Source organism: Neospora caninum, chromosome Ib, assembly GCF_000208865.1.
Source record: "Neospora caninum Liverpool complete genome, chromosome Ib".
Taxonomy (NCBI): domain Eukaryota; phylum Apicomplexa; class Conoidasida; order Eucoccidiorida; family Sarcocystidae; genus Neospora; species Neospora caninum.
In genome coordinates this window covers 1,304,290-1,419,750 of record NC_018386.1, presented here as the reverse complement: position 1 = coordinate 1,419,750, position 115,461 = coordinate 1,304,290, and the positions used below count along the sequence as shown (strand labels likewise).

The 115,461-nt window shown below is 55.6% G+C and overlaps 17 protein-coding genes across 17 annotated transcripts; 7 read left to right on the top strand and 10 right to left on the bottom strand.

Annotated features, from left to right (window-relative positions):
• Positions 1-3,682: 3,682 nt before the first annotated feature.
• On the bottom strand, positions 3,683-11,758 carry NCLIV_004080 (putative myosin heavy chain; the record flags this gene model as incomplete). Its single annotated transcript, XM_003879910.1, has 12 exons — positions 3,683-3,874; positions 4,424-4,657; positions 5,404-5,620; positions 6,127-6,470; positions 6,953-7,132; positions 7,590-7,645; positions 8,037-8,166; positions 8,997-9,187; positions 9,527-9,639; positions 9,956-10,133; positions 10,740-10,845; positions 11,075-11,758. 12 exons carry the CDS (start codon positions 11,756-11,758, stop codon positions 3,683-3,685), a joined length of 2,625 nt encoding a protein of 874 aa, XP_003879959.1.
• A 4,847-nt stretch (positions 11,759-16,605) lies between these two features.
• NCLIV_004070 (hypothetical protein) lies at positions 16,606-20,431 on the top strand (the record flags this gene model as incomplete). The annotated part of the gene is made up of 7 exons (XM_003879909.1): positions 16,606-16,942; positions 17,831-17,956; positions 18,531-18,622; positions 18,954-19,026; positions 19,380-19,490; positions 19,892-19,947; positions 20,351-20,431. 7 exons carry the CDS (start codon positions 16,606-16,608, stop codon positions 20,429-20,431), a joined length of 876 nt encoding a protein of 291 aa, XP_003879958.1.
• Positions 20,432-21,947: 1,516 nt separating this feature from the next.
• On the top strand, positions 21,948-22,961 carry NCLIV_004060 (conserved hypothetical protein; the record flags this gene model as incomplete). Its single annotated transcript, XM_003879908.1, has 1 exon — positions 21,948-22,961. The coding sequence occupies one exon, from the start codon at positions 21,948-21,950 to the stop codon at positions 22,959-22,961; it is 1,014 nt and encodes a 337-aa protein (XP_003879957.1).
• Positions 22,962-24,792: 1,831 nt separating this feature from the next.
• Positions 24,793-26,058, bottom strand: NCLIV_004050 (formate/nitrite transporter family protein,related; the record flags this gene model as incomplete). Its single annotated transcript, XM_003879907.1, has 1 exon — positions 24,793-26,058. The coding sequence occupies one exon, from the start codon at positions 26,056-26,058 to the stop codon at positions 24,793-24,795; it is 1,266 nt and encodes a 421-aa protein (XP_003879956.1).
• Positions 26,059-29,475: 3,417 nt separating this feature from the next.
• Positions 29,476-33,711, bottom strand: NCLIV_004040 (radical SAM enzyme, Cfr family, related; the record flags this gene model as incomplete). The annotated part of the gene is made up of 8 exons (XM_003879906.1): positions 29,476-30,033; positions 30,260-30,350; positions 30,688-30,836; positions 31,251-31,337; positions 31,655-31,832; positions 32,231-32,311; positions 32,435-32,538; positions 33,421-33,711. 8 exons carry the CDS (start codon positions 33,709-33,711, stop codon positions 29,476-29,478), a joined length of 1,539 nt encoding a protein of 512 aa, XP_003879955.1.
• Positions 33,712-36,355: 2,644 nt separating this feature from the next.
• NCLIV_004030 (hypothetical protein) lies at positions 36,356-49,965 on the top strand (the record flags this gene model as incomplete). Its single annotated transcript, XM_003879905.1, has 18 exons — positions 36,356-36,653; positions 37,301-37,917; positions 38,377-38,523; positions 39,222-39,333; positions 39,503-39,555; positions 40,149-40,287; positions 40,579-40,661; positions 41,221-41,389; positions 41,757-41,881; positions 42,828-43,039; positions 43,548-43,633; positions 44,401-44,795; positions 45,300-45,831; positions 46,428-46,577; positions 46,927-47,012; positions 47,412-47,473; positions 47,795-49,451; positions 49,879-49,965. 18 exons carry the CDS (start codon positions 36,356-36,358, stop codon positions 49,963-49,965), a joined length of 5,010 nt encoding a protein of 1,669 aa, XP_003879954.1.
• Positions 49,966-51,943: 1,978 nt separating this feature from the next.
• On the bottom strand, positions 51,944-53,911 carry NCLIV_004020 (tryptophan-rich antigen (Pv-fam-a), related; the record flags this gene model as incomplete). The annotated part of the gene is made up of 1 exon (XM_003879904.1): positions 51,944-53,911. The coding sequence occupies one exon, from the start codon at positions 53,909-53,911 to the stop codon at positions 51,944-51,946; it is 1,968 nt and encodes a 655-aa protein (XP_003879953.1).
• Positions 53,912-57,267: 3,356 nt separating this feature from the next.
• On the bottom strand, positions 57,268-57,876 carry NCLIV_004010 (conserved hypothetical protein; the record flags this gene model as incomplete). Its single annotated transcript, XM_003879903.1, has 1 exon — positions 57,268-57,876. The coding sequence occupies one exon, from the start codon at positions 57,874-57,876 to the stop codon at positions 57,268-57,270; it is 609 nt and encodes a 202-aa protein (XP_003879952.1).
• Positions 57,877-60,086: 2,210 nt separating this feature from the next.
• NCLIV_004000 (conserved hypothetical protein) lies at positions 60,087-67,847 on the top strand (the record flags this gene model as incomplete). Its single annotated transcript, XM_003879902.1, has 8 exons — positions 60,087-60,966; positions 61,145-61,236; positions 61,596-62,782; positions 63,511-64,258; positions 64,675-64,949; positions 65,324-65,963; positions 66,372-66,861; positions 67,771-67,847. The coding sequence occupies 8 exons, from the start codon at positions 60,087-60,089 to the stop codon at positions 67,845-67,847; spliced, it is 4,389 nt and encodes a 1,462-aa protein (XP_003879951.1).
• Positions 67,848-69,786: 1,939 nt separating this feature from the next.
• NCLIV_003990 (conserved hypothetical protein) lies at positions 69,787-71,699 on the bottom strand (the record flags this gene model as incomplete). The annotated part of the gene is made up of 4 exons (XM_003879901.1): positions 69,787-70,023; positions 70,397-70,569; positions 70,969-71,263; positions 71,508-71,699. 4 exons carry the CDS (start codon positions 71,697-71,699, stop codon positions 69,787-69,789), a joined length of 897 nt encoding a protein of 298 aa, XP_003879950.1.
• Positions 71,700-71,975: 276 nt separating this feature from the next.
• NCLIV_003980 (50s ribosomal protein L28, related) lies at positions 71,976-73,234 on the top strand (the record flags this gene model as incomplete). Its single annotated transcript, XM_003879900.1, has 5 exons — positions 71,976-72,195; positions 72,289-72,368; positions 72,492-72,628; positions 72,733-72,984; positions 73,108-73,234. The coding sequence occupies 5 exons, from the start codon at positions 71,976-71,978 to the stop codon at positions 73,232-73,234; spliced, it is 816 nt and encodes a 271-aa protein (XP_003879949.1).
• Positions 73,235-76,252: 3,018 nt separating this feature from the next.
• Positions 76,253-77,027, bottom strand: NCLIV_003970 (conserved hypothetical protein; the record flags this gene model as incomplete). Its single annotated transcript, XM_003879899.1, has 3 exons — positions 76,253-76,369; positions 76,547-76,693; positions 76,794-77,027. The coding sequence occupies 3 exons, from the start codon at positions 77,025-77,027 to the stop codon at positions 76,253-76,255; spliced, it is 498 nt and encodes a 165-aa protein (XP_003879948.1).
• A 1,806-nt stretch (positions 77,028-78,833) lies between these two features.
• Positions 78,834-80,107, bottom strand: NCLIV_003960 (hypothetical protein; the record flags this gene model as incomplete). Its single annotated transcript, XM_003879898.1, has 2 exons — positions 78,834-79,094; positions 79,664-80,107. The coding sequence occupies 2 exons, from the start codon at positions 80,105-80,107 to the stop codon at positions 78,834-78,836; spliced, it is 705 nt and encodes a 234-aa protein (XP_003879947.1).
• A 2,266-nt stretch (positions 80,108-82,373) lies between these two features.
• Positions 82,374-88,200, bottom strand: NCLIV_003950 (conserved hypothetical protein; the record flags this gene model as incomplete). Its single annotated transcript, XM_003879897.1, has 11 exons — positions 82,374-82,482; positions 82,896-83,138; positions 83,612-83,673; positions 83,874-84,179; positions 84,376-84,408; positions 85,068-85,133; positions 85,556-85,599; positions 86,076-86,142; positions 86,496-86,608; positions 87,047-87,607; positions 87,906-88,200. 11 exons carry the CDS (start codon positions 88,198-88,200, stop codon positions 82,374-82,376), a joined length of 1,899 nt encoding a protein of 632 aa, XP_003879946.1.
• Positions 88,201-90,458: 2,258 nt separating this feature from the next.
• NCLIV_003940 (conserved hypothetical protein) lies at positions 90,459-106,317 on the top strand (the record flags this gene model as incomplete). The annotated part of the gene is made up of 10 exons (XM_003879896.1): positions 90,459-91,405; positions 91,662-91,774; positions 92,122-95,194; positions 95,663-96,610; positions 96,931-97,515; positions 97,982-98,258; positions 99,156-102,551; positions 102,902-103,106; positions 103,589-103,911; positions 104,326-106,317. 10 exons carry the CDS (start codon positions 90,459-90,461, stop codon positions 106,315-106,317), a joined length of 11,859 nt encoding a protein of 3,952 aa, XP_003879945.1.
• A 2,255-nt stretch (positions 106,318-108,572) lies between these two features.
• NCLIV_003930 (conserved hypothetical protein) lies at positions 108,573-109,793 on the bottom strand (the record flags this gene model as incomplete). The annotated part of the gene is made up of 1 exon (XM_003879895.1): positions 108,573-109,793. The coding sequence occupies one exon, from the start codon at positions 109,791-109,793 to the stop codon at positions 108,573-108,575; it is 1,221 nt and encodes a 406-aa protein (XP_003879944.1).
• Positions 109,794-111,464: 1,671 nt separating this feature from the next.
• On the top strand, positions 111,465-114,524 carry NCLIV_003920 (conserved hypothetical protein; the record flags this gene model as incomplete). The annotated part of the gene is made up of 4 exons (XM_003879894.1): positions 111,465-111,887; positions 112,168-112,321; positions 113,915-113,996; positions 114,314-114,524. The coding sequence occupies 4 exons, from the start codon at positions 111,465-111,467 to the stop codon at positions 114,522-114,524; spliced, it is 870 nt and encodes a 289-aa protein (XP_003879943.1).
• Positions 114,525-115,461: the final 937 nt, after the last annotated feature.

Sequence of the window (115,461 nt, the reverse complement as noted above, 5' to 3'; positions counted from 1 at the left end):
CCGAGACAGGAGAAGAAGAGACATCTCCATGGGCAGAGGAAGAGACGAAGAAGAAGAAAGAGGAGGAACAAGACGGGGAGGCTCTGTTGAGAGAGACAGAGAAGAACAAAGAGGAGGCAGAAGAAGAGGATCTGTAGACAGAGAGAGAGAAGAGAGAGGAGGAAGAAGAGGAGGAAGATCTGTCGACAGCGAACGTGAAGGAGACGAACGACCAGGGAGACGAAGAGGCTCTGTAGACAGAGAGAAAGAGGAAGAACGGATAGGGAGAAGAAGAGGAGGATCTGTTGAGAGAGAGAGAGACGACGACGACGACGACGAACGAGCAGGCAGAAGGAGAGGATCTGTAGACAGAGAGAGAGAAGAGAGAGGAGGAAGAAGAGGAGGCTCTGTAGGCAGTGAGAGAGGAGACCGAGACAGGAGAAGACGAGGCTCTGTTGAGAGAGAGCGAGAAGGAGGGCGCCGGAGAGACGTCTCGATGGAGAGAGGAAGAGACGAAAGGCGCGGGAGGGACGACTCGCTGGACAGGGAGAGAGAAGATTTGAGCCGTTTCAAGAGGAGACGAATGGATAGAAGTAGTGTGGACCGCGACGAGTACAAGAGGAGCCTGTCTCCAGGCGCAACGCAGCGAAGACGACAGGAGAGAGAGGACGATTCGATTGAAGATGTGTCCTCGTCTCGCGTGTCTCGAAGAGAGAGAGAATACGAATCAAGAGTTGGCGAGAGCGAGAAAGCGGACCGTCCGAGAAGACCAGAAGAGAGAAGAGAGAACGCGAGAGCGATTGCCCGATCTTGCTCGTCCTCGCGTTCCACGGGCCGTCAAGCTCGAGGCGAAAGACGCGAGCGCGGTCGCGACGAGACGGAGACCCGCAGAGAAGTTTCGCTTCCTCGGCGAGGCAGTTTCCGGCGAGGACGCGACGCAGACCGCGAGCGAAGGCGAGAGAGCTCGGGGTCGGCTGGCAGGGCCAGAGAAGACCACGGGAAACGGGACCGTGAGGCGAGTCAGTCTCCGCGCTTTCGCTCTTTGCGCAGAAATGTGGAAGAAGCGAGGGACGAGAGACGACCGGTGCGTCACTCATCGCGAGACGAGCAGAGACGCAGCGTCGAGGACGACAGACGAGGCTCGCCGAAACCGCGAGGCAGAGAGAGGAAGCGGAGCCCCGGCGCCGACAGACTGTCGGATGCCTCTCCGCCGAGGCGAGGAGACGGAAGAGAAGAGAGAAGAGCGAGTGTTCAGCAGTCTTCGCCGTCCCTTTCGCCTCGAGGCAGAGGACGGAGTCGCGACGAAGAAAGGGACGGCAGGCGCCGGTTTTCCCGGTCGCCTCCCGCGACTCGGGGAGGACGAGACGAGAGAGAAGAGAGGAAGAGAGAAGTCGGCGAACTCAGAGACAGAAGGCGGTCGCTCTCCAATGATTCGAAGCTGGAAGACGAACGGCGAAGAAGAGACAGCCGAGATCTTATGGCGAGAAGGAGAGACGATGACATGAGGAGAACAGGACGAAGGAACGGAGATTTTTATTAATGCCTTCCAAGATCCTCACGCAAAGCACACCTCGCGGTACACAACTCTATGCATATATATATATATATATATATATATATATATATATATATATATGTAGATGAGGTGATGTATATGCGTCTGTGCATGAGTATATGGATTCGCGTGTGTATACATATAGGTATACGTGTGGGTTGTGCATCTGTTCGCTGTTTTATCTGGTTTTGCCGTTCGCTTGGTTTTGGGTCCAACATGAGAAGCGCACGGCCGCGTGGCAGCGAAGTCGGGCACGTCGTGTTTGGCTTCTGGTCAGCAGGGACAGAGACGGAAACCCCGAGTCTCCTCGCTGCGGTGTCCGAAATTTCTTCTCTCGCTGTCCTCTCTCTGCTTCATTGCCAAGCAGATCATGTCGAGGGCTTCGTCTTCTCTTTGTCTTGCTTCATTCCCGTGGTCTCCACCTCGTAACGCGTTTAAGTAGAGAAGGAAAAACCCCTTTTCCCACGTGTCGAGTGGGCGTTTTTCGTCCGGCGAGACAGCCGGACGCCGCGAGCGTTCTCGTTTCGTGTCTCTGTGATTTTGGAGTGTCTTCTGACCTCTCCTCTTCGCAGGAACAATCTTGCGCGAATTCCGGGACACAGCGACATCAGCTTCCTTCTCCTCGCCTTCCCAACTTGCTCCGCTTTCGCCTTAAAACTTGTGCGTCTGACTGTATTTGTGCAAACACCCTCCAGTAGACGGGGACTCTGTCTGGGGCGTTACGTGCATGTGGGCATGTATCGATCTCTATGTTTTCTGCATCTATAAACCTGTACATCAATAATCATCTGCGCTTTGCCTTTGCTTTGTAGAGTGATTCAAAGACAAGTGAAGCGTGGCGTGTGATGGGTTTTGCGGCGAGAAGATGCTGGAGAGAGAAAAGGCATTTTCTCTGTGACCCGTGTCGCCTCTCCCCTGCGTGGCCGTGCTGCCTCGCGGAGCGAAGCTGTCGAGGCTTCCCCGCGGTTTTTCTCGCAGATCGCGAGCAAGGGCTCCAGGAAACAACTTTGATCTTGCGGGGTCTTCTCTCCCCGATTTCCGGTGGGACAGGGCGCAAAGTTTTCTTGACCGGAGTGTTTCTTCGCTTCGTTTCTGCTCTCGCCCTCTTCAGCGTTTCCAGCGCAAATCGCCCGCTGTGGAAACGAGGCAGAACGCAGCGATTTGTGTTTGTTCGTTTTCTTTCGTGCTCGAGCTATCCCCGATGGACGGGAGCAATCTCGTGACGCAAAGCGACACCCGAGAGAAACGGACGAAAGCGAGACTCCCCCACGGCGCTGAGTGCACGCTGGAAACAGCAGCGTCCCTCGCTCGTTTCTCTCACGTGTTGCTTTCGGCCGCCTCAACGCCGCTCTCAGTTTTTCTCTCTTCTACCAAATGGAAGTGGCGAGTTTTTTCCGTCCCTGCCGTCGTATCCTCCTACCCGAGATTCCCGAGGTGAAGAGATCTTTCGCCGCACAGCGCACCTCGACAAGTAGTTCTGCGCTGTGCGGGGTCAGAGCCCCGAGACAACTGCATCTACACTCTGTATTGTCTTTGTACGCTTCGTTTGGGATGCGTCTGTGGATGACACCGCGTGCTTCCGAGTTTGCTGGACTCTAAGTGTTTTCTCTCTTTGCTAATGGTCCTCAAATTACTGCCTCGCTGCTTCGGAGAGACACACGGAACTGTGCGCTCTGCGCTCGCCTATGCGTTCGTCTCTCGCTTTTTGTAGACGCGACAGGAGAGCAGAGAGGGAACGCGCGGCAGGAAACGGGTTTTCTCTGCGGAAGAAACCCCGTTTGCGTACAAACCTGATACGCAGACAGGCATGCGTGGCTGGCGTGGGTCTTGTGCCTTTGCGGGGGCTGCGCTTTTTGCCGCTTTTTCCGCTCTCGTGCGCAACTTGTCTGCTTCGCCAAGTTGTTTTTCCCTCGCGTGTGCGCCTCGTCGGGCGAAAAACAACACCTCTCTCTTTAGCGGAGAAAACTCAGCGACCCGAGGCACAGTGTGTACAGAGACACAGACGCTATAGAGACCTCCGCGCTCTCGCCTCACAGAAGCGTCTCCGCCCTTCACCGTGAAGCGCGCTTGCGTTCCTGGGTGTAGCTACAGAAGCCGTTATAGTGAGGGGCTATGTTTTTCTCTGTGCGCCGGATCAACTGCATCTTTTTACTCTTCAGCCCCTTTTGATGAGAAATCGGAGGTTGCGGCGCTCAGCGAAAGGCGGAGAGCCTCAAAGGCTTCCTTGCACTTTGTCTGGAAACTTTCCTCAAGTTTCTTCCCCTTCTCTCGCGTCTCCTTGAGCTCGCGGGCCAGCGCCGCGCGCTCCCGCTCAAGTTTCTGTCGCTCTTCTCGCGTTTTCTGAGAAACGGAAGACACGGGAAAAAGAAGACGCGCGGAAGGGAAGCAAAGCTAGAATGCGAATCGAACGCTTTTCCACTGCGTCGCAGTACAACGGCTTACCATAATTCACAGAAAAGGAAGGGTACTTTCTCTGTTCACACAACAGCTGTTCCCTCTCCCTTTGAAAACATAGACAGATCGATGTATATATATATATATACACGTAAATATATATATGTAAATATATATATATATATATATATATATATTTATATGTATAGATGTGCATAGATGTGTATACGTTATATGCTTGTAGAAGCATATACCGCGAGAGATGCGTTGATAGGTAGGAGACGCTCTTGGTGTAAGTCCCCGAGGCGTACCGGTCCCTGTGTCGTATTCTGGAAAATGCGGCCTGTGTGTCGTCTCTCTTTCCAGTGTTCCTGTGTGGTGGTTTCCACTGTTTGTCGCTTTCTCGTGACCGTTTTGCGCGTTTTCGTCTGCGAATGTTGAGGCGTTTCTTGTCGACAGAGAGCGCCACCGCCTTTCCAGTGTATGTACACCTACCGCGAGCTCGCCTTTGCTCTGTTGCAGCTGGTCCTGGAGAGTTCCAGTCAGAAGTTCGCGCTGGCGAATGGCCTCTTCGAGGTGCTTCGCTTCCTGAGTTGCCGCCTCCGCGTGCATGCGCGCGTCTGCCGCGGCTGCCTCGCTGGTCGCCACCGCCGCTCGCCACTCTTCTTCTTTGCGTCGCTGAGACAGCAGAAAAGCCTCCCTTTCATGCTGTTGCCGACTGTGCTGCTCCTGACAAAATCGAAAAACAACCTGGCAGGCTCTCGAGGGATGGTTGCCCGGGCCAGCAGACGCCCCACAGAGCGAAAAGCTCAAAACACTCTCGAAAACACACTGAACGCGAGAACACAAAATCAACGGAAAAGAACAAGATGCATGCATAAAGAGAGACAGACAGACAGAAACAAAGAGAGAAACAGAGAGAAAGAGAGAGAGAGCGAGGAAGACAAATAACGGAAGAGGCAGCAGTTGCTGGTCTGCGGGAGGTGTCGGCGGTCTTGTTTTGAAGACGTGGGAGAAGGTTTTTGACACACTTGACACTAGATCGGAGAAAAAAAGTGAAAGCTCTCCATCTGTCTTGTCTCTCTCCTAGCCCTGTGTGTACTGCGACCTTCAAGTGTCCTCTTCCCCTACAGCGTCTAAAACGAGAAACTCAGGACTTCTGGAAAACTCCCATCTTCTGTGCTCTTTGTGTGAAGCCTCGCGCGAACTGGATTCTTTCCCTAGGGACGAGCCTGCATTCCCCATAACTGCTGTTGTATCCCCTCAAGCAATAGAAGAGGAGACACACGGACGCAGGGTGCGGCTTCACAGTCTCACCACACGGTGAGAACCAGAAAAAGACTGATGCACGCGGGATTTTATATTTCTCCTGGCACTGGACCTGCGCGAGAAAGCGAGAAAGCCACCGGTCGCACCGAAGAGGCGCGCGTGAAGGACCGGGAGAGATGCCGTAGATTCGTCGCGAATGTGTTCACCTCTTTGGCAGCGATCACTTCTTTCAATTGGCGAAGTTCCGACTCCAGCGCATGCGCCTCAACTTCTCTCTGGAGCTGGCGAAATTTGAGAGCAGATGCCTCAGCCTCCGCTGCGCAGGCCGCCTGCTGACAATCCCGCAGTTGCTGCAACAGAGTCTTCCTTTCTTCTTGCCACGCTTGTTCCTGTGTTTCCTGCTTCTTCATCTGCAATTCCAGTCTAGGAAAACGCGAAACCCACAGAAAACAAGGCCATGCTCATACTCTTGCATGCGTCATGGGCATGTCTCGATGCGCTTGCGTGTGTGAGTCTAGATGTACACACACACCGGCATCCACGTGCATGGACACCTTCATATCCCTTTTTGTCTACACATATGTATATATACATGGATGTATGATGCATTGATCTATATATATATATATATACATATACATACATACATACATACATACATATACATACATACATATACATACATACATATACATACATACATATACATACATACATATACATACATACATATACATACATACATATACATACATACATATACATACATACATATACATACATACATATACATACATACATACAAAGGCATGCGTCTTTACTTTTGTATATATATATATATATATATATATAGTTTGTGTAGCTGTATGGATGTGTGCATGATTTTTCTACGCCTGTGTGTCTCGCGACTCCCACGAGGGCGTGTCTACTTGTTTTTCCATTCTTCAGCTTGTTCTTGGAGCATTTGTCTCTCTTCCTTTCGCTTTTCCTCTTCTTGCAGCCTCCGTTTATCTCTCTCGCGTTCTTCTTTCTCCAGGGACCAGGCCAGGTGCGTCTTCTGCTGTTCGAGTTGTTGCCGCTCCCTCTCGAGTTTGTAGATTTTTTCTTCCAACTTCCGGTTCTCGTCCTGCGTCGCTTGGCACTGCGCGAGGAGACTTTTGCTTTGCTGGTCTGTCGCGCTCTCAGCCGCGGCGAGCTCCCGCCGCAGCTGCTGGACTTCTTGGGCCAAACCCTCGATGCGGCTCTCGCGCTGGTGCAGAAAGGCTTCGAGTTGCTGAGGGAAAGCGAGAAAAAGAAGAAAGAAGTGCGAAAGGGGGGAAACGAAAGGACGAAAAGGACGACGCAGAGAACGAGAAGTGAAAGGAGAATGTGCTGAATGCAGAGCGACAGACGGAAGAGCAGAACACAAAGGGCCATAGAAGGAAGAGAAAGAGAAGAAAGAGAAGAAGAAGAGGGAGAAGAAGAAAGAGAAGAAGAAGAGGGAGAAGAAGAAAGAGAAGAAGAAAGAGGTAGAAGAAAAAAGGGAAGAAGAAGAAAGAGGTAGAAGGAGAAAGAGAAGAGGAAAAAGAAAAAAAGCCAGGCAGAGTGTGTTGCCCGAAGCTGATGAGATGCTTGGGAGTGTGAGGCGGGACACTGTGCCGCTTGCACGAGAGAGCAGTAAACTGAAGAGATCTTCAGGTTCTCGCTGGCTCTGCCGCGTTCTGCGCCTCTGGACAGCAAAGACTCGTCCACACCTCCCGTTCTCCCGTTGCCTACTTTGTTTGCCACATTCGCGTCATCCAAACTCTGTTGTGTCAGGAGCGAGGCGTCGGCGACTTCCTGGTTCTTCGCGCGCAGTCTCTGCAGCTCTTCGGCCTGCAGGTGCGTCTCGGTCTCCAGCTGGTTCACTTGCGACCGCAGTTCCGCTCCTTCCTTTTCTCGAGAGGAGACGACTAACTGCAACACAGAGAGAGAAAGAGCGGGGAGAGAAGGGGAAAGAACGAGGGAAAGCGCAAGAAAAGGAGACATTCAGAATGGGAATGGCCATACTCCTATCTTCATTAGAGAGGGTGGAAAAGCAAAACCACATTTTATTTCGTTTCGGTCGTGAACTGGCGTGCACGCGACTGAAGTTCTATCCCCTGCTGTCTCTCTACAACACACAGCCTCCCACAGCCGACGTGTACGAGTGGATTGAGACATCTGTATCTTCTTTATCTCTACATTTCCTCGCCTCCTCTTTGCGATCCTTCTCTCGGTGGTGTCAGGTCTTCTCGTTGCATGCCGCTCGTTCTCTGTCTACTCTAAACTCTCTCAGCTTTTTCGTCTTATCTCGCATCCTTCTCATCTGTCTCTTCATTCGTTTGTTCGTTTGCTCTTTCTGCTTCTCAGGTTTCTTCGCTTTCTAGTCCACCTGGAGGGCTTGGATTTCTTTCTTCAGATTCGAGGTGTCGAGCGCTTTCTTCTTCTCTGCCGGAAACGCGGAAAGAAAAACGGCCGATGCGAGCTCTCGCGTTCTCGCGTCACACCTGAGAGCGTCTCAAACGTTTCTGATGAGCCACGCCTCTCCGACGAAAGGTGCGTCGCAGTGGAGAGGGCGACGCAAAGGGAACTGAATATCTCAGCGAAACGCGCGCCGAGAGCGGCAAAAGGAGTCAGCGTGACACAACAGTCTGGAAAAGTTTCGGAAAGGCAATGCAGGAAGGACCACACGGAGACGTCCTGAGAGAGACGAACAAGATGCAGAAGACAACGACGATGCAGAAAAAACAAAGAAGACGAAGGAGAAAGAGGAGACGGAAACACAAAAAGGAGCGAAAGAGCGTCGAAACCGAAAGAGAGGACAGAGCCAGAGACAGACCTGCCACAAGCGCGAAGTTTGCACTTCTGAGGTTTTCCTTCAACTCGCGGATTTCTTCCCGCGCCTCGGCCAGTCGCCGCGACGCCTCAGCTGCGTCTGCATGCATGCCTTCGACTATTTTGCCGAACTCCTGGGACACCGATTCGGACAAAAGCGGAGACGCCAGGAAACACTGAAACACTCAAGCTACAGCCACTTGAAGAAGCAGAAGAAGCGAACACCGAGAGAGGAGTACAGGCAGTTGTCAAAACCACGCCAAGAAAAGAAAGACATAAACGAACAGAGACCGAAACGCCCTTTATCTCCAAATGAGAAACATAGAGATATGAAAATAGGTATGCATATGCACGTATATGTATATTTGTAAAAACAACATTTTTGCTGTAGCTCTGTTCACATGCAGAAGAACCTGCTGACGCACCTTCGACGGCACGGGACAGAAACCGAACAAACGGGTACGCGCGAATGTACAGAAGCAAAGGCAAATTTGATATGCATGGCGACACACATCCGCGGAGACACACATCTCTACTCACGCATACGGCCTGCCTACAAACATCCGGCGACACCGAATCACAGAAACATACACACTTGTGTATGTACCCCTACGTCCATACATGTCTATACGCACACACAACACGTTTACATGCATATATAGAGATATGTACATATATATATATATATATTTTGATGCATATGTACATATGTATACACAGGCGAATATAGATGGGCACACCTAGATATAAATAGACATATGCGTGCACACAGGCATATATATCCTTGTATACGGTCGTCTTTTGACTGAAAAAAGAGAAAGGCGCGAAGCGAGAGGAAGTCGAATGTGGAAAGGAAGGCCGTGCGCTGCCGTGGCCGCGAGAGACAACTTCTGTCTCTGGGTTTGCGGCATGTGATTTTTCCTCTTTCTCTTTAGGCTTTGCCTCGCCTTCTCGTCTCACCGACCTCCTGTCGAATGGTCACTTCCTTCTCGAGTTGAAGCACGTATTTCTGCAACTGCTGAAGCTTCAGCTGCTCTTCTCGCTGCGCATGCAGTTCCGCCCCGGTGCGTTGCAGGCAAACGACGTGGCGATTTACGCGGTTGCGCGCACAGGCTCTCTCCAGAGCGTCGACGGAAGAATACGAGGCGCCGTTCCCTGACACAAAGGGGGAAGGGAAAACAGCGGAAGAGAACCAAACAAATCAGGTGCCAGTGCGACCGTGAGAGAACACAGATCGAGTGACACAGGAAGCCAAGAAAAAGGGAAGGAGAGAACAGGATGGAGAAAAGAGAGAGAAAGAAAGAAAGGAGAGAAAGAGCGAGATGAAGAGAAAGAGAAAGAGAGGCAGCACCGCGTTCGGGAAACGAGGACAGACGGAATGAAGAAAGAGACGGCGACTGATCGAGCAACGATTTTGCGTTAGAAGTGCGAGAGGCGAGACAGGAGGACCCGATGCATTGCAGAGAGTGGGCGAGAAGCCGAAAAGAATCTCACCTCCGAGGTCGACGTGCAGCACAGTTTGATTTGAAGCCTCAATCGCCTGCACAAGCAGCGCGCATGCGGCCGCTCCCATGCCGTTGTGGCTTAAATCGACGGTCAGGAGGCTCCTAAAGAGCAACGCGCACAGTTTGAGAGAACAGCGAGACAGGAGAGGAGAGAATCCCCAGCAGCGAGGGAGACGAGGACAGATAGCTAGCGCTGCTTCTCGCCTTTGCTGTTCGCTTCCCTCTGCGTTTGGGTGGTGCGCGTCTCTCTGCTTTTTTATCCGAGTTGCAGTTCCCACCTTCGTTGCCCGAGGCCGCGTGGTCCCCTCCCGTATACCAGCACGTGCCGTGAGCGCGCAGGCGCTGGCGAATGGAGAAGAGTCGAGGCTCGCCTCGCTCTCGTGCCCTTCGCAACTTCCTTTTTGTCTTTTTTTCTCACGTGTTCCGGGTCATAACGTCTGTCATGCACGCAGCGCCTTCATTTCCGAGGCGACAGTGAGCGAGGGTCAGCGTGTGCAGGCGCCCGTGAGTCGACACCCAGTCACAGAAACTCTGTAGGGTGTACATACACCTGGACGACGAGGTCGATCCGGCTCCTGACGAATCGGCGATGCTGCCTGGGAGAAAAGTGGCGTGGCAGAGCGAAAGCCTGAAGGGTGGGAGATGCAGAGGAATCGAATTAGACAAAACCAGCAGGAAGGCGAGAGACGTGCTGGAAGAAGAAAGGCTCAAGGGAAAGAAACGCGTACACAAGCCTGAGGCCCCCAAATACGCTTTTTAAATGTCTTGTGCGAAGGAGACCGAGCGCGAGGTCTAGGGGAGGCGACGAACGCATGCTCCAGTGTGTCGCCTCAACCGAAAAGAGGCCTCCCGGAGAGGGGGAAGTGCTTTCTGTTTCTGTTTGTTGTCCCCGAGATGCATGCAGGTTCTCATTCTTTTGGCCGCAGAGAACGCGTTGACGAGGACATAACGTTCCTTAAAACGCGCGTTTCTGCGCGATTTCCGTTGTGTGTGTGGACCGCGACTACCCAGAGAGACCGCCCTGGGCCATGTCTCTCACTATCCTGTGTGTTTTTCGGAATGCCGAGCACAGGCTTTGTTGCTTGAAAACGGAAGAAGAGAAACAAGGCAGCGCCAAAGCGCGCGCGGAGAATCCTGATCTCCTGGGGGATTCCAGACGGAGTTGGGCATCAGGCGCGGTTCTGCGACTGAAAACCGAATACCTGGAGAGGCGAGACTGTTCCAGTTTAGGTCCAGATGTTTCAGGACGTGCTGGACAGCGAAGCCTGGCAAGAGAGCAGCCAGGCCTTGCGAGGTTATGTTGTTTGCCTGACGAGAAAGCGGAAGAAAGCGAAGACGCAGATGAAACAGAGGAAGTCGAAGAAGAAGCCGAAGAGCGATGACGCACCACGATTATGAAAGAGCGTAAACAGAAGAAGATCAGGGCGCAGCGAAGAAGCGCAGAGGCCGCAGGAAGAAGGTGAGCGCGTTTTTCTCAAGGAAAGATCAGGGCGGTGGCAGAAAAACACGGGAAGCGAACACAGAGGCGTTGTCTTACAGAGAGGTCAATTCGGACAAAGTTCGTCTTTTTCATGAGCGAAGCTGTGACGCCTTTGCACCCTTGATCGCCGATGAATTTGCGATTGAGAAGGAGTTCGTCGCCATCTCCCCGAAGTCGTTCTTCCTCTCGCTTCTCCTTCAGATGCCGCGCACTGTACTGCCGCGCGTCGTCTTCTCTCTTTGGCGGTGTGCGTACACCCAACGAAGACTCCTGGGCCTCGCCCTTCCCTCCTGGAGCACTCGCGACTCTGCGCGACGTTTTCTCGTGGCTGTTTCTCGAAGACACGCCCGACTTGTCTTTCACACCGTCTGAAGAAAGTGTCGTCTGTGCGTGCGAGGCACAGACAGAAGGAACCGCAGACTTGGACGCGATCGGAGGACGCCCGCGATAGTCCCTGGAAGATTTGAAGGGCGGCGTTCGAGAGGAGGCAGGCGGCGTCGGCGTTCGAGGAACACAGAGAGACGAAACAGACTGCGTGTGAAGCGAGTGCTGGTGCAGCGAAGAAGACGAGGACGAAGACGAGGAGCACGAAGACGAGGACGAAGAGGAAGAAAAGGAGGAGGAAGAAAAGGAAGAGGAAGAGCAAGGCGGGAGAGAAGAAGAGGAACACGAAGGGTCGAAGAGAGAGCAGCAGGTGGAGCTCGAGTTGCCTCGGCGCCAGAGCTTCTCCAGCTGGCCCATTGTGTGACACCGGGTGGAGCGAGCTTGCGAGAAAAAAGAGAGAAAACAAGAAAGAACTGGCAAGACAGAGCGAAGATACGAGATCAAGGGAGAAAGAACGCACCGATAAGAACACAACGGATACGAAAGAAACACGTTCTTAGCTGAATAAATATATATAAGAAGACCTCCACATATACGTGTGTATCGATACGCATCCAAGAAACTCTGTTTTTTGAATGTTGACAGGTATGTATTAAACAGAGGTGCATGCACCGATATATATATATATATATATATATATATATATATATATGAATATGTTTGCGAGCTCTCGCTTTCCTAGCGAATTTTCTGTCTCCACTGAAGATCTTCCTCCTCGTTGGCTCGGATGCTAGCCCGTCTCTGCCTGCCTCAGGCTAACCAGTCCCGAAGAAGAAAGCGAGACGATTCATCTAGGCAGGACGAGGCCGCACAGAGAACGCGGGAGCTGTCGCCTCGCCTTCCACGAGTCGGTCATTTATGCTGGAGACGTGTAGCGGGCTGGCTAGGCTCGGAAAATCGTCAGCGGCGAGAGAGCAGAGGCGAGAAAGGTGATGGATGAGGAGAGGCCGCGAGGCCGAGGACTCTGCGGATGGGAGAGTGGGAAGCCCCTTTCTCTGGAGGAAAGGGCGTCAACGATTTTTCTTCACAGGAGTGTCGAACGGCGTCTGGGCAAGACTCGAAGGCGTTGCCACACGGCAGCGGTCGACCAAGGCGAGAAAGCGGCACGCGCCCGCCAGCTGGCGAGCTCCACAGCTGTTCGTTAGGTTGGAGTTCAAAGGTATCAAACTTCACTGGTAACCGAGAAGCAGAGCTCAACGAAAGTCTGGTTTCTTTGTTTTTCCTCGAAAAGTCGGGCTGGCCCCCGGTACGCTGTGTGCCACTGACATCTAAGGATGCATGCGGCTCTGTTTGGCATTCCTGCACGGCACAAGAAGAAAAGCAGGAAACCGAGAGCTAAGCAAGTGAGTCGTCTTTCCGGCACGGTGGCTGATACCTTGTTTTGCCCGGCAGTTATGACCGTTTCAGCCTCGCTCTTGTCACGCCGGTTCAGCGTCAGTCGCCGCGGATAGTAAGTGACCTTCGACGAGCGTCTGGAGTCTCCCCGTGTTCCATGCATCCAAAACCCTTTTTTGTCCGAGTACGTCCTACGGAGGCAGGAGAGAGCGGAAGTTCTTTTTCTTAAGCAGACGGGACGGGACCAAACGGAGCACCTATTCGCCGTTGTGTACACGGTCGCGCCACGGGTTTGGCAAGTTCGGCGCTGGTCCGTCCAGAGTTAGACGGGGGTGTGCGAATCAGCTCCGAAAAACGAATGCAGAAACGGAACACGTAATGGGGAAAAAAGTCTGATATCGTGTTTCAGCGAAAGGCTCGTGCACGCTGTCTGTACACCGCAGCAATGCAGCACTCGCACGGAGCAGGGTTCGAGCACTCAAAAAAAAATCTGCCACGGGGTGGACAGACTTTGAGGCTGCCTCACCGCAAGAAAATTTGTAACGGGGCACACTCTCCGGTTTCTCTGTTTTTTGTGGCAGCAGATCCACGAGCGGGTCCCACCAGAGAACCCGGTGTCTGTAGTCGCGGGCTTGGCGTGTTGTGGGCAGGGGAGGAACCGATACGGGACCAGAAGTCAGAAGCAATGCTTTAGACAAATCGGTCAAGGCTCTCGTGGCTTCTGATCCTTTCCTGAAGGTTGACAAAGAACACGTGGCGAGAGATATACGTTTCCACTCGGGAGAGCTGCCTGCTCAGGACTTTCTTGCTACACGTTTCCACGGTGCCCGAGCAGGCACCTGCATCGTAGGTACACCTGCCGCCCGAGAAAAAAGGTTTACACAGGTAATCGGAGGAGGAACACGCGAGACAGAACGCAGTGGGAACGCGTATCGAGTGACTTCAACAAGTAAATGCTCTGTTTGGGTCCCGGGGAACTTGGCAGAGTCTGAAGAAAGCAACGATGCACTCGGTGCGTCAACAGACAGAAAGTAGGCCGCCAGCCATTCACGAAGAAGGGGGCATCCGGTTTCGCATACCCGTGCAAAGTGCAGGTCCCACTTCCACGGTAAAAAGTCGAAAGCAAAAAAACGGGAAGAGGTAGAGGTAGCCGACATCTGGAAAGGTGGATACGAGCACAAATAGAGCGTCCTTCGACGGGGTTTCTTTTCTGCTCTGAGTTTCCCCCGAAACGTTGCGGCTACTTCCTTGGGACGCACGCAAACGCCTACCGGGACAACATGTTCTCTTTCGAATTGCTGTGCCTTTTTTGGGAAAAATGAAACATCGGCGTGGACTTCCGGGACGGACAGAAACCAAAGTTTTCTCGCGGTCGTGGGCTCCCGACCCCACAGAGACACCCCGAGTCGCTCCTTTTCTCTTTGTTCCCCGCGGAGGACCGCCTCCGCGAAAAGTGGAGAGACTCTGGCCGTCTGCCTTGGAATGAAACAAAACGCAGACGTCTCTGCCTGGATCTTCTGGCTTCCGGCGTCTGTGTGACCGTTCGTGGGATTGCTCGCCGTCAACGTTTTCTGGAGACAGGCTGCGCCGTTTTCTTTCAGAAATGCTTCTACGCAGGGTCTAGTTCTGCGACAGTGTCTTTTACTAAAACGGTTCCTGGACACAGCTTTGTATACAGTCTCTCGCCAGCTCGGCGGGAAGCGACCCGGCAAAAACTCTAGACCCCAGAACGGCAACTGTTCGGCTCATGTTCATGTGAGCGTGTGGAGAAAGAAGGGAAACTCCGGTGTCGCAGCAGAGCATACATGCGGGAAAGTGCGTAAACAGATCAATTTTTCGCCTGTTGCCACTGAGGAGCGAAGAACTCGTCACTTCCCCCCAGCTCTCGTGGACTGCGAGACATGCTCCTGCCTGGTCCGGCGTGCCACAGTTTGACCTTCGAGGAAGGCAGCAGCCGATGCAAGTCAGGAAAAAAGAAGGGGAAAGGGGGGAAATGTTACGTTGGGAAAAAGGAGACAGACTTCTCCCAAAACCCCGCTTTTCTTCGCTCTTCTCCGACTGGACTCTGTGCCGCCGTCAGACGCACGCGTGTCTCTCTTGGGGCACACATGCGCCGAGCGGGAGAAGCCCGTTCCGTTCTTCTCCGTTTCTCACCATTTTCCTCGGAAAAAAGGAAAAGAGAAGGACAAAGACAGATTTCCCTCTTCTCCGTATTCCGGAGAAAAACAATCCCAGTCGCGCTTTCCCTGTCTCGCCAGCACGCGCGCTGGCGGTGAACTGGCCAGCTGTACGCGATGTATGTGCATGCAGTTCTCGATTCTTGTCTTGAAAAATCAGAGCTTGTCTCTCTCGCCTTCGCGTTTTCCGTTCGTTCAAGGTCTTCTCTGTCCCCATTGGCTGGCGGAAGCTCTTTGTCTTCTCCTCTCTGGACCCGATGACGATTTGCTTCCGCCCTTTGACGCAGAGTTCCTTCTCTCTCCTATTAAAGTCGTTTTTGCCCGTCCTTCCATCGAGAGATATCGGGCGTTCCGCTGGTTGCCGCTCTCATCATCTTTCAAAAGCACTTTGGAACATTTGTCACAGTCCTCTTTCTCCGCTTCCGTTTGAGCTATTCTTGCCTTCTCTCCCTGTGCATTTTCAGTTGGGCGGTGGCCGCCGTTGCACAGAGAACAAAGAATCTCACAAACGCACGCTTTTCCGTGTCTTCGTGCCTGTTTGATTGTGCATCTCATCGGCAAACACCGCGTCACGCACAAAACATCTACATATCCGTATGTGTATGTTCACACGGATCTGTCTCTCCAACGGGGTATCGAATGTATAAAAGTATTTACAGATATGTATGTATATATATATATATCGATATGTACACTATATCGAATATTTGTCTACACGATGTGTGCAAATGAATCACGTTCTACTTCTCTGTGCTCCGTGTTGCTTTTTTCGGACGCACGTTTGTTGCCGAAACGAGCATTTTGAATTAGCTTTCCTGTCGTGTTTCCTCGTCTACGCGCAGATGAACTGCCACGAGGTACGAGCCTGCACGAGTCTTTTCAGTTTTTTCTCTATTGGTCGGCAGTTTCCGTCTTTTTGTCGTGTTTGTCTTTCTCCTCGTTTCCACCCTTTGTCCTAGCATGTCCTTCCTGGTTGACTCTCTTCCAGATTTTGCCTTTTTTTGTCGCTTACTGTTGTGCATCAACCACCGCAGTCTGTCTTTCTTTCTCCTTCCCTTGCCTCTTCCTTCTCTTTCGGCTTGTTTTCTCGGTTTTTCTTCCAAGTGCCGTCTCGTCACATTTGTCGCCGTCTTCTCTCTCTCCGCGTGTTCTCTCGTCTGCCGTTTTCCGGTTTTCTTCGTCGATCTCCTGTTGCTCGTCTGTCGCTGTGTTTCTGTCAGTCCTCTCTCCGCTCTCGTGTGTCTCTATTCTGTCGAGCGTGTGCGTCTCCCGCCGCTGCTTCCCCTCTCTGGGGTTTTTCGGGAATCTCAGCGCAGGATCACTTTTCCGTTTTTCTCTGGGCCTCCACGAGGCCCCGTCAAACCTTCCTCGCCAAGGTCTCTTCTCTCGCGTCTCCTCGATCTCATCTGTCTTCATCCGCAACTTTCTCCTGCTCTCCTTTCCGTCCGTCTTTGGCCTCACCTCTTCTCTCTCTTCTCTCTCTTCTCTCTCTTCTCTTTCTTCTCTCTCTTCTCTTTCTTCTCTCTCTTCTCTCTCTTCTCTCTCTTCTCTCTCGTCGTTTTGTGTGATTCGGCTTTTCTGCGCTTTCCATGACTTGTCGCTTTTCCGGGGAACTGGGAGGGTGTGCGTCCTCTCCCGGGTCTTTGCGAGCGGGCGAGAGACGCCTCGAGTGAGGCTGCGAGAGCTCGACCGATGCAGGATTTGTTTGAGGAACTCCGGGAGTTGGCGTGGAGGTTTTCGCCTCACGCCGCTCCGCAAATGCATGCATGGCCATTCAAGCAGTTGCCCCCGGCCTCCGTAGGCATTGCCATGCACAGTGCGAGTCTGCAGCCGAGAAGAGAGCGCGATGGCGAGTCTTCAGACGAAGAAGGAGACGAAAGGGGCGAGGGCGCCCCACACTTCATGGCCGAGTACTTTGAAAAGATCCACGTGCTGAGAAGGGCGCTCCAAGAAATCTCCAAAAACCTCGAAAAAATGAAGGAACTCAAACGCGCCGCCGTCACAGCCAGCAACCCGGACGAAGAACGAGGTAAAACCCCAGAACACTCCAAACACGGAAATCTCACAGGCGCAGGAAAGCAAGACACTGAATCCCAGTTTCGTAACGGAAATATTTATGTATACGTGTACATATATATATATATATGGATATGTTTGCATGTGCAAATATATGTGTGCATGCACGCGTGCGTGTACGCATGTATACGTGGGTGTGTTGATGTATGTGTACGTGCACGTATGTGTGTGCGTGCATGTGTGCATGTGTGCATGTACGCATACATCTGTGGATGCATGTATCGATGCATATGTATGTAAATGCAAGTTAGTGCCAAGAGACAACGAGATGAAGGTATCCGCAGAACGGTAAACAATCGCCAGTGATTGTGTTTGTTTGCGTGTTTCTCGTTGCACACCGATCACCATGTGGACCGAATTCTTTTCTTTTCTACTCACTCAACGGGCGAGTCTACCCCTTCCTCCCTGCATACACACGTTTTTAGTATACACGCATGGATAGTGATGCACGCGTCACGGTACCACAGATGGCAGTTGGTGTGCCGGTGACGTCGCCATGTGTGTGTGTGTAGGGATGCTTCCTCTGAGTTGTCGTTTTCTCCTTTTTTTCTCTTGGGTGTTTTTTTGTCGGTTCTTTCTTCTTTGCGTCTAACACCTTTCTCGTTTGGCCGTCTCGGGGATCCAGTCCTTCCCCCGTTTAGGCTTTTTTCGGTCTGGGTCTTCGCCTCTTGAAAGTTTGTTTTCCTGCAGTCTCGCCGTGTTTCAGTCTTCTCTTTGCATTTCTCTTGGTCGCCTTCCTTTTTCTTCTCATGTCTTCTCTCGTCTGTTCGTCTCTTCTTCCGTTGACCTGTTTGCGTTGCACGTGTTCGCGGTGCCTCCGCTTGTCGGCCTCCTGGCGCAGATGCCTCGCACCTGCTGAACAAGTTGCTGGACGCGACTATGGGGATGATTCGCAAGACAAAGAGCGCCTTGCAAGTGATAAAAGAAGAAAACACTCTCTTCACGCGAAAGCACCCAGAAAAAATAAGTGAGGGAAGAATTCGGTTCAACATGCACCAGATCGTCGCACGCCACCTACAGCAAATCACGGTGGAGTGCCAGCAGGCAGAAACCGAATATAAGACGGTCATAAAAAAACGCATATGCCGGCAAGTCAAAATCGGTAAGCTAGGCTTCCTTTCTGTCTCGTAGATCACCCGCCTCGCTTTGTTAAATCGACTTCGCAAACGAGGACTGGATCAGCCACTCGTTCTCTGTGTTTTCCCAGTGTCTCTGTGACGCTGGAGCGGGGAAGGCAGAAACTGGGGAACCGCGCTCGGGTTTCCCCGTTTTCGCATCTATGTAAGGTGATAGTCAAGACGCATGAGCATGTGCATGCTTAGGCGCAGAAAAAAACAACATACGCGAATCCCACTCAGGGGTGTACACACTTGCCGACACCCGCAGTACACCCGTGTGTATAGATGCATCTGTACCTGCATACGCATGCCCATATATATATATATATACATATTTATATGTATATATTTATATGTATACATATATGCGCACATGCATGTTTTCATTGGCTTTTTCGCAAGTGGGGTTTCTATGTTTTGCAGTTTATCCAGAAGCTTCGGCGGAAGAAGTCGAGCAGCTGGTGGAGTCGGGAGATCTCTCAGCTGCAACAGCTGTGAAGATGCGCGTGACCGGAGTGAGAAGAGCGGAGGCAGAAGAATGAACCTCTCTCATCTGTTTCCTTTTTCAGGCTCTCGTCGCGTTCGCTTTTCCCCGTCTCAACCTGTCTCCGCCTCCTGTAACCGTCTTTCGCTTTCTCTGTGCATCAGGCTTTCTTGCTGTCTTTCTCGCGCCTTCGCCCCTTTTCTCTGAATGTGCACCAGTCGTCCTTTGGATTCTTCCGTCGTCCATCTTCTGGTCTTGCCTTAGAGCGGTTCCACTTGCTTCATGTCCTCTCGTTTCTCCCGTGCGGTGCATGCCGTGTTTTTCCCCTTTGAATTCTCTCTTTTCCCTTTCATGTTTCCCAGACGCATCAATCACTGCGCAACGCGGTCGCTGATCTGCAGGACAAGTACCGAGACATTCTCCGTCTCGAACAAAGTAAGCTGGCTTCTTCTCACTGTGCACATATTCGTAAAACTGGACATACGCACGAAAAAACAGCACGCATATACACCTAGACGGACCAACTTACATATACGTGTAGATATATATATATATATATATATATGTCTGTAAATGTAGGTAGTCACAGAACACTGTATAAACAGATCCGAATGGAAGTCGGTGCGTGCTCATGTATGTAGACATAGAGAGATTAAATGGAAAATGCGTGTGCTTGCCCGTTTTCTTCCGGCGGCAGAGCTCATATTCAGCTTGCTTCGTCGAACGTTTTTGATCTGACTTCCATCAAATGTCTTCTTTTATGTTCCTGACTGGATGTACACTCCAAGGTGTCGCGGAACTGCACCAAATGTTCGTTGAGCTCGCCTTTCTCGTCGAGCAACAGGGCGAACTGTTGGACCAGATTCAGTACAATGTCACGAAGGCCAAGGACTACACGGGTGAGTTTAGGTTTCTGCTTTTTCGCGTTTTTCTGGGGGGGGGGGGGCGGGGGGGAGCGCGTGGGAGCTTCTGCGAGAATGGCTGCTCGCTCCTTTCTGTTTTCTTCGTTTTTAAATGCAAAAAAAAACTGCGGCAGGAGAGCGTGCGTACTGACCTAGGCAGACAAATTAGTGGGGGCAAGCAGCTTGTATGACGAGAATGCTGGAGCGCCGGTATATTCCAATTGACATGAACTCACTTTGGGTAGGGTTACAGATCACCGCTCTCGTGGGGTCCAATGTGTGCACGCATAGCGATATCTGCGGCAAGCGCACCCGAACCCTATTTTTGCTGTTGGAGAGAGTGCGAGCCTCCGTTTTTCCTCGTCCCGGCTCTTTCGCGTTTTTGGCTGTCCGTTCAGCGCAAGCAGAGAAGGAGTTGCTTCAGGCTCGGAAGAACCAGAAGTCGGCTAAGAAGGTAGGAACCGGTGCGGCAAGAAGTCGAAAGACGATAATTCGCTCCCGACCGTCTTTGGATCTTTGCAAGCTTGCGAGGAAAGGACAGAGTTTTTCGGGGGGTGGTGACGGGGTCTAGAGGTCAGAGCAAGAAGTCGGTGAGACGTACAGATAAAACGTATGTGTTTTTACGGACTGTCACACTGGCGACAGGCGCGGAAAACAGTTGGCCCGATACAAAGGTTTTTGTGTTTTCTTGGACGCATACGCCAGTGCCTCAAAGAGTGTAGTAAATCAGGGTGGAGCCGCAGGTCGCATGGAGCCATCTGCGCGGCACCACAGTCTGAGTGAGGCGGAGAAGACGTTTTCCGCAGGTATTTACACTCGCTGTTCTTGTGTGCGTTTTCCGCTGTGTTTTTCTGCAGCGAATGTGCTGGCTGAGCGTGTGCGTCTTGGTCCTCGTCATCATCATTCTCGTCCCTGTGATTTTGAACGTCGTCAAGTAACTGTCGTCTTCCCTAAGAGAAACCTGTCCACCAAAGGTGATTTCTCCCTGACATTTCCTGTCTCCGTTCTGGCCAGTCACACCATTAAAGACGCGCGTCTTGTTCTTAGAAAATCCAAGCTCGAATGAAAAAGTGCCCCGATAAACGCAAGCACCCTTCCTCCCCAGCGCACGCGACGGCAGAGAGGCCGGCACAGCGTTTAGAACGGAAGAAACTAAACCAGGACTGATTCATGAAGTCGCTACTGCTTTTGGGTCGTAACTGTGGAAGGAAGCACCTCGCAGGGGAGACCTTAACTGAAAGTTTGTTTTTCATCTGGTTCCGTGCACATTCTACACTTCACACACAGAGTCCTGGAACCAGCATGTAGTGTTACGCGAGCGTTCCGTCACCGTGGGTACGCGACAGGCACGATCGAAAGGAACTGCAGCCGCCGTTTAGGCACTTCTCTGCCGAAAACGTTCGTTTTGTTTGACCGTCGCCGAGCGCGAATTCAACGTTCATCCGCAGCGGCGCGTGGTCACTTCAGAGGGAGGCGCAACCGATCTGTGGGTAACGGGCCTAACGCAGCCGCTCCGAACAGACGAACCTCCACTCTGCGCAGCCGATTGAAAAATCTTCTAGGATGCAGGCGAAACGGTGTCTTGTTTAACGGCAGTAGCGTCTCTCAGAGATGTGAGTGCAACGCACGGATGTGTGTTCTGGGAAAACGCGTCTCGAAAAGGAATCTGCGGCAAAACCCCAAAGACCACGGCTCCTTGCTTCTGAAGAGAACGGGCACACACCACGAGCCTATACCTCGCTGTCACGTTTTGCCGTGGTGGGGTGTCTGAATATTTGAATGTTAGCTGGGCCGAGGAGTCCAGCGCCCCGCCCTCCCCGCGCTTCGGGACGGTCACGCCGCTGCAGTCTCGCACTTTTATTTGCGTTCTAAGAAAACACCCGAAAACTCCGGTGAATATTGTAGGACTCATGCCACAGCTCGCGAAGGCAGGAAAATTTCTCGACAGGTCTTTTGGAGAGAAGGTCGGGAGTGAGCGCGCTCGTTGGTCGCCGCTCGCAAGGCCATCTAGCTGACACACGACGTTGAGACCAGCCTGCTGTGGTCTACTTCCAAGTGTGCGAGCGGCGGCGGCTCTGTCCGAGTAGAAGCTGATGCAAAACTGTTCTTTTCCCCTGCTGGAGTCTTTGTGCGAAAATCGCTCATCTGGTCGTGTCCCTGTAACGCCGCTTGTGATGTGTGCCGGCGTTGGGTGTGACCGCCGAACCCTGCTGCCAGCTGGGGAATGTCCGTAGACGGTTTGAACCGTGGTTTTTTGGAACGTTTCTCGCCATTCTTTTGCCGCGAGAGTCGGAACGCGACAGACTACAGCTTGCACTCTTGCTTGGCATCTCCGACAGGAACCATTCGCTGGCCGGGCGGCACAGGTTTGAGTACGTTCCCGGGACTCCGCGCTCTGCACGAAGACCGGCCTCCTACCCGCGGATACATTTAGATTTTACGCGGCTTGTCAAAATGGCGTCTAACGCGAAACGCACGCGAGGCTATTGCCTCTCCTTGGCTGGGGCGGCGTTGGCCTATGCCTGCCTGCTGGCCATCTGCGCAGCCTTGGAGATCACCGAAGGGATTCGGTCCCTGCACGTTCTCAAATCGCCGCTGAGCCATGCGTCAGCTCTCGTTCAAGGTCGCATCATCTCCATTTTCCTCGTTGCCAGTTTCGACATTTTGGTCGCGATTCTGTCGGTGGCTGCCGTCACGTTCCGGTTACCGCAGCTAACGTCTTTCCTGACGTGGGCAGCTCTGGTGAACGGAGTGCTCAGTTTCATCTCCGTTATTGTTTGGTACTTTGGCGTTCGAGCGTCCCTGTGGATCGTTCTTGGTGTGGCGATCCCGATGACCCGCATTTTCGCTTCGCTGGCGAATATACAGTCCGCTGGAGGGGACGGATTCGAAGGCAGAAGCTACAAGATGCTGGGTCAAGTGCGTGAAGATGTGTTGTCCGGTCCTAGCGAGATGCGCAAACTGGGCACTTGGGGAATCGGCATGTCCGTGGGCACTGGCGCTCTCGTGTTCAGTCTGTTTTGTCTCTTCGTCGCCATGCTGGAATGCGCGGGATACTGGAACAGCCGCCTGTACGCTGCGACAACGCACGGGCCCAACACGTGTTTGTTTATTCACGGGATCTTATTAGCCGCAGCAGGAATGGCCGGCCTCGTTGGGGCCATCGGCGTGTGGAAATCGTTCACCAGCCTCGCAACAGCACTTACTGTACTCGCTGTTCCTCTGAGCCTTTGCGTACTAATTTGGTGGAATATCGTCTCGTCGACTGACCCCGCCCTTTCTCCGTACAGTTTCTTGGACGCAAATGCGCTAGTCAAGGACCAGTGGTGGTTTCTCGCTGCCGCTCCCGTGGGTTTGTGGTGCTACATGGCGATGATACGCCTGCAGGAGAAACGGATGTCTGGGTTTGAGGGCCCGGACGAAATTCCAGAGGGAGAGGAACAAAAGCTTCTGGCGGATAACATCTAACAAGACGGCTTTTCACGCGCTCGAACTCGCTGTGGCCCAGCGTCGTGTACAGATTTATGCTCTTCAGCACACCCCCGTCTATCAATCGTGTGTGAAGGCCCGCGCGGCAGAGCGACCAAACACAAATTCGTTTTCGTACGTGGACGTGCGACTGAATGTGCGTTTTAATCTTAAAATTCATGTTTGGGTGTAGCCGGACACACGGCGCAAAGGAATCGCCATACACCGCCGCTGCCGCTGTGAATGTACTGCGTTGCGGGAGCTCCGCCCACAGCTTTTACATTGGCAAAGGACACGACTGCTCCACGGCACGGACGCGTTTTGGGGCATTGCCCCTCACAGCGCGTACCTCGCACCCACGGATTTCACGCGTTTGTTCGCATCCCCTAGAGGGGATGCCCGAGTTACAGGACCGAATAGCGTGCATGCTCAAAAAAGCATACTATTTCGCCAAACTCGATTACGCGCAAAAGGAACTCCAAAGTTCTACGGCATTAGACCTGAACACTCGAGTCACCGAACTCAAAACACACGCCATTGAGAGTTGGACAGTCGCTTGGCTCTACTCTAGTGCGTCACAGAGCAGACATATGTATACTACCTCACAAACGATCATGCCACCCCGTAGACGTTATGGAATACGTCGTCGGCCAGAGAACCGAGCCTTCTGGCTACATGAACATCTACTATAAGGCTCCAGAGAAGTTCCCCAAACGGCATTGTCATTTTGCCTAACCACACCGCGCTCAGGCATACGGATCCCAAGCTCTCTCTCGATGTGTACCAAAAGCCATTATCATGCGAAGGTAGTCTACCGGATTCCCTAGCAGAAATGGAATGGTGTGCGGAAGGCTACTACGAGTGATTGTAAGCGCGAGCACAATAACCAGAAAGGCTCACTGCGCCGCCTGGAAGATACACTGATCGGCTCCGCGGCCGAATACAACAACTAAGCTATAGCTCGTGACCAAAATCCAAAATCCGGCACTCCAGCTTCACAAATGAACGCAGCCGTTCTGTCCACCCGAAGCATCCAGTGTTCAGCTCAAGCTTATACGCACGAGAAGACGAGCTTCAAAACTCGTCAACAACGACAAATCTCTTCCACTATCTGGCCGGAGGCACGCCTGCCGTCAGTGCGGTCGCTTTGTGAATGCAACAGTGCCACAGGGTGCGACGGAAAGCACGGAGCCAAAAGGCGGCACAAAAGGGAGAACGACTCTGGTAAAGCTCCGCGGGTTTCCTTCGCGTTCAAAGTGATCTGCCGCTTTCACCGCCACTCCTGATCAGCGGAGCCTGCGCGTCCTTGTCTCGGATGCAAGGGCGAGCTTCCGACTCGCACCGGCGCCCCACATTTGACAACATCCGCGCGCAAACCAGGCAAAACGTGTAGATCGGTCCCCGCGGGGCGAGAGCACCAATCCGAGTGGGATCGCGGTGGCTGGTTTTCGGACAGACGGACTGTAAAAGAGTATTGACACAAGCTCGACCTCGCCACTGAATACTGCATTGTCCATTCCTGAACGCCACAAAGTCGGTTTAAAAGTTACCTAAATATCGTCTGCACACCGTGGAGCAGACCGCCTCCGGAATTGACGCGCCCCTCCGCCCGCCTCCGGCGGTCGAAGTTCAGTTTCCTCCGGAAAGACCACGAAACACCAGTGCATGTGTTCTAAAGCCACCGTGGCCACAAACGAACGCTCGCGCTTTTCACGCCACGGAAATCAGGCCAGGGCGTTCCTCCCCCGGTCGACCGTGATCGTCGCGCATTCCCGACACACTCCACTCCTGTTTTCCCCGGTCAGCGTGTGCGGGGAAGTCTCGCACGCACTCAGCTTGTCGCCGTGGGCGAGGCTGCGGCGACTGTCGCTCCAGTGGCTGACGGGTCTGGTGATTTGGATGCAGCGCCGACCCCTGGGACTCCAGTGCCGTTGCCGGCTGCGGCGCCGGTCGCGTTCCTCGGGGCCTCCAGGCCAAACATGTCTTCCATAGTGCTCTGCATTTCAGCGTCGTCGGGGCGAACCGTTAGCTGCAAGTCCTTTTTCGACTCGGTAGAGGCGCCTGTCACGGCTCTCCGCGTGGAGGCGACGCTGCGCTGGCGCTTGAGGTCGCCCATCACGAGCGTGCTGTTCTCTCCAGCGAAACTTTCTCGCTGCCCGCGCGGAGCTGAGAACACAGACGGGATAGCCGAGACGGCCAGGCTGTTTACCGAGGCTCCGCGCGGCACGCCCACCAAGGAGACGCTGTCCTCTTTGACGCTGCTTTCGCAGATGCTGCCCTCTATGGCATCGTCCACGTGGCCAACGATCGGGTAGAAGTTGTAAAAGTAGACCATTCCAATCAGTCCACATCCGCCGACGAGGTTTCCGAGGAAAGTGGGAAGGAGGTTGAAGGCGATCATGTCTCCGAGAGACGTGCTGACTCCCAACATAGCGCACAGCTGCAGCGTGTAAAGGTTCGCGATTATATGCTCGTACGAGGAAAGCACAAAGGCGACGATGGGGAACCAAAGAGCCAGAATCTTCCCGGCAGCGTCGTCGCACGCGACGACAAACCACACCGCGAGGCAGACCCAAGTGTTGCAGCCGATGCCGCGAAGGAAACAACTTCCCCAGCCGTGGCTCACTTTGGCGGCAGCCGTTTGGTCCATGTAGCTAAAGTACGGGTCATGGTCAAAGTGACAGCAGAGATACGTTAAAAAGTACGCCGAGAAGAGAGTGCCCGCCCAGTTGCCGAGGAAACTTCCTGCCCAGTTTTGCAGGAGTTGCCAGATTGTGATGCGTCTCTCGAACCAGCAAATCAACATCGTCATGGTGTTGCCAGTGAACAGTTCAGCCCCAGTCATGATAATCGCAATGAAAGCCACGGGGAAAATGGATGCGTAGATAAACTTCTGCACGCCCGGGGTTATCGCCTTCGGGTCCTGAGGGTCCGTGGAAAAGCCGCCCGCCAAGGAAATGCACGCATTGCCTGCCATGCCGACGTACACACCTGCCATGAAGGCCTGCAGGAGGAGGCGGTCGAACCGCAAACGGACTTTCTTCAATCCATAGTCGATGACGTGCAGATACGTGTCGGGAGACGCCGTGACCACCATTGTGACCGTCTAGAGAGTTTGCGCTCTTGTGAACCACACACACTGCACACATTCAAGGCGAACGCTGCATTCCGCGCGCGCGAAAAAACCGCGGTCTCAGAATGGAGGACTACACACAGCAGAACAGTTCACACTTCCCAAAGAGGACCAACGAAACGCTTGCCTCGTTGTTTGTTCAGCCCCGAGAGACTCGAAGCGCCGCACGCGACAGCTCCGAAAGCCCTCCGTTTTGAGCGACGGGAGACGGCGAAGTAGCGCTGGCAGCGACGCAAGGAACGGCCGTCAAACACAAGAGAAGCACTGAGCCGTGTCTCTCTCTCAAAATTCAGTCGCCACCGAACGGAGATTCACATCCTACGCGGGTCAACGCTGCACACCGTGCGCAATGCCTTTGTCTTGAGGAATCATGGGGAGGTTTGTGGGCGCACACGCTGGCCGTAAAAAAAGCTCTTACTCTCGCAGTCGAGCAGAGAAAGATCACACGGCCGGACAGCGACGAACCTTCGCGTGTCTAACTCGAGCTGCTGAGAGGGGTGGGGCGACGTGAGAGCCCTAAGACAAAGAATTCAGACAACGCAGTGAAAGCGGTCACCGTTCCGGCTGCGGAGCTTCCGGAAGCGTCGCATCTCGGAGCGCGAATGGGGCCGTGCTAAAAAATTCGCCGCGCAAGAGTTGAGAATTTTGCAGCCGCAGCGCGTTTCCCCGACCAGCACAACAATGGGACTGGCATGTAGCACCGAAAAGTACCAGCCACGTCGAGAGAGAGGCCGCTCCAGACGCAAGCGGACAAGGCCAGCTCTAAAGAGGAAAGGCGTCGAATCTCTCCCACAAAAGCGCACGAGGCTTTCAAGTGACACAAGACCGCCTTTACCGATTCTGTATCGGGGGTTTCCTGTTCCCCGGGTCACAAGACGCCTCTCGATTGACGGGGCGCGCAAAGCAGACCAGCTGGACTACTCGACGAACTCGCACACGCTGTCGCCGGAGGATATCGACAAGGTCTCCAGGCCGCGAACCGTACGAGGAGACAGCGACAGCTCCTGTACGCGAAAAACGAGGAATGCCGACTGTCCGAGCACCGGGGTTCTTGAGGAACCGCCAGCGTTGTGTCCGTTCCCGGGGTTCTGCGGAGTTCGCAGACATCACGAGATCGCGTCTCCCCCCGTGCCTGCCCAGCCAGTGCGTCCCCCCGTTGGTGGATACAGTTTTTTCGCGCGGAACGGCTCGAAACATGGACGGTGGGGAAAATGCGAAGCCAGTACGGTCGAGTTCTCGCAGAGAGATGCCTTCACTGCGCTTTTCCGGGACCTCAGAGGCGACGTGGGACGCGCGCTGCGATTCGGCAACAAAGCCGCGACGGTGAGATCCGCCCGGACGGGCGACGAGTTCGCCGGCGGAAAACGGCCTCAGGGACAGAGGGGGACATCGCGACTGGCGCCGCCAGCAGCGCGTCGTCAGCCCATTTTCGCGGAGGCGCGGGGGAGAAAAACGTTCGTGGTATATCGCGGCGATCTGGACGGCGCAGCTGCTTCATTTCACGCGCCACACGCTCCGGGTCCGTGCTCGGGCGCACTGTTTCGCGGTAGAAGGGAGACACAGCCAGGACACTGGACGTCGTCCGGAGTAAAAGAAACGAAACACACCACTTGAAAAGACTCAGGGCACGTGGCCGCGGCGGACGCTTTTTCGCGGAGGAGGTTTGCATTCTCTCTCCCCAGTCGGATCCGCGGGGCTCCGCGGTGTATCGACAGCACCTGCCTTTCTCCCTCAGGATTGGCCTTTGTACTCAAAAACGCACAGAGTTGGAGCACATTGCTTCATTCGATCGTCCCCCCCTCATTTTGTGATTCCACGCTGGTGTAGGAAGTCAGAGTCTGGCGGGGAAGTTAGCGTCGAAGCAACAGTGCAGACAACTCGTGGAACAGCTAGCGGCAGTCTTCTGGGGGATGTAGAACCGGCACCGGCGCGTGTGACGCATCTCGCCGACTGTCAGGTCGTGTCACACTCGGACTGTGGAGAACAGAAACGGTGCAAAGCTCTGCGAAGGCGGCCTCGACGCGCAGTCTGGGTGCTTCGCACTCGCGTGTCAGTGCAGGTGCGGGCTCGCCGGCGGCAACGGCGTATACTGCAAGTCGAGAAGGGGGAGATTCGACGAAAACGAGAAAGCACTCTTGCGAGACTAACGCTAGCGCCAGTGCAGTGTGCTCGACGACCGACAGCGCCCAACGCCTCGATTTTGGTGACGGCACCGGCTTTACCAGTTGCTCAAGACTACCCTCTCTCTTGCTACGGTCTCCACGAGTTGTGCTGCTGAACATGAGACTTGCGCGCTGTGCCCGTGCTGTCCACTGCTGAACTGCCGTGTTGTCGGAACGACACGAGCGCGGAGACCACAATTCTTTGTCATAGTGATAGTTTGCTTGCTCGGGCACTTCGCCTTTTGCCACTTTGCAAAACGCAAATCCGAGCACACACAGTCCCTTCGTCGACGGCCACAGCCAACGTTGCTGCTCTCAGCCCCGGTCTCTGTTAAGAAGATCGAGGAGGGGAAGTCTCTCCCCTTCTCGCAATCGACAAAAAAGCGAGGAGTCGCTTCCGCCTTAAGTCCCCAGAACAAGGAAACATCGCTGCAACCGGCACGCCTCCTCCACATGTCTCCACAATCGGCATTTGCCTCTAGAGTTCGATCCTCGTCCCGGGAACGGGGTGGTGCATGATTTTTGCTCTTTGTGATCTGGCGTGCAAGGCCTCCGGTGGAGATCACCTGTCTCCGCGCGGTGTGTGGACGATCAGGGAAACATCGACGACCTGGCGTTTCCTTTTTTAGGTCCGAGTTTGAAACCGGAGCGACGGCCTCTCTACGCATCCGCAACTTTGGTTCTCGCAAAAAGCGAACCGGATTCGGATGCACACGGCGTCGTCGCCTGGAGCCCAAGATGCCGGCGGGCACTCTTCCAGATGTATGCCATTCTTCCAGAGCTGTAGTTCGAGAGGCGCTTTACATGCAGTGGCATACCTGCTACCAGGCGTGTGTTTGGGTGTACTTCCGCGTACGTGCGTCTGCCTGAAGCTGCCTATTCACCTGTGTATATTGAATAGACGCGGTAGTATACGGCTGCTTGCTTGTGCGAATGTACATACGAACCGTCCGGGGAAATGTGCCTAGGCTTGCGTGTCGGAAAGATTTGTCAGCCAATCCCCTTTCGTGGCGCTTGTGTGCGTCCTGAAACCGCAGTTCGATTGGCTGAATGCAACCCGCAGAAACAGAAATCACCATTTTTCGCGCATGGCGCTGTCTGTGGCGGGGCGCAGTTCGCCCGCGATCGTCTCTGCATCCTTTTGCACTTGAAATAGACGGCACAAGCGCCATATACGCCGCGTCCCCCAAAACGCTTCCTGCGATATCTTGTAGGCGCCTTACACTCGAGCACGCCTCAAAAACCAGTTCGCTACACCGGCGGCAACAACCCCGGCAAGCAGCGCGACGGACGCCGCTAGGAGTGTCCGTTTCCCGTGCGTAGCGGCAACCGCCTCTTCCTCGTCTTCTCTTTCTGCATCCGTCGCCAACGTCCACAAGCTGTCAGCACACATACCCTTGCAACTTTGCATCAACGCCGGAAGAGCTTTCACATCTTGCCACCAAGAACTGAGAGGCACTGCTGAGTGCTTGTCCCTCCCGTCGTCTGACGCATCGTCTGAGTCTGTCTCTCTTTCGTCACTTCTGGATCGTGAGCATTTCTGTCTCGTGCTGATTTGCGCTGCGCCGGAAGGAGCTTTGGAGGCGCACGCCGATTCCCGGTCTCGCGAACTGAAAGGCCACTGAGAACCTGCTGAACTTTCCACCGGAGTCGCATCCCTTGCGTCTCGAGTACGTGCTGCACCATGTGAGGCACGCGCTACCCTCTCGGGCACCTTTTCTCCGCTCTTGTCCTTGCCCGCCCGCACAACCAGCTGACCGCATGCGCTGTCGATGTCCTGGCACACAGATGTGAAGCGAAAAGAAGCAAAAGAAACTGGGCACCGGAGAGGGGAGAGGAGACGCAACGAAGACACAAGGAAAGGAAAACGGAGTAAACGAAATCGAAAGCAACCGCACGTGTGCATGGTGATAGCTGTCTTGTTCATGTGGCGCTGAACCCGGCCCACGAGAAAACCCTTACACACGAGATACCCCCCTTTCACCCTCGAGAACGGGACTTACTTGGCCGAGGGTTTGCCTCACGAGAACCTTAATAGAGTAATCTTGGCGAAGGATCCTCAGAAATTCGTCAACTCTCTCCGGGGTAGAAGGCCTGTACAAACGTGCGGAAGGAAACCGTAGGCGCGGTCACCCCATGCTACCGCCCCTCAGGAATCTCCGTGCGCGCCAGGTGCCTGCACACCGCTCGCGGATCCAGGAAAACCCTTCCGAGGCCGTCCTTCATCACAGGGCAGGTGAGAGGGTGATAGCCGCACAGGCACGTTCACATGCGATACAGTCTCCGTTCCAACAAAACGACAGAGCACGGCGAGGAGAGACCGGAAAGAAACAGAAAAGACAGGTGCCGTACTGGGTATGGAAACCCACAGACGTGTCCAGATACCTGTGGATGCATGCATGCGACACCATGTATTTGCTGTTGTTCTTACTTGTAATCATAGGGAACTTCTGTGGGGTTGTAAGGAATTAAATTGACGATAACTGCGTCCGCACGCGGTTGGAGAATGCGGCCGAGTGCATGCGCTTGATCAATGGTGTCGTTGACATCTTGAATCATGATGTACTCGACCAGCAGTCCCTGCATGCGCATTCGAATCCGGAAACAACGGACGGACGCCTGTACAGAGAACGCAGCTCTTCGTAGGCGACGAGCCCAGCTTCAGTTAACCTTTCCGGGGAGAGAGGGAACAGAGATAAAGAAACGCGAGACACTCAGCCTTCCAGTGTCCGATGGAAGACGAGCGACGCCTCGACGCATGCTCGCGTGGCAGGAGCTACAGCGAATGCCGGCGGTTGCCTCGTGGAGCTTCTCTACTCTTGAGGAGAAAGGAAGGAACACTACCGGCGCCTTCGGCAGGTGGATCGAGTCACGTGAAGCGATCGGCAAAGAGAGATACGAGAGTAGAATCTGGAGACCGAGTGAGGTTGTGAACGGCTGTTCTTCATGGCCCCGCACAGGCTGCTGTAGAAAAGTCGCGATTTCGAGACTCACAATGTTCTTCATCGCCGTGCTGTTAACGCGCTTTTGCTGCTTCACAAACTCGTCGGTCGCGTCGAGCACTCTGTCGAGTTTCCACCCCTGCAACGCCAGAGTCGAGGCCGTCGAGGGAACAAAAAGCCGCAAAAAGAATGGGAGACGACAGAAAAAACGCCGGCAGAGTCCCGGAGAAGAACGGCGAACACGGTTTCACCTACAAACTCGCGCGCATGCATGTGCGCAAGCCCCGTGCATCTCACACATGAGCAGCCGCAGGCATTAGCTCTCCTCCGAATGCAAGCATGAGCACACGTGTGCATAAAACCATGGAGATGAGCGCTATATATGTGGACGCAACAGTGTCGAGATCCACGTGAACGGACGCGCGCATGCAGATCGGAGCGCGACGTGTGGCGTACAGCAGCCGCTCGAGGCATGAGCTTGAGACGCGTAGGTTGGTCGGGCGCATGCAGGGAGAGGGCGAGGCGGCAGGTCGGGAGGTCCGAGGCGAGCTGCCGAATTCGGTGTGGCAAACCCACTGTGCTGATACACACGTGGTGTCCTCCGATGGCGAATTTGTTCGGCTGGGTCATGAATCTGTGGAGACAAACACCGAGAAGAGAGTCCGCCGAGCAAGCGGTGTGTGTGTATGTGTGTTCTGGGAACAAGGAGATCCACGAACCAACCAAGGAAGGACATCGTTTTACACGGGGCGGTTTCTGGATAGAGTCACAGCAATTCGGTCGTCTTACGGTTCACAGACCACCTGGAGGAAAAACGCAGAACGAGAGAGAGGGCCCCACGCACCGGGGAAAAAAGTGAAGGACACGAGAGACGAAGAGCGGGGAAAGAGAGAAGCATCGCGAGAAAAGCAAGACAGCAGCTTAAGAGGGGAGAGAGGAAGAACGCGGAACCGGAGGAGAAAAACTCCATGCGACAGAGAAAAACAGACAAGGACGCCGAGCGACAAGAAAAAAGAGAAGGGGCTGACCTACCTGACAGAAGCGACAACGTTGTTGTAGTTGTCCAAAGGCTCGCCCATGCCCATGAAGACGATGTTCCGAATCTTTTCGACTCTGACAGGGAACCATCGGAGGAAGCAGATCAGAGAAAAGTCAACGCTTCCCGCCGTCGCCCGAGCCCCGGACGAGACAAACGCATTGCGCAGTCTGCTGTCAAATCTGGAGACGCGCTCTCACCTGGAGGCGTGGTAGAGTTGCTCGAGAATCTCCCACTCCGCGAGGTTCCGCTTCTTCCCCATCGTCCCCGTCGCGCAGAAGGTGCAGCCCATCTGACACCCTACCTGAAAAAAGAAAAAAAGAAAAAAAGAAAAAAAAGAAAAAGAAAAAGAAAAAAGAAAAAGAAAAAGAAAAAAAGAAAAAGGAGAAAAAGGAGAAAAAGAAAAGAAAAAAAGAAAAAGAAAAAGAAAAAAAAGAAAAAAAAGAAAAAAGAAAAAAAAGAAAAAAGAAAAAGAAAAAGAAAAAAAAGAAAAAAGAAAAAAAGAAAAAAGAAAAAGAAAAAGAAAAAGAAAAAAAAGAAAAAAAAGAAAAAAGAAAAAAAAGAAAAAAGAAAAAGAAAAAGAAAAAAAAGAAAAAAGAAAAAAAGAAAAAAGAAAAAAAAAGAAAAAAGAAAAAGAAAAAAAGAGAGAAAAAGGAGAAAAAAGAAAAACGCTTAGGGCGAACCAGAGAGACACTGCGTGTGGGGCCGAAGAATCAAAGGCGGCGAACCGATGCAGGCCACGGAAATACCTCGCACACGCTCGTCACGCTTCGCTTCCTCCTGAGCTTCGCCGGAGCTTCCGTTTGACTTGCCGGTCTTTTCTCTCCCGTCTTCGCGCCCTTCCAGCAGCGGCGCCTGCTCCCTTTCCAGTCTTCTACTGGTTTCTTCCTTTTGGTCGTGTCTGTTCTCTGTCTTCCGCACCGTCTCTTCCCCGTTTCCCGATTTCGTCGCTGTCTCCAGACTTCCGAGGCTAGAAACGGCCGCGCGCGTCTGCGCCGGAACACCTCGGGAGGCGGTAAAAAGCGCCCCAAGAAAAACACTTGCTGTGCGGACTGAGACGGCGAGAAACGGAGAACAGAGAGACGCCTTGGAAGAACGAAAACGCCAGCGGGAGACGCGACTCTAATAAACACTGCGAACTGCTTTCCGGTCTCTTCCCTCGGCGGGTCCAGATTCGCATTCTCACCTGGGCCGAGAGGCAAACTGTCGCTCTTCTATTGCTCTTGAACGGCCTCGCCACATCGCTCGTCTTTCCAAGCTTCACACTCTCCCCTCGCTCCTCGTCCTCTTCTTTCTCCTCGTCCTCCTCTTTCTCCTCGTCCTCCTCTTTCTCCTCGTCCTCTTCTTTCTCGTCCTCTTCTTCTGCTGCAGTCCCCTTCTCTTCCCTTGGCTGTGCCTCGGACGTCTCCACGCACGCGTCGCGGGGCTTCTTCTTCGCTTCAGGGAAGAGCGCGTACGCAACTGCTCCGTAGCGCATGATGCACGTTTCGATTTTGCTCCCGTCTGGGAACTGGAGGAGGAGTTTCGTAGTGGACCTGTCTCGGCTGGTTTTCTCTTCCAACACGCGCGACGCATGCAAGCAAAACTTTTCTGCGAGCGTCGTGTACACACTCTTTGGCAAGTCGGGGATTTCACGAAAGTCCTTCACGTTCTTCTGGACGACATAACGATATATCTGCACAAAGAAGGACAGAAAGACAGAGAAGAGGCTGGGACAAGAAACCGCAACGGACGCAGGCACTGCGGCTGACGAGAGGCGTAGCACGAGCGAAGAGAGAGAACGAGGCAGAGAAAAACTGGTCCCCGAGCCCTAAAGAGTCGGTGACGAGACAGCACATGGGGTCGAGGAAACGAAAAAAGAGAGACAAGTCCGTCCTATCTCCATGGCGCTTTCCCCCGTGCCTGTTCTTTTTTCCCACGCTTTCTGCCTTTCCAGAGCCTTTTGTGTCCGACCTTCTGCGCATGCACCGTCTTGTTCTCCAGAGCCGCGAGGAGTGAGGGTCCGTCGAAGATCGACGTTCGGCTCTCTCGCCCCGGAGACTGCGGACATGCGTCGGAGCATTTTGTCGAAGAGAAGGAGACGCCCGACGACTCAAGATCGCACGGCGGCTCTTCCTCAGACTGGCTTCTCGCCATGGAAAACAGAGAGGCGGTCTCCGAAAAGAGAGAGAAAAAGAGAAAGAACAGAAAGAAAAGAAGAGGAAAAGAACGCGAAAGAAGAATACAGAGAAGAGAGAACAGAAAGAGTGGTGAAGACGCAGTGAAAGGGAAAGGGAAAAGAGAAAAAGAGCGAGAGAGAGGGGTGAAGAGGGAGAAACAAGGGTGGACAGGGAGAGGCCAGGAGAAAGACAGAGGAGCGACGCAGAGAGAAACGCGGAGCAGGAGTGAGAGGGCGACTAGGCACGAGTCGCCGAGATGAACACGAGGAAGAAGATAAACAGGCGGGCGAAGAAACAGGAGAGATCGGGAAGTCGGGAGGCCGGCAGGCGAGACACGGGATCGAGGAGGAAAGAACGTGGGAAAGCAGCGGACCGCAGCAGAGAGAGAAGAAGGAGAACAGAGAAGTGAAGAAAAGAGGAAAGGAAGGGGAAAGAGAAAGCGAACAGAGAAAGGAAGAGAAAGAGAAAGGAAAAGAGAAAAGCGCACAGGGGGTGCGGAAGACGCAGCAGCCTTCGCGGAAAGAGATTTTCGTCGACTTCGGGAGCTGTTCTCCCTGCAGCGAGCCTCTGGAAGAGAAGCTTGTGGGAAATGCAGAAAAAATCGAATTAGCGGTGTCAACCTCTCCGCTTGAAAAAGATTTCGTCGTCGAATCCGCCTGTTTTTGCATGCACATGCATCGGCCGCGCGCATGCAAAGCCGGGACCGGGATGCGTTCCCGTTTTTTCGCGTGTGCCTCTGGGTGGCGGCAAGACGACGCGCCTTCCCAGTCTCCAGCTCCCATCGGAAGCGCCGCAGCTGGCCTGTCTGTGTGCGTTTGTCTTTCTCTCTTTCTCGGCAACACTCAAGGGCCGCGCGCCAGGTTTCCTCTTGCCTCTCGCAGCAGACTCTCACGTGCATGCGCGCGCGGGCGCGCGGAACAATCTGCGTGTATTATTTCGTGGCGTCTCTCCGCGGCCTGTGTCGACTGTCTTGTTTCCAGTGGCTTTCCGGCAATCCTCTTTCTGCGCTCTTCTTCGAGATCGAAGAAAACTTTGGAGAACCCTTCTTCCCAGTCTCCTCGCGGGTCCGCCTCGTTGAAATCGCCAATGTCTCTTCTCTCTGTCTCTTCTCTCGCTGTCCTCGACACCTGAAAACCTTTTTCTCTCTCACTCTTTCATTTTTAACTCGCTTCCCTGGGGGTTCTTTTTTCCAACGACGGAGGAAGAACGGCTGTGATGAGGCTTTTTGCCGGTGCCTTCCTTCTGCTGTTCGCAACAGAGTATACACACACATTTATGCACGTGTATATCCATGTGTATATATCTAATATCTATACACGTATAGATGTGCACATATATTTATCTGGATGTGCCTACTTGACGTGTGCCTGCTTGCTTTCGTTTTTCTCTCCTTTTTACCCGACAAAATATCCAGGCTTCTCCCTCTTTTCCGATCTGCGAATTTCCACCACGGATGCACAGGCCGCGATCGAGGAGTCTCCCCTCGCCCCTCCTCGCTTCGACGTTCGCTGTGATCTCGCGTTTGCACGAGGCATGCAAAGCAAATGCGTGAATGCGGTTGGATTTGTCGCTGCAAAGTGTAGGAGCAGGAAAAAGCCGCCGGATCGTTTTTCAAAGCTCTCTAGAGGTACAAACCGGACAAGGATTAATCTTGTCATCTGCGCATCTAAGTTGATTCTTGGTTTTTTATATTTTAGACGCTAACTTTCCGGCTAAACATCCCTTTTTTCCCGGAGAGGGTTTCTCTCCCGTTGCCTCGAGACGCGAATAGTGGACGAGCGAGGACGAGACGAGAAATGAGTGCGGCGCCGGGACGGTCGACAGCGTCAGTCGCCTTCACGAGAGGAGAGACCGACATGCCAAGACGAGCAGCGCGAGGAATCGTCTTTTCTCTTCTGCATGCACTCCTGGTCATTAAACCGGTGCCGGTCCGTCCGTCGTACACGTGACTCACCCTCAACCATGGCGAGTAAATCCGGTCTTTCTTCTCGCTCCCCCTCTCCTTCTCAGTCTCTCCCGTGCTCTCCTTCGTCCTGTTCCGCGCAAAAGGCAAAGGACGAACCCCGGCGAGCTTGGCGCATGCAGCCCAAGCCGGCCGGCGACGGCGAAAGCTGGCGGGGCAGCGTGAGGGTTGGGGAGAAGCGAGAAGAAGTCGAAATCGATTTCCCGTTCGAACCGTATCCGTGTCAGGAGAAGTTCATGGAAAAAGTCGTCGAGGCATGCGTGCGCGAAGAGCACGCGCTCCTTGAGTCGCCGACCGGTGAGTTTTTTTCGCGGGGTGCGGACAGCTTGTGGCAGAAAGAGAAAGAAACGCATGCGGCACTAAAGATACCGCTTTCGCTGCGTCTCCTCGAGCAGCTGTCTCTCCTCTTTTCGCCGTCCGCTTTGACGAAAAACATCTCGCGTCCTCGTCTGAAAAAGGTTCCTCTCTCTCTTGACCATGGAAAGTAGGAGCGGAGACACGCTTCCCTTCTCTTCCGCGTCGCCTCGAGGTCGCTCTGCTGACCGCATAAAAAAGGCGCGTTTCGCCCCTCTCGGCTCGGGGCAAGGTGGAGGGAAGGCGAAGGGAACTGCAGCCTTTTCTGCCCGTTTCGTGTTTTGAACGCGCTACAAAACGCGAGTTCGCCTACAAGAGACAGGCTCGTTTCCGCATCGAAACGCGTGGTGTGTTCGTCGATTCGCGGGTTCCCCCCGATGGCCCTTCTCGCTTCACCGGAGACAAGTTCCTTTCTCGCCTTTTTATTTCGCTCTTGTCTTTTCTGCCACACTCCCTTCTGTGTCGCGTGTCACAGTCCTGAGCTTCCTGGCCTCCATTTGCTTGTGTCTCTTCATCCTTTTTCCTCCTGTCTTTCCCGTGTGTTTCTTCATTCCTTTGCTTGTTTTTTCACATTTCTCTGTTCTCCGCAGGAACCGGGAAAACCTTGTGTCTCCTCTGCGCGTCTCTCGCCTACGTGCGAAAAGTGTCGACGGCCCCTTCGTTCCCCGCCTCGTCAGCCGTTCCCTCGCCTGCGGGCGCGTCGCTGACCTATGAAGGCCTTCAGCGGCAGAATCTCGCGCAGAAACGCGGACTGCTTCTCCCGTCTGCTCCGCTTTCTTCTCTCGCGTCCCGGCCGTCTTCTGCGTCTCCTTCGCAGACCCCCCCCGCCGTGCGCAGGACGCCGAGAGTCGTGTACGCCTCTCGCACCCATAGCCAGCTCCAGCAAGTTGTTCGCGAAGCTCGCCGAACCGCTTACTTTTCTCCTTTTCCTTCTCCTTCTTCTCTCTCCTCTCTTCCTGCTTCGGCGGGAGTCGTTGGCGGCGCCTTGCGGTCGAAGGCGGGCGTGAAAATCGAAATGAAGGAGACACAGGGCGCGAGCGTGCCGAGAGATCACCTCGAGAGGCGAGTCTTGGGAGGCAGAGAGACGAGCAGGAGAATGAAAATCGCTGTGCTGGGAAGCCGAGACAATCTCTGCGTGCATGCAATCAGCCACAAACTGCGGGGAGCCGCACTCAACGTGGCGTGCAAGAAGAAGCTCCGAGGCGAGGTACGAACGCGACGAGGCAGAAAACGAACACAGAGACCGAAAAGAGAAGACACAGCTGACGACAGTCCTAGACATCGGCTCGCATGTCGACTCTGACACAAACATGTACACCCATTTCCATCTTCATATCCTTTATATCTACATATACATACATACCTGCTCAGATATATATATATATATATGTTTATACATCTATACCTTGAAAGATCTCTGTATATCTTCAGGCATATCAAAAACTGCGCTTTTCCATATTTCTGACGCGACGACCAAGAAGGCGAAACCATCAAAATTCGACACCGTCCTCAGTCGTGCTCGCAGAACGTATACACATCACATATATATATATATATATATATATATATATATATGCATACAGGAGAATACGCATGAATGCACATGCACGCCTGCGAATCTCCATAGCGAGAAGGACTGGTGGTTTTTGAATCTTCTTCCTGCCAGTCTTTCACGTTCGCGCAGGGTTGTAAATTTTACAACGGCTCGCTTCGCGAAAAGGAAAAAATCGCTCAAGTCCTCCAAGCGTGTGGGCCGATGGATGTCGAAGACCTCAAGGCGTGTGGGACGGGCTGCGGTCCTCCAGGAGTCGAAGTGAGAAAAAAGTCTTGAAAACGCGAGTTTTCCCGTGTCGATAATCTTGTCGATAATCTCTTCTAGCCTTCGCTTTCTCCACAGGCATAGAGAGACGGGCACACAGATGCATTCTACATGTATGTACGTATGTATGTATATATATATATATATATATATGGGATATATGCATATCTGTATACATGGTATATATATGCATATTTATACATATGTGTGTGCATGCATCTCCATTTATATGTAGGCGTGTTTGTAGGTATGCGGATACGTTGAGCGGTCGGTGTAGATGGAAGCTGTGCATTTTCGCGCCGAGACCGCGGGTTGTGTCCGTGCTCCCTGTGAACGAATTTGCATCCATGTCTCTTGTTTCGTGCATGCATACGCATGCGTCTGTTTACTCGGCTGCACTTAGGTTCTCGTGCGCATCCAGCACTGCTGCTGTTTTGCTCTCTCGCCTCCGTCTATGAAGCATTTTCCGACTTTTCTCGTTCCCCCCTCGTGTGCCGCCGTGTCTACCGATACATCTGGAGTCGCGTAAACCTATGCATTTCAAAGCGCGTAAATCCTCAAGCCCCGCCGTCTCTTCCTGCGTGCGCATGTGCAGCGCGGGCGTGCAGTTTTCCGCGTCTGTTTTTGGGCTTTCCGTCTGTCGCCTGCCGTTTCTATCCTTTCCACTGTTCGCCTGTTTGTTTCCTTTCCAGAAGGTTCAGTTCTGTCCGTTCTACACGATGCGAGATTACCAGGAGAAAAGCGATTTGGTTTTGCTGCCGTACAATTACCTCCTCGATCCGTCCTCTCAGCTTCTCCAACCAGGTGCGCTTTTGTCTCTTTCTGCTCCTGAAAGCAGCCAATGCTTGCCACATGTCGTGTCAACTGCTCGACACTGCCCGCCGTCCTCTCGCCTTCTTTCCCCGGCATCCCCTTGTGGTTCTTTTGTCTCGGCTCTTCACTTTCTTTTGTCTTTTTCCCGCGCTTTTTGCAGGCTCTCTGGCGAACTCAGTCCTGGTCATCGACGAGGCCCACAACGTCGAACAGGTCCGAGGCGTCATTCTCATGCTTCTGAGACTTTTTTCTCACACGTTTCTTTTTCTATTTTTTTGGCCTTTCCGCGCACTTGCATTTTTTCCTCTGCTTCCCCTTTTGGCGGCCTTCATCGCGCTGTTTCATGCACATTCCACTCGACGCAAACGCAAGGGCGGGAAATACGCGCATATACGTATCCTTATATGCAAAGATATATATATATATATACTTACTCTGACACGGGTACAGCCGCGTCACAACACATTTGTGCATTTCTATCGATGTGTGCCGCTGTATGTGTATCTGTGTACGTTTCTGTTCATGTATGTCCCTGTTTTGGACGCATCTGCTTATGCATTTATCTATATATATATATATATATATGTATATATGTGTATATATGTGCATATATATGTATATATATATATATATATATATGTATATGTATAGAGATGCTTGCGTATACACAGGAGTTGCGCGTGGTGGTTATGGCAGGTGGTTCCTAAAGGCTGTCGACTAAACTGGCCGCCGCGTTCCCGTCTTTTGCGCGACTCTTTCGTCTTTTATGCCGTCTCCTTTTTCCTTTTTTTTGCTCATATCCTCAGGTTGCAGAAGACGCGTCTTCCTTCGAACTGCGACAGATGGACATAGGCCGATGCATCAACGCTCTAGGCGCTCTCGCAGAAATCATCAGCAGGAAGCTGGCCTTGCCGGAAACAGACATCTCCGACCACAACAAAAAAGGTGTAGCACAACAGACGAACGAACTGGCGAGAAGCGCGCGTCGACTCCAGCGCATATTCATTTCCATATATATATATATATATATATATATATATATGTATACATTGGTGTTTACATTGGTGTTTACATGCACACGCGTAAGGAAACAAAGCCTTTGGAGACCCCCACATACGGGTGCACGCGGGTGAGGGCGTATGCCCGTGAGTATGTACAGTTGGAAGCTGTCCCTGTGGCGCGTCCCGTTGCATGCGCCTTGTGTGGCGTTCTGTCTCCCGTCCCTTTCTGTCTCAGGATCTGCGACGCCTTCTGTGAGTGTCGCTCAGCTTCTCCTTCTTCAGCAGTCTCTTGCTAGACTCGATGAATGGATGACTTCGGTAAGCGCTCTTTTGGTTATCCGGTTTCGGCTTGGGTCTTTGCCTTCTCTCTGCTCTGCCGCCGCCGCAAACAGAAGTGGTTTCGAGGTCAACGAAAAGACGCAAACGACGGAAAACAGATCAACCGGCGACCGTTCGGACGCTGTGCTGCTTCACCAGATTTTCTCCTTGGACACCTGCTCTATGCTTCCACTTGAGGCGTGCTCTAACGCCCAGCGATGCCTATCTTTGTATAGCTCTCTGCATCTGTCTATAGCTTTCTGCCTATATCCATCTGTCTCACTACTTATGTCTCTCTGTACCTCCTTATGTAGACCTGTCTACATTTGTCTATCTATCTATCTACCGGTCTATGCCCACCTGTCTCTCTATGACTGTATTTATGTCTCTGTCTGTTTGTCTATCTGTGGCGATCTGTCTTTCGCTCTCTATCTGCATGCGCAGTTTTCTATACGCTTGCAAATGGGTGACGACACGCGTGTCGGAGTACACTTTGTTTTTGGAGACAGGTGTTGATCTCCCCTGCTATCTGTGTCGACCGCGCTTGTGTGCTTCGCAGTTCCAACTGAATGCCCCGACAGAAAATCTGCGTCACCCGCATGCGCTGCTGTCCCTGGAGGAAGTTGCAGAGGCGTTCACTTCATGCAGCGAGTTTTCCGGGGCTCGCAAGGCTGACGTGAAGTCCGCGAGTCTTCTCGAAGACGCGACTCCTCTGTTTTCGGCGAAAGGTGAGCAGGCGGAGAACGGTGCCTCGTCGCAAATGCGCGTCTCTTCACGCCCTTTTTTTTGCCTCTCCCTCTCGCTGGTTTGACAGTCTGACTCGAACAAGATAGACCTCCCGGCCGAGCGTCCCGTTCGCTTCTGCTCTTGCATGTGCGTGGGAGCTCGCCACTCACTTGGCCGTCGCTCGGACCCGTCGTGTATGTTTGCGCGAGTGACGGGGATCTTGTCGTTTGCGTAAAGGCCGTTTAGGCTTCGCTGCTCTACTCGATCTCGATGTCTCCCTCCTTCCTGTGGCGGGGAAACGCTCTGGGGTGCCCACTGTTTTTTCTGCGGCTTGCCTCTGTCTTCTCGTCTGTGCATTCCTGTGGACAGGAAAACCGATGCTGGACCGGCTGCTCGCTGCATGCATGCAAGCGCTGCAAGACGAAGGCGCCGAAAACGAGACGCACATTGAGCGACACGTGAACAGCCTGGATAACCTTCGACGCATTTTCAACGTCAGCGAGACAAGACCTGAACCCCGAAAAGGAAAAGCACAAACTCGCGTTAAAAAGAGTGGGATTCCTACGTTGTAGCAAACGACTTTTCCCTGGGGTGTATACACTGCGAGATGAAGGGCGTGACCCGCCCCAGTATAACTGGCCTTCCGATACACGATTATACGGATACGTGATTCCCATATCCTCGGGAACGGTCGCTCTGTGCCGCAATTCACTGCTGGAGTAGTTCCGTTTTTGCCGCGTATGATTATCCATAACAGTCTCCCTTGTTCGTTGTTGCTTACTACGTGTCTTTCTCGCTTTTACAATAGTTGTATAACACCCATACAACCAGAGACGAACTTAACGTTATATAGGCAAACCTGCGTATCGTCTGATTGATAGACGGTGACGTAGACGGATCAGGATGTTACGAGAAAATACATCTGCGTGCATGTCTTTTGATAGACAGACAGGGAGGGGCATCGATCAAACGTGCATGCAGATCGCTCTGTGTTTTCACATACAAGCTTGCCCACGGGCCGTAGCTGCTGCGAAATTGGGCATGCCATATATACATACAGGGATATATGTATGTATACTGATATATATTGTATGTATGTATGCATGTATGTATGTATGTATGTATGTATGTATGTATGTATATATGTATGTTATATTTGTAGGTACACGTGTTGCGGAGTTTCACTTCTGTTTAGAGAGATGGCAACCTCCCGTCGAGTCTCTCCCTGTCTGTTTGTTTCGTCTTTGTTACTTTTGGAAGGACACTGCGGGTGTTTCGCCCCTTTCGGTTTTCGCGGGTCTCTGTCGCTTTTTCGTGTTTCTTCTCGGCTGCTGTGAAGCAAAAACAAAAGGCATAGAGGACGCGGGCGTTCCGGCCTCGGTGTCTCGCCGCTGCCTACACCCCACACCGCGCATCTCGCGTTTTTGTGTCGTCGCGCAGATTCTCTACGCCGAGCTCACTTGGGCGAACGCGCCGAGCTATAGGGTCTATCTCCACGACGAAGGCGAAGACGCCGTGCGGCGCCAGCAAGAGAGAGAGAAAGAGGCGGAAAGCGAGACGCAGGGAGGATGGAGCAAGAAGAAGGCGGCAAGTCACCAACCAAGCAAAGAAGGCGACACAGAAGCCAACATGGCCCTTGCAGCCAAACCGCGGTAAGCGACTGACAAACGCCCCCGCCTGAACACGCGCGAAAACCTCGTGCATGCAGAGGGAAAGAAAAAGCGAAAAAGGGAGGAAGAGAGAAAATGAGGAGGCAAGGGGGAAGGTAGGTCATTGGGATGACGATGGGAAAGAGAGGACAGAATTCTGGCGAGCGACGTTGTCTTCCTCGGCGACGAATCAAGAAGTGGAACAATCCCGCATGCAAGATGACGAGAATTTTGGACTTTTTTCGCTGCGTTTCGTCCTCTAAAACTATATGCATATACCTATACGTATATATATGTGGGCAGATATACCCAGCCATATGTATATGTATATAAGTGTGTACGTACACCGATATCCACGTGAAAAACTGCGTTCCTCCTTGCGCATGTAACATGCAGACCTACAAACATATATATATATATATCGATATTTATATATATATATATATATATATGCATGTGTGGAGATATGTGTGTGCCCGAGTGTGTCTTCCTGTGGCTGTCTCCTGCTCAGATGCTTGGCGTTTTGGTCAATGTCTCCAGCGCCTGCGTTTGCGTCGCTTCTGCTCCAAGGCGCGCGTTCGATTATTTGCACATCCGGTGAGAGGAAACTTTCACGAAACGCCTTTTGTCAAAACATATGCGCTGCGTACGGCACTCGGAGGCGACTCTTCCAGATGTAGCGTCGAAGACGCTCTCCCCCTATATAAGACGGGAGCCAGCGAGCGAGGCTCCTGTTGACAGCTGAACGTCACGAAGCGGCGCTCCGCGTCGAATTCAACTCTCACACTCCCCCTTTCTTCTCTCATTCCTCTCTCGCAGATGCCCATAAAAGTATATATATATATATAGAAATGCTTATGTCGTGCGCATGCATGTATATAGATATATATGTTTATGCTGGCGCAAATATTCTGGCATGCATATGTATGTACACTGCGCATCTGTGCGTGCACACACATTTCCACAAGTGTACGTTGCCGACGAGATTTAATATGTATCCAGTGTGTAAGGCCCAGATGTTTCTGGAGTCGCCTTCTCTCTCAGCAAGGTTGGCTGTGGCGCTCTGGGACAAACCTCCCGCACACTCGCAGGTGGTCTCACACGGGCGGCGCGTCTGTCGAAGACGCGGCGCGTAGCTGCAGGTGTTGGACTCTGCCGTGAACGCCTTTTGCGACGCAGTTTCCTCTTTCTAGGCGTGGCGAGCTGCGGCGGCAGGCCTTCCTCGACGCCCGTGTGTGTGTCTTTCTCAGTGCCCGTTGCCAGAGCGCTGTGTCTCCACCCCGCACGCGCGTGTGCAGGCGAAGTGACGGCTGAGAAAGGGACGGTTTTTTGCCTGCTGTGTCTCGGCGTGGCTTTCCTTGCAGGGACTCTCGCGCCGCTGCCGCCTCTCGCGCAGCGTCTGGGGACTCCCGGCCTCCTCAAGTTTTCGATTTTTCTGGAAAATGACCACGTCGTGGGGCCCAATCAGCTGTTTGCGACTGTTCTCTCGCAAGTGAATCTCGCCGAGGCTGCGCGCGCCTCGAGCGCCGCGATCCCAGGCGGCAGCGAAGGCCGCGGAGGCAGCGGGGACCAGGAGGAGAGACCGAGCGACTTGAAGCGAGTATGGAATGACTTCCGGAACTACAAAAGCCGCCGATACTACCACCAGCAACTGGAGCAAGATCGGAAAGAGGAGACGGAAGACCACGCCCTGTTCTCGCCAACGCAAGAAGACGAGGCGCATGCGAGTCAAACCGAAACACTGATTTCCACGTTCCAGGTGCGAACCAAACGTCGAGGCGCTGACGCAACGCACCTCGGCCTGTCCAGCGCTCTCTCAATACGACCAGCTCTTGTCAGGGCACCGCTGCCTTCTCCGCTCCCCAGTTCCTCCCCACGCATCCAATGCATACATACATATCCATGAGTATATATATATATATGTATATATATGTATTCATATGTATCTATATATATATATATATATATATATGTTTGTGTGCATGCATGGCTTTAGGCGTGTTTGTCGCTGAGGGTGGGTGTGTGGGTTTGTGCTGTGCAAATACACCGCCAGCACGGAGCAGGCATTTGCGTGTACACACTGAGACGTGGCGCACACGCCCTAGCAGGACTGTACGTTTGGATCGGGGCAAGGGTTCCATGGTGATGACGAATTTAAATGCCCAGCATACTTGATTGGAGGAGTCCTTGTTCAAGTGGCTGTTGGAGATGCAACAGATTGGGCATTTACGGTGTGGGGGTCTGGTGCCTGTGTCTTCCGCAGAATCGAAATCGACCGGAATATCTGCGCGCGCTCGGGTTCTCGCTGTTGCGCATTTGCACGCTCGTCGGCGGCGGAGTTCTCTGCTTCTTTGCCTCCTACGCTCAAATGCACACATGCATCAACGAATGGAAAAAACCCCTTGCGTCTTATTCCTCTTCTTCGTCTGCCTTTTCTTCCTCTTCTTCGTCTTCCTCTGCTTCTTCTTCTCAGTTCTCCTCCTTTTTCGGTTTCCGCGCTCCGCGCCCTATCGCGGCTGCGCCTGCCGCGCGCCCCGCTTCTTCTCGGTCGTCGCCTGAATCGATTTTTGGGGCTCTGCAGGAGGCGAAGGAAGTTTTTGTGGAACCGGCGAACTCGCGAGACATGGCGGATCTGCTCGTCGCGTTTCAGCGCTCTGTCCAGGAGGCGGCGGAGCGCGACCTTCCGCGGGGAAGCAGAGACTCTCGCCGTGGCCAGGAAGGCGAAAGAGGCCTTTGCGGAGACGCGCGAACGGGCGCAGTCCTGTTGGCGGTGTGCAAAGGCAAGGCGGCAGAAGGTAAGCGAGCCGCGCGCGCTCCAGGCAAAATCGTTCACAAATGTGTGTTTAAAGGGCGCTCCAACGGCAAGCCACGCGCGAAGCTCGGGAACTTTTTGCCTCTTCAAACGCGACCTCGGACGAAACGGACGCGGATCCTCCGCGTCTAGGAATCGCCTTTTCCAGGACTTGTCTCTGTCTCTTCTCTGCTCCTCGAATTCTGCGATGTGGTGACCGCCGCGTCCACCCTGTCTCGCGCCCCGTGTTTCTCGCTCTCGAATCGCCAGTCTCCCGTTCAGCGTAATGTGCACGGACGCCTCTTATCCAGCGTATTAACCGCGAAGACAACTCCTTAGATGCTAGGATGATCAGAACCATATCGGGTTTTCCCTTTGTGCACCTGCGCGCGGGTGGTCTCTGCGGGCCCCGTTTCCCCTCTCGCGCCGGCTTGGGTACGCTGGCGTCCTAGCCTGTTGAGTCACGCTTCCGTTCTCGCCCCGTTCCTGTTCTTCCGTCTAGATTCGGCTTCCAGAGGCGCGCGCGCGTGCCTAGGCGAAACGTTCGCCTCGGTTCGGGGTGGAGGCGCTGCCACGCGAGTTTCCCTTTCCCTTGTTCAGGCATCGACTTCTCAGACCACGCGTGCCGCGCGGTGGTCGTCTGCGGGTTGCCCCTCGCGTCGTTCTTCGAGCCGCGCGTCCAGCTGAAGCGGATGTGGCTAGACGACTGCATGCAGCAGCACGCGGCCGGATCGAGTGGGCCGGGCCGAGGTGAGGAGACGCGACGGTCAGAGGAAACGAGACGGGGGAAGCCGCTCCCGTCTCGCGTCTTCCTGCGAGCGATAGTGGCGTGCAGCGGCGGGCCCTTGTGGAGACGCCACGCATGCAGATCTGGAGGACTCTCTGGGGAGGGACTGCCTGCAAACAACTCCGACTCCGTTTGGCCGTGGAACTTCAGGCGCAGATACACCGCCTGAAACGTTTGTGTCCACCGCATCTGCACGAAGCTTTTGTCCATTCACATCTCTACAGACCTGTGTTTATAGAGATGTTTGCATGCATGCATGGAGCGCCTGCTGCTGGCTGATGTTTGCGGCGTCTCGCCCGTTTCTCGTGACAGGTAGAGAGGCCGGGGCGGGAGACTCCTCATTGCTCATCAGTGGACGGCAGTGGTACGAGCAGGAGGCGCGCCGAGCTGTCAATCAGGTGAGATCTTTGACCTTTTCCTGTTTCCTTCACCGCGCCCGGCCCCTGTCCGAGACAATTACCCAAGTAGACAGATGTGTAGGCGTGCGCCTTAATTGTGCATGCTACAGAATTCATCTTTAAATATATTCCCATATTTGCATATACATATATACATATATATGTATCAAGTTTGAGAGAGATGCATGAATGCATTCATGTTCACCTGCATTGATTCGTCGGGACACACATGCATCTGCGAGCATCTGTCTGCATGTAACGGTTTGTGTTCACGATGCATGCATCTCTCCTGTTGGATGCGTTCGTGTTTGTCCCGAGCTTTGTCGTCTGTGTCTGAACCTACATTCACTTTCTTCGTGCCCCTGCGGACTGGATGCTTCCTTTGCGGCTCGTTGGTAGGCTGTCGGGCGCGTTGTGCGGCATGCGAAGGATTTTGGAGTCGTCGTCTTTTTGGATAAACGGTGAGAAGAAATATGAAAAGAGTGTCTTCTCAGGTCTGTTTCGCCGGGATTATTCTGTACGCTCGCCCTCTTCTCTCTTCTTCAGCGGCCTCACCTCTCGTCCGTCTCTCCCGTGTCTTCTCTTGTCTCTTTCGTCTCGCTGCATTCTTCTCTCTCTCACCTTCTTCTCGCTGTTCCCGCGTTGCCTGGTTTGCCGATTTTGGTGCATTCTCTGGCGCGCCTCCCTTTTCCCTCGCTGCCGCTGTCCTCGCTCCTCTCTCTCACTTTCTCTTCGATTCGGTTCCTCTTCCGTTTCTTTTTCTCTCTCTTTCTGCTCGCCAGATTTGCCGCTCCCGACCTCCAGAAGGATTTGCCTCGGTGGGTGCGTCGGTCGCTGGAGCTGCCGCCTGCCTCGTCGCCTCTCTCTTTTCTGGCATCGCGAATTCGTTCCTTTTTCTCGCGTCTGCCGGCGCCGCTCCTTCAGTTCGCCCTCGCAAAGATGAACAGGCCCTCGACTGCAGAGGCTCTCTCCTGTTTTGTCTCTGACCCTGGTGGCTCTGGACTTCCCCACACGGAGACACCCCGCCGTCCCCGTTTTCCCGACAGTGACGCGCCCTCATCGCCGCCGAATCCGGCCGCGCTCAGAGCGGACCAGGCAGTGCAAGTGCTTGTCTCGGCAACGAAGATTGGACGCGACGCTCCGGAGCTGTCGAGACTCCACGGGGCCTCTGCGGACCGTCTTCGTCTCGGAGGCGCAGAAGAAAAACCAGAGACGAATGTGCCTCTCTGCCCCACGCAGGTGGCGGCGGAGCGCCGCCGGGCGCGCGAGGCTGTCTTGCTGTCGACGGGGAGGAAACCTTTCCGAGAGGAGGCGAAGAGGCGCGAGAAAGGCAAGGGAGAGAGAGTGTTGTCCCTCGCCGAGCTCGAGGCGCCCTCTGAGGCCTTCGCGAACGGAGAGGAAGTCGAGCCGAGCGCGTCGCAGCCGGGGGGGAGGGCTGAGTGGGCTCACCTCGAGGCGCCAGGGGACGCAGGCGCGAGAGACGGTCAGCGAGGAGACAGCAAGAAGGCAGAGAGCAGGGAGGCGTCGGGGAGTTGGGAGAAAGGCGGCAGTGAGAAGGGTGCGCGAGGCGAGGAGTCGCGGCAAAGCAAGAAAGAGGCAGAAAAGCAGGCGGCCGCAGAGCTCATTCTCCAGGTCCAGCGCCTGTTCACGGAGGAAGAGAACGCAGCTGCGGCTCCGGCCGCCGGGTCTCCAGGCAACAAGTTCTTCACGTTCTGTATCTGCATGCGCCAGCTCGGCGGCCTACGCGGCAAGGCGCGGTCGCACGCCGAGAGGGGGTATCGAGAGGTGGTTGAGCGCCTCCGAAATCTGCTCCTGCCGCTCCCACGTAAACTGCCTTCGCTCTGTTCAGCAGAGCATCCGCATGCGCCTCCGGTTCCTGACGACCATTCGCTCTGGCAGAAGAAGACGATTCTCGACACTGTCATCGCGCGGTTCGTGCCTGCAGCTTACCAGCGAGATCTGCTGTTGTCTGTGGAGACCCACTGCAAACGCGTCGAACGCCCGAGCCTGGGGATTAGACCGCCAACAGAAGAGCCGCAGCGACTGCGGGACGAAGAGGGCGAAGACGGGCACGGGGCGGCAACAAACGGGGCTCGGTCAGTAGCGCCCGGGAAGACGCCCTCGTCGCAAGTCGGCGCGCCGGCGGAGAAGCGCAATGCACCCATCACTGTTTCCGGAGATTCGGAGGAAGAAGAAAAAGAGAACGAAGGAGACGAGGGGAGACGGCCCGCGAAGAAAAGCCGCGTCGAAGGCGATGAGAAGCCTCAAGGCGATGAGAAGCCTCAAGGCGATGAACAGGCACTGGAGCGTAGGCCCGACGAAACGCAACCTTCGAGAGAGGCGACGGACGTGGCCCATGGCAAGATTGCCATGTGCCTCATTTGCAGCGAGGATCTGCCACTGCATCGCTCTCTCAACTGCGGCCACGAATTCTGCCTGGTAAGGAAAAGAAAATCCCAGTTTCCCCCTTCCGTCAGAGTGTGTAAGCAAACCACTGGACGGGCGGTCTTTTTTCCGGCTGATCTGCTCCATTCTAGTTGAGAACGGGGTCGCGTTGCCACCGTCTCGTCATTCTGGTTCGCCTTCTTCAAACCTAGACTCAGATGTTTTCGAAACCGTCTATAAACTTTTGGCAGACGAGACTCCGCCGCCTTCCCGCAGCTTTCGTTCTTCTGGGAATCGGACGGGGGCGGCGTTTCTTCGCCTTTCCGAGCGCTGCGTGTCCCAGAGGTCGCCCGCTTTCCTCGGAAACGTGGCGCTCTCACCATTCGGGGTGCCCGTGGTTTGATCCATTTGTTCGCGCCGTGTCGTCGACCAGCGCCTTACTCCTTTACTTTGCATGCGTTTGCTTTTGATCGCCCTACAGGTTTGCTGGACCGAGCAGCTGAAGAACCGTCTGGAGTGTCCTGTTTGCCGAGCTCGCACTCGCGAGAAACATCTCGTTCCCGCCTAATGCACGAAAGTATCTCCAGAGGATGTGTTTCTAGACACTCCGGATACGGGACGAAAAACTTGATCGTCGCACCTTTCGCCGATGTGAGGCGGATAGACCCCTGGCTACAAAAAGCTTAGGCTGTGTAGTCGCCACATCAGAATGATTGGAAACGTCCCTTTGCTCTGTCCGACTCTGACCCTACTGTGTGAGTAGTGCATCGTGGAGCGAGATGCCGAGACATTTTGACGAATGTCGTTGCTTCCTGTTCCCCGGCAGCTCCAAAGCCCTCTAGTTCGGAGTGGCGATACGCGTTTTTTCCATGGTTCATGGCTCCGCAGACGTAGACAGCACCACGTGCAAATAAAACACAGACTCTCCGTATCCATACCTCTTCAAACACCACCAGGAGCCCCGGCTGGCAGGAGCCTGTAAGTGTTGGTGGTAGCTCGCCTTCGTAGAGCCCCTCGTTGTCTCCAAGGGCATCTCATCCAGCTCAAGTAGACAGACGTCTTGCAGTGAGTCACACTCTAGGAGGCCGACGAAAAACCCAGGGTCTGTGCAAACGGCAGACTGCCCCCTGTGTGAAAAGCCCTGCGCCAACTCTTTTTCGGCAGGAGTCTACAAATTTCAGGAACGCATGTTTGCGTGGTTTCCTTCCACTTGCGCGTTTAGACAAATTGGTTCCCCTCTCATCGGCAATCGGTAGTCTTCCCGTGAGCAGCCGCTGACCTGGATACTCAGCCTGATACACATAATAAGCGTGGAACGGTCGTTCCTCACTGCGCCGTCACAAGAGTGTCGCTAATGGGACGAGGCCGTAGCCAAAAAGTGGTCTTATTCGTAGCGTCCTCTCTCTTCGAACATTCACACAAAACGGCACGCGACATCACGTGTGTCTCAAGAATAGCGATCATCACTTGCAAGAAAACGATTCGCCTTCCACAACAACAGCTACGACTACCAGCGAAGACGACTCGACAGATGCGTTGTCCAACTTCCCCCCCCTTCCACGGAGACCCATCCTCTTCTCTGTCACTGCGCGGGTGCTGTATAGGCGGAAACATCGCAAATACCCATGAAAACCCTATCCCCTCTTTGCATCTTCGATTCCGATTCACTTCCTCCTATAAGCGCTCTATGCTCCCAGTTGCTGACAAACTATACATCCGCGTTACTTGCACGTCCTGTCTCCCCCTCCGGGATTCTCTGCGGAAGGAATGGACTCCAGTTGATCTGCAGATGCGCCACTGCTGACGTAGTCACCGCTTCAACGCGCGGACCTTCTTCTGGTGCTCCATTTTCGTTGATTCACGTCATCCTGCCGGTCGGTCTACCCTCCACCCTCGTGCTTTGATGAGGCATATCGCCTACCTTGTAACCACTCTGTCGGCAACAAGCTCCTAACTTTTGGTTCACATCTTTCGTCCGTTCTGTCGAACAGTCTAGCTTCCCTGCTTAGTATGCCTCAGCCGCTCACGCGTTCCCTGCTTTCGTGAGCTGCGCATCCATCTTCTACAGGCTGTGCACATGTCGCGAAAGCTACCCCCAAGCGTGATTCGCGGTACCTTGCGGGCTGGCCCAGATCCAACCAGAACCGCCCTTTTCTGGTATGGACATGAATGGAGAACGGCGGCATCCGCTAACAACATTTCCATGTAGGCGGCAAACCCAGCTTTGCGGTTCACCTTTCAGTGCACCGGAACCGTTGCCCTACTCTACCAGTTCCTTTGGGAGCATACGCCTTTCCTTACTGACCGACCCCCTTAGGCACATTGTCATACTACCGCAATTCCTGTACGGCACCCATGCAGGAAATTCACACGTCACCCCCGCGCCGCAAGCTTATCCCGAATCTACACAAACGGGGCGCGAATCGGAACACGTTCACACGGTTTCCCCCTCTTACCTATCCGGAAATAGCGTTTGTGAAAAAACTGTTAGTTCCTATAAACAGTGTGCGTATGGGCCGTAATGCTCGCATGCACACAGTCCTTGTTTAGTATTTGAAGTGCTCCATACGGTTCATGAACCACGAGGTGACAGTAAAGAGATCATCGTATCGGCGTTCCCGTGCCTTGTTCACGAGCGGTACGAGCTCCTCCGCAACGCGCGCCACCCCTTCGCTGCACGAAATGCCCTCCTCCACCTCTGCAAACACCGTCTTGATTTGGTCCGTTGCCAGCAAGTCTGCAAGGTGCTCCAGGACCTCAAGAAACAAGCTGGATCTATCTTCCATATACACTTGTGTAATCAAGAAATGACGAACCACAAAAACAACTTCGTCCTTCGACAGGGACGGTTGCTCATCAGCAGCTCTCAGACGTTTCGCTGCCTTTAACATGGCAACGGACGCGTTCAAAAATCCTTCGCCATACACGCGCACCTCCTCGGCGGCGTCGACAACGGCTTTCAAGTCAGCCACCAGAAGCCTTGCCTCTGTCACTTCCGCTGCCGGGAGCCCGGTAGTGTCCATCAGAAGCTTCTCCAACACCGCCTGCACAACCTGCTCTATTCGGTCAACAAACGACATTTCCGAATCCACGTCCCCAGCACAAGGCTTCTCCTTTCCTACGGCAGGCTTCTCTTCCTTTCCTACAGCCGGTTCCTTCTCGTCCTCTTTCTTGCCTACAGCCGGTTCCTTCTCGTCCTCTTTCTTGCCTACAGCCGGTTCCTTCTCGTCCTCTTTCTTGCCCACAGCCGGTTCCTTCTCGTCCTCTTTCTTGCCTACAGCCGGTTCCTTCTCGTCCTCTTTCTTGCCCACAGCCGGTTCCTTCTCGTCCTCTTTCTTGCCCACAGCCGGTTCCTTCTCGTCCTCTCTCTTGCCTACAGCCGGTTCCTTCTCGTCCTCTCTCTTGCCTAAAGCCGGTTTCTTCTTCTTCTCCTCTCTCTTGCCTACAGCCGGTTTCCTCCTCTTCTTCTCTTTCTTCCCTAAAGCCGGTTTCTTCTTCTCCTCTCTCTCTCCTACAGCAGGCTTCTTGTCCGCCTCTTCCGTTCCTACTGCTGGTTTCTTCTCCTCCTCCTCCTTCCGTACAGCCGGTTTCTTCTCCTCCTCCTCCTTCCGTACACCCGGTTTCTTCTTCTCCTCCTCCCGTACACCCGGTTTCTCCTCCTCCTCCTCCTTCCGTACACCCGGTTTCTCCTCCTCCTCCTCCTTCCGTACACCCGGTTTCTCCTCCTCTTGATTTCCTACAGCCGGTTTCGTCTCCTCCTCCTCCCGTACAGCCGGTTTCTTCTTCTCCTCCTCCTCCCGTACAGCCGGTTTCTTCTTCTCCTCCTCCTTCCGTACACCTGGTTTCTCCTCCTCCTCCTTCCGTACACCCGGTGTCTCCTCCTCCTCCTTCCGTACACCCGGTTTCTTCTCCCCCTCCTCCTTCCGTACACCCGGTTTCTCCTCCTCTTGATTTCCTACAGCCGGTTTCGTCTCCGCCTCCTCTTGATTTCCTACAGCAGGCTCCTCCTCCTCTTCTTTCTTTCCTACAGCAGATTTCTTCTCCTCCTCTTTCTCTCCTACAGCAGATTTCTTCCGCGCTTCTTCCTTCCCCACAACAGGCTCCGTCGCCTCTGCCTTTCCCCCCGCAGGTTTGATCTCAGGTCCCTTTGCGCCAGCAGGTTTTGGCTCCTCCTCCGCCTCGACTGTATTCACCGGTTCTGCGGTAAAACCGTTCGTGCTCCTGGGAGCGGACGTGGTGACTCTTCCCGCAGCTGTCCCAAAACTTTCGGATGCGGAATTGTTTGCCCTGGCAGCCTGCGGGTGAGGCGGGGCCTGACTGGTCGGTGGCTGACGGAGATCCATGGGTTGTTTGGCCATGGATGAAGTGGCGGGTGCATCAGGTACTGAGAGAAAATCATTGTCTTCACGCACAGCGATCTCCGGTAGTTCCGCACGTGCGGCGCTCGTGCCCGCGAGATTGAGGGCAGCAAAAAACGAGAGGCCTGCGAGCACCAGCTCCGAGAAGAGCTTCATTATGCTTTTCTCGATCAGACTCGAGGAACAAGAACTTGCTAAGTCTTCCAAGCGGCGTCACCGCACAAATACAATAGCAGTCCGGAATGCGGAACGGTTAGTTATGGTTACTGCCTCGGCCTGTCAAAACGCTCACCGGGTCGGAGGACCGGCCGTGGAAAGACCAGCACACAAGCAGCCTGTCTCCCAGCAATTTTGCCAGTGCACGACCGGTCCGCAGTGGCGCACCCACCGCTTTCCGCTCATCCCTCCCTCAGTCGTCCAGTTTCTCAAAACGAAGTCAGTGCCTTCAGTGCACGGCCGGGGTTAAGAGGCGGTTGTGAGGAGGACTGCTTGCGCAGGAACGCAAAAAACCCTGGGATGTGCGATATTGCCATGCACTCTCTACAATCGCGGAAATCTGTGTCCAACCAGGACCAGTTGGCGTCCAGATGCATGGATTGCACCGCTTCCTTTTCTAAAGACAAAATATAGCAGCTTACGTGCTTGGCAGATCCAAGAGCGCGGTCGAGACTGACCACCCGGCAACCACTGCGTCCGAAGGGTCCGAGCCGGTGGTCCGTGTGTCCGCGAGCGCGTGTGTGTGCAGTTTAGGTACACGCAGCCTGTCCGAGCGTTTGCTCCTATGGGTTCGCAGCCTTCTTTCAGAGTACGAGTTGTCTATGCCAGTCATAGTCGCTATTGCTGCTCTACGGATCGAAAGGTATCCACAGCAGAAGCCTTCAATCAGCCTTCAGCCTTTGCAATCGTTTCAGGCGGCCAGCGGACGAGTTCTGGTGTGGCGTCTCACTTCCGGCCACGTGGGCCGCCGGAATGTGCGTTATTTTCCAGAAAATGTCAGGTGAGGATGCCTTTCCAGTTTCACGCGTTTCGTCGCAGGCGTCGCTCTTCGATGTACCAGTTTCACGCCACACATACTGGTGATACACCGCGCCGAGGGTCCGGTAACGGCTGAACGTAACTATGTCGCAAACACGCGGTTTCGAGGTGAGACACTGCGGACATCCATCAAGAAGCGACGATATCGGGGCGATTAAAAGCCGCTTAACCCTTAAGATATCAGTGCAGAAAGGTCCGGGAACCGGATACGTTACTGAAGAACAGCACAGAGAGCACCTGCAGAGGCCACGCAGGGGCAAGTCTGCCATGGTTGCCGCGTACCGGGAGGTGTGAAGAGACCGTTGGAACACAGCATGAATGAGCCTCTTTTTGTTCCAATTCCCGCACGCCTTCCATTGACGTAGACTGGGAACCGGCGTTCAGTGAACGACGCCATGGAAGATAGGAGACTAATACGGACGTGCTCCACTTTGCACAAGTGGAGTGCGACAACACTGGAGACGACCTGTGCAGCAACCGTGCCAAGGGGGAAGGGGATTGGCCACGGGCAACATCGCTACGGTGGAGGCACGGTTAGACAAACGTGCCATGGTTTACTGCTTTACTACGGTAACAGTGGATTTCAGTTTCAACTCAAACTTACATTGGCCGACCGTGCCTCATGCAGACATCAACCGTGTAGCAGAGGAAACAGATACGTGTATGGTACCATTCTGCTTGGTATAAGCGTAACGCAGCCGAAACAGTCCTTGGCAATGGTTGGCGGGGCTGAGTATCGGAGTAGCTAGGTCGAGAAATCGGCAACAGAAGAGATTGTTGAGGCACACTCCGTCGAGGAGGCCTACCAGCAGAGAAAGCGGTGAAAGCTCTTCAACGTCAGCTGTTGCGGATTTGGTACTGCGAGGCCGATTTGCACTCGAATATACAAATCCGTTGGATGGAAGCTCGTTTAGTAGCCTATTTTTGTCGTGAGGCATACCTGTTTTTGCAAGGGGTGTTGAGCGCTTGACGGTCAACACTGTTACTGGGAGCTAGCAGAGATGGTGTAGACATGAGAAAAGGCTCTACCAGAGTTGTGCGTGCCGTCGACTGAGAATCTACGAACGCAGGCATACGCTACCTAACCTAGAAGACAATTTCTTCGTATACATTGGGGCGTACTGTTGTTCTACGTCAATTGTACAGCCACATTATTATGCTGGAAACACAGGGTTTCGGAGTCGTTCTATTTCTGAAGAACCGACGCCAGCATTTGTTCACTGCTATCCTGGAAATTCAGTACTCATGTCGAACTTTGCGGATTAATGAAAGAGCTGAAGTTCTTGTAAGGCCGGCTTTCTCTGTAGGGCAGAAGTTACAGTCGCTGTTTAGCGGTACCGCGATAGCTTACCACACTGTAGCTGCCGCCGCTTAGCTACGGTTTGGTACCCTTGCGGCAGCGCGCCAATGAAAATAGACTTGTGCAAATGAGGGGAAGGCCGTGAGGGGAGTGGGGACGGAAGCAAAACGAGATCGGGCGGTAAAAAGCCTATGGACCAAGTTTGTTCCTGCTTCTTGACGCCAAAAAAGATCCATGGTTCTCTCTCAGAAACTCCACAGATCGTGAAGTCCGACGGGCGCGCCCACAAACTGTGAACCTTTAGCCAAGGCGCCGATGATGGACACACAGGAACTCGCAGCGCACAGATCGGGCTGTATAGGGAGGTCCACCGCCCCGTTCTTTGCACATGAAAAGTGATTACATTGAAAAAACTCTACCTCGCAAGCTCGACGGAATGTTCAAATCGACAAAAATACTCGTTCCATAACAAAGCTATGTGCAGCGTGCATCACTGTTTGCGTTTTCTTCCTTCCCCTCCCGCTGTCGGCAGACAGGGGGAAACAGGAAATGGCGTCCTCCATTGATTTGCATCACAAAACCGAGTGGACGCACGCTCTGCTGCACACGTGAATTGACGCCAAAAACACACGCAATGGATTCGCACTATTCACGTCGGTACGCACTTGACTTCTGCCGCACTTTCGACGCGCGCATGATAAACATTTTCAAACAGCAAAACGCCACCAGGTACGCGGCGTGGATACCAGCTGCCGATTGCCGCGTTCGCTTGGTCCACGAACGCTCCCTATTTCCTCTGGTTTCCGTGTTTTCAGCTTGCAAAACGCATACGCGCTGCAAAAGCCTTTCTGCGCCGTGCGGAGAACGAACCGTTTGTCCCTTCTGCTTGGCTCGGGCGGACGCCTGATCGCAAGAAAGCCGTTCTTTTGGCAGCACCAGCAATGCCGACTTCAGCAAACAAACATTCAAAAGAGCACGAGAACGCTGCTGCGTCCTTTTCTCTCTGTGCCGGGAACCGCAAAGAAACGCAGACGGTCGAAAGCTCGTCTGGTCGAGCCCCCCCCCCCCCCCCCCCCCCAGAAAAAAGTGTGCGTCGCGCCTGCGCGCACCGCAGAAACTCGTCCTCTGTTCGCTCCGTGGTCAGAAAAAACGCGAGACGCGAGGCCAAAGACAACCGTCAGGAGTTGAAGCCTTCGCATCGCGAGTTGTCCTGTGCGAGAGCATCCATGAGGGCGACGAGCTTGGACGGCGTCCCATTGTCTTCGAATGACAAATCAAGGTAGGAATGGTCTTCCTTCATCATTCGGATTCCCTCCAGATATCTGAATCTCTCGCGTCGAATCAGTTTGCTCGCTTCTGCAAAAAACTCGTCTTGCTTCATCGCTGAGATCACAGCGCGACACGCCGCTGCAACGGGCGACTGCGCCTCGCCTTCCACATCCGGCGAAAAGTCTCCGCCCTTCTCTAGGCTCTCGCGCTCTTCCGGACGCCTGCCGTCCCCCAGCGGCGCACTCGCTGCATCCTCCACACGCCCCTCTTCAGACGTGGTTTCGCTGTCCTTCGAAGTGTTCTCAAAATCTCGCGGGCTCAAAGAAGACAGAGCGATCGTGGAGGCCGAGCCAGGTGGGTGACACAAGAGGCTCTCTCTCTCGTCCCGAGACCGCTCAGAGAGCGAATCGTGGTCCGTCGAGTCGCCAAAGGCCTGCAGTTCTGCGCCGCCTTTCACTCCCAAGCCCTCCACCTCGCTCCTCGGAAACTCCGCCTTGGCCTCCCCCTCCAGCGTCATCTTTTTCCCGACAAAACGGCACTAGGAATCGAAGCTAGTGACTAAGTGAAGGCGTTCGCGTACCCAAAGAGCCTCGAGATATAACGGTCTCTTGTTTGCGTGTTTCTCTCCAGATACGTGTTTAGCAACACCGGAACAGGGGGGGGGGGGGGGGGGGGGGGGGGCGATTCCGCGCAGAGCGGCGGTCAGAAGCAGCGGCGCAAAAAACTGTGGAAAAAATTTTGCTCGTTCAAAAAGGCGTTGGAGAGGAGGCACCGAGTGACAGAAAAAGAGAGCTCGAGGACACGAGGCGCGCGCGATAGGGAAGGCTCAGCACGCACCAGCAAGAAACACCCCGTCGGCCTGCCTGTCCGGGACTGCGGGAATATGGACACTCACGATCTTAAAAACAGTGTAGATTTACGTTTGCAGCAAACCAAAAAATGCACGAGATGAGAAAATACAACACATGAACGGATATATATGGATAGAGAGGGAGAAAGAGAGCGACAGGGACACACGACAGATGTACACCCACGTACCCGCATATATATATATATATATATATAGGTTTTTTTCATGCAAAGATTTTATATGTACGTGTGTCACATGGTCATATGTGTTCGGGTGCATGAGCAGAGATAGAGTGTATGAACGGCTTTGGATTTTGAATGGGATTCGCTCGGATGTCGAACAGCACGCGTCGTGCTCAAGTTTAGAGACGGTTCTCGTCGTTCGTAGACACCACTTTTTGGAGGGAAGAGAATCTCCACCAGAAGAGGAGACAAGTATATCTGTGAGAGTTTCTTCGCAAAAAAAGAAAACAGTTTTGCTCAGCACATGACCTGCAGATGTCCACGCTTGCTCTCATCCGAGAAGCGAAACGACCGAGAAACATGCCAGGGAATCGCACGCAGAAGCAACACAATGACTGGAGGGCTGTTGCCTGTTTGAGGTGCTCTGTAGGGGAGTGGTAGATTCCTGCTGTCGTTTTCCTGACTTCCTTCCGACAGAATTGACTTGACTCAGAAATTTACGGCGCCGCACAGTCACGCCAAAGACAGACTTTCGCCATTGTTTTGAACGCGTTATCGGATGCATGCACAGTGAGGAAATGCGGAGCTCAGTCCCATCGCCCCATTCTCTCGGACTGACGGAAAAACCGGCGAAACCAAAAACGGAATTGAACGAAAAGGGAGCAAGACCCTTGTGCGAGTTCGAGACTCCTCACGCCTCACAAGAGAACAACAAGGATCGCAAAGCAGGCCGGCGTTGTCGCAAACGGCACCCGAAAAACACTTTTCCGTGCATGCGCAGTGTATGTACAACTCACGGGGGGTGTTGTTTTGGCGCGCACACGCCCGCTGTTCCGTTGTGAAGAGAAGGCGTGAAGTGACGGGAAAAAGCCTTTTCAACCGTCGAGAGAAGCAAGAACACGTGTGCGCGGATGCAAGGGTCTGTTCCTCTCTTCGGCGTTCCTCGTTTGCCGTTCTTTTCTTTCGAGTCAGAAGACAAACCACCTGACGTACGGCGGGTGATCTGTCTTGGGGGCCGCGACAGCAAAGAACGACCGGTGCAACGCCCATCTTTTCTTCGCCTCTCCTCGCCCTCGCCATCCTCGATCCTCGGCTGGTTCTGGCTGCAGAGCCTGCCTGGAACGCATTGTGTACTTTTCGATTTCTCTTTTTTTCGCCCGAACCTGCGAGAGATCTCGGAAAACCAATCTGTTGGTGTTCGTGTGTTTCGCAGACAGTTTTCCTCGCAAAGTTGCCCGGTTTCTTCTCGGCGTCCTCTCGCCTGCCTCGCTAGTTTCATGGCCGAGAAGCAAGGCTTTCACATTCCTAAGCTGCTGTCCTCGAACTCTTTCCGCAGCGTCTGAGTCCGAAAACAGATCTATACTTTCCTGGTGTTGTCGGTTATCTCCCGGAAGACCCAGGAACGGAGCCCTGAATGTGTGTCCAGCGATTCTGTTTCGCATGACACACAGCCCACTGTCGAACGCCGTCACCACGCGAAAAGGCCCCCTCCACGAGTCTGTAAAAGAATCTCCTTCCACTCATTTTCATAAAAGTTCATGTACATACACTTCCATCTTCGTGTGCTTTGTTACACTAAATGGGGATGTATAAGCATGTGTAGGGTTGAATCTACATCAGTGCAGGTATAGGCGTTGTGTACCAGCAGGTGGTTCCTAGGCCTGCAACGGAAGCTTCCTTTCGGTTGACGAGATTATGGACACTCCCGAGCGGTCTCACGACCTTCCGTTTTCTTTTCACCCCCGCCACCCTCGGCGGCTTTTCCACGACGCGCACGACCGCCAGCCAGGCCCGGGAGGCGGAGGTTCTTACCTCATTTTCCAAGACAGTGGAAACAAGGGCGATGCAGCTTGCCTCCGGCGGTGTATCGAGGCGCGAGAGCCTCCCGCGGCGAACGGCCGATTTAAGCCTCGCCCTCTCATCCAGAAACTCGCAAGCGAGAGAAACCCGCGAGGCGGCGCTGCTGCGCCTCGCCTCCCACAGATCCCGGAGAGGGAAGTCGAAGGCGTTCCCGAGGTCAACATGCGCCAGAATGAAGGACAGGGAGAGAAGGCGACGGGAGCCACTGCCCACAAGAGCGAAGAAGCAGGCGAAGCCCAAGACAGCCTCGAATCGGCCCAGGAGGCTCTCGCCTTTGCTCAGACGCTCGCAGAGATGCTCGTGCAGCAACTCTCAGGACGGAAGGAGGGGAGAAGTCGAACGGCGGAGCGTGAGAGACGCTCAAGACAGAACTCGGTCCACGAGAGAGAGAGCGAAGCGACGGCCGAAAATGAAGAGGCGAGAAGTTCCCCACAAACCTCCCGGACGGAGACGGGGAGTGCCGCGTCCTCCGAAGAGGCGAGGAGCGCAGGCGGAGAAAGGAGAGGCGACCTGGCGATTGCTGCGGAGGATCCGAACGCGGATGTCGTGAAGAGTGTCGAGTGCCGATGCAGCCGAGAATGGGAGAGAACTGGGAAACTGCGAGGACACCTGAGACTTTGCTGCAGTCGATTTCCGTACATTTCCACTCCGCAGGTCGACAAACTCACCATTGCCAATCTCTTTCGGCTTCAAATGTTCCCCTATCAACTAACAGGTCAGCATGCGTCTCTCGAAAGGCGTGCCGACTCGTCTTTTGGCTCGATGGGAAACCCGCGCAGCCCTGTCGTCGATACACCCGAGTAGGGACCCGCGCAAATCGAGAGACAGAGAAACAGTTAGAGGAGGCCGGAATGCAGAAACGCTCGTGTCTCTGTCCTCCCTCGCGTTCGCAGGTCTGCACTGGATGTCGCTTCTCTGCGGCTCCGTGAACAAAGCGCTCTCTGGAACTCTCGGCGGATTCATTCTCGCAGATGAACCAGGAATGGTAATTCTACACAGTTCATACATATGCGTAGAAGGCATTTATTCATGTACAGACATGTGCGCATCAATCTCCTTCCCTCTCTCTCTCTCTCTCTATATATATATATATATATGTAAAGGTATGACCACGCGTATCGACATATGTGTGTGCGTCTCTGCATCTGTATTTCTATCTGCAGATGCGTCTTGGTAGGTTTTGCACACAGACTCCACGCGACCACTGTGTGCGCTCTTTCTCGGCGGTCCAGAGGGCTGTGTCCCTCAACTGGAGCCCAGAGACAGTGTCCCGCGTCGGGTGTCGACGGTTCTAAGGTTTTCTGTGTCTCGTCTGTCGCGCGCGTTCGGTTCTGCTCGTTTCAGGGTTCGTCTGTGCAGACAGCGATGCTCCTGTCGCTCGTGTACCAGATGGGTGCTTTCCGGCGGCCTTCGTTGCTTGTCGTCTCCTCGAATGCGCACTTCGGTTCAGCCCACGGCGGCTCCCGTGACAACGTCTTCCCGTTCGCTTCCCGCCAGGCTTCGGTTTGTTCCGCCTCTTCCTCTCTTTCCTCGCTTCCGCCACGCATGCGCAGATGGATGCGAGTCTGCCGGAAGTGGGCTCCGTCGCTCCGTCTCCGCCTTCTGCTGCGACACACCACGGCTGCCTCGTCGCTGTGTGAGAGTGTCTGTTCTCACGCAGAGGCGGAGCCCGCGAGAGAAGCACTCGACACAGACGGCGCGCACGCGACGCAGCGACCGGTTTTCCCAAATGGTTTCCCCCAAACCGCGGACTGCACAGAGGGAGACGGAGAGCGAAACGGAGCAGCGACCGCGGAGGAGGCTGCAGGGGGAGGCGACGCAGTCGAGGGTGGCGAAGGGGAGGAATGTGACCCCAGAGAAAATGGCGGAGAATGCGAAACCGGTGGAAACATCGTGGGCTGCAATTCTGGCAAAGGAGCGGCTTTTCTGTCTCATGGCAGAAGCGAAAAGAGCAAAGCGTCTGCGCCTCACGTTTTGCTTGCAACGTATGAAGAACTGCTTCAGTATCCTCTCCTTCTTGAAAGCGCAATTCGAGAATTTGACGGCCTGGACCTTTGTGTGTACGACCTACGCGATGTGAACTACACGTGTCCCCACGATGCCGCCAGTCGCGCCTCTGGAGCGACGCAGGACCAGGCAGGTGTGCGACCGCCGTTCGGACCCCTCGTCGAGCCTCTTTCCGAGAAACGAGACGAAGTTGCAAAGTCTGCATGCGACGCGCACCGGCTCTCAGTTTGTTCCCGTGCATGCAGGGCACGCGACTTCTTGCTCTGCCGGCAAGACAGCCCCCTGTACTCTCTGGCGGGCGTCGTTGATCGCCTCTGCGCTGCCGCCTCGTCTCAGAGAAGAGCTGGGCGTCTAGAGAAGAAGGAGAGAGACAGCGCGACACAGGAGGGAAACAGCGCGACAGGCGTTAACGCGCCAGGCACGAGCACAGAAGAACTGTCGGCTGACGAAGAGACAGCAAGAGAAGCGAGAGAGGACGGGGACGACGCAGCAGGGACGAGGCCGCAAACGCTCCTGATCACCAAGTAGGTCTGGGAGAAAAGGTGGCGAAAAAGTGGACGGCTATCTAAGAATGGCGCACGCACAGACACCGCGTCCAGACCCCGCGGGACGACTGCTTGCGGCCTTCCGCGGTCCAAAGTTGCGCTGAACCTCTCTTTTTGTATGCTTCGCGCCTTCTCCGCTATTCAGTCGTGTCGTCGTCCCTTCCCGTTCCCGTTTTTCTTCCCTCGCTGGGGTTGGCAAGTCGAGACAGCGAAGCACCGAGAGCAGTTCGCTAGTCGTTTTCCGGCAGTTCGAGCCAGAGAAGTGCTTTCCGGCTGTTTCTGTAAATCAGTTTTCAGCCATCCTGCACTCTTCAGCTTTCCCTGCTGACCCGTTCAGTATGTATGCGCTTTTTCTTCAAAATCGTCTACACGTGCATGCGCGATTCGACTCGCCAGCGCATGTGGGAGCGAGTCTCATCAAGATCGACACTTGTTGTCGAACGGTCAACGCTGGAGATCCGCAACGTTATGTGCCAACCTAGCTACTTACTCGCTTGTGTACATTACTTAGATACCTCTGTACATCTACCTACTTAACTATATATATTTATATGTTTTGTTTATTGATATAGTTATATGCGTGTGAGTTGATCCCCCGATGCGCAGCGGCGCTGTTTCTGCTTTACCTCCGGTGTCGACTTTCGTCTTACTGAAGTCGCTTCGTGGATCCCTCTTTTCTGTGACTCTTGTTTACCCGATCTTTGCAGCGCCGATCCCTCGGCGTGTCGCGCTTCGCTTCGTCTTTTGCTGCCGCTCTTGCTTCCCGCCTTCTTCGCCTCTCCAGTGGATGTTGACCGCGCATTCGCAGCGTACTGGAGATCCACCCTTCCCTCGGGGACAGAGAAGCGGCCGAGGCTCTCGGAAGCTTTTCTGCCTTTTGCGCGGGAATGCGTGTTTCCGCTGGTGCTCCGGCGAGCGCGGTCTGCATGCATGCTGTCTCTGCTCCCGCCTCTCGACGGGGAAGTGCACCTTCTGGCCTTCACTAGCCGAGCCCACGTGGAGGTGTACGCCCACAGTCACCAGAGCGCGTCCCGAGCTCTCTGCGACGCGGTCCTCTCGTGTGGCATGCCCGACAAGGAAGCGTCTTCCGAGGCGGAAACCGAGGCGCCTTCGTCTCACGGTCAAGCGGATCCAGTCAGACGGAAGCGAAGACGAGCGGAAGCGCCAGCGGCGGCGAAAGGCTGCGCGGCGACGCAGTTTGTGGCCAAACCGGGGCCGGAGAAGAAAGAGAGGCAAGACGAGCAAGACGCCGTGGACAAAGTTTCGAAAGTTGCGCAAGAAATGGTCCGCTACCTGCTGATGGTGGCCATACACCCCATGCTGGTGCCTCGGTCAGGCTTTCCACGTGCAGGAGTCGAGGCTGAGCAGCCGAGCGTGAGGGATGCATGCGCAAGCGAAGACGAGGCAGACGGCGACCGCGACGCGCACAGAAGCGGAGAGAAACGCCTGCTCGAGGTGCGGGGAGCGGGCGGTTTTTTAGCACTCGAAAAACAGCGTTCCGCAAACGTGCAGTGAACGAATTAGAAGCGCAGTCCCGCCTCACTGGCGAAGCACGGCGCGTGTTTAAACTCTTGCTGGCCTGTGCAAACGCTTTGCTCGGCACTCCATTATCACGCCATTGCCTCGCAAAGGGGATCTCAGTGGTGCGAGGAGGACATCGCCCTGCGACATCTCGTTGGAAACATGCTTCAGAAGAGAGGGTCATAGCGGACGCTTGCAGAGAGGATTACAGGCGCACATCCATTCATTTGTTTCTACATGAGACCGTCTTGCTAGATCGGTTCTCTGGTTGATTTGCGGGCCGACTTGTTTTTGCAGGTGCTTCATTGTTGCAGCCGTGATTTCTTTGTCCGTCGCTTGCGTGTTCTCAGCGCGTGGCGATAGCCCTGTCGGAGACTCTGGCGCTCCCGCCTTGTTTCTCTTCTTTGCTCTCCGAGACGTCTCTCCCAAAGGCTCTGTCCCCGTCTTCTCCCGAGGGCGACTGCCGAGCGTGCACAGGCATCGCGTCGCCGCACGGGCGCAAAAGGCTCGAGAAACTGCTGAGGAGACACTGCAGTCCTTGGGATCTGCGGCGGCTCGGAGGAGCCCTCGGTGTATGCGACTGGAAGCTGAGCGAACAGGAGGCCTGCGAGGGCGAGAAGATCAGGTGCGCGATAAGAATTCAGCAACGGCAAGACTGGTTTTCACGTGCCAAGCCGTCCGCAGTTCGAACACGGAAAACCCAGAGGAGAATGAAACATGTGCACACAGTTTTAGGTGCATGTGCATCTCCTGACTGTCTTAAAAGCATGTATATACACGTGCGTGGATGTGTCGCGGGAGGTGCCTGACTGCACGTGCTGCCTCGTGGCCTATCATCGGAAGCGCAAGATTCCAATCGCGGGTTCAGATGTATAGGCAGGGCTCGTAGATCCGTGGAGAGGCAGAAAGCGAGTGTGTCCTCGTAGGCGTTTTGTCTCTGTGGCGAGGTTCGATCGGGTTTTTTTCTGCTTTTTCTCTGTCTCTTGTGTTCTCGCGCAGGTGGCTTCGAGACTTCCTAGCGCCGCTCACCTCGCCGTCTGTCGCCCAACGCAACGGACTCTCTGACGCTCGCGCGCCGTTCCGGGAGGGGGACCGACTTCACGGCGGCGTCGCCTCCAACGCGGGTGAAGCGAGGGCGAAGCGAGACAGCGGACTCGCAGCAGTGGCAGGAGCCGCAGGCGTCGACGAAGTAGAGACTCGGGACTGCATACGCGCCGCAGGCGCCAGAGCGGAGACAGCGGCTTCGACGGCAGCCTGCGATCGCGAGGAAGCACACCGGGGGTTTGCGGCATCCCAGACAGCGACACCAGCTGGAGGCACAGACCGCAAGAATCCGCGGAAAGTGGTTATTCTCAACCCCCTCGCGTGCGCAGTCGCCTCGCGGTGTGTACCTCGAGAAGCCGGAAAGCAGAGAGCTCGACAGAGACAAGACGCCCGCTTGCAGTCTGCTTGCCAGGAACGAAGAGAGACCGACAAGGGAGAAAGCCGGAAGTCAGGCCTGACAGACAACTTGTCGTTAGCATCTTTTCTCCAGGCGGCACTCGGGAAAATGATTTTCGTTATTCCCTACGGCAGCTCCAAAGAGACAGCTGCGCAGGTTCTCCACGACTTCCTCAAAGAAGACCCGACCGATGTGCCGGTAAGTCTCGCGAGAATGTCCCGGAGGAAAGGACGCGGCTTCTAACCCGTTCGTAAGACACAGCCGCATCCAGAGCCAAAAAATAAATATTGAATAAAGGAAACAGTTCTGCGGTTCTCTCTGTGCCTCTGGCTGGGTGTGTGTCTTTGAGAAGCACGCTTTTCTGAACGCCGACTCGCTCTCCATTCCTCTGGCTGTTTCGTCCGACCTTTGCCGGTCTCCACCGCACGCGCGGCGCCTCTCCCCCGTTTCTCCCGGAGTTCTCTCTTGGGTCCCCGTACAAGGGCATACTTTTCCGTAGGTTCGCGTTCCGGTGTTTGTAGAATGGATGGGGTGCCGGGATGCGCTTCTGGCGTGTCGCGTTCGAGACGGAAAGACACTCGAGTGCATCTTTCTCTCCTTTTGCAGGCCTTGCTTGTCGAAGACCTCGCGATCTTATTTGACTTGAGACCCCACACGCTGGCACATGTCTCCGACCTGATTTGGCTGGCGGCGCCGGCGAGGCCGCTGTCTCTCGGTGAGAGGCCCTCGAAGCTCGAGCCTTCGGGCGGCTGCCGGATGTCTTCTGAGGCCAGCAGAGACGACACTCGGACCTCTCTCCCGGCTTCTTGTGGAAAGGCGGAGGGAAGAGAGTGCGACGGAAACGGGGGAGAGAAGGGGCGCGCGCCCACCGAACCGAGGCAAGAGCAGCAAGGAGCTTTGGAGACGGATACGAAGCAGTGCCGAAGCGGACGGAAAGAAGAAAAGGTGGGGGGTGAAGAACAGCGAGAGAAAGTAGAGATCGTTCGGTGCGTCAGGAGAGAAATGCACGACTGCGAAGACGGACCTAATGACGAGGACGGATGTTTTATTATTCGAGAAGATATGCGCCAGGTGGAGAACTGCTTTCGGTGTGTCGGTAAGTCTCGAGGCGACAACTGTGCACAGGTCAAGAGCCTGCGGGCACAAAAAGAGCACTAGGTTCGACACTGATCGTCGGTGTCCGTGTTTCTGCGTCAATTTGAGGAGTCGGTGGTTGGTGCGAGAAAACTGTTTTTTGGCGTCACGAAGCATCCAAATCCAGCCTGCACATGCCCAGCTATTCATGAGCGCGCTTCCGTGCAAGTTTTTTTGTGCCGCGGGGGACAGTCATCGCGTCATTTTGGTCCGTTTTTCTCTCCCTATTTCGTCCTCCTTTAGGTCACGACACGCAGCGACTCTCTGTCCACTACCTGTGCTGCGAAGGAAGCATAGACGAGGTCTGTTTCCGGTCGACTTGTGCGGCAAAGGTGCGTTTCCCTACCCACGTTTCCTCGGGTGTACCTACACTGTCGATATCCCGCTGTCCGTGCATCGAAATAGATACAGAGGCTTCGACAGACGCCTGCCACCGTTTTCGGAAAGAAGGAAAAGATGAAGCCGGCGAAAGGCGTGCGTTATCGGAGAACCTGTGAAAGACAGGCGCACTGATAACATCTGATCTGCACGAGCGTCGTCATCAGGCAGCTAGAATCGCGCTTGACTCTTGAAACCGTGGTCCCCCGGAAATGCATTCCGAGGGGGTATTCCCGGAGGTTTTCTGCGGCGCATGCGGAGTCGGACTGATTCGGGAACATATCTGTCGCTGTCTGAGACTTGGCAAATGATCAGATTCCTTCGGAAAATGCATGTGGCTAGTTGAGTCGATAGCGAACAGGGGCTGGCACACGTGCAGAGGCGGTTCAAGTTTCCCCACGATGGGGATTGGCTGACACTGCGTCAATGAGACCAGCGACGAGAGTGTCCAGCTCGCTTGCGCGGCCGCTGCTCTCTCTGTGTGTGCGTTCAGGAACTGCTGCAGCTCAGCTAAGGTCTCTAGCTGACACAGAGGAGATAACGTTCTCGGCACAGAGGGACAAAACCTAAAGGGAACACATCACTGTTTGCTTGTCAAGCTACGAGCAAGGGGAAAGAGCCTGCTTTTGACTGTTGGGGTGTGTGTGAAGAAAATTAGATGTGATGTTGGGTTGAGATTGTCGCACAACCTGAAATTTTCTCGTCACAATCACGACACTCGGCGTTGAGCAGGGCGTCATGCACGAACCGTCCACTGGCAGTGACTGACTGTAGGGCTAATGCTGTGGCTACTAGTTGCATCGGTTTCCGCACCAGGAAGGCCTTGCGGTTGTAATGACTGCGCTCCGGGCCAGCAGGCAAGTAGCTGGTATCCCCATTGCAATCAATAGACGGGGAACACACTCCACGACTGGGGAAACATTGAATCGTGGAGCAACGAAGAGAGGGGCTACGAGATTCGCTAAGAAATAGAGAGAGCTTTTCTTGTCTGTCGGGCCGACCACGACAACAATTGCCACGCGCGCCAGCCCGGTGTCTGTACTGGATGTCGGAGATATGACCACGAAGTGTTCCTCATCGAAGGCATTGTACTCGTATGTCTTCGTACACTCGTGTTCGAGATCATTCGGTTGGCTGTCTTCTCCCACTTTCCGCAGCTACACACCGACGTCCGTCGGGCCATTCTAGAGATGACAGTGCCACGCCATGTGCCCACTTAATGCTGAGCCTGACACACCGTTTTCTGATTTACAGGCTCCCGTGGTCTTCAGACTAGGCACGAAAAAAGACCAATATATCTTTTTGAACTGTCTCGCGCAACTCAGTCAATGCCGGTGCTCGTGAGCGTCATCACAGGCGATGGCATTCGCACGTCCTGTAAGGTGACAAGCGAACGAGTCTCCGCGGTCTTGACAAAAATCGCGTGGACTTCCACGGGGAAGGAGCCTGTAGTTGCAAGGAGAATGACCAGTTCGCGCTAACCTTCACTCCAGTCTCCATCAGGCGTGACAGGACTGGGGGAAGAGTTTATATGCACTGTACTTGTGTGTTGCCATTGGATGCTGGTGAAATGTGTCTGTGTGATGGCGAATCGTGCGGTTGAGACGCAGATTTGTCATTCCATATCCTATTGAATGTCATGGTACACTCCTTACAAGAGAGCTCCGAGGGTTCTGAACGCATTCAAGGACTGAACCGAAACGCCGATCCCGGACTCTGCCGTGGTTTCAGCGGCGAGTAGATCGGGCTGCGGGTGGAGGGCATGAACTTTTCGTCTAGATAACGTTTGCGCTGCAGAAATTCACGCCGCAAGCGAGCACTAGCGGAGCATCCGACGCCGTGTGGTGCGCCAGACTATACCTTTCTGGTTTGTGTTCCAGTTTCCCCATCCGTCGACGCGAAATCGTACGAGCTCTAAGGCAGCGCGCAAACGCCACGTACACGAGATTCTCTCCGGAGAACTTTTCAGGGTGCTTTGGAGATGCAAATCTGTTACATTTATGCCGCTAGAAAGTTCCCATCTAGCGACGCTTCAGCACCCAGGGAGAGCGTTCACGGGGCACGTCCATGTAGCACAAGTTGCATATCAGTCCAGACTATGGAGTGGACACGGAGTCCAGACCCGCGGGCGATGCCCCCGCCTGCTTTTCCAGGGTCATCAACGTTTTTCCTACACTGCACCTGACTCATAAAGAACGTGGACTGTGCCTTTACGCCCGACGATGAGAAAAAGAGGGAGACGCTCCGCGCATCCCTGCAGAGCGAGAAGCTGCTGCTCTTCCCAGTGCAAGTCTCAAGACAGAGCTCCACCAACTCCACAGCCTAACACACCCGGCAGAATCTACCTCTGTGGTCTTGAGCGTCGTCTTTGCACAGCAGGGGAAAAAGAGAAAGACAGGCCGCCCAGAGACTGACACGGGCAGCCCCCTCAGACGGCACGTCACGCTCCCGAGTTTTTCACGCAAACAACTGGGTCGGCAGGATGTGACTGCGCCATACGGAACCGCATTTATGACACAAGAAACGGCAAGAGAGCAGCAAAAGAAACAAACCCAACAGCCATGCCGAGAGAGTGGTGCAGTTTGAAGGCCTTCACAACATCCTGGTACTCAAGCGCAGCGGCAGCCTGGTCACCGTCGCCTCCGCGTGCGGCGCGCCGAGCCACTTCTGCAGCGTTCATTGCGGTATCCGTGTTGTCGATTCCGAGCTGCTCCTCCAACTCTCTTCTTCGTTCCAAAAGCGAAATCTGGAGAAGACAACGCATACGCCACACGCCGGCGCAACCCGACAGAAACCTGCCGTGTCAGTTTGAGCACTTAGCCACGGGCTCCGTCTTCTCGCACGCAAGGCGCAAGGCTTCCCAGCGACTTGCCACATCGTGCATGTCAAACTCACATGTAAGAGTTTGAAGTCGGATGCACTGGTGTCACACAAGAAACGGCTGGGCACGTGTTTTACTACAGGTCCCTATGCCCCGCGGGGGGGCGTCAACGCTGCTTGAACTATTCCCGCCTCGCCATCTCTTTGGTGAATTTTGCCTTAATGAGCTAAAGGATGAGGTGCAGTGGGCTCGCAGGGTGGAAAGAAGAACGCGAAAGACTCCACTGAAAAGTTGATACCTGTCGCGGCGCGAGGTAGCAGGAATTGACGAGGTTCCCCAGAACGTTGACAGCAGCAGCCATGTGCAACTTGCTGTAGCCGACGCCCATATAGCAGACAGTCGAGAGAAGCGTCGACGAAAGCACCGTGGACGCGCAGAAAAAAATTGGGAAGTGGATCGACTGCACTTCCGCTGAACAACGGACACAAACACCGCCGCAGCGAAAGATACAACGCGCTGTCATCACTTGCTGACTCGGGGTAGCCGTGGAGAGCTTGCGTTTTCAAAGCACAATCCAACTGTCCAATCCAAGAGGGGAGTGAACAAGTGGCAGGCCCTAGGTTTTGCTGAAAAGCCGATATCCCATAGCTGGAGTTTTGTAGCGGCTTACGCCGACGGAGTCCGTCGCTCCGACCCCGGCAGTGAAGTCTTCTAGTCTCTACCGCTTCTAATTAGTCAGCTATGGACACACCAATCATTGCAAACGAAGAAGGAACGCATCTACGCGGAAAGCCAAACACAGTCGCTGCTCAAATGCAGACGTCCGCGCTGCCTTTCGAGTGACTGAGCGACGTTAATGAGGACACTTACCCAGCTTACACCTGCTCAACGTCTTCCGAAGAATAGGCGACATGACGAAGAACACCCATGTGGCCGAACCGAAAAGGCAGCTGAAACTTGTGTTCACAAGAGTCGACAAAAGTCTCAGCAACGCAGGAGACGTCTCCGCTGAATGTGGCACGCATGACAAGAGAGTCGACGGGAAGAAATACACGAGCAGGGAAGCCGTCCCGCACGCAGCGGAAACGTAAGGCAATTTACTCAGACAGTTCGTCATCTTGTCTGCTTGCGAAACGATACACAGGAAGCAAAAAAAAGTTTGCTTCTCTCCCAGGAGTCAAGATTGTTAGGATCGTGCAAACTTTTCCGACTCTCCCGCCTAATGCAATGCGCTGTCACGAGTCCGGGGTGGAGGGAAGGTGCCGGACGCTGGCCGCAAAGGCGCACAGCTACGTCTCGATTCTTAAAGCAAAACGGGGAGAAAATGTACCTGAACAGAGCTGTCGAAGCAAAGCTGTCCTCGTTATGCCTGCTCTGCAGTTCACCTTCTGCAAAACTAGCGTTTTTACGGTGTGGCAGGAGGTTTTTGTTGCCGAGGTGGAACAGAGGTGGTGTCTTCCCTTTAAATATTGTTCAAGTCCCGCATCGCTGTCGGTCCACGTCTGGAGGAACGGGACCGCGGGCCGTGTGTGTCCGCGTTGCGGTCTGCGACTCTCACTATTTTGCCGCTTCGGCTCGTCTACCTCCAGATGCGTCAACATGATTTCCTTTTATATTGCTTGATACAATTGGACCCTTGAAGAACGTTGCTTAGCTTCGCAGGTGAGCCCGAGCCCTCCAGCGTTGCATGCACCGAGGGCGCAGGTGCGTACGTCGATGTCTCCACACAAGTCCCGAGCCCCACTTTTCCTGCTCCTAATTTTCTGGTTGACTCAATGAGTGTGTGATATGAATACAGATGGATCGACCTTCAGATTGCGGCATTTCCTCCGGAATTGACAGCGTCGCCCCATGGAGCAGTTCCTCGTCTGGAAGCCATGCAACGACGCAGGAGCGAACGCTTTTGCGTTTGCTTCGTGACCAACATTCTTCTCGCCCTGTCCGTCTGGCCGTCACAAGCCCCTGCCTTCACGCTGTCGCACTGGTCCCCTGCAGCTTTTTGTCCTCCTGCCCAGCCAGCCTTCTGCGGTGGCAAGGCCGCCGGTCCCGCAGCCCCTGTGCTTGCCAGCGGTCGTCAACTTGGCAGTATATCCACCGGTACGTCTGCGCTTTTTGCCACAGTGTCTTACCACACTCCAGACGCAGAACGGCAAAACAATTCAATGCAGTGTTCATAATTTTGCCATGCAGGCCACGCAACTGACTTTTGGCGGCATGGATCGCATACCGCGTTAGCCCTCGGCTCACGGCGCCACCTTCAAGTGATACGGGTACGGAATCCATTTCAGGTTCTACGCGACAACGCGTCCTGATAGGTAGAGTCGGCCTATCAATGCAACGTTGTTTTTGAATACAGATTTTCGGCCAGGATGTTTGCTCGTGTGTTGTGACAGAGAAAGAAAAAATATCGAACAGCAGGCACTTCAACGGTCCGGAGACACTACGGCATCAAAGGCAGGGGAGGTGGCAAGCTTCGCCTTGGCAAAAACACAGGAGTCCCTCTCAAGGCTCTGGAATGCCCTGCTCGCAGGTGAGAACGCAGTTTCGGGACCGAGTATGAAGCATTGATGCCGGCTAGGGGCTGCAGTACTGATTTGTTGTGTCCTGGCTTGTTCCGGGTGGTGTATATTACAGGTGCATGCTACTCGGAAAAATGGACAATACAAAGGCGAATAATCGAAGTCATTCAAGAGTTGCAACGCACAAAGTACAACGGTTGAACTTGCACTGGAAGAGACTATGGTGGCCTGAAGCTGGATATTATGTCAGGTTGCGGCTATCTGTGAAGGGAATTCGGACCATAAAAAAGTACGGTCTGCAACGAGCAGCGGACAAGTTTGGCCTGAACTTAAAAAAAAAGAAGTACTACGCTGGGTATAGCCACAGGTATGTCTACCCCACTTGCACAGGGACCATTGCGGCAAGTCAGGTCGTACGTGCAGCGGATATTTTTTTCACGTGACCACTCATTGAGAGTGAGTGTGGTGCGCTATCCGGATATTTCTGCAGACGTATGATCAGTAGACTCTCTCTAACAGGCGGCACTGCCAGCCACATTGCCAATGAGGTCGCTGATCCTCTTCCTGGTTGGACAGAGGCGAGCACGGCTGCTGGGTTCGACGCGGCGGAGGTATAGGCGCACCGACTATGTGCAGCATCTGTGTTGCCCTTCGAGGGTTGCATCTAGCGATGTGCATCCAGTTTGGTTTCTGTGTCACACGGAAGCTGCTGCTGCTTCTGCTGGTACAACTTCAAGCCTCCCGTTTCCTTCCGCGAAGTCGAACTGTACACAACAAATGTAATCACTTGTCAACGGATTTGTCAGGCTTCAGCGTACCATGATCACTTGACGTCGCTTTTCTTGGGGAGCAAGGACAACTCGGACAGGCCCAACAGGCGTTGTAACTGCAGGTTGTATCGCTACAGGACCACACGCCGTGATAGCAAAGACGCACTGAAGGGAGGAAGAGTGAGGGCGGATAGTGTCTGTCCTTACTGGTTGCGCTGTTCACAATGATGCATAGTGCTGTAAATAGGTAGTCAGCAAACAGCTGATTTGTGAGATGATTCTGACCGTGCCTACTGTTGGTGCATGCATTCGAGAGTGCCATTGATGGGATGTTAGAGGCACTAGCAGGAGGAGCCGAGTGGACAAAGAGCACTTGTCCTTTTTCAGCGAGGCTTCCGGTTGTAACCACACTTGCGTAGATGTGAAATCATTCGCTTTACAACGGATGCTTGCCTTCGATACACAGCTGAGGTTTACGAATTCATGGTTCTCTCCTGTCAGTGCAATGGTTAAACTAGGATGTCTTACCTTCGGGCCGGTAGACCTTTGCTGTATGGTAGACGTCAGCACCAGCCTCAAGCATATCTCTGGTCGTACAGCTTGAAGCTGGGCGCTTATCACTGCAACAGATAACAGCCATACCTGATAAATCGTTCACTTTCTTCTTCAAACCTGAGGGGGAACAAAAGTAGACTCCACAGCATGGACTACCGAACGGTTCGCATACTTGTGGCTCAGCTTGGCCAGTAGATAGGACGCGGGTCGAGCTTTTCCAGACACGTCTCCACTTTTCAAGAAAGGGCACAGTTCGCCTGCGAGATGGGATTCGGGAGGTTATTTGCAAGTCATGTCCACATTCGTGAGTCGCACCGGCCTTTCTGCTGGACGCTTTCGGACTTTCTTGTGTTTCAGTCACAGTAACCCATTCGTGAAGGCCACTTCCCGGCCTTTGCTGGTTCAGAGTGCACTGCTCAACGCGTTGCCTCAACGGAAGATGAGGGTACAACGTGTCTGCTCTCTTGAGTGAGTAGGAAACAGCAAGGTCCAGTCTTATGAGAGGATCGTACTGCATTTTATGCTTGGGGATACTTGCGTTGAAATGCCTCTGTATATTTTTGGGCCGATGTCTCCGTTGATCTCATTCGCACGGTCTGAGAAGGGTCCCTTCACTACCGCCGTTCCAGCGTCCCCGTATGTTTTTTCGAAGCAGAGCTGAAACGTGCACCGAAATGGCTGTGAGCACCAGAGTTGTTTTTCAGTACATTCTTTCTACCGGTGCGAATGCCCAAATTGTTGTTGACGGAGCCCCTCCGACGTTGGTAACAGTGATGCCCTCTGCCTGAAAACCGTTTTTTTTACACGCCAAGGGCGAAACCCTCACATCCGTAACCCACTAGTACTACAACTATGGTTCCTTCCTGAATGACAAATTAGTATAAGAGCGGAAACCTTGGAAGAGAAAAACTCGCTCACTTCGTTAGCGCTGAAGGGGACTTTGACTTTCCCATTGGGCTGACGGGGCCACTAGTGATGATGCACCCGATAGAAGGGCTGGGAGGTACTCACTTTCGTCACTACCAACACATCGGATTTTGTATTGAACACATTGGATTTCATTCTTTCATAATCGACGGTCATGGCAAAAGTTTCTTCATATGCGTCGCTCAATTCATGATGGAAGGTCTTGTGCATCATTCCGAAGGCGGCGGTTTCAATGGCACCCTCAAGAGCTATTGAAGCAAGCAATGTGAACAGCATGCCGTTCCCCATCTTAGCCATAGTTGCGGTGTGGTTCCGGTTGGCACTTATATGCTGGGTCCAATTCCTTGTGCGTTGTACAGGAGTTTGGGCGCTCTTATTGGCAGCTTCGCCGAAGAGAAAAAGCAACAAATGGCGAACGGCTAAAGAACACGAGAACCGTGTATATACAGTGGAGGTCTGCTGAGCATCAGGCATCCCGCTTCCACGCAACTTCACCATTGCGCCAATAAATTGCCCTAGATATAGTCTACGTACTGTTCCTGCTGTAGCCGAAATTCAGAGTCTTGCTGACTCGCAACAGATTTGTACGAAGCCCACCAAGTGGAAGCAGAAATAAGATATGAAGGCAACGGTGCACACAACAGATCAGATAGTTTTGGAAGTGAAAAAAATGACGATATATGACCACGTCTTTGCATGAGAACGAACAGGGAAAGCAGCGGCGCGACGGTGACCAACGCCATGATCCCTTGTTGCGCCGAACACTTCGTGTTGCGGCTCATTAACAGCTGGTTACAAAAACGATATGTCTGTAGAGCAGCCCTGCAGTTCGGACGCGCAGTGGAAAGTTTGTGCCGGATTGATTCGTTCGAAAGCTGTGATACTTTTATGCTGCCTTTTTCACATTGTTTAATATCATCTCTTTGTAAGGTCGCGACGTTCATCGGCACCACTGGCACCTATCCGTATGACACCCAGACAGACTCGTCAGAACCACAGAATATATTGTCACCAACGGTGTTTTCTGACCCCCTTCCCACTACCCCAGCAGACTCGACAAAAATCAAGCTACTTCTACATACGCTCGCCACAGACATATTCACTGGGTGACTTCCGTCACTGGTTGTGCCTCGTCCTGGCCCACTAAAAGACTCAGGTGAAGCGGCTTCCACCCAGAAATTACGTGTCCCGGAGCTTTTCAAACAAAAAAAAAACAAGCCATCCGACGAGTTGAATCTTTGCGCCAGTGTCCGGCAAAGAACCCAGGTACAGCCACTTTGGCAAGCCTTCAGCACGTATGCATCCGCCGCGAAACGCTGGACGATTCGTCTCTCCGTGAGACTTCCTCAACGACCGCCAAAATCCTCCAATCTGTGCAGTTGCTCAGATGTGAAGGGTATCGCACGCCAGACCGATCCTCCCGGCCTCAGAGAATATCTTTGACAGATCTGATGTGGCCAACTGCTTCGAAAAATGCGTCACGACTCTACGCATCACGCTGAGAGCCCTGCAAACAACGACACACACAATAATGATTTTCTGGCAGCTGCCCTACCTCGCCCCCCACATCCAGCTTACCGCCAATTCAGCGGTGACACCATGCTACTTTGTTCAATCGACGGCTCTGCCGATGCGGAGTAACACTTACTTTTCCTGTCCTTGATTAGTGGAAAGCACGTGCCGCGCCGGCTTTAAGATCATGTTGCTGGCCGGGCCCGCAACGTCGCATTCCATCCGACCCAAGCAAACCAGGAAGTCCCCCTGACTCGTCCTTTTTTCATCGTAGCACGCCGATATATGGAGCTTTGCCTTGTGCATTTCTTCCTGTCGACAAAAGTACACACAATACATAAAACAGACACCTCAACGCCACCTGGACTGCTCCGCCACCTAGTGTCCGAACCTCAACATACCACAGACTTACCAGCAACACATCCGCGTTAAGCGTTAGTCCGTCGAGTGGTGATCCGGCTGATGCTCCAGCTTGCTGAGCCGACGATTGGTATCCATCTGGGAGGCCGACATGGAAGGGAGAATACTGCCACCATGAATATCCCGAGAGGTTGCTGATGGCAGTTGCGAGCAGCAAAAGCATGCATGTGGCCTCAATAACGAGGCGTATTACGGATGTCGGCGTCCACAAAAACTTGTCAACCATCATTTCCACTACATCGAGAGAAAGATAGCCGTGCAAGCAAGCAAACGATTGCTACGTTTCTGTTGGTGTCGTTAAATGTTGGCGAACTGCTCTGGTCTTGTTGGTTCGCGGAGAAAGGCTAGACTGCATGCATCTCTGCCTGCGCAGCGTGCACACCAGTAATGGCTGCACTCCTGGCTGTCCTCCGTGAGAGATGTACACTGCGGCGTCCTGTGGCTGCGATATTGGGCAAAGAACGGCAACAGCCAACTCAGTTCTCGGGAAAAGCCGTCAGCTCTATTTGCTTCATACACCCTGATTTCTGCTGTAGAACGACCCGTCGGGAGTCGCACATCCTTTGGGACACTAGATGGCATTTTAACGTTATTACAACTGCTCCACCTCTCAACCACGTGCTACACAAGACACAGCAGCTCGGTGCATGTCACAAGCTGCACGTAGGTGGAGTGTCTAGCGTCTTCATCATGCCTCAATTTTGTTGGGACTACAGTCGGCGCGTGCAAAGCCATTAGCGGTACCTTTACCAAACGAGTAGATATTCGGTGCTGTCGCAATTGACATAGGAGAACATGCAGCCAAATTCGAGTGCATAATCAGCTTTTAGGTGAGAAAAGGCATGTGCTTTCGCCACCGGGTGAATGTGTTTGCCACATGGAATTAGAACAAATTAATACCCCACAGGACGGCGACTCGATTGGTGACGTGCAAATTTCGCTACCTCTAGCGATTATCCAGTTGTACGAGCTGCCCACAGCTCCAGACAACCACCGCTGGGGTGATTCGTCCCCTGGTGTTGCACTAGCAAGAGGTGGAGTTCCTCATGAACCGGTCGCCAGGCCGGTAATGGGACAGTGAAATCTCTCGGAGAACAGCAAATAGGCAGATACCCAGAGTTTCCCTTGCATAGCAGGTGATGCAGGTACAGAAAAAACGGTTTCTATAGAACCGTTGTAGACCTCTCCGAATCAGCGTCACGCCACTTCTGGGGTTGTCCTACGTTGCTATAGCGCCAAGCAGATGTACTCACGACGAGCCTTGATCCGATCAGAGACTCTGCACCATACGGATCTTCTATCCCTCGTGTCTCACGACTGTTCTTCGCCGTAAGGGGGGTGGAAAACGACTACTTGACTAGCCATTCACACCCCGACCTCAACCGGCTTTAGTGACAGATTGCGCACCTCTTAATTTCGAAATCCATTACTTTTGTTGGACGCATGTAAAGTAACGGGCTATGGTCCCTGATGCCGCATGCGCTCTGGGAGAATCTGTCAAACGCTTTAATGCTGTGTTCTCGGCTGGAGATCTTTCTGCGAGCAAACTTCAAATAAACCAAAAGGCTTTTTGGGTCGCTGAACTATGAGAGCTGCAAGGAGCCACCTGGGAATTATATGCCCCTGCACAACGAAAGGTACAGGTGGTTTCGTCGGCCAGGACGGTGAGCACGTCTCGACAGCATCACTTCTGCATGGACTCAACTCTCTGTAAAAGGTAGCTCCAGTATAGAGGACTCCGCCAGAATATAGGCTGGAACACTGCATCAGGCAGTGTACTGAGCCCTCGCGTTCGATGCGGTCCATTATTTGACGCGGGCACGGATCCCACGACCTTTCATTGCCAGAAAATTCGGTCCAGGCACCACTGCAATGCCAAAAAATGACAGACTGGAGCACTGAGGAATAAAACAAGTGAAGACGCGTACGTGAGTACACCATTGGAAGCATGACAAGAAAATACAGGAAAACAGCCACATGGTTCCGAGGATGACATGCAAAAGCCAACTCCGTTGGGTGCAGAGTCGGAATTTTATTTTTCAACCATAGAGATCTTGATCGGGTGACTCGGATCCACTTTGAAGCCTTGCATGCCTTGCATGGCCACTGCCGCCTGTGCTTGCGTACTGAAGTCGACAAATGCCACGCCTCGGCCTTCAATGAGTCGCGATTCCGTGTGTCCCCGATACTGGCCGAACAGAATGTCCAATGATGTTTTTGTTGCCTTCGGTGGTAAATTCTCAATAAACAGAGAAAACTGGCCGGTCTCGCCCGTAGCCTTCCCGTCCTTTGCCTGAACACAGAGAGATAGGTGCTCATGTCGATGTGCTGTGTACGTACACTGCCGCAAGGAACTGGAAGACAGTCTTGGACACGGTTCACAGTACGGAACGAAAGAAAGCCCAATTTCACGATGAGTCAGCGCGTGTTCTGTTCAGCTTTAGCAGCCGGGTGGAGCTCATGGCAATACAGAGGATAGCAACGGTGAAACTAATGGTCAAGACTGGCAGCGCGCCTACGGCTACAAGAAGGTCTACGTTCCTCGAACAGTCTCGAAGCGACCTCTCATTTGCAAACACGAAACCAGAAACGCGTGCGGACACGCTCGTAACGCACACGACGGTCGCACCTGGTGATGCTGTATCGTGGCTCTCACTAAAGCTCGCCTGTCACCGTGGGCGAACACCGTTTCTCGGATCATCATTCCCTGCTACTTTATAACTACAAAGGTGCCTGTACCGCGTGTGTAGCGAATACAGTCGCCTTCCTACTCTCTCTACCGCTGCCACTGAATACAGCTGACGCCCGTTCTACGAAAGACGATCTTGGGGGCTCAGCCTTCAGGTAGTAAGAGATGCGTACCTTGGTAGCGGCCGCCCCCGCGCCTGCGTCAACCTTGGTTCTGGGGACATTCGGTTTCCGGGGCTTGTACTGATCATTCAGCTTGAGAACGGCGTCGGACTTTGTCTTTGCATACTGTACTCGCAGGGGCTTCCCGAGGAAGTCTTTGCCTTGTGCGGCTCGAAGAGCGGCTGTTGCGGAGCTGAGATCTGCGAAGACGACGAACGCTTGCCCCCGCATGTTGGTGCCGCGGACAACAACCTCTAGAACCAACCCGTAGGCGGAGAAAAACTCGTATAGACATGCCTGAAGATCTTGCTTGTGCAACTTATCATTCAAGTTGTTGCAATACAGAGTCTGATTGGGTGGGACATCCCCTGCTGCCGTGGGTGCAGTGGGGGCTCGTCTCCCTCCCGAGCCTGCAGCCCGAGGGCCCGGCGACGGCGGAACTGCAGCTGGAGCCATGCTACCCTCTCGCGTCCAGGCTTATCAGCGGAGACAGAGTCCGTCTTTTTCCCAGCACTACTAGGATGCCTTTCCCGCCTCTTTCTGGAGAAGCGAATGAACAATTCCCTATTTCTGGGCTCAACGCCAGGGCCCTTCAACTCCAGAAAAGTAATCTTGCTCATGCGCCTGCCGTCGGCTTTAAATGCGAGGTACGGGTACGTGGAAGAGAAGAAGCATTAGGGAAACAAGGATTCGAGTACGTGGCAACTCAATCGCACCAACGAAAGAAACTGCTCTGGGAAAACTGCAGACACGACGCGGGCCTTCTTCCCTCCAACATTGGGTGGCAGCAAGGTTACGCTGCCGCCCGTGAAGGAACCTCAAAAAAGCACACGACGGGGAGTTTGCTTGATGCGGTATAAAGTCCACCGGCCACAAGGAGTTGGTACGTTTTCTGGGTCCGGGAACTATAGAAGAAGACGCCCGAACAAAGCGATGTATTTTGACCTTCGCCCCAGGGGGCGGCAGATACCACCCTGCAGTGCGACTAGCAGCACGAAGACTCTGTGAAAAACGGGTGGTGGGCGGCAGGAACAGAACTCGAGCAAGCGGTCCCGCGCTACAGGTCCCTTCCCCTAAACAACGCAAAGTTTGTTTCTGAAGCCACAACAAGCATGTACACCGCACAAATGCAGCGCTCGAACTCCAATTCGCAGCACTGGTCCAGAAAACACCAGCCCCTGTGCAGGGGACGCGGAAAAATCTCCCCTTGTCCAGGTTCTCGGCCGTTTCCCAAAGATTTCAGGAGGTTACCGTCCGAGACGAGAATCAGTTTTTTGATGCGACCTTAGTCCTTTTGGATGGTACGGGACTGTAAGTCGCCTGTTGGTAGGCAGGAGAAAGGAGGCTCGTTTTGCAAAGCCGATCGAAACTGCATGCAGCGCAAGTGAAAAAATGGAGCGGGGACGAAGTAGGTACCGTAACCGGGGAGGCATGCGCTCGGCGAATGTCTTCTTCCATGAGGTGTTTCAGCGCGTCCGCCAACCTTTTTGAGCACTGCGCTGAACTGAGCGAGCACCACCTAAAAGATTTACTTTTCTTTTCGCGACTTCCTTCTGCAGACTATCGCGCGGCTTCGTCTGTTTCAAGAAGAGGTCTAGCGGGTACAAGAGGTTGGTGTCCGTTCTTTCCGCTATGGGCGGTAACAACCGCTGGTAATCCTGCGTTAAAAGGCGTGCCTGTCCAAGTAGACGGCAACGCGGGTCTGTCGGTCCATGTTGAGACCGCTTGTTTCTTGTGGATAAGTGAAGCATTGTCGGCGACGGCGGCCCCCTAATTTGCAGCTCCCCACAACTCTCGAAACTACACAACCACAAACTTGCTAGTAAGCAGCATCTAGGTACCGGAGACAACTGCTGTCTCGGTGAAACGTGAACATTGACTCAAGGTTTCTTTGTGCGCAGATCGACAGACAGCCACAAACGCCAGACAGAGTGAAGATGTGCTCTGCCCATCCTGACACTACATCGGGAAAGCGGTGGATTGTGTAGAATCGGGTGCAGAGGCCCAGCCGACCACGTCAGCGTTGCAGCTCACTCAGCTCTCAGAACGCGCTCAGTTCCGAACACAAGGCAGCAACCTCAGTTGAGGCTGCGAACGTGGCGGCAATACGAGCAGCCAGGTGTCTCTTCTTAAGACGACTGCGCTCCAAATGGTTCACACGTCCTTGAGGAATCAAATTGTATTACAGCTTTCGTCGCTTCCTAGCAGAGAGTTGGGTCGCGCCGTGTGACTCTTTAGACAGTTTGTCTTCCTGAACTGCGCCACACACGAATAGGGCTCTTTGGAGGGCGTCGCAAGGTGACTGTATGCGGTGAAGTGTTTCTTTCGCCCTTTGGCCAAATACACAGCCGCACATGAAACGCAGCTGATCCCGATAGGCATGGAGCGCACTGTTCCTGGGAGACAGGACTTCGCCACGGAAAATATGTGAAATCTGAAAGCAGTGATAGGGAGAACTGCACAATACCAAAAAGACGGTCTTTGCAATGGCGAAGACAGGAGAAACTGAGGAACGGGTGGACACTTTACCGCCGTCGAGACAGACGACAAATAGAACCGAAAGGAATGAAACGTTTGGCCACTCCGCACTGGACTTCACATACATAGCGTTTATTCTGTCGGTATTCCGTCCGTCGACGGTGGTAGTTTCGTGTATTGTATTTTGCCCGTTATCGCAAGTGACTGCGAAGCGGATCGTGCTACTGTTGGACTCAGCACATGTTTACTTTCGACTTGAAGCAGCTTCGTGTCTCCAGATCTCCTGTTGTACCGTCTTGACTTCTGACACTGCGTCCTCGAGACGCGTGTTCTCTGCGTCCGAAAGGCCCCGTCTGCATTGGCAGGACAACCGAGAGAACAACACTTGACGCTTTGAGGTTGCGAAGCCTGAGTTTGACAACACCCAGCTCAGGTGCGCACCTGAAGCCTGTGCCCCAAGCACGTAACGACTCCGCGGCGCCAATCCAAACAACTTGTCACTGCGCAGACCGACGACAAAACCCATCAATCCAGTCACGCGCCTGATGCTGACAGTCCCGAAACCACGTCCACCTGCAATTCGTGAAGCGGTCCACGAGGCTGTCGAGCTCCCCGGTCAACCCTCTTCTTCGAAAGTGCCAAGGCGCAAGTGCATTCGTGCGCGCGCGACGAATCGCCGCACGGAGGATAGAAGCGACCGAGAAGAACCAATAACACACAAAGGCACACGACTCTCTACTTCTTCCTGCTTTCACGGCGACCTTACCGAGCCTTCAAAGCGCTGAGATCCTTGACCAACTTCTCTGCGCGGGCACGCTGCAGCTGCAAAAGCTGCAATTCGTCTGCTTGACTGTCCGTCTCCACTCCGCCTTTGCCGTGCCCGTTCTGCTGATGTCCAGCGGAACCACTGACTCCACCTGAGGCGTCTCCGAGAGCGGACGCCTGACCCGCGAGGTTCACAAGACCTCGGGCGCTGGGTGCTTCACCGGCTGAGGAAGCCTTCGCCTCGCTGAGGATTGACACGAGAGACCGACACAAGGCGGACCACACACACACACACGAAAAGAAGCTCGCCTTCGCTGATCCCAGTCGACACGACGACGATAGGTGTGACCCGCGTGCTATGCAGACTTGGCTATCCACTGACTCCGCCACGCTTGCGGTCGCGTGAGCAGACGTGCCCAATCGCGCAATTCTCTTTTGCGGGCGTGGCACTGCCGCACCAGCGAAACGTCGCCTTGCTTCGCACACACGCTACTCGAGTCCGAGCTGAAGAGCCAAGCGCTGGCAAAAAACGGTACACGAATTCATCAACTGCTTCCAACGCTTCAGCAAACGACTTTGAGGTTGCTGGACAAGCGACACGGCACTGTTGCTGCACGTTTGAGACGAGCGTTGAAATGGTGTGCACGCACACGAGATCACAGAAGAACGCCTTGGCGGTGTGAATCGATGAAGATGTCTCACTTCAACGGGGCTTACCTTGCGGGCGGAACTGCGTTTGCGGGTTCCGTGTAGCACGACGGAATGGTGCTCAACACTGTCTGTGTACATCCACCCAAGAGAAGAGAACGGGACGAAAGGTTTGCCTTCTCTTGGACAGGACTTTCGAGCGGCGCGACAGAGCGACAGTCTCACAGGCTCTCTGTCGTTTGCCCGACCTTCTTCACGAAGTCTCTACGAGAGAATGACCCAAATGCACGTCTAGAGACGGACTGGCTGACGACCTTCGCCTCTGCCTTACCGTGGTTCTGTTGACATCCCGGAAATAACTCAGGACGCGGTCTCTTGGATTCCGCGTGAGACTGCCCTCGCCAGCATGCATCGCCTTGGCCGGCGGCGTCTCCGTCCCTCTTTTTTCCTCGGCGTGAGACGGATCAGAAGACGTGGGCGTCCCGTTCGACTCCGACGACGAACCGGCGGGGTCTCCGCTTGACCTGCCTTCGCCGACATTCTCTTCCGTTCCGGCAACTCCTGATTGCGCCGAATTCCCGACGGCCGCCTCCAATTCCTCTTCGAGAATCAAACCCTCAAGGAGCTCCGCGAATTCCTGCAGTTAAAACATGCATGCGCGAAGTGTCTCATCCTACACCCACGCATGCGAGGAAACGGGGCAAGTGCGCCTCCCCAACGGCCCCATGCTGGACGCCAACAAATGACTCAAGTACACAAGTAGCCTCGTTAGGCGCCGTTTAAAAAGGCGTAGGGTGGCAACGGTGGCGAAGACGCTCTGAAAAAAGCCTCACTTGCAGACTGACGCCGGAGACGCGCTTCACATCCTGAGGCAGCCCAGAAAAAGAAAGCACGATGTTCTCGATTGAGACAAGAAGTCGGTTGGCATGAAATACGGACACCACACGTGACACACGATTGCACTTCTTCTCTGGAAGAGACGCCGAGAAACGACCCATCTGCAGCCTGCCTCCATTTGATCCTGAGAAACGGAGTGTATCCCATTCTCCTGAGCAAACGTCCTTTCTGCCTTGAACGCCGAGGAGCTGGTCAACTGACCCATGCGGCTTAGCCGCGTCTCGGGCTACGCACCCCTGACCATCCAACTGACAAGGACAGCAAAACGCGTGCCCCGTCTACTCCTTTGCGATGAGGGAGTGACAATGCCCAGTTCGGTGTTGAACTGCTTCTCGGTGGATCGAGGATTCTGTCGTCACCCGTACGGCACCCAGTACCCAAGCCCGATCTCGCCCTCTCGGTGTGCTCCACTTTGTGCTAGGAGTCCCGAGAGCCGCATGCGAAAAGCCTTCATCCTCGTATTGCCAACATGTGCGTGCTTCGTGTGCCGAGAGGTCGAGCGTGTGAGAGTAGCCGAGAAGGAAAACGGCAGCTCTTTCTCGCTCAAAAAGGCGACTGAGGCACACTTCGCCTGGCCAGCGATTCACCCAGAGCTCCTGGACGCGCGAGCGCGGAGCATTAGACTCACCGCAGTGCGTCCCTGTCCGGTTTCGAGGAAGAGTTTGCAGACTCCACTTGATGGCGAAAAGCCGAGCTGGAAGGTGAGGTGCGACAGAGAGCAAAACCACAAGATCAAAAACCAACGAACGGCGTCTGCCGTTCATCCATGCCACAGCGAAAACACTCTCTCGTTCCGTTCTACTGTGGACGGAGCACTGGTATGGTGTTTGCAGCGCGATATTCGGAGTGCACAGCGACACGTGCGATCCTCAGCACAACACTGTCCACCAAAAAAGACGCCAGTTCGTTCAGTCTTTCACCGGCGCGCGCACGGTTGGCCACAGGCTTGGTGGGCGGGCAGAGACTCGAGGGAGCGTCACCCTGCGGCTCTGAAGTGAGACGCTTGGCCGTGATCTTCGGTTCCCGCGTGCAGGCTCTGCGCTTTCACATCGCGGCAAACTGTCTCTCCAACGCTGTCTCTGCCTCAGTCTTGTCTGCAAAACGCATTCTTCGCACCTTTTCGACGAGATCCATGACGTCGCTGCGACGCACGCCGTTGGCTACAGATAGAAACGAGACAACAAGCAGCACACACGCTGGAGGGGGGATGTGCGAGAGAGGGGCGAAGGGCGCGAGTCTCGCGTGCAGGCCAGAGCCGACACCCGCCACAGATTGTGTTTGTTTGCCTCGTGGGGACGACCGTTCCGCGCAAGAGGCCGCAGGGAATGGCGCCGGACGAGGGAAGACATGCAGACGCTTTGGCGTCCATCGTAAAGCGCGGCGTGGACGCGCCGGCGAGTCCGGAGAAAGGCTGCCTCGCTTTTGAAGTGGTCGCGGGCCGCGTCCAGTCAGAATCCGTCGGCAGAGAATCAGTTCACGTTTCGGAACTCCCCCACACTCAGATACTGCAGTGGGTTAGATCTTCGTGTACACACACCCAAAGAGACAAGCAAGTGCGGCGCTTCACTCGTTCCCGTGAACCACCTATCGCGGCGGCAAGTCTACCTTCGGATGCAGCTCGCCTGGTGGTGCTTACGCTTATCCAAATCAAGTTGGAGGAAAAATATCGCGATCTCTTTCTGCAGATCGTCGCCAAGTCCGACCTGATTGCACACGCCCAACACGTCTTCAAAGACGGACCCGATGCTTCGTGTCGCAGTTATCTCAGCTTCCTAGCTTCGCCCTGGCAGCTGGTGCACACGCGCGGAGCGCTCACGAACATTTGCAGCTCGGCACGAGACGCCCTGCCGGGTACAACGCAAATGAGATGCTCACCCCACGGACTGACAGAACCTCCCGTTTCCCCGTGTTGTGGTGGTAGGCTGCACTTTTCGTTAAGGCTTTGAAAGAGCCGACTGGAACAAACGAACTGGGACATGCCCCACACCCGCCCCCCTCGCCCTACCCCTAAACCCTGTCAGCTCGCCCCCTGGCATGAGGTTTGCGCGACACTTACATTGAATCTGCTGCGGTCGGCGGCGTCTTCACGGGGACCGGTGCGTGTGTACTTGAACACTCGTGCACGAATCTTCTCGCCGACGGCCCATTCGGCCTTCGCGACGTTGAAATCTGCGAAAGGCACGCACAACGGCCTCTTGGGTGCATGCAAAATATAAAGGCATGAGTCACAGGCACTGTAGCTACACCGAAAATCGACTAAATATAAAGGCATGAGTCACAGGCACTGTAGCTACACCGAAAATCGACTATGTGCGCCACGACTTCCTCGTCTACCTCTAGTGCTCCGTCCGCCGCGAGTCTGTTGCTGGCGAAGGAAGCTAGAGTCGCCCTCTCCCTGCAACTGAGACGCGAGGCAAGCAAACAAGAATCCAAGGAAACAAGAATCTAGGAAACAAGAATCCCAGGAAACGAGGATCACTGAATGGTGTTACTCAAAACTGCTGTTCCGCGCGTGTGTGGGAACGCCTTCGGGCTTGAGAACCCAGATACTCCCGAAGAGAACTCGCGAACGATCACCGTCGCGTCCTGAGGAGACACGGAACCTACCATTCTCTGCCAGGACGTAGACGAAGCCGCCGGCAAGACCAAGACCCAGGGCGGAGAAGAAGTAGTGGCGAAATCCCCACTTGCTGTCGCTCTTCTCTTCCGACCTCTCTTTCTCGCCCTCACTCTGAGACGATGGCGCCGAAGAAGGCGAGGGCGAAGAGCCTTCCGGTGGGGCAGAGGCGGCGCCCGCAGAGGCCGCGGCCTCGGAAGCTGGAGACGGCGGATCGTGGCCAGTGTCCTTCGGAGACGCGGCGGAAGTCGAGTTGCCTTCAGATTCCGCCGCGCCACGCCGCTCTGCCCCGCTCGCGTTGGTCTCGTCTTTCTTTCCGTCTGAACCTGCACACGCGTCCCCGTCTTTCTTCAGCAAGTTCGGTGTTTCGCCTGTCTGGGTTTGCTCGCTGTCTCGCGACTTCTGTCCCGCAGGCGCTCCTGCCCCAGCGGAGACGAAAAACCTCCCGCTGGGACGCAGAAAGCGGAGGTGATCTTCTCTCTCGGCATCTTGCGCTCGCGAGGAAGAAAGGAAGGACGGCTGTGAGGCAAGTGAGGCGGGGCTGAGGGGGACTGCAGGTGCGAACAACGCAGGACACGCACAAGAGAAAGCCGTAAATTTGGAGGGGCGCTTTCTCGCGTCGGGGACACCCCACATACCGCCCGAAGGAAGACGACACAGGACACAGAGGAGACAGGCGGCGGCCTCTGTCTGCCCACGAAAGAGAGAGTGAAGCGCTTCGTTCCAACGCGCCAAAAAAATGAGAATCGCGCTCAGGAGTCAACCGCCGTTAACGCGGGAGCTCTGTGTCGCCGCGCGATGCTGCCTTCCCCAGCGACTGCGGTGAACCTGCATGCGCAGGCGACTGACCTTGGCGAGACGGGAGCGGCGAGGAGGCCCCCACCGAGGCGAGCGACGCAGGCAGTTTCGGAGACGAAGAGAACGAGCGAGGCTGGCGAGGGATGCCTCGGCGAGCTAGGCCAAAAAAGACATGCTTACGAGTGCAGGGGAACGCAGCAGAGACAGAGGACACCGGCACCCAGTCGGAGACAAACTGAGGGCGAAGGCCTTGAGACACAAGTGCGCATGTTCCGCGCCTGCGAGGCGCGAGAGCCCGAGGGCGAAGCAGCAGAGGAGACGAGGAAAGAGACATTCTGGCTGCCATCGTTCGCCCCCCGAGAAAAGACCAGAGCGGGTGAAGAGGAGAAGACGGCGGGAAAAGAGGAACAAGAGAGAAAAAGAGATGAAGAGGAGGAAGAAAGAGGCAAAGGCAGAAGAAAAGACTCGACTGTGCGTCCCCCGAGGTGAGGGGAACTCGACAGGTTTGTCGTGGGGCACACTGCGAGCGCCTGCAAGGAAGAGAGACGGCGCCGGCGCTGACGAAGGTAGAAAAGAAGCCGGAGCAGCGGAGAAGAAAAGTGGAGAGTCAGAGAGGAAAAGAAAGACCAGAACGGGTTCAACGCTTTGGGGTGTGAAGAGCGCCGACCCCCGGCGGTTGACTGGGATGGCGGCGGCCTGTTCAGGCGGCCGAGAAGCCGGAAAAGATGGGGCCCACGCGAGTCTCCTGTGTGTTTGAACCAATGCGTGGATTCATGCGCATTCGGTTGTCGCAATAAAAGTTCTAGACTTGGAAAGAATGCGCGCCGCAACACTGCTGGGAGAGACAGCAGGCGCCGCGTCTCGGAGGCCGCTGTGCGTCGATGCTTTCCCGGGCTCCAGGGAAAACGAGGAAAATTCAGAGAGCGGCGCGAGCGACTCGTCCTCCCTGATGAGAAACTGCAGACTGGACCTACACGGAAAAGCTAAACTTTGTTGGAGACGCCACGCCCTCGGAACAAAAATGGTTTTCCCGACTTTCTTTTCGATGCCAGGTTTTCGGTTGTGTCTTCGCGTCCTTTTTCTCAAGGTGCATGCGCATGCAGACTGCGCTTGCCATCTCCCTGGCATTTTTGTGGTCGAGTTGGCCGAGGCTCTGCGCAAAATTCACTTCACAGCCCTTGAAAGAACGCCTGAAAATGCCCTCCCCTCACAGAAAACCCAGCAGACTTTCAGAGATCTCGGCGGGAGAGGCGCTGCAATGACGCAGAATCGTCTTTGCCTCTCGCAGACAAAGATACTTTGAGAACTCAGCCAGTCTTTCGCTATGTCAGCACACCGCGTGAAGAGAGTACCCCGTGCAGAGCCGCAGCGAGAGCAGCCGGTCGGCACACCAGGCCTTGAGTTTGTGTTCCGGCGAGGAAACTGGATTTGCTTTGCTTAGACGCTTTCGGCCTTTGCTTCGCTTGTTCACATGTGCCATAAACCCGACTTTTCGCGAGGCACGTCCGAGTTCTCTTGCGGCCTGGCTGCCGAGCGACTCTCCCTCTGGTGTGTAACTGCAAGGCGCGGCCCCAGGCGCACCCCTCTCTCGGTCGAGCTCTCCTCGAAGCGTGGGTTTTTCTGAGATCTGCGTCGTTGCGAAACAGGACGGTTCTTCAAGCGACGCGTTCCACAGCGGACGCGTCGCTGCAACATTCGAACCAGCGTGGAGAGGAGCGAGGTTTTCACCGGGAAACGGTGCGAAAGAAACACAGTAGAGAAGGGTCATACACTCCGACAGCTACGGAACGCCGCGAAGCGGATGCGGCAAGACCCACCCTCCAGAACAGATGGGCGTCGTCTCCGTTTCCGGCCGATACTTTCCTTGTCTTCCCTCGCCTCTCCCTGGCCTTTTCCTCGTCCTTTCTTTCCGCGTCCGGTTTTTCTGCTCTCTTTTTTTCCCCAGTTACCGCGAGCGCGCGTCTGAGCTACGGCCAAGCACGACGCGATTCGTTTTTCCCTCGCCACACCGGTCCACACGTGGAGTTTGAAATTCGTGGTTTCCACGCCTTTCCCGTGAAGTCCAGAAGAAGCGAAGCGTCTCAGGGAACTTCGATTGCCTTTTTCAGCGGGTTCTTGGCTCTGACGTTTTTGCCGGAGGGCGCTCGCGCGAGTTTACCAGCCTCTCTTCCTCGACTCCCTGGCGAATCAAAATGCGGCGGCGCTTCCACGGAAGACCACGGAAAGCGTGAGAAACGCGTGCGCCTTTCTCGTGCTTCGTCGTGTGTGTGTGCTTCTCACACATGCGCTCGTTTTGCTGTTCTAGGACAGCTATGAAGAGTCTCCCGGCGCAAAACCCCGTGAAGCAGGCGCGCGAAACGCGATTTTCTTCGCTTTGTGACAGCCCCATTCTTCTGCGGCGGACGCTTCTCGATTGGAATCCGCCAGCACCAGGGAGACAGTCCGATGCATGGAGATCGGGAGCGCGTTTTGCGGGATCGCGCGACAGGCGAAGCAGCCAGTGAGAATGGATGGCGCGGGAGGCGCCGCGGAGAGGGAAGGCTGCACGCTCGGGTTGCGAGAGGAAACGCCGATCAGGAAGATGGAGCAGAACGCCCCGGAGAGATGGAAAACAGAAAAGAAGCAGGCAGGGTCGACCAGCCCAGAAACGGCGCCTGGCAGCGCCAGGAAAAACTCCTAGGCCCGAGAGCCAGGACCCGTCGAGTGCAGGAGCAGCTTCAGGAGGCACTGGGAGTCCCTGTATGTACACTTGGGCTCTACTGTCTGCGCTTCGCGTACCGTTGGAACCTCCCGGAACTTTTCCAGTTCCCTGCAAGCGCTGGACCGCAACCTCGCTCTCCCGCGCTCCGCTCCCAGAGATTGCCCCCCACACCCGACTGCTGCCTGGCTTCTGCTGAGGAGCAGCGTGGGGCCGAGGCGAACTGCGGCAGAAGCTCGGAGACGCGTCGACACGTGGAGAATGGCGATAAGGGAGAAAGTGGGGACGCGGCCGGTCGCGCTGTGGGGTCTAACACCGCAACTGAGGCCGTACTCTCTTGTCCCCGCCAGCAGGCGGTCTCGGAAGAACCCGGTCGCCCCTGTCGCAGCAGGGAGGCTCTCCTGGCACCTGAGAGGGCCGACAGGAGCGGAGAACGCGAAGCCGGAACAGACGAGGGGGAGGCGGAAAACGGGCGCGAGGCAGGGACGGAAGATCACCCGAGCGAGGCAGGGACGGAAGATCACCCGAGCGAGGCAGGGACGGACGAGAGACTCGAGGACGAGAGCGGCACGGAGACCGACCAGCAGAGAGGACGGGTTTCCCGGGGCTGTCGTGGAAATGCTTGTGTGGAGCCTGCCAGAGGCGCAGCGCGGAGGTGTGAAACCAAGGAAGAAGGCGGAAACGCTTCTCTCCTCAACCTTCTCCGCACCACTCTTCTCGTTGAAGACACAGGTCTCCTGCTCCGTCACCGCACAGGCGGTAACCCCCTGATGGCCTCTCGGCAGGCTCCGCCTCGGACTGGGCGAGCGCCGCCGTGGCCGATCGCGAGAGGTGAACCGTCTTTTGTCATGCCGTAAGACATCTCTCTTCTCTGCCTTTGCGACCTGCCACCAGAACCTATGTGTCACTCTCTGTCCTGACGTCTCTCCTGCCTTTGCGTTGTGTTTGTTGCTCTCCCTTTCTGCGACGCGCTGTCCTGACTGTGCCTGAGAGGAGTAGCCTTCCTTTCTCCCGCTCGCTCCAACTCGTTCGTCCGCTGTGCGTTGCCGTCCGAGACGGAACTCTTTTTTCTGGTTCTGCTTCGTGCGCTCTTGCCTGCGGCGATGCAGGCGCGTTTTCGAGTTTCCTTCCCAAGACGCCTGCGTCGACGCCACTGTCGCCCGGGTCGCGCTCTGCGAGCAGCAGCTGCGTGGCGCTCCGGGGCCTTCCCCCTCCACCTCCAGTACGTCCCCTTTTCGTGTGCCTCTCTCTCTCCTCAGCACCAGGCGCCTTTCCTTCCGCTCTGTCCAGGCCTTTCTTCCTTCTTGCCGGCTCAAATGCGATGAATGCGGCCGCTGCGCCGAGTCGACAGACGTGAAAAAGGAAGGCTCAAGCAGTGTGCGTGGGCTCCGCGCTTTGCCTGTCCAACACACCGACACTACACTCTCGCGCACCTGTGGGGTCTTCCAGGTGCTCCTGCCTTTTTTTGTGAAGCGTCTCGACCGTGTTTCTTCGGCTGTCCGTGTCGGCTGTCTCGCGAGTTCATAACAACACCAGCTGCAATTCGACTTTCCGCTGCGTTGCCGCCAGGGGTTCACAGGTCCGTCCTCACCGCCGGCTTCTCCTTCTCGCACAGCGGGTCTATCCGAGCTTCGGATCTGCCGAGTTCCCATCGTCCGCTCCTGCGCCACACACAGCCGTTCTCTGCCCCGTCTGCATGCCCGTCCGTCGCTTCTTTCCCTTGCGCGCCGCCTCAGTCCTTCTCACCCGCATCTCCGCCGAGCGGCCTTCGCCAGCCCTCAGCTCGAGAAGCGCGCCTCCCTTCGGCCTCGCGATCGCCGGCTCCGGGCGCTTCGTTGCCAGCTTCGGACCCTCTCTGCCCCGCCGCGTCTCCCTCGCCTCTTCACTCGTCTTCTTCGCCGCGGGGAGGAGCTTCTTCCTCGGCTTGCTCGTCTGTCGTCCCGCTGTCTGTGTCCCCGCATGCGTCCTTCGGTTCTCCTCTCTCCGCTGCTCGTGGGCCTCCAGGGACGGCCAGCCTGTCGCCGTACTCTGTCGCGGCATCGGCCTGGCAGGGGCACGTTCTGAGGGCCTCAGTGCACAGCTGGAACGGCGTCAATTTGTTTCTGAAGACGCCTGCCTGGCAGCGTCTCTACGAGCGAATAGGCAGCCGCGTCATGATGCATTTGCTCAGCTACACATGTCTTTTTGTCGACGCACGCCTGTTTTCGCTAGCCACAGAGACACTGCAAACACACCCGTCTCCCGCGCGTCTGTTTGACGCTTCCCAGCGCCCGTCCCGGTGCTCCTCGGCCGCCTTGCGGCCTTTGCGTTTCCGCCCCACAAGCGAAGGCACTGAGACACCGGGCCCCGGAAAGAAGCGAGAGGGAACGGAAGGCAGACCAGCAGACGGCGTCGATGCCAACGTGGCGAGGCGGGGAGACGCAGGCGCAGCTGAAGACGCAGGAAGCCGCCAACCAGGCGGTAAAAAGCGCGGCGAAAGGGAGGCAGAGACGCGCGAGCAAGAGCCAGAGAAGGGCCGGCGGGAGAAAACACGAGGAAAGCGTCCAGTTGCATCGAGTCTTAAAGGCGACAAAGCGACAGGGGAGAAAGAAACACGAGAGCGAAAGCGGTGTCGGGGCAGAAGCCATGGCGAAAGAAGAAAGAAAAAGATACGAGGTCAAGGAGTAGAAGAGACTTGCGCACGCGAGAGTCGATCAGCCTCTCTCTGCCCGTTGGCCGACGTCGCTTCCTCGCCTTCCGGCTGCCTTCCCCGTGTCGCCCCCGCATCCCTCGACTCTTTTTCGTCGAGCTCGCGCGCCCTTGCCTCGGTTTCCTCCTCTCCGGCTTCGAGTTCCTCTGCTGTCGCGCTCAGGGGGGGTCGGAGAGGCTCTTTCTCTCGAGTGGAGACGACGACGAGCGCGGAGGTCGAGGCCCGAGCGAGAAAGGCGCGCCGGGCGAGGACTCGGCGCACGGCGAACGAGACAGCGGGGGTTGGGCCAGTCCCTGTTTCGTCTCTTGCCCACTCCAGTCTGAGACAAACCGCGGCGCGGGCACGCGAGCAGCGGCCGGGGGAAGACCCCGCGAGGAGGGGAACAGAGAAGGCAGAGAAGGCAGAGAAGGCAGAGAAGGCCGACTTCAAAGAGAAGGCGGACGCGCAGGAGGGGAAGGCGAATCTCGCGCGGAGTCTGTACATCCAAATATCGGGAGCGCCCCTCACGCAGGCACGGCTCACCGAGCTCCGCCAAGTTCACTGCCTCGCCTCGAGAACTGCGCGGCGCCAGCGGGCGAGACTGCGGAGCGCAGGGGGGGAAACGCAGAAGGAGACAGGGGAAGGCGACAGACGGGACGCGACAGAACGGGCGGGGGAAGCAGGTGAGGGAGGCCCCGCGGGCTGGGACGACGAGAACGGGAAGGCGCCTCGCGAACTGAGCGGTGAGGCCGCGACACGCCAGCAAAAGAACCAAAAGACGGAAGATGCAGAGAGACCCGAGACGCGAGGAGAGGAACGAGAGAGCGGAGAGAGGAGTGGGGACGCGGAAGCGCGGGACAGCGGGGAAGCGCGCAGGGAGAACGGCGTCGCGACCGCGTCATCGGAAAACAGTCAGGGAGAAAGGAGCATCGCCGCTGCACACCAGTCTCCAACAAGCATGGCCAGACCGCGTCGCGTCGGGGAAAGGGAGGAAAGAGAGACGGACGACGACGGGTGGACGTCTCACCGCGACAGACGACGGGCGGTGGCGCTGCTGCGTCGACGCCGAAGACTCACCGCGCGAGAAAGCAAACGCCGCTGCCGCCTCCACCGCCGTTTCCTTTCTTCTGTCTCTTCGGGTCCTCCGGCAGGGACTCCTTCCAGGACGGAGACTTCGCTTCTCTTTCCGAGCGCGCGCGCCTGCCAAGACCGCGTGACACCCGGCATGCTGCGTCTCCCGCGCCACTTGATTTGCCACCATAGCAGCTTCAACCGGGGGGGCGGGTTGCCGAGCTACGCGCTGCTGAGCAAGTTGACGCGCAGCCTCGAACGGAGAGGAACTCTCGCAGAGCGAGCGGATCTCCAGATGGAAGAGACTGCTGGAAAGACAGGCGGGAACGAAGGAGATCGAGGCGACCGCCGTACGAGGAGGAGACGTGAATGTGACGGAAAGGCCCTCCAAGACGCGACGGCGCAAGGCGATGAAGGCGCGAAACAGAGAGAAGACGGCGCAGGAGTGGAGGCGCGAATTCTGGCAAAATTTGTGCTGTGCTCTCCCCTTCTCTTGAGTCCCTCGACAGCCGCATTTGGGCGGAGCGGCGGGGCCGCTACCATCGCCCGAGCGCTCGCGGAGAGAACGCAGGAGACGCGGGCAGTGCTAAGGGCTCTCCGGAGGCGACTGCGCAAGATGCGTGCCGCGAAGAGGAAAGAGAGAACCGCGAAGAGGCACAAAGAAGGCCAAGATGAAGAGGCGAAAATGACGCTCAGCGCGCATCACGCCGCCACCCAAGATGGCGGACAAAGAAGCGAAGAGGAGAGAGAAGAGGAGCACGAACCGAAGGAGACGACGGGGTCCTCTGGGACGCGACGAGACGAGAAAGAAGCGAAGGAAGAGGAAAAGCAGGAGAAGAAGTTGCTGCAGACAGTTCGCCGGCGGCTGACAAAATCGGTTGCTCTCAAGAGCACCTTAGCTCGGTACGGGTTTTCCAGTCAAGTCGTGCCTGCAATGCCACGAACGCGCGGGAGTAACGTTCCCGCCTGCGGGCCGTGTTTGTTTTGCCGTGCCGGTTGCTAACTCCAGGGGGAAGGGGGAACTCCAGGACTGCCAACATGAGAGGTTACCCGTTTCTGGAAAGCGCCCTAATTTGTGTTGATGTCCCGCTGCTTCTTCAGGCGGCTCCTGCGTCTCTTCGAGGAGCTTCTGGCCCGATACCGCCGGTGCGACTTTCTTCGACTTCTCAGGCGACATTGCCCGGCCAAGAGCCGCCGACGCTGCTCGCGCTCTTCGCCTCCCGGCAGGTGGTCTCCATCTTCTCGCTGTTCCTTTCTTTCATCACCGTCCGCATCGCTAAGCTGTTCTCGTTCTGGCCCTTTTTCCCGTACTCACGCTGGCGTGCCTTCCCCGTACGCTTCGCTGCCTGTGCCGTCTCTCTCGTCTTCTAGTTCTCCATCTTCGACGGCTTCGCCGCCATCGCCCTCAACTTGTTCTTCATCTCGTCCTTTTCCATCTCCCTCGGCTCCTCCGTCTCCCTCTGCTCTTCCGTCTGTCTCTTCGTCGTCGCTTCCCCTTTCTTCTTCTCCTTCTGCTTCCTCTTCTCCTTCTTCTTCCTCTTCGCCTTCTTCTTCCTCTTCGCCTTCCTCTTCTCCTTCGCCTTCTCCTTCTTCTGCTCCTTCTCCTTCGCCTTCGCCTTCGCCTTCTTCTGCTCTTTCGGGTTCTTCGCGCTGTGAGCGGCTAGCAGTCCTGCGCCTGGAGACACCTCCGGAGCGGGTGATTGCCTTCCTGTTAGCCGTCCTTCGCCGCATTGTGCCTCCGCAGCTACTGGGTGGCCAGCGGAACTTTCGTCTGTTTCTGAAAAGGGCCAAGCAGTTTGTTCTCCTGAACTCGCGCGAGTCCGTCACGCTTCACATGCTTCTTCACTCCATGAAGATGCGGCCGTACACCCCAGCCCGCGCTCCTCGCGCGTCTTCGGCATCGCTTCCCCAGGATCGAAAGCAGGCAGCGAGGAAAGGGGGTCCAGAGCTCGAGGCGGTCAGGGTGCACGCAGCCGAAGCGGTGAGGAAAGCGATGGAGGGCGGCCAGAGACGCAGAGAGAAGGCTCAGAAGAAGAAAGCAGCGGACCGGCCGGAGGAGGGGCGTAGAGGCGAGAAGGCGGTGGGAGGCAAGAGAGGAGGGAGCGGGGAAAGGCCCAGAGGACCGAAGAGCCACGCGACCGCGAGAGAGAAGAACCCGAAGCAGTGGCAATCAAAGTCTGCGAGGGACGAGCACGGGGCCGACTCCAGGAACCCACAAGGCGGTTCGAAAGAACGAGAGGGAGAAGGACGTCTCCAAGAGATCTTTTTGAGCCGCATTGTCTGTTTTTTGTTCACGCAACTCGTCATCCCCCTCCTTAGGTAGGCGACACACTGAGCGCGGATTGCGGCTTCAGCTGGAAACAGAGACGTTCGCGTATCCTGCGTCTTTGTCGCGTTGAGAAAGAGAGAGCCCATGTGAAGGTGGCGACGCTTCGGCGAGGCCTAGAGCACGGATCCCCCCCATATCGTGTGAGACTCGACTCTTCTGGGCAGTTTCTAGATGACGCGCCGAACCAGAGCCACCGGTCCCGCGCTCGCCGACACAGCCTTTCATTGGTGTTCCGAGATTCTTGTCTGTGTGTTCTTCTCTTTGCGTTTCCGCCCTCGCCCTTGGCGTCGTGCCTCTCCTTGCTGCGCAGACAACATTTCTACGTGACAGAGGCGGAGCCGAGTGCGCACCGCCTGCGCTACTTTCGGAAGATTGCCTGGCTGACCGTCGAGCAGCATGCAGCGCTCAGCCTCCACCGTTCGTGCTTTGCGTCAACTTCTCAGAAAGCAGAGAAGGCGCGCGAGGCAGGGCGCGGCGGGGAGAGGGCGGCGTGCGCGTCGCCCGCCGAGAGAAGCAGCTCTATGGAGCCGCGAGGCAGTCCTGGCGAGAGCGGGACGAGGCACAGGAAGGAGAAGGCGAAGGACGGACGGGAGCGAGGGCCGGAAACGAACAGCGAGGCGGCGGCGCAGTCTGTCACGCAGGAGACCAAGACGGGGGGAGGGGGAGGCTCTCTGGAGCAGGAGGGGGAGAGTGACACCAGGGACACGACGCTGCCTTGTGCGAGAGGTCCACGACGGAGAGGAGACGAAAGAGGGGAATCACGACACGGAAAGGAAAGGGAGGTCGTCGATGAAGTCCACGAAGACGATGACGAAGGACAGGAGAGCGCGAGTGACTGGATAGAACAAGAGATCGAGGACGACGAGGGCCATGTGCATCTCGCCGGAGTCCAAGAGTAAGTCACGGGGAGGCAGCGCAGGTGGCGGTTTTCTCGTTGAGAGCTTGTCACGCGTGGCCGGTGTGACGCTCAGCGATCTTTTCTCGCCGTCGAGGTTGCCTTCCTCGCTCACTCCCCGCCCCTGTGCGGAGCGGAAAGTCGGCGAATCAAGAGGATGAGTGGCTGAACTTTGGATGAAAACGGTCGAAAACCAGGTTTGCGTGCAGTGGCATCTAAACATGACTAGGATATGCATGCGTTGCGCCTCCGTTTTTGAGTTTGCGTCGCGTGCTGCAGTTCGGATGAGACGCGCGTTCTGAGCTCGTCGTGGCCTTGGCTTTCCTCGGATGTTCGCCGCCTTTTGACCGCCTGCAGATGCCGTCTCCAACTGTGTTGCTTCTTTCTTGCGTGTTCGCTTTCCTGCGTTCTCGTCGTTCCAGTTTTCTTTCACAGTGTCCGTTTCGCGAGCGCCTGCTGCGCGCAGGTTCGCCTCCGTGCCTACCGTTCGGTTTCTGCCCAAGGCGCGGGGTTGCCGTCCCCTCGTCAACCTCTCGCAGCCCCGCTGCGGCGTGCGTCTCGCCCACCTTCTTTCGGCGGCTCTCGAGAAGCTGGAGCAGAAGGCGGAGGAAGACAGAGATAGGCGTCGCAGGGCGAGGGAGAGACACTTGGAGACCCTGCGAGACGCTGGGGCTGCGCGGCTCCTCTTCGGAGACACCCCGCCCGCTGCTGCAGGCAGCGGAGACCGACCGGACCAAGGAAAGGTGGGGACGGAAGAAAGTCGGCGGAGGGAGGCGAGACGCACCGAGGCGGGAGACACGGAGAGAAGAGGACAGGAGGCGAAGAGCGAGAGGGGAGAAAGGGAACGCAAAAAGGATGCGCTCAAGCAGGTCTTGCGGAAGTTGCTTCAAAGCCCAAACAGAGACACAGGACGAGGCTTGGTGAACCGTCCTGGAGCCGAAGGGGATGCAGACGAAACTCTCTTGCGAACGTTGCCGGCGTACGCATCTTCCTCTCTTTTCCGTTCTTTCCCTTGTTCGTCCCCACCCTTCGCTTCACAGTCCTATAGCCACTTTGTGCGTCAGCGCCTTGTCGCCTTCTCAGCCTCGCTGAGCACCCGGCGGCTCCGCGGGCGCCCGACTCGGCTGATCGCCAGTCGGGCGTCTTCGCTCCGTTGTCTCTCTTCCTCTTCATTTGCTCCCTCTTCTTCCGTTTCTTCCTTTTCCTCCTTTTCCTCGTCCTCGCCACGCTCTGCTTGCTTCTTCACCCTGACGAGAGACGCTCGACAGCGGGAGTCAGCAAGAGGCAGCCTGTGGGGTCGAGGCTGCGCTTTGCGCAGCGAGCAAGGCCTTCCAAGAGGATTTTTGGCTGAACGGCAAACACCGCGCTCTCTGCGGTGCTCCACTGCGTCTCCACCAGGTTCGGCGCTGTCCTGTCGCTTGCTCTCTGCTCCGTCGGCGCGGGCGTCTCCTCGGCCTCCGCCGTTCGCTCCTGGTTCTTCCTCTCTGGTGTCTTTGAACAGCCTTACTGGGCCGGTTCGGAGCTCACTCGCCGCTCTCTGTCGCTTCCGTCCCTCGGTTCTCGGCTGCTCCGTGTTGTCCTTTTCCGACGTCCATCGGCGCCTGCGCGCGTGGTGGTCCGTGTATCTGCGTCTCTTCCAGCGAGTGGAGAAGCTAGTTGCTCGATTGGGCCCGCGCGCGAGGGTCAGACGCGTCTCGTTTTCTCAGATGTTCTTCGTCGTCGGAGATCTCCAGGCGTGCTACGAGGGCCTCACGCACGCAGACCTCCTGCGATCTGTGCAGCGCGCTCTGGAACGCGCAGCCGTCCAAAAGATGCACATTCTGAAGCTCTACAGGCGAATTGTGCCGCCCAAGCTCAGCCCGAGAGACAGCCGAAGAACTGCAATCGTGAGACGAGAGAGAAGAGCGCGGCGAGGGGTCGGGCCGCGCAGCCACGGGGAGCGGACTGGCAGAAGGCACGCGAGCGGTTTGGAGAGCGAGGGCGAAACGCACGAAGTGGAAGGAGACAGGGACGAAGCGGCGCCGGAGCAGCGAAGCAGACTGGACGGCCAGGAGCCGACAGGAAGAAGCACTCGAGGCAGGGACAGCGAAGGACCAGAGGACGAGGCTGAGCCGAGGCGGAGAAGCGAAAGGCGAGGCCGCAGAGAAAACAGCGAATGGACAAAGACTGCCACCGAGGACGAGCTGAACGAGAGAGAGAACGAGGAGGGATTGAAGAGCAGTAGGGACGTAAGAGACGAGAAACTTCCGGCCGGCGCGGCGAATGAGACAGCGAGGCGAACGTTGAGACTCGATGGGTTCCGAAAGCCAGAGAAAACGCATTTCTCGTCCATTGGGAGAGTCGATGAAGTCGCCGTTCCAGCGCGCGCGGGCCGCCAGCCGCTCCTGGCCTCTCTGTTGTTGCCGGAGAGGGGCGGAGACAAACGGCGATCGACCGGCGAGCTGGTACTGTTTTCGAGCGCGTCCGTCACTCAGGCGGGCGTGCAACACAGTTCCCGCTTCGCCTCAACACTTCCGCCTTTGTGGGGAGACAGGATGTTCGCCAGACCAGGCGCAGCTGCCCCGGCCTCTCGCGGCCCTCTCATGTCGTCCTGGCCTTCGCCAAAAGCGTCTTCTCCCGCCCTCTCTATGGACGCCTGCCTGGAGTGCTTCTCCCCTTCTTCTTCTTCCTTTTCTTCTTCTTCTTCTTCTTATGCTTTGATGTCGGCTGGCCGCGCGATCCTTCCAGACGCAGCGGCGGTGTTTCGGCGGCGGTTGCTGCGAGGGTCGAGTCGGGGCGGCGTGGTGCTGCTCGCCGACACCGGCCAGCGACTAGCGCTGAGTTCGCAGGAGTTGTTCCTCGCCGTGCGCCTGCTTCTCCGGCACCACCGCATTCGTTTCTCGCGTTGCAGGCAGCCGCTGCTCGCCCTGTCTGCCTGTCCACCGGCGCCACGCGAGCGGGAATCGCTGGGAGGAGAAGCTGCGAAAGACGGACCGAGAACCCGCGTAGCCGTGGCTCGAGCCCCGGCGGGCGACCGACCCCAGGCGCGCGCCAGCGGGAAGCGAGGGGAGGACCTGCTGCAGGGGGCTGGGGCGCAACTCGGCGCGCGGCGAGGACTCTCTGCGTGGAGAGGTGAAGACGCGAGCAAAAGCGCCGATGCAGCGCCGCCTGGATGCCCTACAGGGGACGGAGCGGCAGGGAAAGCGCGGGAAACGACAGGGCGGCACGTGAGCGCGGGAGACGTCCGGACGCCAGCTGGACTCGGCGCGACGTGTCAAGAGCGCGCAGGAAGAACCGAGGAGGCGGGAGATGAACAGGCGTTTCGGCGAGAACGAGATCGAGAAACGAGAGAGGCAGTGGACGGCGTCTACCGTCAGACGATCGGCATTCCTCAAGGGTCAAACATTTCTGGGCTTCTCTGTGCTTTGTTCTACGCCAATCGCGATGCACGGCCGGCGGTCCAGGCTCTCCTGCGCGGCGACGGATCCGCAGAGCCTCTCGGCCCGCTTCGGCCCCAGACGACGTCGCCCCGGCTTTCGGAGACACGCGGCCGAAGGCCACCGCATGCGTCTGCCGGCACGGGGACGAAGGGCGGAGAAGACGCGCGGGAGCGTCCAGTCGCTGCCGCTGCTGAAGACCCGAGGACGTTGCGGAATGCGCTCAAAGCGGAACAGGCGAGGCGAGGGAGGGAAGTCAGAGACAGCAGCGAAGAGGCCGAGAAGGAACCAGCTAGTCGAGACGTTTTCTTTCGCCAGGTGGGTCCCCTCATCCTGGAGTTTTCCCGTCGACAGAAGGGACCGGCAAACACGTGCTCCCAGGACGCATGCGCCTCCGTCGCCCTGTCGGCGCCCCCGTCGTCTGCCTCCCCGTCTGCGTGGTCCTCTTCTTCGGTCTCCGGCGCTTCTCGCTCGCCTTCGAGCTCTCTCCCGCTGTCTTCCTTTTGCCGGCTCTGTCGGTCGGAGCGCCAGGCGCTGCATGCGTTGCTGCGGCGGCTGAGCCGTCTGGTGTGGCCGCCGCTGCTCATGCGGTGGGTGGACGACTTCCTCTTTCTCTCGCCGAGTCGGGCTGCAGCCGAAGCGTTCCTGAATCTGCTGCTCGATGAGCACGTGTGGGGCAAGAACGTGAACCAGCAAAAGCTGAAAACGAACCTGTTTGACGCAGACGCCACCGGTTCGTGCCGCCGCTCTTCTTTCCCTTCGCAAACAAATCCGGACGCGAGTCCGCCTGGAGCGGGGTGTCGACGGTCCGGTTCTTCCGCCTCTTCTGCGGCCTCATTCGCCAGTCCTCGCCAGCAGGCGACGCCCGCGCGGGCCCCGTGTCGGTCGGAGGCAGGGTCCGATTCCGAGCTGCATCCGCCAGAGCGGCGGGGAGACGAAGAGCGAACCAGACGAGACGGCGATCAAGGCCAAAGGTGCGGCAGCAGAAACGCGAAACTGGCGCGTAGAGAAGAGCAGTGTGGAGTCGCAGGAGAGGAAACGCAGGGTCGGCGAAACAAGAACGGTGCACAGACCACCGGGGCGAAGGCGCCGCGAAAGCGGAAGAGACGCCAGGAAGGCTCACACGCTGATGCGGAGCGTTCTGACTCATGTCCGAAGAAACGGAAGTCCGCCACGTGTCCGCTCAAACCCAACGACGAACCCGCTTACTCTGTAAACCATTCGTCGCTCCAAATTTATCCCTCGTCTTTCGCGTCGGCCTCCGCAGCTTCTCCATCTCCTTATTCTCCCTCTCGGTTCTCTCCTGTCTCTCCGAACCCGTCTTCCGCACCTGTCTCCGCGTCCCACAGTGCGGCGGGTCCTTGCTGGGCGGGCGTGCGCTTCGCCTTCGATGTGCAGAGACGGAGCGTGTGCGTTCTGCCGCTGCTGCGGCGAGACGTCGCGGGAGGCGCAGAGGGCCCCGGGCTGCCTGCGGAGGGGAGCGGACGTCGCCGCGCGAGGAGACAGGAGACATTCGGGGACACTGCAGTTCAGAGTTCGATACGCGACAGCCTGTCGCTTCAACGAGGGCGCAGGAGGTTTCTCGCAAACGGCGCGTCGAACGGCTCAAACTTCATGGCAGTGAGTGCGCAACGAAACGCGAGGAGATGTCCCTTCACACATGCCCCTACTCCTTTGTTGACACGGTGCATGCAAGCACGCAGCGGGCGGCGACTCGCGAAACAGAGCACCACCCCGCGCCAGCGGCCGCACGCCGTCTCTGTCACGTTCTCGTCTCTTGTCGCACACTGTCCTTGACGCGAGTGGTTTGCTCTGAAGCCGCTCTCTCGACTTCTGCGGCTGTCGACTCTCTCTTCCGCCTGCGTGGCGAGCTAGCGCAAGTCCACACACACACACACACAAGTGCCCGTCACCGCCGTTTCCAGCTTCGCGTTCCCGTTTTCCGAATCTGCCTTTTCTGGTGCACGCAGGAGATGCTCGAACAGCGCCTGCTCGGGCACCTGACTATGCGTCTGGGGACCACGCGCGTCTTTGTCGACCTGCGACTGAACTCGCCCGACGCGGCGTGCCGGAACGTCTACGTGGTGGTGAAAACGACCTTTCTGAAGCTGCGCTGCGGCTTGGTGCGCATCGCGAAGGAGTTCGCCGGGTTCCTCAGACCCGCATACGTCGTCGGTAAGCAAGGGGAGGCTGCGTCGAAGCGAGGAGAAGCCGCGGGGGCGACGAGACCAGCGAAGAAACGGGAAGCAAGGAACACACGTGTAAAGAGAAGAACGTGGTGTGGAGTCGAAGCGTCTGTGTGTGAAGCAACGGGTTGGGTAGCAGGGACCAACGGCGTGAGAGAGACGGGCCGAGCGTGAAGACGAAGAAGGCAAAAACTCGAACAGAGACGCGAGAGTGGAAAGCTCTTCGAGGCGACGAGACATCTGCTGTCGACCGCGCATCTGTCAAGTGCGTTGTGGCAATGTCCGTGCGCGTTTACTTGTGAATCGGCATAGGGCGAGCGCGCTGGCGACGCAGCTTTCGTTTGCTTGAAGAAAAAAGACAGCCCCGGAACTCTCTGCCTCCGCGTTAGCGCCGTTAAGAGCCATCGGATCGAGGCCCTCTTCTGCAGTGCATGCAGGCTAGCCGTTTCCCTTCTCCACTTCTTTCTGCAGATCTATGCATGCGCCTCATCGACGCTGTCTTGTCCTACACGCGTCAGCCTATCCCGTTTCAGTGGCGCGCGTTCTCTCCCGCCACGCGCTCCTCCACGGGCGTGTCTCCTTCCTCTTCTTGCTCTCCTGCGTCGCCTCCCGCAACGTCGCAGTGCGAGCACGGGGGTCTGTCGTCCTGGGCGTTCCAGCAGCGCCTCCGTTTCGTCTGCTTCAATGCAGCGGCATCTGTCTTTCGCGGATTCAAAGACCCGAAAAGCGCGACGTGGGAGATCCCCCGGGACCGCTGCCGCGGCAAGGGAAAAGGTGATTGGAAGCGCCAAGAGGTGAAGCCGCGTAGTGGCCTCAAGGCGGCGCATGAGCGCAGGCGCGTGCATGCGTTGTGCTCGGACTGTGCTGAGCGAAAAACACAACGGAAGTCTTCACATATTTCTTCTTCGGCACATTCCTCGCCTTCGGCTTGGCGGTCCGCGCCTCGCGCATCTTCCCCCCGTTCCCCGGCCCCGTCGAACTCCGCGTTTCCGTTTCCATCGCCCTTCCCGTCTTCTGTTGCTCCTTTCTCTTGCATCTCTCGTTCGCCCTGCTCTTCGTCCTCACCGTATAGCCCTCCTACGCAGGTGCTTTCTTCCTCCGCGGGGGACGCAGTCTCGGCTGCTGCACACGCCGTTTCGGCGACAGTCGCGCGCCCACCAACAGACTGTCTGCCTGCTACCACAGGTTGCGTTCTTTCTGCTGACCAGACGGCTTTCCCCCTCCCGGAGTGCGGCGATGAAGTCGACGCTTCTGCGTTTCGGATCTCCAGCCCAGGCGTCTCTGACGGTGAACGAAAGGACAGCCGCAATGGCGAAGAGGGTGCTCGTCTCGCCTCGGCTCCACGAAGAACGGCGGGCGCTCTCTCGTCCCACCGCGACGTCTCAGGCGCGGGTCGCGCCTCCCAATTGCTGCCAGGCCTGCGGCAAGAGCCGCCTTCTGCGCCTCCGGGCCAGTCAGACACAGACCGGGGGAGCGGCGCGGAAAGCGCGGGAGAGGGAAAACGTGGAGCACGCGACCGCGACGGAAGATTCTGCGACTCCCTGGTCGCGAGAAGGGGAACGTGCAGAGAGAGCGAAGACAAAGAAAATACGCCCCCTTGGAGCGAGGCGGCTCTCGCACAGATAAACGGAGACAGCCAGGACGCCGGAGACACCCCGATCCGCCAGGAGGGACATCGACTACGACAGGCAGGCTGCGCGGAGGGAGAACGAGGCTGTGTGGCGCCAAGGGGAACCGAAGGGGAAGGAGGACAAAGCGAAGAGGGACGGGAACGAAACGAAGAAAAGACCAGTGGAGCGGGGAAGGACGTCGCAGGACAGGGACGCGGAGAAAGGAAGCAAGAGGCGAAAGAAGAAAGCGCGGGGAAGGAAGAATCGAGGACCTCAGCGAAGCAGCATTCTTCCGGCAACAGGCAGGGCTGTGAAGGACAGCCATCCCAAGAGGGGACGGGCGTTGCGGAGAGTAGGGAGAAGGACGTGGACGGCGTTTCAAACGGCATGCAGCGCAGGTGCATGCGTTGCAGACGCTTCGTTGAACCGTGTCAGCGTAAAGAGGCCTCGAGTGGCGGCGCAGATGTCGAGGAAGGGAGAAGACCGCGCAAGACGCGCGAAGGCAGCCACGCGCTCGTTTCAACCGCGGGAAAGACGAGAGGCCAGAAAGCTGCCGAGCGAAAGAAGCGAGCGTTCACAGTCTGTTTCGCCTTCTTCTCCTCCAAGGCGAAGCACGCGCAAGTTGCCCTCGAGCTCAGACGCCAGCGTCGCGAAGAAGAACGAACGGCGGGAGGCCGGGACAGGGAGGGAACGACTACGAATCAGTCGAACGCAACGAAGAGAGAGAAGACCGCCGACACAGCCGAGGCTAAGATGGAGAAGGAAGGCCGCGCTCTCGAGAGCGGCGATGTGGCGGCAGGGCCACCAGCTGGCGCGAGTCCGCTACGGAGAGAGACGACCTCCGCACTGGAAGACGCGGGGGACCGAACCTGCACGTATCCGGCCGCGGGTTCAGGCAAGGAAACACAAAATGTGATGGGCCGGGCGAAGGACAGTCACGAAGCGGACAGCGAATCGCGGGGTCAGAAACGCCCGCGACACTCAGAAAGTGATACGAACCCTGGCAACAACAACCAGGTCCAACGGGCGACAGAAGCGCTCGCGCCCGGCGCGGCAGGCGCTTGCGTTGCTGGCTGCACGACTGAGAGTGCGGGGACCTTTAAATTTTATGCATGCCAAGGAGGCGAGAGAACGCGTGCGGACGAGCGGCAGGGCGTCGGCGCATCCTGCCTTGTTCAAGCAGCCGAGAGAGATCGACAGAGAGCCAAGGGCCGCGAAAAGGAGGAAGGCGAGGGCGCTTGTCATCACGGTACGCGGTCCGTTTGTGTCGCATCCGTGTCTACCCGTTTGCCGTCCAGCGGTTCGTCTTGTTCCTCCGCTGTCGCCACCTTGTCCAAGACTGCGCTGCCTGCTTCCAGCGCTGGACGACCGTCATGCTCCGCATGTAGCTCGCAGAAGGCGCGGCTGCTGGAGGAAGCCGTGAAGGCGTATCTCTGCGCTCGCCAAGTGGAGATGGAGGAAGGGGACGGGGGCAGAGGCTGGCCGCCGCTTATGCGCGTCGTTTCAAGGAGCGCGGCGAAAGCCAAACCGAGCGAGGCGGGCCCGACGGAAGTGCATGCAGACAGAGAGAACGCCCGAGAGAAGCCGTGAAGCGCTCGCCGTGGGCAGGTGTCAGGTTTCTCGCGCTCTTTTTGCCTGACCCCCCCCCCCCCCCCCCGTGTCTTTCCTCCAGTTCGCGACTGTTGCGTCGCCTAATAAGATCTCCGGAAGCGACGCGCGACTCTCTGTGAAAGCTCCGATCGAAGAACAGACATCTTCGCACAGGTGCGGGGCGAACAAAGAAGAAGCGCGGCGGCAGCCGTAAAATCGTATATGTATATGTATGTATGTATATATATATATATATATGCGTATACATATATACATATTTCTGAACATATGTATATATATAAGGGGGGATGTAGGGAGGCGTTGTCATACTGTAAGATGAGACTCATAGGGTCACAACAGAGGGTTCTGAGTGTACTTTGTCACGTGCCTTTGGCGTTGTTAAGCACGGTCGCGCACCTGTATTGTAAAGAGATAGGGATGCATGCGTGTGGTTAAATAGGAATGCATTTGCAACTCTCTGTAGCTCAGGGCGTTGCAGCTGCGTCTCCTCTCCGCACCCTTTCCGTCTGTGAGCCTGGTGGAAGTTGAGAGCTGTTGCGGACTTGTCGGATGACCAGGAGACGCAAAGTCATACCGGCGGCCGTAGAGCGCTTCGCCTCTCGGCCCTTCGGTTTGTGGATCGTGTCCCGTGTAGAGCTGCGGTTGGTCGTGAGGTGCCTGTGGCGCCCAAACCTAACACCAATTACCTGAGTTAAATAATACAGGGCTGAACTGTGTAAATATCCTTGTGTTGCGGTTCTATCGCAAACCGTGTTCGTCCTTTTCAAGCCTGCCGTGACGATGCGAGATCGGACGGCGTTCATGTTGGCATGTCTACAAGGCACGCCGAGAAGACGGCGTCTCGGGAGAGCGACAGGCAAGCGAACTGGACCATCGAACCCCGGGTGTTTTCCGTGTCTCTCGCCGCACGTCAGCTTAGCGCTCCTCTTTTCTCTGCCGACGGCGACAAAGAGGGAAGTCGACGAAGCGGCCGATTGGCGAGACGCAGGGCGTCCTTGGCCAGTGGATTCTGACGTCTGCATGCACCGCCATTTTGTTGTGCGCGACTGTCTACTTCTCTACGGAAATAACGTGAAACGCGCAGGTGCGTGCTGCAAAGCGCCCAAGCGCTCACGCAGCATCCGAGCGTCCGACTTAAGTCCCTTGTCTTCGCACACCAGTCCAGCTAGAGCTGCTGGCCGGTCTCTGAGACTGCCTCTGACAGGGAAGGTCCTTACGCCCGCCAGAGGTTCGCATCTCGCCGTGCAAACGCAGGTGGACGACACACATCGCGCGGCGCAGGGCCCTCGAGTGGATCGGCTTCGACGCTGCAGCCAATCTGGACACCCGACACTGACCTGAAGCTGAGAATGGAAAAGACTCGAGGTCTGCCTAACTCCACTGGGTTTCAATATTTATATACATATATAGGATCACAGGTAAACCGCTGATGGCAAATGTTGCAAACCTTCGACGGGCTCTGCAAGTGCTTGTTCGCCTTTGGCCAATAGCAAGCTGCCTCGTGTTTCTGCCAAGCGCGACTCAACAAAATCCTCCGTCAGAACAAGTGTACACCTTTAAGTAAGCCCAACGTCATCCCGCGCGTTACCGTCTGTTGCAGTGAACCCGCATGCAGCGCTTCGCGGAACTCGTTGAAACACAGAAACAAAAACCTGTCCCCTGAACAAAGCCTTGGCATGAGACACAGTCTCGTTTGTTTCGTGCGCTTCGCGGCCCCACCCACACGGTTGGCCTTCAGGATGTCTCTCCACTTGAAAAACGTTACCGTGGTAGCACGCAGACGCAAGCTCTGGCGAGCCCGCTCAAATGTGTTCTCTCCCTGACAAGAGTGTCTCTCCGTCCTTCGTTTCCGGACTGCGAAACGCCCAAGCCTCCCTCCCACAATCTCTCCTCTCCGCGCCGTTTTCCCTTCGACTCCGTTGTTGTCTGTGTGTCCACGTTCGAAGCCTTCTCTCCTCTCCATCCGCCACGCGCCGATGGCCTCTCCGCCCTCCGGTGCGCTCCTTGGCCCGTCGCCGACTCGGTCGGCGGACGCTCCAGACTGTTTTCGACGCCTGCAGTCGAGCGGGCGGCCTCGAAGCGGAGTTGGAATCCGCTTTTTCAGCAGCATGGGTGTATCCACTCCTCTGTGTATTCGCTGTGAGCTACAATGTGAACACTGCGGTCATCGAATAAAACGGCGAGTTCGTGAACGAAACGGTACATCCCCACGCCCAGCGATCTCGACTTTCCGTCTATCTCGACCTTGCCGCTGCGTCGGGTTCTGTCTCCCGGGGCTCCTGATTCTCGGCGTCCTCGCCTTCTCTCGCAGTCGATCGAGTCCACGCGTCCAGGCAGAGGCGAGCCTTCTGGAGAAGGTCGGTCTGCTCCCAGACGTACGGCTCCGCGAGGAAAGCGATTTTTGCAGCTCGGAGGGTCTCCGCCGGGGCGAAGTGACACAGTTCTTCCTTCACGCTTTGTTTGAACTGCACGTCTTCTTCCAGGGAAGAGGCCAGGCGGCTGCAGAGAACGAGGAACGCGCAGACGGCTTCCTTCTCTCGCCGAGCCCGCTCGACGTGCACACTCTCCCTGCCGCTCCCGACCCCGCTTCCCTGCTGAGTGTCCCAGGCAGTTGGCGAGGCAGCCAAAGGCGACGACACGGAAGAGCCCGACGCGGAAGAGCAGGACGGGAAGGCAAGAGAGGAGGATGCTGTGGAAGAAGGCCAGGGAGATGCAGCGTCGCCCTGCCGTGCGTTTGTTTCCGTTCCCCGTTCCGGCGCTTTCCTGTCCGTCCCGCCGGCGCCCAAAAACGAAGGCTCGGCCTTCAGGTGGAGGCGGAGAGCGGCGTCCAGCGACCCGACAGCTTCTTGTCCTTGGAGAGCGAGTTCTCTCTCCTGATTCAGAATGCTCTGGAGAGAGAGCAAGAGACGTTCCAACCGATTCACCACACGTTCGCCTGCAGGCGATACGCAGGCGTCTTTACCCTCGCCGTCGCTTTCGCCCGTCGCTTCCACGCGGTCTCGTTTCTGCTTCTGGCGTTGCTCATTTTCCTCCAGCGCGTCGCGTTCGAGAACGACCGCGTAGAGCTCCTCGAGGAGGGAGGAGGCACTCTTTCCGAGGGCAGCCGCAGCCTCGCTGGTCGCGTGCAGGCGGTGTAGGGTACCGTTGAAGAGACACGAGAGGGAGGAAAAAGACGGAGAAGACGAGGCAGACGAAGAGGGAAGAGACGGGAACGGCGCACGGGAGGAGGAACACGGTGTGGCGGGTGAGCAAGCGGAGGGACATGGAGTGGACGAAGGCGAAGAGTCAGCGCGGGGACACGCGGATGGTGAGGCGGAAGACGCTGTTTCTTTCCCCAAGACGCCGTTGGCAGGAAAAGAAGGCGCACCGTCCCGCGAAGAAGAAGCTGTAGACCCACAGATGGAAGACGAAGACTGACGCAAAGGAGAGGAGACACCGCACGTCTCCTCAGTCATCCTGATAAAAAAGAGATGAGAGAGAGATTTGCCATAGACGGCCGGAAACGCGATGCTGCCTCGATGCCTGGACAGCCCAGCGTGGAATGCAGCCCTCTCTGGCAAGAATTGGGAGAGTCAACCACAACTCGAGGAAGGCGGGGCTGAAGAGGCAGGCAAAAGTACGGCCCTCTTCACCACCAAGGAAGAGAGCGGAAAAGAGAAGAAAACGAAGCAGGGAGAACAGTCAGCTTTAGCTGCTGCTCATATTTGCCGTGTCTCTCGAGTGACTGGGAGGCGCGACCGCCGCGTAGCGCATGCATGCGGTTTCTCGCTCGCGCGGCCAAGATGGGCTTTGCCTTCGATGCCTGCCTCAGCGACATCAAGTCGATAAAAGGAGTTCTGAAATGAGGGAAGGAGAAACGTTTTTGCAGCGCAAGGAAGGGAAAAAATGCTGTGAAGCTTCATTGATGAGGAGTGTCGAGGCGTAGATTTACGGCGCACGGCGGGGAAGTTGCATTATGCATGCACACGACTCACCAGTGAGTCGCCGGTGAGAATTTCCGCGTCAAGTTTCGTAGTTTGTGCGTCTGGAGTGTTCCTTTCTCGTTTTCTCTGCCCCGTTTTCCCAGCGTACGTTCCTGTTTCATGGATGTGTATTCTCCGTCCTCAAGGCACATCGAGCGCTAAAGCTTTTCCCGTCGTTGCGGTTCCTGACCCGGCAAGATCCCCTTCCGTCTTCTGCTCGCAGTGCGGTTACCGCCCGAAGGTGCGCCTTCGTGCCCTAGTCGAATGAAGCTGGTCAAAAGTCGGACCCGGTTGATCTTGAGAGCCTGCGGCGTCGTCGCGCCCCCACTCTTTGGTCGTATCGTGCCTTTTGTTTGCGTTCACACGACGTTTCCTGCGACAAGGAGAAAAATCGCTCTTTGGAGGCAGACGCGACAGCGAGTGAGCGTCCGTTCTTCGTCTGCTTTACGATAAGGAGGCGTCCCTCTTCCAGGTCTCAGCCTCCTGAGCCTGAGGCGGCGGCGTGGAGCGCCCAGAAGAAGCCTGTAAATAATCTGGGGTGACATATCACTCCCCGTACGATGTTGCTGATCTGCCTAGCAGCCCAGTCGTTTCCTCTCGCGTTCTCTCCCGCGCAGCGCAGCCGCCTCAGGTCAGTCGACTCGAAATGCTGAGTTCGGCCTTGGCAGGCACCGGGCAGAATGCAAAGCCGACCGGTCGTGGTGCCTTTCCTCCGTGAGCGAAAACAAGCGATCTCTTCAATCGCTAGCCTTTTCTTTGAGGGATCATTCTGCCGCCGCTGCAGGCACCTGTCAACAGCCTGTCGTCAGTGGCGTCGCACGGGCGTCCAGCCAGGCTGCGGCGGAGCACAGAGGCACCAGGTGATGCTCTTCACCACAATACCGTGCTCTGCTTCCATTTCTGTCTGTAGTGTGATCCATAGTCCTTGGTTTCTTTTTATTTGTCCAGAGTCTACGCTCCGTTCTTGTTCTCGCTCTCGCTTGGCTCCTGACTTTGTTCTTCACTTCCCTTTCACCTTCCCGCTTCTTGACGCTCTCGCCTTGCCGCGAACCGCCTCACCGTGGCCGGAACGCGCTTCTCCTTTCTGCTGGTCTGTGCACCTTCCTCCACCTTTCCCCGTTACCTCCCCCCATCGGCGGGGGCGCGGCCACGCACGGGACAAAAATGTCCTACGGATGGCTGACCGAGAGTTCCCTCCTACCCAGGAGGGCAGTCAAGATCGGGGGCGTGTCTGAATCCTCGCTGTATACGCTGTCGAACCAGATCTTCAGTCTGCAGCAAGAGCAACAGCAGAAGCCTCTTGAGCGTCTCCCCGGCTTTGACGGCCGCGGCTCCGTCCAGCTCGGGCCCGCAGGGCGAAAGGGAGTGCCAGAGAGCGCGGCAGGGTTGCCTGGGACAAAGGCGGGAGACGGCGATCAGAGGTTGCGCGGAAGAGAACGGGGAGTGGACACGGAGGCAGATGAGGAAGGGAGAGTGCGGAGAAGACGAAGGCGGTCACGCGACTCCGATGTCGAGGAAGACCTTGGATGCGTGGATGGAGTCGTGCAACTAGGTTCCGTGAGACGGTGGGGGAGGCCGTCGAAAAAAGTAAGCGGAGTTGAGGGTTATAGACTGTCAAATGCGACGTCTCCATCCCTTGCGAATGCAGAGAGAAAGCATCGTATTAAGCTACAGTTTTCGCTGGCGCATCTCCCTGTTCTCTGACGCGATCGTTTAGGTCGCCTCTCCCACGCCTTGCCTGCTCCACGCCGACGGGGGTGAGCACGTCACGCCTCTGTCGCCGACGCACCTGTGCAGCAGTTTCTCGCCGCTGTGCTTGGCGGTGCATGTCGCCGTCCTTGCTTCTCTTCCCTGGTTCTTCCTTCAGCCTCTCGACTGGCAGGGTCGTCTGATGGCGGGGAAGAACCCGCGAGTCGAAGAGAGAGCGGCGACAGATGAGCAATTCCTTGCGGCCCATGCGAAGACCGTCGAGGCCTCACGGCGGAAGCTCGAGGAGAAGGCGAAACTCTACGACGATGTTAGTGAGTGTGAACTGCCTTTTCCCGAACGAAGGCAAAGGCAGGGGAGGCGCGGCGTCCTGATATTAACCGATGCGTCTTATTCAGGATTTTGTGCCTGGTGTGTCGGAAGGGAGAAGTCGATACCGCTTCAGAGTGTGTCGAGGAACTGTGAGAGGTCGTTGGCTGCGGTATTCCTATGTGGCAGAGGGTGTGTGATAAAAGCCCCTGATGCGATGGCAGACACGCATGGGGTTCAGGCATCCGTTGTCCTAGCTGAAGCACTACGTGCATGCATTCGTAGTCTAGCAGCGACGTCAACAAGCCGAAGTGATCTCATCCTGCACTCGTATGCCACACAGTGCCCGGCTGTTGTCCGGTTGTATCGGAGCCCTAGCATCGACCAGATTGGCAGTGTTTCTTTTCTCGGCATGGAAGTGATCCCCCTGTATTCTTGTCAAACAGAGAAGCGCCGACCGACTTTTCGGTGCAGTGCCTGCGCCGGTGATGTGCTCGGCCTGTCAGTCTCAGGACGCAAGGACGCTTCGGCGGCTCCTGTAGGCGCCCGCCAGTTGATAGACTTCGAGGACAAGATCTGGCGTGCACCCCCGTCTTCAACGCACCCAGGCTCGGTCTCGCGTGCGGGCAATCTGTCACGCAGAGAACCCGGGGGTAGTTTCCTTTTTGGCGAGGGCGATGCTCCCGCTATGCGGTTCACGAGTGGGGGCGAGGAGCGAGGGATTTCTGGAGGAGCCAGCCAGGCGATATCTTATGAACGGCAAAGAATGAAGGCAGGTGGAACAATGTGGAGCGACGCGAGGTGGAGTGACGAAGTGCTGGATGATCCAGTGGATGCGAATTTCGGCTTTCGAGAGGTCGAGCAACAAAGCCACTGGCAGCAAGACAGAGACTGTCAGTCTTCCACAACACACCTACCACGTTTGGTCCAATTTGGAATGATAGGCTTTCGTCAGTGCCTTGTGTTTCGCCTTGCCTGGGGAGGCAAGGCAGTCATTGAATGGATACCATGCCGTCGGCAACCCGAATGAGGGCAGAGGCGTTTTTGGCGTAGCTCGCAGGATTATGGGGTTGATTTGCTAGGGGAAACAGAAGCCATCTAACAGCAAACGGAGGTCTCCCCACGGTGGCATACGATATGATGTTATAACACTCCTCGAGTGCGTAAAAGAAACGTATGTGGAGCTGAATCGTTCCGGCGTTTCGTCAATCCGACGTCACGCCCTGGGGACCACGAGTAGCCACGGTCACTCGTTTGAGCCAGGTGCTTACTCGAAAGCAACATGATGATACAGTACAGCGGCAGCTGCTCCTCGTGCCATGTACCTCTCGCAATGCCGGACACTTTTGACCCCCACCGTCTCTAGTAGATATCGGAGTTGGGAACCTTTCGGCCCTTTATCCCAAAGGGAAGCGGAATTTTGGCATCGTTTTAGGTTTTGCATTTGCTGAGAATTTTCCTGAGTTGTTGTCAATGAATCGACGCCATGTGTCGAACCATGCTAGTACGCGCAGCGGCACGTGTTTTTCAAACCAATTTTTTGACTGCTCGACGCGTGTTAAGACTTGTGCACCGTGTTCGTTCGAGACTGTCTGCAGTCACCCCGAGGACGGAAGACGACAGGCGAACGACGACAGAGCAGAAACAGTTTCTCTGTGCTCTCAGCAAAGAAACTGAGAGGTGAGAGAGACACGGGGAAGGCGTTTTTGTGTGGCAAGAGGCAGAACAAAATGTGGGGGAGGGGGTGAGTCTACAGTATTCTAACAGAAAGTGGTAACCACAGTGGACGGGCCGTGCTCGAGTACTCTGCGCGACGAGGGAGGAGCAGCGAAGATGATGTTCTGTAAAATACATGTTAGGCAGACATCAGGTAGAAGTGAAGTCGATCAGCAATAAATATTTGCCACGTTATTGATGGCCTTGACAGGATGAGGCTGATTCCATGAACACCATTTTGACTTATACGCATTGCTTGTGGGGTTTGCCTGTGCCTATAGGAGACGAGAGGAAGTTCAAGAGACCAAGAAACAGAGGCTCGCTTTGCTGCGGTCAAGATTACTCGTCCTACGCGAAGCCGCTGCGGCGGCGGCCGCAGCGGCGGACAGTGATGCGGCAGCAGACGCACTCATGAAAGCCGCTAAGGCTGAAGCAACACTGAACAGGGAGAGTGTGGTAGAAGTCGAATTTGGTCCCGGCATCCTCTCGTAATAGCAATTGTGCTTTTCGCGTACCGGGTGGGAGAGGAGCCCCGGTTGTTAACGACACCAGGATGTACTGTGTAATCTAGTCTCTGCTGCAGGTTGACAAGCCAATGTGTTCTACCGTTAGTTCGTCCTGGGAAGTGGATGCCCGTGGCCGCTCAGAGCGTCTTCCAGTGACGGAGATTGCTGTGGTGGCTGACGCATCGGTTGTGGATTCTGCGCTTATCAAGACTACGATTTGGCAGAACCTACAACAGCACCTGTTGAGCGCCTGGTTATCTTACCATTTTTTACATCGTCTATTTCCGCGGGGGCTGCAAGCACAAGACATATGATTGTCCAGTACTGCTGCACCTCCGAACTCGATCCACGCAGATCCACTGGGACCGTATGAGGCATCAGAAAATTAAGAGGGGGAAATATCCGCGGTCGGTTAGTTGCTCCTCAAATCCACTTCCTCGTAGCCGATTCTCCATCGGTTGCATGTCTTTAACAAGGGGCCGACACACTGGCGGCGTACACAGGCTACATGCCGGTTTGTGACGCCATAGCAATCATGGGGTGTAGCCCCGGCCTCGCTACTCCATCCAGGAATGGCAGGGCAATAGTCACTATACTGTAAAAGCAAACACTCAACTCGGCCGATTCGCTTATCTCCGAGCACTTCGTCAGATTCTAACAGGCGGACACGAAACTCCTTGTACTTCTGTAGCGTTACATACGCTTAAACGGTGTGCGTCTATCTCGTCTGATGGCAGAGCAGTGCAGTACTATCGAGGTGGGAAGGAGGCAGGTCGGCATCTCGGGATTCTGTACATTCATCGTTTGACACACAACTAACAAAAGGAGGAATTAACATGGTAATGCGTGAGCCCTTCTACCACGAAGGCGTACTTACAGTTTTTGGTGTCGAGCGTGGGGAACTGGGTCCCAGTGCGACTGCA